The following is a 144179-nucleotide window of genomic DNA, read 5'->3' as shown; positions in this document are numbered from 1 at the left end:
ATTAAGTAGAAAAAATAATTTACGCATTCAAGTGTCAATATAACATTCATTTTATATGATAAAAAGTTTTCTGCAATAACTTTTGAAATCACTGTTTAAAATGTTACAAATAAACCTTCCTTGACAGTCGGGTAATAACGTTTGGGAAATATTTTAGGTTATATTACTCGTATTTTTTAAGAACTTTCAGGCATACGAGTTTCAACGTACTGATTTCCTTTATCCTGAAAGCAAATGATAGGTAATTAATTTTATGCGCACATAACTTTAAAAGTCAGAAGTGCGTGATTGGAACGTCGAATCCCCGGATTGACATGCCGAGTTTTAAGCGACTATGCTACGCGATAGGTATATAAAGTTACTCCGTACTTGTCCAGAGTAGTGGACTATTGTCTAAAACCCTCTCTCTGAAAGGAGAGCTATTCTCAGCAGGGAGGCTGAAATTGGTTGAAGACTTGTAAATTAAATTATTCGCATTAGGATTAATATGCGGATAATCATATTGTGTTAGATGGTATGTTATGGATGGTACTTTTTAAACCTACCGTGTCACAACTAAAACCACACACGATTTATCGTAAAATGGTGCTTTATTTGTGACATTTAATGTTAAAAAGAAAAGAGCCAAAACTTTTTACGTTTAACATAGTTCTTTGCGTTTATTTAACAAGGACTTTTTTAAAATAATAATAATAATAATTGGGAATTTCAAAATGTGTTTACAGCTTGGTTTTTTTGGAGTTTACTCCTTAAGAAACGATTTGAGTTATAAGGCCCGGTACGGAAATTTTATGAGGAGTAAAATCAAGTGTAACACGAAAAGTTGAGGCGTAACGGTAACCAAAATATGAATCAAGAGTGCTTTTATTAATTTAAAATACAGTAAGTTCAAATCCCATATGAAAGTAATTATTACAATAAAAATAATTAGCAATATATAAAACATTAAAACGTCGTTAACTAATTTGTTTACATTTTTGCATAAATTAAGTTATAGGTTTGATCATTTATAAACACTGTAAAAAATATGAACATTGGCGCCATAATATGATTAACAATCTTTTATGAACGTTTTTAAAGAAGAGTAACATATAAAATCAGTAAGCAATTGAATAAGATATAATATTAGCAAAATAAGTTTTTAACATAAAGAGGCTTTTGTAAGTTACTGATATATTAATTTAACTTATAAAAATGGATGCATTATTGATCAGCACCATCTATCAACGATAAACGGGCAAAATCAAAACAGTATTATTTAATATTTATTACAGAATTATTGCTAATGAATTATGTTCAAAATAAGTTATATAAAATTAGCAATACGTTTTAAATGAATTCTAGAATTATAAAACATTCAGAAACAATCCAAATTACATATAATAACATGTTTATTGAGTCTCATATAAATTTCATCCGTAAATTGCAACAAGGATATTTTATAGATGGCAAAGAAATTATAATTATTAAGTTTTAAGTTATAAAACGTTTAACATTGTTTTAAATATAAATAATTATATTATATTAAAATTTACTTTAATATAAACAATTATATTAAGTTACCATTATAATATTTGGAACCAAAATACATAGATTGATAAACTTGCAAACTTACAATTTATAAAACTTGCCACTAGATGGCGCTATTTTATATTATTTTGTAACATACTTTATGTATATAATATTACGCATTATTGAAGTAATATAAATAATCCGAATAATTACAGATATATGTTTGTTTCTCTTATCATTTTAGCAGATGCGTTCATTTACCTACCCTTTTTTCTATTCGATATATATCATAATTATCATTCGTAAGGAGTAAACTCCAATCGTGCGTCGTAGCTGACACACACACACTTTTTTTTCTAGGTTTTCAAGGTTTTTTTTCTGGGTTTCTAAGCAATGGTAAATAATTTGTATTATTTGGTAGCATTAAATTAAAGTGAACATCAGCGTGCAATCCGCCTGCCGGTAAATGATAATTGACGTCCGTGGACACCAAGGAGAGCATCTCTGTACGTATACGTACTACACCTACTCGTATGCATACTGCCTTTGTAGACTAAGTTACCTGGAATGCCTGCCTTAACGGTGCTGTTACTAGGTAGAACTAGACATAGCGATAATGTTGACGTCTAGCTACGAAAAATTCTTGCGCCTTAAAAATTCGTTTTACTGTACGTATTAGTTAAATGAAATTAAATTGTGAAGCTATAATAAAGTGAGTGTCTTAAGCATGATAGCACTAACTCTACACAAAAGAAATTATGCATGGAACAGAGAAACAAGAAATTATGATTGTGAAATATAAAGTGGAAATTGTCTAGATTGTCATACAAAATCTTTTGTTCCGCTCCACACTAACACCGATTGATGATGATGGATGGATGACGATAATTATTACAAATCAACTTACTACCATTTGCTAATAACGCCTGGATAGCAATGGTGTTCTTGTCATGCACGGTCTATGGCTTGCAATTAAATATATTCGCTCTACAGATATTTCTGCTTTACTGTACCTACAGCTACCGTTCTAGTTATACTAATTTGTGGTCCATCAATCATAAAACAATATCAACGCAATCTCCCACGTGTTACAATACAATTCGCACAAAAATTCAAAAAGAAACCTTAAATGTACCCGCGAAGCTACTATTCACTAAATTGTCCTCATTCAAATTGCGAGCAATTAAGCGTACAGTATTAAACGAGGCTTGGCGTGGAATTATTTATGTACAAACAAACACTCTGTGCGGTAATTATGTTATTATGCAAGCGATCCGCGTCGGTAGTGCGAACTGCTAGGTGGTTATTTATCGGGGGTTGAAACTCCACTGTGTTATTAGCGGTCTGTTATTAGGAGTAGTTACGATTCTAAAAGCGGTGGAAGTGATGAATTTATAAGATGTACACGGAAACTTTCTTCGCGCCTCTGTAAGGAATACGATAAAGCTGTAATTACGTCGATTTGCGCTGTGTGTTTTTAGTTTTCCAACGTTTATTTAATATTTTCCATCGTTGAAATTATCACTTTGAAAGTGGATCGCTCGTTAGTAATAATCAATATTGGCCTACTTTTGCCTACCGCTTTGAAAATTCATTTATGTAGGAAAAATATATATGAAATTTCGATCTTGGGTACAAAACGGGCGCAAGTGGCGTTAGATAGTGCTTAAAGAACTGAACTTATATGATAATCAACTTACATAAATATTCCACTCTTACACGAAGTTCTTCTGTAACTGGAGGAAACCTTGGCCTGTACCAAGTCGCTTTAATGCGATTTACAAATGACAAATTTCACCCACCAACCATGGGTTGGTTTAAGAAGTGTTATCCCTCTCAAGTTTATATTTTGTAAGTACAGATCATAGATTAGTAAAGATACTTCGACGCCTTGAAATTGAATGAAGCCACAAACATTTTTAGAGAAAATTTACGAATAAATAACTAATATTGCGTAATTTACATAATTAATAAATAATTATTTCAAATATTTTAGGGACATTTTAGCACGGAGAAGTGGCAAAACTTTTTTACGCAACTATTTCAATTCTCAAAACTGAGTACATTTTCTTGTTAGGAGTGAGTAATCGTTACTAATCTATGGTACAGATACTTAATATAGATACTTACTACTAACAATTTAACTGAATTTCCACTTCCTTATGTAATATCTGGATATCTCTAAGTTGGTAATTTATTTTTACAAATGTTTGTAAGTCCTCTATATAATAATTCGTCTGTCTGATAGTAAGGATTAATCTTCGAAATAAGGGAGTATAGAAATTTTGTTCCTTCTCCCGAATTAAAATCGTTACCGGGAAAAATAGAGCAGGTATAATAAGATAAAAAAAATCATCTAAAATAAATAGGTATATAAGATGACTAAGCGTGCACTATTTTATACCCGTAATTGCTATGTCCGATTGAGTACCCCGTAACTGTAAAGTATTATGGCCCAGTTAGAATTTTAAAGACATAAATAACTGTTATTTCCGATAAATCGAACGAAGTCATCACAACGAGAACTCATTCGTTTATTAACGCGGCAATAAATTAATTTACTTTCATAATATAATATTACGGGCTGCCATAAAAATTCACTGTCACCATAATTTTGAACACAGATTGTTGCCTAAGCTCAAAGGGTTGACGAACCCTTCGTTTGATTTCGTCACACACACGCCGTCAAATGGAAGTTTAATTTTAAAAATTGGATCTTTATTGCGTTTTGAAACTTATTCGAAAGTGGCAACTGTGTCTAATATGCTGTTGGGAGCGTTAATGCATTATTTAGAACTCCTGCAGGACTTACACAATTTCTTTTGTGCTTCCAACAAACTTTAAACAAAACCAAGGTTTTAGAACCTATCTTCAGTAACTTATTGTAAGATAAGTGCTTAATCATTATTACATTAACGTAGAAGTATGCACTAGTACATTATTTTTAAGATAATTTTATTTATGTTCATTATTACATATGAGTGTTAATATCCTTCTTGAATGTTAAATAGTATGGTTTGAAGAGGGTGATAATTAAGACATACTTTTCCGAGGCGATCCAACTTAGCCATCAGGGTGGCAAGGCACCTGTGGTCGACCTCAGGTAAGAATGTAATCTTATCTAGGATTTGATTATAGATGACCATGGGCGGCAGTAGCCACTTTCTATTAGGTGGACTGCATTCTCGTTTGCTACTTCTATATTAAACAATTATTTAAATACAAATGAAAATATTCCTTTTAATATTTCATCACTGTTTTTCCTAAGAGTTTTAAACCTCTTTTCTTGAGGTAAAACACTGTAAAACGACAATCATGACTTTAAAATACCATGCGATATTGTTTAATAAAAAGCGTATCGTACAAAAGACCAATAAAGTAGTTGGTATAGTACAACATAAAACGCAAGTTAACTAGCGTACCACAGCGACCCACGTTCGCAATAAACTCAATAAGCGAGCATCGTATAAACCTCCTAATTCTTAAACCAATTGGATAGCGGTAATTTACGAGTTAAATCTAAAAATATGTCTTTTCGATGGCCTCCTCCGTCACAGATGGCTACACAATAATATCGTGAGACCCTGAGACCCCTTCCGAGGGGAGAGCCACTTATTTTATAAAGTTTGAATAAGATTTTAAAAAGCTGAGTGCGACTTATAGCGAAACTTGTACGCCCCTCGACAATTTCTCTGCGTACCACTGATTCGGTTCGGTTTATTTTGTTAGCGACACGGAAAGTTTGCTTTGCCCATAAGGAAAATCTACTTTGACGTTTACATCGAAAGAATATTACGAGTAATCGATTGTTACTGGTTTAGGTGTAATTTCGGCACGCGTGGTGCAATGGTAGACACGCAGCGGGTTCGATTCCCCGTTAAGCAGACATTGCAGAAGAAGACTTCTGTTCGAAATGTTGGTTGTGAATGTATTCTTGAATCTATCAAGCTAACCAGAAAACATATTGATTGGAAATACCTATATAAATGAATTATATACATCTATAAACATCTCTTAATCCTCATAAGCATGATTATTTTAAGTAATATTACAATCCGAGAATAGACGAGCTATTTATCAGCTGACGAGGCTCTTTAAAAATATGCAACTAGATAATTATTATATAACTAACAAGACAAAAGCACGGTTTAAAATTTAGCCTATATCACTCCTACAATTTACACGAATCCAACAACACCTCTTGTTGAAATTCGTCTAGCTGCTGGCCATGCCAAATAATTATGCCTTGAGAACTCCGGCGTTGCAAAAGTCCATAGGCGACGGTGATTCCATCGTTGCGTCTCTAGTTTAACTGTATTACAGCCACCATCACTACGCCATCAGCGCCGAGTGTAGCAATAAAACTTTATCCTGGCGTACCTTTTTTATTTTCGTATCCCGGGCATATTTCCCTGGGCACAATAAGGATCAGTTTGCGCAAGCGGGTAATTCGGTATCGTAACGCTACGTGACCCCCGACGATGTTCGCGACGTGTAGCCCACTATTGCCTTTAGGCTTCCCCTCTGTACCGTACCACTGAGTAAGTATCACTACGATTTTATATTATCAACGTGCGTTTAGAGCTGGTAGACATGTCACGTTGTTCTCTGACTGTCTTGTACTGTTGCTCACCTCTCTGTTGTTGTTGTCTTGTGCTGTTGTACACCTTTCTTTTACTTAATGACAAAAAATGATTTAAATTGCGATCTGTAATTTATCATTACAAATTTCAACTGTTGTTTTCGTAACAATAATAAGCTTGAAAGAGGTTTGTTAATTGAGATAGTTTACCTAAGAAATTATTTTCCTTATTATTCTAAGCAATTATTTAAATTAAATTATGATGCTACCTTCACAATGTTTATATCTATGAAACATAATTTATTTAATTGGCTAGATAAATATGTTACTACACTGGCAGCTTTATTATAAAAAATAGAAATAACAAAATTTCGTTCTTACGGTTTAAACATACGTACCTAGTGCTTAATTACTCGAATTTAATTACATTTACATTAGCAAGCAAATTTATTACCGTATCTATTTTTTCTGCAAGCGTGTGTTATCTTGCTTAGTAAATGATAATATAATCAATGATAACCGTGTTTATTTATTCTGCATGGGTATGTATTAGCGTGCCTAATTAGAAGTAATTGTGAAAACATCCTCAAACACTTCACACTTCCCCGTATTTGCGCCGAGTACAATCGACTGTGCAAATATGAATAAGGAACTAAGTATTTTATTTCCATTAAGAAATAAACACTCAATATATTAATATATTACACTTTAAGTCGGTAGCACAAATCGTATCAATTTATGAAGATAGTATAACCTGCTGTGTCCAGCTCCGCCACCGCTTCACTTATTTCTGTCTTATAAGCCAGCGATAAGAACTGCTAAGTTCTGTTTTGAAGAGTGTGATTAGGTGGTTTAAAGAGTTTAAAAGTTGTAATATAAGTATAATTTAAATCCATAAGTAACTTTTCTAACATTACATGATGAACAAGCGGAGCGGAGAATATCAAGCGGCGAGCTTGATAGGTGGCGTTATATTCTGAAACCACACGAAGTCACAGACACAGCTCGTAAGTAAATAAAAAATCCGTGCTTGCCAGGTCTATGTCTCATTCAGTCTATGGTCGAGCGCTTCGTTATTCAACACGCGTACAGTGCGGCTTCTTCCCGCGCCCTTTGCGCCATGGTCTCTGTCATTATCATCGCTTGCCACATATCTGGCGGTAGCAATGAGATGTCATCGTATTGTCCTCCATATAGCCGAGTGTACGTTGAAAGGAAACAACGAGAAAGTGTGAATTTTATGTTCTTACAAAATGTACGAGAACAAAGGCGGGTTATAAGAAGAACCTATATTCTATGTAGGTATTGTAATCCAAAACATAAATAAGTTTTAAAATGTATAATTCTGGTCTTATTTTATTTTGTTAAACGCTAGCTGTATTTTCTTATTGATCGAAGTTTTTTAAGAAACATAGAATTTTCTTAGTCATTCTTTATAACGAGTAGGTACGTATATTTTTCATATCACATAAATAAAAAAAATGATTACATGCTCTATTGTTATATTATTATGATAACCCTGCAACGTAATTACGAACAGTTAAACCAACATTAAGCCAAATTGGTAAATTAACTGAAATTCTTGGAATCATAAAAAATAGACTCCTACCTAACGAAACGTAGGAAATTAAATTAACAAACCCAAAAAACATTACAATTAAGACTTAGATAATAAATCGTTTTTTTATTATATCTCTCAAGCGTGGAAGTTAATGAGACTGACACTAACTACCTATACATTATGTAGTTATTACATACTTATTTTAAGTTATTTTATTCAAATAATTTCTAAGGTGTTGTCTGTAGTTTCTTAACTTAACGACTAAACCGTTTATGTTGGAAGTTTCATGGGAACACTCGCGGGTGATATAACATTAATTTTTCAAAATTAGATGTCAATGGCAGGACAATGGTCTTATGACATTTATAATAGATGACGAAACCAAATAAACTCTTAATTCTTCAATCAATTATACACTTTATTCTGCGAATACATTAAAACGAATACGAAGTATACGAATTAGTTTAGTAAAATAAAAGATTTCGAATACGAATCTTTTATTTTATTACTAAACTAAAGTAAGAAAAACTTAGTCAACTTTAAACCGGGTATTTTTTAATTAGAATTTAACTATTTTTCTAAACTGGTATTAGTTAAAGATCGGACAGACACATTTATTTCCTCTTATTGCAAATTACGATAAATTTATAGATCCCGTATAAATAAATATAAAATTATTTATACGGGATTACGTATTCAGATCCTTCCTCAATATTTCGGAATTGCCGAAATACTACTATAAAATAAATAAATAATAACAAAAATAGTAATTCTGTCACAACATACCTAAAACAGACAGTCACAATTAAGAATTTGTCAGGGTACGGCCTATTAATTATTATATTTTAACGGATGAACTTTTCGGACACGAGTGTTGTATGTGTGGACGCATCGCGGATGACTGGTCGTCAAGGGAAGCATACGGCACTCCACGGCATTTATATATAGTTTTACACCTGCATTATTACCACTAGTACACAAGGGTACAAAGTAATATTATTTCGGATAAACCAGACACCTAAAATCGTACATATCTTTTGTTAGTACTTTTATTTAAAAGCTTAACCAAATGCTTCAATTATATTTAGTAAATAACACCAACAGAGACTTTGGATGGAGAGTTCTGCCGCTATTTGTTCAAAATCATACCATTGTATTCCGTACTCCGTATAACAACGAAAGTTTCTATACAAATCCATGACAACTGTGAAGTTTGTGAATGGTATTAGTTACTGTTATAACTGAAAGTTGTTCATATAACTCAGAACAGTCCAGCTTCTGCTGGAATGCCGGACAAAAGAGATACCAAGTCACCAAGTAGACTAGGTATGTAAGGGTCGAACCTAACTATCATTCATTCTCGGTAACTTCGTTCACATCGATATTGTAAGGACATTCTTTTATTTTTAATAATAATACAAGATAAGAAAAAAATGTCTAAAATATCACTTTTGAAGACGCTAAGGTACGAAAATCTACCAATACCGTTATAGAAATAATTTTACAGTAAAGTAGTAAACATTTTTCACCTGGGACTATAAGTAGGTAAGTTTCTTTACGGAATAAATCCTTATTATTATTATAGAATCGAATGAAAAGTTAGTTTACTTATTTGTGGTTGATTCTGTAAATCCTTGGCCACCAGTGACATAACCATAAATTGACAGCATGCATGACAACTGCTTACGCATGCCAACAATATTACCAACATTAAATTATAGTAGCGACGAATAGTTACTAAATCATTTTGTTTTTACACGTTTTATATTAACTTCACTTGTATGTTTGTCATCGAGTAACTCCGTTTTTCAGTAGAAAGAGATTAACATACATCCTTATAATTATGAAGCTTTGTGGATGCTTAATGTGAACAGAAGTATAAATAGAACAATAAATAATAATTAAATAAACTAAAGAACTCGCTTTTATAAGAAATTTAACTAAAAAATACAAAATAAATATAGTTTAAAAAAACTAAAGTAAACGCTTTTACAGAAATCAAACTAAAAAATATAAAACAAACTTAGAAAATTTTTAATGAAAAATTGTATTAACAACAAAAAAAGATATATTTAATTTTTAAAAAATCGTGGGTGCTTTTGAAAATATCAAAATTACACAGTTAATTTTTTATTATTAATACAATTTTTCATTATTTTTTTTCTACGTTTATTTTATATTTTTAGTTTGATTTCTATAAAAGCGTGTACTTTAGTTTTTTTTTTTTTAAACTATATTTATTGACCTTACATTATAATTATTATTCGATTTCATGCTGTAATGTTACGCCATATTCAAGAAGCACAGGGTCTGTTTGCTAAATAAACTTTAATCGGTCGATGAGGGTTCTAAACAAAAATCCCTTTAAAGGTAGGAAAGACGGAAGGGTGGGCGGATGACGTAGGCCTAGATATAAAGTTCCTTACATACCGTACAAACATCTGAATGTGAATATTGCTATGGTGAAATAAAATTAGTAATACCAATAGAGTGGGACTTTTAAAATTAGAATAATTCCTTACTATAATTATGAATTATAAGCATTAAATGACTATAGATAATTAATCAAATCAATTTTTTTTATTCAAAATAGGTTCATTACAGAGCACTTTTTGAATGTCAATACAACTACCACCACTTCACAAGGTGTTTCGTTATAGAGAAGAAGCGGCGAAAGAAACTCCATAACACACATCTTTTAAAAAATGTTCTTTACAATATTAAACTTAACCTAATGGTACTCATATGTGGAGCTGGAACTACTGCAGACCACACCGTTTTGTCAGTCAAATAATCACTTAGTTTATAGTACGCTTTTTTTCATAGCGGTTGTTTAACGACGTGTTTGAACTTTGTTTCTGTAAGATTCAAAATGTGGTCGGGTATTTTATTGTAGTAACGAATACAGTTACCCATGAAAGATCTAGCCACCTTACATAATCTAATTTTAGGAATTGCTAATATATTTCTATTTCTAGTGTTAAAGTTATGGTGGTAACTATTTTTTTCAAACATATCAGTGTGTTTTTTTATTTACATAATATTTTCATAGATGTATTGACTGTGTACCGTCAATATATTAATGGCGGGAAACAGTTCTCTCAGGGTCCACCACGGATTCACCACGACGCAGACTATATATTGACCTTATTGCTCTTTTTTGAACAGTAAATATAGAGTCTATGTCAGCAGCACTACCCCACAACAGAATGCCATAAGACATAATGCTGTGAAAGTAACTGAAATGACAAGCCTGGCAGTGGGGATATCTGTTAACTGTCTAATTGTCTGTGTAAAGCTGCAGTTCTAAGTCTGCTGGACAAAGCAGAGATGTGGGGACCTCACTGGAGTTTAGAATCAATGGTTATCCCCAAGAAAACAGTTTCATTGACAGATTGCAAAGTCTCACCATTTATAGCGACATTCATCCCCGTACTCCTTACATTTGGTAGCATAAATTTAATACATTTAGTTTTATTAGAATTTAGAAGTAGGTTATTTGTAAAAGAAAACGGAGTATGTATCTGTCATTATAGAAACAAAGCGATGTATTTCTAAATAAGTACCTACTAAAAATAATATAACGCTTGTTTTAATACTCATTCTCATCCATTTTTTTCTGACGAAATTCAATATTATCGCCTAGAAAAATTACCCAATTTCAAACATTAGTAGGCAAAAGTTTATATCAATTATTACCAACAGTCTTAATAAAGAGCTTCTGTACATACGACTATTTAAGAACATATGTCTATGTGCATAAAACTAATAAAACACTACACAAACTGTTAATAACTGACACGTGGAATACCCAACTAGTATATATAACTTATAGTGGTGGCTTACAATGAGACATTAACAGATGTAACTAATTTCGACAGAGCATTATTAATGACAGTCGATAGCTTCAATATATAGGCGAGGACATTCACATGGACACCTTACATGCACGATATGACATATTAAGCTCGTATGTAATGGTCACATAGAAATGCCATGAGGTATGGGTTGACTGATTGACTAATTGAGTTGGAATCGATATTCGCAATGGTTTATAAAAATGTATGTGTGTCTAATAATGTTTAATAGGTACTGCTTGTTTTTGTTACTTGGTAGTATAGAAAATAATAAAATCGATTTACTATCCTCTGAACTAAATTGTAGGAATTGTAAGATCGATTTCTTATTATAGAGTAAACGACGTGGGTTTTTTTGTTTGGAAACAGATACTTACGATGTTTTTATAAATTATATAAAAGGTACTTAAATAGGTATAAGTTACATAGGATTTCAAGCGTTGCAGTCATTGCAACCTTATTCGTGTGAACATTGGTTAAAAAGAAAAACAACAAGAAATTAGGCAGATTAGCTACAATAAAGTACTACTTACTGTATAAAATTTAAATATCTTGATTAAATTGACTTGAGAATTCTCAAATATCTAGGTCACCTTAGGTACATTTATTTCATTCTCAGTTGAAGAAATACTGAAATAAAATATATTTATTTTGTATAGGCCAACGGCGGCACTTACAAATTGTCAGTATTATTCATTTATTTATAATATTTTCTTAAACTACTACCGGATCGCGATCTACTGAAAAGATCCGGTAAGAAACTCAGTGGGTTTTTCTTTTTTAATAATAATTATTCTCTTTTTCCCTTTTTTTAAATGCCATCGTTTTTACATATAATTCATAAAGCATTACTACTTGCAATACTTGCTAAACACACATAACTTCCCAAAAAACTTTGGCATCGAACCCGAACGCTGTCGTCGACAGAAATCTTATTTAGGATTTTCCCTACCTATGAAAGAAAATCCGTACGATATCGTGTGCAAACAAATCTGTTGCAATATCGAGCACAATTTTCCAAAGCATTTTCCTAACAATCGATCCTTTATTCCGAAGGGGTGTCAAAGCGGGTCTAGCTTCGACGCCGAAGTTTAATTTGTAGTCTAATACCGGCATGACCGTTACCTAACAAAGGCACCGTATAAAATTGCTAGTCTATTAAGTAAGCTACTCGCCCAACGGTAAGACAGGAGTTTAATTTGTAGTCTAACGTGGCTGCGAGTAATCGATGATGGAGTTTAACGTATAATGTAGGTGTATCACATTGTTGTCCGTTTTAGATTAGGTTTTAGATAGGTTTTCGCGCAGTGTTTTGTAACATTGAAATTAATTGCTTTTTGTGTAATTTTATTGATATTATCGGCAACTTTTGACACATTTGGCCTGCTAGCTTTTGATTTAAAAGTTTACGCGACACAAACTTAGGTGATTCAAAGACCGCATTGACCACCGACTACTAAGTAGAGGTACCTAGCTTGCAGTCCATCTGATTTTAAGTGGCCACTGCCGCTTATGGACATTAGCCAACTCCATATAGAGCAGGCTCTGCTTGACGTCGATCACAGATACGTTATGACTCCTAAGTGTTAACATAATCGCCTTATAATCATTGTGCAAGTCAGCCGGCATCCTCACCCATCCACAGAAATACAGAACTGCTCCACGTTAGAAATAGGTGTGGTGGTGGTACCTAAAATCTATATAGTGGGTATCAACATTTTAACGGTATTTTCAAAAATGTACCATAACGATCACGACATGTCACTAAACTGAATTATAGAAGTCATATTACAAAACAAAGTCTACTACCAACAAAGTAAGTCCCCATTATAACTACATGAATAAAATTGATGCCACACTTCGGAAGTAGGTACAGTCGCGTACTATTTTAATATTCAATAGACACAGTTCAACGCATTTTCTATTAGTCATCGAAATTACAGTATTTACTGGGCACTAAACAAAGACGCGAACACGTGAAAAGATAATATAATTTTTATGCTTCCTTACCGGCTACCGCGACAGTATTTTTATTGTGGGCAGTAATAATAAATTACAAATTTGATTTATATTTTAACGAACTTACCCGTGCGGCACCCTCTTGTGTTAACTTGCACAGTTTTTGGTTTTTAACCTGGAACCCTCCTACATTCAATTCAAAATAGTTTATTCAAAAATGTCTAAATTTCAGTGAAAGTCTAGACACAATCGGGTTAGCAGTTACTATCTTTAGGTCATACAGATAAAAATATGATAGGTATTAAGATCTCTATGTTTTGTTATGGTAAAGATGAGTAAGTAAGTATGTAGGATACATATCAGATTATACAAAATTTCGATGGGTAATAATAAAATATGATAGATTATGTTTCCCTTATTTATGAATATTAGCTGGTATCTTTGCATTAATATCGTCGTTGTTAATACACTACTGTCCCACTGCTGGACACAGGTCACCTGTCAGAGTGAGAAGGACTCAGGCCAAAGAGTGGACATATGCCATAACTTTATTTTTACAATCTTGTGAGAAACTTTGTACCTATGTAATAACACCTTTCATAAGTGAAAGAACTATTATTGCTTAATAACATGTGCCTAAATACTAAAATACTCACTTAATTTAAAGTAAGTAATTAAGTTAACTTACTGAAAAGTTACTTCAAACACGAAACTATGACTCGTAGCTCCGACCGCCATCGTTTGGCATAACAGCTTTAATTGGAGTATAACGCATCGAGGTTATAAAACAAAATTCACCTTGGAAACCGATCGCTTTCATAATTAATATAAACAGTGGGCTATTTGTCACTGTCACGGCGAAACTGCGACCAATAGAGTTTACAGCCACAAGACCACAATTCATGTTGAGCGTAGTCCCGGGGCGACACAGCGACATGTTTATTTTCTAACGCTGAAAGCATTACTAAAGGAGTGAAATGAAAAGTAGACACGGGTCCGATAAATAATTGAAGGTTTTGATAGAGCATCGGGAATTCTTGGTCGAACCTCGCTCCCGAGGATCTTGGGGGAGCCATCCTTCAAACCACCCTCCTCCGCTACTGAATTATTCCGCAATAACACACTTGTTATAGACGGTTCTCGAGGAGTGATACTTTTATGATTTACTCCAACTTTTATTGGCACTTAAAGGAAGTATACGATTTATTTCCCGTTCAATATAAGGTGCGGAGTATATCATTTTTGGAGTCGATACGAAATCTCTTAGGGTTCGTTTGGGTGTCACACGCCATTTATGTTCGGGGCGGTATAGTGTATGAACGATTTTAACTTACTCTTTACTGTATATCAACTTTTATATTGTTTTGACCTACGTTTTGGTACAAAGTTTTATTTTTATTACATTCATGTTTGTTAGTTATGATATGATAATGATACCTGTGGACTTCAGGTAGGTATCTAATCTAATCTGGAGTTAATTACTGATATACCATAGACAGCGGTAGCCACGTACTATCAAGCTCTGCTACTCCTATATTAAAAATAAAAGATGTGCAAGAAAGCCAAGTGGTGGTGGAAGTTAACGTTTCCACCAAAGCTAAGTGGGAAGCTCGTGATATTTAGGTGCTTTAGTTTTATCGGTTGCTGACCACGCAAACTCATGTTACGACAATTTAGTTTAATTCTTTAAAATATATATTCGAACAGGTTTCTCTTTGCTGTTATAGCAAGAGATAAATAATTGCTTATATGCACATAACTTTGTGAACTCAAAAGCAGTCCATTTAAACCACTTACATAAATACATTTAAGCCCCTGATTAAGAAGCCGCGTTTCTATCAATAGAAAAGTTACTATCCCTTGTCGTAATGCCTACTGTACATTTGGAGAAAGATGTTGCTGCCGTTCTTCTTTATTAGGTTTTTTAACGTTTCTTACGACTTCCACAGGAAGGGAATAAATAATGTTACTCTAGACGAACTTCATAAGACACAGGAGAAAAGGGATCATAGAGGTCTCCTCCCAGCTCTCGTAGTTGAGGTAAAAGTACCCACTCAATTAACGTAGTTTATATAAATGTGCAAACATACCTATACACTTAATACACATACAAATAATTCATGAAGACAGGTAAAATGTGTAGGATAAAAAGTTAATAGTTAGCCGCTACGTATTTACCTATTAAGTGTTTCGGTCTGCCAAGTCAAGTCCTCAGAGGCTCAACCCCAGACCTTGCTAACAAGCGTCCATATTCTACGAGCTGAACGTCGAATTGCGTTTGTGTGATCCCCGGCCGAACTATAATCTACAGGGGTTTCCACTCAAAATAGAATCAGCTTATCTGTCTGGCCATTACGAAATATTGAGATAATTGCATTTATTACCCCCTACGTGAACGATACGTATGGAGTTTCGATGGGCTGAACTTATATGGTCCCTAAAATTCATGATATTTAAAATAATTGTTAATTTTATATCAACAACCAATATTATTCGCATATGGGGTTATAATAACTACCTCTGAAGGGATCAAAATGCAAGACGGATAATAAAGATATTAAATTTATTTTTCAATTCTCGCTTAATTACGTTCATGTCTTACATTCCGTGCCGAAGCGATTCGTTTCGTGAAAGGATCCGATCGGAAGTTATACGACTCGAACATTAAACGTACTGTACAGTGCTTTATTGACGTCACTTCCGCGGCAATAAAATCGACTTGTCTCCAAAATGCATAATTTGTACGACAGTCACGCGCATTACGCTACTAAACGGTGTCTCTGAGAACACATTTCACACTAAACTCTCCGGGGGCTGCTCGCCGATCGTAGATAACACATTGTTTTATGCGTTTGAATTATCATCGTCGACTACTTGTTTATGGTTGCGGGAATATTAATATTGCTTTATACAGAACGCGCACGCACCAATTGTGCCGGCGTGGACTTTTACCAAGCGTTTCCGATACTCGACATGTGTGTCGGAACGACTTCGCATGAACTTAAAAGCCGAAGATTATTTTTCGAGCGGTGTCCTTTGTGACTGAAAGGTTTCTAGCGAATCCATTAATTAGTGAGATATACGACGCACCCGCACCGTTTGGCGCTGGATCACATTCAGCCCTTTGACGCTTGATTAATTCCGACACAAAACTGACCTATTAGGCTCAAGTTATCGGCTCCGATCTAATCGATTCAAAGCGCCGCGCACCCCGTACGTCGGTTTGGATAGTCGCTCGAAATTCCCGAAATGCCGACCGAGAAAAACAATGACCGAGGCGTAAGACGGAACGGGGGCAGTGTCACGTAATAGTCCTGGCTTCCGGTGCGTTTATCAAAAAATTTATTTGGACATTCCTAGCGCGCTCCTGCGCCGGTCCCGTCGGGATGTGCTGGCATTTAATTTATCTATAGCTGAAAATGCCGGGAGACGAGCAACCGTTATTGCCGGTCCGACACCGCGCGCCGGCCACGCACTTCCGCTATGTCAATGATTTATAACCGCTTACGGCATTTGTGGCGCTCAACTGTGTTGTCCGATCCATTGTCGGAGTATCGTCGAATATGGACGAGGAGGATCATGGCTGAGTTATGACGGGGGACGAAGCCATCATTTTTGATTTCGCTTCTTAGTAGCGGGGGTCCCTTGCGCTTTGTCAACGTTCTGATTTTTCTAAAGCTAACGTTAATTCGTTTAATCCCACCTATTCTTTGCTTTTGTTGTCTCGCGTCAAAGCATTTGCCATATATCTGATTTATTTTTACTTTTTTAACATCCTTAGATTTTTGTCCGGTTATATATTTTGTTTTAAAAGCTTAGTGAAAAAAGTGTTTGTAGGTGTTAGCCATATTGTTTTTTTACTACTGGTAACGTCGTTTCCGTAATACCAATCTCAACAACAGAGTAGTGAAGCCTGTCTGCCTACAGTGCAGGGGCAAATCCGTTTAACTTTACAGACGAATCCATTTTGGCAGATGTCAAAGTAGCTACTATTTCCATCAACAATGCCGCCGGGTTTCATTATTACCGGGATTAATTCGCCGGGATTAATTACATTAAAACAAAAGACCAAAAATATAAATTACAATTTATATGTGCAAACTATTTTATAAGCCAAGTTATATTATATTGTATCCAATAAATATTATTTTTAACCGACTTCTATTTAGTATCATGTTGATGGTTTTGCATCAATTTAGAGTACAGAAACAATAAATAAAAACATGCCCTAATCACACAATGCTTGCTTTCATAACAAATAAATTCCCAAAACCAATTTGAATGGAACTGGAAATAAAAATTAATATGTGTCAACAAACTATTCAATACAAATCGATAGAAGACGGTGGAATGAATCATCGACAAAGAGGGTCACTACTTTATTGAACCAAATTCTCTATTCAGCATTATTATTAAAAGGTAGTTAGTGGGGTAAAAAACATTTTTGTTTACAGTGTATTTTTTAAAATGTCATGTTATGGTGGAGTAAAATACAATTTTATTCTTTTTTCGAGTAAAATAATGGGTAATTAATAATATCTATATACAGGGTGTCCCGTAAGTACCACGACAAACTTGGGGAGAACATAGGTGAGGGTCTGACCTCTCTGGGAAAAAAAAAATACCTTAATAAAAGTGTCACCGTTTTTGCACTATCAATTGTTTTAGATTTTTTGAGCAATTCAGCCCTCTTCATCTTCTTTCGTTAACTGCGTGTACAAATTTGGTGATGCAGTGTTTATTTTTTCCGTTAAATACTATCAGATAGTTGGTCTATCATATTGAAATGTAAATTGGTTAAAAGATGTAAAGGAACTATGAAAAAAATAGGGATATTTTTAGATTTTAATTTTTTTACTATTTTACTCTCAACTTTGACTCGTCGCGGTGAAAAAAAAATGTACTGGACTATAAGTGTACATTGCGCAAAAAAATATGTCCAGTTAATAGAGATTTCATAAAGGTACCACACTTACTCTTTGAAGTTGAAGAAAAAAAAGTTAAGACCGTTTTTGCATGAAAGGGACTGAAACCAACTAAAACGTAATGATCGGGTTTTTATTTAAATTACGGTTTCTACCGACTCACAACGTGTCAGGCAGTACTAAATCATATTATTACCTAGTAACACACTTAAAAATATCATTCTTCATTTATAAAAAAAAACAATTTAGTAACTAACTAGCAAACAAAGTAATACAAAATATTAAGTCAATTTTTACCTACTTTGAAGTGTCGTTTCGAAGTGAAACTTCGTACATGTACGTAATTTGAATGACAATACCATAATATGACGTCTGCAAGACGACTAATCTGATGATGGAGCCAGGATATGGATGGTAAATCTCTTACCAATTTAGCCCAAACTCGAGGGATTTACTAAGAAATGAACCATGCACCTGCTGGCTCCATCATCAGATCTGCTCCAAGATGTCATATTATAGTATTGTCATTTAAATTACATACATGTACGAAGTTTCACTTCGAAACGACACTTCAAAGTAGGTAAAAATTGACTTAATAAATTGTATTACTTTGTTTGCTAGTTAGTTACTAAATTGTTTTTTTACAAATGAAGAATGATATTTTTAAGTGTGTAACTAGGTAATAATGTGATATAGTACTGCCTGACACGTTGTGAGTCGATAGAAACCGTAATTTAAATAAAAAGTCGGTCATTACGTTTTAGTTGGTTTCAGTCCCTTTCATGCAAAAACGGTCTTAACTTTTTTTTCTTCAACTTTAAAGGGTAAGTGTGGTACCTTTTTTAAATCTCTATTAACTGGACATATTTTTTTGCGCAATGTACACTTATAGTCCAGTACATTTTTTTTCACCGCGACGAGTCAAAGTTGAGAAAAAAATAGTAAAAAAATTAAAAACTAAAAATATCCCTATTTTTTTCATAGTTCCTTTACATCTTTTAACCAATTTACATTTCAATATGATAGACCAACTATCTGATAGTATTTAACAGAAAAAATAAACACTGCATCACCAAATTTGTACTCGCAGTTAACGAAAGAAGATGAAGAGGGCTGAATTTCTCAAAAAATCTAAAACAATTGATAGTGCAAAAACGGTGACACTTTTACCAAGGTAATTTTTTTTTCCCAGAGAGGTCAGACCCTCACCTATGTTCTCCCCAAGTTTGTCGTGGTACTTACGGGACACCCTGTATATGGGGTTTCAATTAAAGTTTAGGCCCGTTAAAACTTATAAAAAATGTTATAAGTTAATATCAATATTTTTTTGATTAACTACGCTAGATTTTAACCTACTTTTTCGAACCTATACTTACTAAATATTAATGTGTGACTTATCTCGCGTTCTTCCATATACGCCAGATGATCTTCCAAAAAATCTTACATATCATAAATTTTGGAGATTAATATTTCGCGATTGTGTTTCGTGAAAGAAGAAGGAAATCATCACCCATAAATTTACTACGTAATCGTTCTCAGAACATAGGAATGGTACCTTAATATGCGATAGTACCTACCATTAATTAGGGTACTCTTGCTTCTTAAAAATTGACTTTCGTTACCCAACTATCTATCTCATCAATTTTTGCTTATCTAACATCGAAATGAAACAGTAGGTATCCGTCTAAATAATATCTTCAACGAAGCTATAGAGTACTAACAAGGACCGAATACCAACCGGTGCCGATGTTCGGTCTTCTCACGGTTCGTCCGTCACCGCCATCGCTCTGTCAACAGCTTCACATAATTACATTTAACATTACGTACTTTGCAAGTAGCTAGGCATAAGTGTTTCGATACAGTTCAGTTAGAATACTTCAGAAGCCTTAGTATGACTTTTTACGTTTTTACAGAAAGGACTGTTTTTGTTTTTGTTTACGTCTTTCCTATACATTTCCAATCAGTTCTGATACAATCCGCTAGGGCCGCTGATTGGAAATGTATGGGCAAATACGAAAACGAATACCAAACTAATACCAATAAATAATATAGGAAAACAATAAAGTATAGGTATCCATACTTTTGTTGTATGATTTCGTTACGTTGTATAATTAAAGTATGTGTATAATTTTATTTTAGGTATATGTCTGAAGAAACCCTTTGTGATTCGACTCCGGCGGTACCACCGCTACACACATTTCTGCCTAGCAACAGCAGTGTTAAGCGCTTGGAGTAGTTGAAGGGTGAAGTGTGTGATAAGGGAGATATACTTTTCCGAGGCGTTTCAGCTTAGTCTCAGGGTTAGCGGCACATCTGTGGCCGCCTTTCTAATCCTATCTGGGGTTGATTGCAGATGTTCATGGGCAGCAGTAGCCAGGAGATCTGCATGCTCGTCTGCTACTCCTATATTATAAAATAAAAAAGTATAGGTATGTTAATTATATAGGAAGGTGTAACTAAGTTGTACTTCATTTTATACTCCGATTATAATATTTTAAGCGTAAGAATTAAAAAGCCATATAGGCCATATCGCAAGCGGAAAGTCGTTAAAACCTAACCAGCCTTGTCCGAGGCAATTATTTGCCCCGCCCCTTAACGGGAACAAGTCTTGTCCAATGTTTTTACGAGTTTTAATTACTATTCATTGCAATCATGAAAGGATAACATTTCGCTTTTATCCAGTGATGCACGCGGCGTTTGCCTCAGTACAATTACCGGTAAGGCATTCCAACTCAATGCTAACCGCTCGGCTGTGGACACGCTGCGAAGCGACTGCTAAGCGAGGCGATAAGCGACGAGAACGAATTAAAAATGTACGAAGCACTAGCTTTTAACCGGGGCTTTGCTTACGATCAGAAGTCGTCGACTGGACCATTGTACATTGGATAGATTGTAACAACTAAAGATTGTCGTCGAATAATCGATTTTACTATAGATCGATGCCATCATCCAGTTGCACTTTAAAAGTAGTTTTTGTCTATTCCTCGGGAACAGTACTTTTTGGAGGTACTTTATCTGACAGTGTGTACCTACAAATTGAAATTGGTGTGAAAGCGAAGCAAAGAAACAAACGAACTCATATTCGTAGATATTCATAATATTATTATTTAGGATTAGGATGCCGACGATGTACAGGCTCCGGTGTGAACGGTCCGGAACAAATGAAGGGTAGCCAAAATCGCGCCGCTTGTCACTAAGCCCAAGTCCGTGTAGAGCGGAAAGAATGACAGCATAATTATTTACTCTAGATACACCCTTTAAGAAAGCAATTCGCATTCACCTTATTCGATGTTATGGTATGACTTTTTCAATAACTAGATAAACCGGCGAACTTCGTTCCGCCTAACAATGAATTTGCAGATATTAGCATTTTAAGATTAATACAAATTATTCAGTCCAATTTTTTATTAAATTACAGAAAACAAAATTAAGAGAATTAGTGGCACTTTTCAGCACCCTTTGATAGACTACATTTTTTTATTATTTAGTCGAATGTCACGTTTCACGGGTCTGCTCATGCTCATCGGTTCATTGCGATCTTCACGTTCCTGGACAGTACGATTAGATTGATCTTTAATTTGTTTCGTAGCATTTCGGATTCTTCTGTCTAAATTCCCCCTTATAGGAGGCAAATTTAGTAAGTCACAAACACGCAACACGATTTGCGTTACGCGTACGCCGACCGATATTTGAACGCGTTACTGGTGGTACTATCTTATTAACTCCAGGATTAACCTCTAAACTTTTATTAAAACACACAAAAATTCTGCACGGTCTGTACTATACTTCACTCAATTCAAATCGTTTTTCTTTTTTTGGGTTTTTTGTGTGAAAATTACTATCATTATTTTCTAACCTATTTAAATGTGGAAAAATAGCAGTCTTATTTTTTATAAATTTTCTTATATAAATACCTTGTCCTGACAATAAGGAATACATAAAAAAAGAATCATCCACTTTGGTGCTGTCGTTCTCAAGTTATACGCGTACATATATTTCGGCGATTCATTTTTATTTCTATAGATTGCAACTTGGGACATCCGATCTAATAGGGTACGGTTGTTTTGCGAAGCTTTTTTGTGTCGTCATTTTGCAAAATTCAACCGAATATTGAATCTCTAAATATAAAAAAAAGTTTAACAATACGTTAATTACGTGGAATAGATTCCATTCCGTGAGTCGCATCTATCTAGTATAGTTCGACTGTCCAGGCACCATCGCCATACTTATTGCTAGTATATTCTTACTTAAGAATCTCCACAGATTCTTGCCTTTCGGTGGAAGAGTGTAATGTAGAGGCCATCTAACTCACGTATAGGGCTTAGAGTGGCAAGCAGCTATGTACGATCGGCTTCAAGTGAAAGCCCCGTTGTCGTATAGAATCTGTTGCAGATGTCCATGAGTAGCAGTGACCATTTCTATCAGGTGAACTGCATGCTCGCTTTCTACTACAAACTTAATAAATAGGCTTCATTATCGTGGGATGGCTTGAAGACTCTTCATATGCATTAAATTTAATAACCTAGGTGTCATGAAGCTCATGTTACGATTTTTCTCTAATATACTTTTCAGCCTTTTTTCAGACATACCTATGAATATTGTCATAAGGTCTTAAATTGATTAAACTCTGAAATACTTTCACAGTGGAGCTTCACTTGTTGTAGCGTATTGACGAATTTTTATTTGCAAAAATATGGTGTAATACTAATTTCATACTTTTAGTGGAAAGATAACAAAGTAATGATGGAGGAAAAACGCTAACCGTTCCGTGCAGTAAACAGTACTGCGTTGCGTTTGGAATTGGCAGAAGTGTCAGATTTGGCTACGCACTCCGTGCTTTTTGATCGCCGCCTATCGCCTATTTCTATCCATTCGAACCGCCGACATACCTACTTTTGCATTATTATGAACAAAAACATTATATTTTAAGGTTTCCCTTAAGTTCTTAAGTATTGGAATACATATCTGATCCATAGAGTTGGTAAGCCGAAACCTAATTAGATTCGAAATGGGTACCCAGAAATCTTGGAGCGGCATAAAGTACCAAAAGATGAACTGCACGGACGAACTAACTTCAGTCACTCAATTTATGCGCTTTTAATTCTGAATCGTTGAACTGGTAGGTAGCTAATGCAAATATTTTTGTTTAACTCGCCTCTATTTTCCAAGTAGTTTAAACGGTTTTAAACACGCGGAAAAGTATATTTTCAATGGATCTTATTTGCTGATTCCTTTATGCATATCTAAACAAACGAGTACGCTATCTACACATTACCGTGTCAAATGACAAACATACGCCAAGTGGCGCGCCACCATAACACTCAATAACCATAGACCGATGGTCTCTCACGGCACAAATCACACCGTGCTTGGAGTGTGTTGCCTTGTATGGTGTTCACACCGTTGAGTACTAAGCTCTGTGATAGAAGCTAGGCTTGAGTTATTTGAATCTATACACGTCATGTGTCTTGGATACGGGAGACGGAGGAAGGCGGAAATCTATAACCGGGTTCTTGTCTAAATTCACCGCATTTAATGCGTTTCATATAAGGCATTAGAATAACTATTATGAAATTTAAATTTCTGCTACGTCTGACCAATTTGAATTTGGAATACCTAATGTTATTTTTTAATATTGTCAGTTCATCAGTCTATCACGGTTTCCAGATGCAGATTCATAGTCATACACTCCTTTAAGACGTTTTTATTTAACTCTGAGGCCAGTTGCTTTTCTTATTGTCTTCTCCCTCAAAATATGTAATAATTAATTTAATTAAATTAATAAGACATTTTTGACCACATTACGACCTCAATAGCTCAAAAAGAGAATTGATGTTCGGATTTCTGGAGAAATAAATTTTGATGAAATGCCACTTGAATTTATATTTCTTTAAAATCGTTATGGCCAAAAAAAGTTATGTTAAAGGGTTTTACTGTTAAGGTACATATCTTCAGACGCTGAACGTACCAATCACGAACAAATTAATGACACAATTCGTTATTTATTGATCATCTGACACGTTATATTTCTGTAAATAAACAGGTATTATTATGTATGAAATGTACATTGTACAAACCAGGTAATATAATAATAAGTCAGCACCACTGACGATCAAACGATATTAATACTTGAAGTGACTGTAATACAAAAAGTTATTCCTGTCAATTAAACCAGCAACATAATATGGCAATTACAGAACCAAATATAGCAATTACATTTAACTTCAGTTACATTTCCAAACATAGTATGTGATTTTGCTAGCGCTAGGCAAAATGAACGGTCACTATTAGTAATTCGAAAATCGGACAACTTTCGTGAGAACCACATGAATTAAGGCTGCAATCTAGCACGAATCAGACAAGATATAAGTAGATGAACTATATATCTATAGTGTGTTTTGTATTACACGTAGTCGTGAAATAATTGTTAATATTTGTGTGAATGAATTTTAATCTTAGATACATTTGTACATACTGAAATGATGACTTTCAATCAAGTGATCAAAAATATTATAATTTTGTATAATTTTGGGTCGACGCTCAACAAAGCGTTGCGGGACCGCGTCGCAAAAATCAATTACTCCGCCCGCAACGCAGAAAATTGCATCGTGCAATGGGCTGCATTTTCCGGCGATTGCTTGCAAAACGGTAGCTAACATACTTTGCTACGAGTTTTTTTTATAATATAAGGGTAGCAGACGAGCATGCAGTCCACCTGATGGTAAGTGGCTACTGCCGCCCATGTCTGTGATCATGGGTTGATCTGTAATCAACCCCAGATAGGATTAGATATTCCTACCTGAGGTCGGCCACAGATGCGCCGCTACCCCTGAGGACTAAGCTGGAACGCCTCGGAAAAGTCTGATTCCCTTACCCTTACTTGTTATTAGGTAGAAATAGGTGTGGCGGTGGTTCCGCCGGAGTTGAACCACAGAGGGTTCTACCACCTTCATTGCAGCTGCCGCAACGCTCAACGTTCAGTGTATTACGTTGCGGTACCGCGCAGCAACGCGGCCTGTAAATATCTAACAATCTTTAATGAACGGTAATCGGCCCCTAAATATTGATATGCAAAATACAGACATGAAAGTTATATCCACCTTAATTGAATTTGTAATTATTTCGCGCAGGTTAGCACATAACTGACGCTAAAACATACTGCAATTTAGAAAAGTAGAAAATTTCATTTCATTTATAAAATTTCTTATCGACTTTTTTATCAATCCATTGTTGTCCCACTGTGGGGCACGAGTCTCCACATCGCGATGGCAAAGTGCGAAATGGGAGACTTACCATGCCTTAAGAACTTTGTCGTGTAAGTTTTTTCCATGTTTTCTAATGTTTTTTTTTTCACTGTTATAGCAAGCGATACTTTATTTTCTAATATTAATAAGCACATAACTTTGAAAAATCAGAGGTCGAACTTCAGCCCCTTTGGTTGAGACGCCCACTTTCAGTCACTGCCTTATCAACTATCAGCATTCCAACTCTACCAGTTCTTACTTTCCAACTTCAAACACACTATGGAGCTATACGTTCAGTAGTTCAGATGACCTCTTACCTTTACCCACCTAACGTGACATGATCTAGCAGCGAACAAGCCAGGGATAGCGTTGACGGCGACAAATGAATACACAGACCTGCTCACGTTTCCATACTTGATAAGCGATACACGTAAGAGTTTGACAACAGCTAAGGCAAAGCCAGCAGTGATAGCTCGGTGGTTTGATACTCGGCCTTTTACTGGTAGTCCAGAGTTCGAGGCATGCGTTTCTACATTGTAATGAATATGAAATAAAAATATTTCATTATTTAAATAATTATAGGCTCGTATTTCAAAATAATTCTTTAACGTCGACTACAAACCTACACACTACACATCTACACACTTGAAAAAACATTTTTTTCAAAGGTAAAGTCCACCAATTCGCACTTAGCCTGCTTGGCCATCCAGGCCTAAACTTTTTATATTCTCGTTTGCCCAAAAGCCCACTTATGGGCAGAATGGATTGATGGTGAATAAATTATCATCAAAGCTGAATGGTGGTAGTAATAGATAGGTAGGTACATATTATAATATACCAATTACAACTTACAATTGCGTTATGGTCTAGGATACCAATATAAGTCGATATATTATAGGTCCCAAAATAGGTTTCATTCATTCAAAAGCTCGGTGAAGGTCGTCCTATTGTGGGATCCTCTACTATAATGCTTTACTTTGCTTGAATCCTTGTTGTAAAGTTAGAATTAGCACACCACGTGTTAGTGATGGTACATTTTTATTTTATTCGGCAAACGCACGTATCTTAGAAGGTGGTAGAACCCTTTGTGGTTCGACTCCGGCGGCACCACCGCCACACCTATTTCTACCTAATAACAGCAGTGTTAAGCGCTGCTGTGTTCCGGTTTGAAGGGTGTGGTAAGGGAGACAGACTTTTCCGAGGCGTTCCAGCTTAGTCCTCAGGGGTAGCGGCGCATCTGTGGCCGACCTCAGGTAGGAATATCTAATCCTATCTGGGGTTGATTACAGATGTCCATGGGCGGCAGTAGCCACTTACCATCAGGTGGACTGCATGCTCGTCTGCTACTCTTATATTATATAAAAAAAAAAAAAAAAAAAAAAAAAAAAAAAATCCTATGTGACAGGTAGGGTGCACACTCTGCACGGTTTAAAATAATACATATTATCATACACGTTGTTAGCTGCTTTGTGAAGCATTTTTTATCATAATTTTATATTTTAAAATTATTTGACACTTAAGGGTTGTGATTAATAAAAATAGCATGTAAATAATGGTATATAATTATAATTATGATATCTCAAAATAAATGATAATTCGGAATTTGATGTATATGTTCAGTATTGTATGAAATATAATATTATATGCAATTGGTTACATACGTTAATTAAAGCAATTAATTGTATAATTGTTGTGCGATTATATATATTTAAGTACCTCATTGTTCACGTGATTTCTGCATCGAGTGTTATTTACTGCATATTATAATTATATCTTCTAATATTATAACTAATTATAACCTCACTTATTATCAAATGCATGTAAGTATGCACATAGTAAAGTAAAAGTATGTCTTTCCTTGGTTTCTGAACAGTTTGTGTGCACTACGACCCGTCGGCGATGTCGGTTAGTCATAAAAATTTATGATTCCTACTAATTATGGCAACTGGTGCCATTTTCAAAGGCTCTGTTTCTACCTAATGATGTTGCCAAGGGTACTGAAAATAGAATTAATGTTTAAAAAGTAGACTATTTTTAAAACTAAATAATATCGTCACTAACCCATTTTAGTCTCATTCTGTGCACAGGTATTTTTAGTGTGAAGAGTTTGTACCCAAGCGTACTGGCCAAGTGCGGATCGGTACATTTTATAGCTTGGAGAATCTTTTTTAAATACGTTTTTCACTATGTGTATATAGACTCGGTCCTGAGATTACCTTACAGCTCCTTCGTCAGAATACAGTGACACCATATTTACACATGCACATTCGATAGCACTTAAAGGTGTATCACCGGTTTTTCCGCCATTAAAAATCGCAAGTTCTTGAGATAATATTGCACTAGTCTACTTATAAGATCTTTTTAGGAAATATTTATTTTTAATTATAATATGTAGCTTCCCAGTTAATTATAAACTCTAATATTATATTATACTCTTAAATTTCAGCTAGATAAACATTTGAATATAGGCGAGACAGCTGAATTAATTAATTTCATGATGAACAAAAACTTTACGATTCTAAGTTTAACAGTAGGTCATATCGTTACCTTAGGCAGCGTTTATCAACCTTACAAACTGTACTTTCATGCAAAATTTCTCAATGACGTTACGATCGCTCGTCCGATAGTCATTCTCGTTCTTGAGTCCAGTAATAAAGGAGGCGCAAAAACCTCAACGCATCCAGCGTGCCAATTAAACCACCACAAACATCCTGTAAGCCGAGATTATCGTATCGTAACAACAATCGGAAACCTGCCCACTTCTCTCACACTGAATAAATTAAATAAAAACCAAATATAAAATAAATTAGACATTGTTACAGCGACGCCTGCAGTGTCTTTCCTCATTAACTTTGAGGTTAACGGGACCAAGAGGCCGCTGTTTTCATAATTCGCAACATCCTTTTGATAATTTTGTGCTACTTAATTAACAATACGAAGCTTGTTAGATTTTGTACCGTCATTAAAGCGTGTAAAGTTAACATTGTGGATACTTTATAGATTCCTTTCATTATTATCGGTTTTTGAAATTATGTTACAAAAGGATTTTCAACTTTCTATATGTGATAATCATATTTTGTAACCTGGCTTGAGTATAGAGTTAATATGTTGTCATATTTATTACAATTAACATAATCATATATTTATGTATTGACCTACACTATTTTTTGAGAATTAAATTATTATCTGAACATAATTATATGAAAATCATAGAAGATTTAGAACGGGATACATCCAAATTCTGGAAAGTATAGTTGAAAAAATATATAACCTCTATATTATAGCTATATTTATATTAATAATATATCCAGATATTTTATAATGAAAATTATAAAATAAATATAAAAACCTTAAGCATCCTTCAAAATGACGTGATAATTCGTAATATAAACGGATTAAGGAACTAATTTACATGTGCTTACGTACAAAATGGTGTACCAACTACGTAATTTAATTATAATTAAGCAGAAATAATAAAACGAAATAAATTAAATCCATTATTAATATTTATCTACAAAAAAATCAAGATTTATTACACAAAATCCTTATTAATAAGATATATGCGAAACTTTAAGTACCAATTTAAAAAATTGAAAAATAAACAAATACAAAAGAGCGTGTAATTTTATACTATCATAGATGTTTATCTACTTCCTCGTACTTCGTTAGTGTTTCCTAATGGTGTGGTTAAAGCATATTATTTTTGATTTATTGCCTAACTACTGAGTTATAAGTTATGCTATGTAACCTGAGAAGACCCTTCTATGTTGAAAAGGTTTTATGTGCCTACTGTGGATATAAGTAATCAGTACATTTAACTAATTATGAGAGTAAAAATGTATAATATATTTTAAGTATTAAGAACAATAAATGAACGTGTGTGTGTTTTTTTTTAATTTTACACTAGCTGACCCGGCAAACTTTGTACCGCCTCAAAATCTATTTATTAAATATATTTTATATAAAAATATAGCCTATGTTTTAAATAATTTTTAAAATCGATCCAGTAGTTTTTGAGCCTATTCATTATAACCAAACAAACAAAGTTTTCCTCTTTATAATATTAGTGCAGATTAAAGCAATAGAACCTGCAATCCACTGGATGGAAAGTTGGTACTGCTACCCATTGATATCTGTAATAAACCGTAGATAAGATATAGTCTTACTTGAGGTCAGACTGGCTTACGTGATGTTCAGTGGTCACTACCGAAGTGAATCTAAATAAATCGAGTGTCCGAAGGTAAGGTAAGGTCGGTCGCAGATATTTTACTACCCCCTAATTCGTAATTCCTGTTATTTCCTAATAAGAAGTGTTACAAATAATTATATAGCAGATAGGGACTCTGTCCTGCTATATAACTATTAGAAGGTAGAAAGAGGTGAACATTTGAAAAGTAAACCATTTTTTCATCCAACATTTCTTAAATGTGCCTATTTCATAAGGATCACTACAATACCTTATAATATAGACACATGAAATATTTAAAGTGTGTATTTAAAAAAAATAGTAGACATATTTATAATAACAAATAATAATAACTCGAATAACATCAATTGCAATAGTTCAATGGTTCATAACATATCGTATGTATAAGCAACTGTCTAAAGCCTATGAAGATATGTGTTTCAAGGTTCTTAACATTATTTTCTTGCACTTCCATTGCAATCTACCTAATAAAATCTTATATGCTGATAGTTAACCGTCTAACATCCATGTTAGGTTTGCCTGTTAGGCTTGGAACATAATTTTTTTGCCTATTAAGTAGGTACCTTTGTCTATAGCAGTACCGTTTATTTGCAATTTAATTTTTTGTTCAACTTCAAGTTTCCAATTAGATACAGCTATTTTACTCTATACAATGTTGCTATACCTATTAAATATATCAAAATTCAAAATGAAAGGGACAAAATAATTATAGTGTTTCTATGCACGTGCCACTTTCTTCCACCGCCACTTTCAAAAGTTATAAATGTCCGTCAAATTTTGACCATAAACTTAAATTATTTATTTAAATAGCTCTAAAGTTTAAATACCTACTAAACAAAAAACAAAGAAAAATCGATAGACAAAAGAAAAAAAAAACAATAAAAAATAGAACTGACTTCAGTATCACTAAAAAACAAAAATAATTTAAAATTTAGGAAAGTACATACTTTATCTTAATAATGACATTATAGAGATGACAGTGGTACCTCCGCGATTGGACCACACTGAATGAAACATCTTTTGGAATGTTAATAGAGTTAATGAAGAGTAATAACTCCTACCACCAGCTCAGGCTTTAATAATTTCATTAAAATTGATCTGTTTTACGTCGTGACGACAACAAATTTCATAAACCCACCAAAATATAGGCGAGCTGATTGTGTGTGTTCCCGGAGTTTTGATGGCGCTGGGATGCAGCGAGACAATGATCGAACAAATAGGGAGTTGTCACGCAACGGCGCTAATCAGCGATCGCGGATGTTCCTGAGCGCTACCCGACAACCTTTATTTATGCGTCGCCGATATCTGGCTACACGACAGTTTTTATTGCCAACGGTGCCCGTTATAATTCATACAACTCCGACTGTTTCTCCTTGTCCGATGTAGATTATGTAGACTACTTGCACGGTCTAATTAAAATCTGCTGCTGGGCTGATGTGCACGGTAAGTCGATTCTATTTATGCCATATACAGCAGTAGCAGCGTTAATTGCTGCAGTGTTGCTGGTTGAAGGGTGGGGTAAGAGATACACTTTCGCGAAGCTTTTCAATGTAGTCTTCAGGGGTAGCAATGCACACATAATTATTATTAATAATACACATAATTATCATTATTAAGGATGTCCACATGCGGCAGTAATTACTTACGGTTCTAGTTTCATACACGACAATTTTAGCATCCGCTTCTGGAGCAGCGATAATCTTGTGCTAGAAACTCGACTTCTCAATCGGGAGAATCTAGGTTACATCGAATCCCGAGCACGTACCTTTGATTTGATCAAAGTTATGCGCCTAATAGAATTTCCCTAATATCGCCTAATAGAGGTTGCCGAACAAATAAATTGGTAAATTTGACTTCCAAACTTTTGAAACCCTGATAATGTAGGAGTAGGTACTTCCGGCCTTAAGCAAACACACGAAAACATGTACGTAGGTAAACCCAGAACCCTAATAGGAACCTAAATTCGACGTTCAGTATTTCGGGGGTTTCGATGTCAATCTCATCCATAATGAATCGAGAATACCGCATGATTAACCCATATCGTGACCACAGAACCACATGGTTCATATAAATCTCAGTAGGAATACAATTATACTCTTAGAAGGTAATATGTAGATAATTCTCACATTGGCTTTACTTATAAATAGTATGTTAGGTATAGTATTTATGATGAGTATAAACTCTAGTACAATGTATAAATAGTTAGAATATCAAATATTCGTAGGTACGCGAACTAAATGAACAGTACATACAAGTATTAGGTATTTACACCAAATGAATATGTAAGGTATACCTAAGCAATAGGATTTTCTATGAAATTAAATTAGCAAATTAGTATGGACCCGTTGCTATGTCTCTGTTACTTTTGGAAATGTGTAACCGAATTCGAAAATGTTTTAATTTCTAGTACGGTATATTACCCTCAACTATGATTAGGTGATAATATAATACTACATAGTTACAATATTATACATTTCATATATAAAAAAACCTAAAAACAAAACTGAACTGGCTGTTATGTGGATATGTGTCAATGTGGCAACGTAAAGTACGTCGTCATCCCACTATCGTCCCAATACTGGGCTTGAGATTCTTCCACAAAGGGTTTAAGGCCATAGTATACCACACATTTTAAGTGAAGAATGGTAGATTTAACACTTTTTTGAAATCGTTTTCACAGACTTCACGCCTCAAAATTTTCCCATAATATTCTCCTCTAAAAGAATTACAGTGAATGATAAACTTCGAAAGCTCAGTACCCTAACCATGAGTTTTTAAACATCCCACAATTTTAAGTTACGTTTACTTAATCCATTATTCTGTTCCGTTTGTTTCAGTAGAGTAAACTGAGTAAACGTAACAATAAGTAAGTGCTCAAGTCTTTTTGTCTGCCTCACATCGCAAAAAGAGAGACATAACATTAAACGCCATATTGTCAATTTAGACATTTAATGTTACGTTACTGACACTATAGTTCTGACATAATCCGCTAGGGGCGCTGATTGAAAATTGTATAGGCAAATACGTAAACAAATACCAAAATAGCCATATTTGTCAAAACGTAAAAACTCATGGTAAGGGTACTTACTGATACTGAGGTACAGTTACGAAAGAAGCTTCGGATTCGAACCTCGTACCACTCCGGTTGAGAGACCTCTCAAACCATTAGCCTGGCACTGATTTTAATAACGCGAGTACACGTTCAACTCTACTTAACATATACATGAGTAGTGTAATTTCGTTGAAATTTTCATTATCACGTTGCATAATGAGTTTGCAAATTGGCTCGCTTTTCATCAATAGTCAAGGCCGCCGCCAATATTTGTATGTTACATTAACAATTAAAATTATTCGTATAATGGAAGCAGTGATTCCAGTTAATGAGTTCTCATTTAAAGGCCAAATTGTTGCTCATTATTTCGTTACAAATTGTGACAATTGTAAACTGAACTCACGCAATTTGAATCGCGTGAATGCGAAATGCGAATGCCTAAATTCGAATTCGCTTGAAGTATGTCCACTGATTAATTAGTAGAGATAAGTATGATATTCTGCGTGTAAATTTGAGTGTGCATTTCGGTCTGATACAGACACTGATACTTTGGCGAAGTAGTTTTCGTAATGATGTGACATTACGATTTAAAGCACACCATCATTGGGATTAGCAGAATTGTATCAAGAAAAGATATTACGTCATTTCAATGAACTGAGGCTACGTAGCGTATTTCATTAGATTTTTTATTATTCGTTAATTCTTAACGTACCTACTCGTTTCTGGTATTCATGTCATTTGTCAAGTATTTCTTCCTCATACGAAAAGCTAGAGGACTGCTATGTTTTGGTTTGCAGGAGTTGTCCGCGAAGTACAAACTTTGTCCTCATCATCAGCTCATCATTGTCACGCTATAGGACAGACACTGGGATTCTCTCGTCTCTCGAGTCTCTTTTCATATTGAGAAACATTAAGCCATAGTCCATGGCGCTGGCCAAATGCATATCGGTAGACTTCACAACTACCTTTGAAAACTTTTTTAAAGATCTCTCAGGCATGCAGGATCCTCGCGATATATTTCCTTCGCTGTTGAAGCAAGTAATAAAAAATTGAAATACGCATTTAATTTTGTAGAATAATGTGCGTGTATCTGAACCTGAACCTCGTTTTGAATTTGAACCTCGTACCCCGGATTAAGAGGCCTCAATTCACTATGCTATCGCTGCTTTTATAAAGTTTGTACTATCGCAATCCTATGGGGAAAAGCACACGGATAGTATTGTCATCATCTAAGTAGTAATCTACTAAGTACACCGCCAATATATAAATAAGTCTGGGTCCTTGTTTACCCAAGGGTATATCTCTCTATCTGCACCGAAATAGTGTGGTTCGTTGTACTCGTTGTTCTGTCTTATTTATTCAGTAGTAATCCAGTAAGGCCTCTCTCGTTTTCTTTAGTCATCTATATAGGAGAAAGGTAAGTAGAAATACCTTAGAAATGCCTCCATGACTTGAGGGGCTACCATAGGAACTCTATAATAACATCATGAAAAGCAGTGGCTAAGATTAAATTTTAGTGACGTCATTCTACACCTTAATAATTTCCGGCTTGCTTTCAACATGCAACAGGAGGTTAATTAATATAATATAAAAGATAACCCCGGATTCCAGGTAAAGCTCAAATGTATGTCTATAAAAGTATGTTAGCATCGTATGTAGGTACCTATATGTATTACGGTTATACAATAATAAAATGGGTCAGCGCGATGACATCAGAGAGCGTACATTTATCTCACTAAACAAAATATTGAGATTGAACCGTCAATACAACTAAAAAAAAATACAAACGTCTCAATTATAATAACCTCGATTGTCATTCAGAAAATTAAGTGTATAGCTTTAATTTGGTCGGAGAGAAATAACCACGGCATTATTTATAATGAATCGTGTGGTAGCGATGGTAGCGAGTGGATTCTCTCGTCTTAATGCATGATTACTCGTTCCTCCCACCGAGCGCCGCGGTTACTATTGGCTCTCTCGGATCGGACGCCGCCTACACTTCTGCACACATTCTACTTCAAAACAACTCCATCGACTCAATAAACAAGTCTTGAAGTCCATTGTCTCACCAACTCACCACCATTATATGGTCGCGTCGATGCGCTCCCGTCATAGATCTGTTGGTAATAAAAAACGATTCGACGTACACTCATTACTAAGTCGCGCTTTGAGCGGACAATCTTATTACACCTGCGTTCCATTGCCGAGCAAAAATCGGCTCTGTTAATGAGTTGTATATACGTAAAGTACTCCGATGTCGACCAACCATAATTAGCTCTGATTGGACTTGACTGGATATTTCTACCTGCTCTTAAAGGCAACTTTTTGTACTTTATTTACCCTTTAATTGAATCGATGTAGCCACATGTAGGTAGTATAATACCTATCGTCCTGAATGTTATACTGTAGTATTTGGTTATATGTGATTATAACCAAATACTACTATTTGTATTATTGGTCTTTGTGTAGCGATATCTTTTAACCGTGTCATATTTAGAATGGCTGCAATTTAATGCATGATTTGTTCAATATGTTTTATTTCGCCAGATTAAGTTTATATTTTAGAACGATAAATTTAAATAATTATTCGATTGTCAACTAAAGTCGTAATAAAAATATCTTCTGTCATACATAGGTGTCCTTAAATTGGTGCTGAATAAACGGTTTATAAATAACGTAACTAAATTTAGAAGGGACGCCTAGTATATTATAAATTATTATGTTAGGTGGGTACTATAATAATATTTTCATAGAACATGCAAATACACGACCTACTTTGAAGGTGTCTAGAACAAATAATATATGTGGATTGTATGTCTTCTTCTGCCCATTTTCTATACATTAGATCTTTAGATACTGATCATGTTAATACATGCATCCGAATGGACTTTAAATAGATATCTTGAAAACGTCCAAAAATATGTTAATGATCCATATTGCATGTCGTATCACAACGCCATCAATATTCTAGCTGTTATAAATCAGATTTATTATATGGAAATCGGCATCAAAACAATCCTTTTCGATTCCAAGATTCATCCGGACAAGCAACAATAAAAAATGTTTCAGATTATAGTTTAATCAGCAACTATATATAATCACATAAAAACATTTTGAAATCGCTTACAGGCTCTTTAATTGCTTTTATATCTAGGAGGAGATGGAAGCCTCAAGTGAGCCATTTATTTGATTATAATCAATTCGTCTTTGCTCTTAGAAACTGTTATATCAATCACTATTTCCTTTTTCCACTAATACCAGTGTCTACTGTAATAGTCTTGATAAATCGAGCCATCAAATAATTACAGTATTTCTACTGAAACGTTAAATATTTTGAGCAGTACATTCACTAATGGCTAAGAATTGTTATCTTTGAAACTGTAGAGCTTCCTTAATCGCATTTTCTTCCGAAAAAGCGTGGCAAGTTTAGAAAACATTAGTGCTTTGTACTTTATCATTTTTTGTAATAATAATTATATTTATTTCTACTTAATTATATCCCCGATTTACTTTAACATTCGCTAATCCAGATATTCCTGACATTAACAATTTAATAAAAATAAATCTGAAAGGCAATCTATCGCGCATAAGGGCCAGTAAAGTGATTGAAATTACCTAAATTATGAACCTTATTAATGTTCATATTTTAAAACTGTCGTATAAAAGTGTGTTACTCGAAGTGATTTTCAAGCAAGGGTTATACATTAGGGATCCTATTAGGAGTGACAGCGGCAGTGGCGCTGGTGTGACCGGTGCGTTAAACGAGGCGCCAGCGTAGCGCGAGGAGCGTGGGGGGCGAGCAGCGCCTCCGCAGGAATAAAACCACCGTTCTTTACTAACGCCCGCACTTCCCCTATAGCAAAAAGTCGAAGACGGAACGAAGCGACATCCACAGAGACTCGCCTCCACGCTGCCGCGGATAAAATCGACATAGAATTAAAGAGAAATACAAAAATCACTCATTGTTCTCATAAAATGAATGTGCCGGGAGTTGAATGTGAGGCTTTTTGTGAAAATATTCTCATACTTTTAAATGGGATCTCGTGTGGCGCCTCCTAATGATTCGTCCTTTTTGCGTCGGCGCGGCCGCCGGCCGATCGGGACAACTCTAGGCTTTTGGTGTGTCGGCGCATGTCACCACTCCGACCTTTTTGTTTCACTGTTTCGGATGTAAATTAAACAGTTTAGGCGGCATTGTTTTCAGAGAAGGCGAACGATCGAAAAGGGAAATTTTCATTATCGTCCTTCTTTTTTGTACAATTTATTGTTCTGTCACATTTTTCATTTTGTCTCACAACTTTTCACTGGCAAATTAAATTAACCTTTTTGCCGCGTGTCTTTAATGATGTATTATAAATAAAATCGGCAGATTTTTTACTCTGTTAACAAAATATTTAATAATACGATAAATGTGTTGGAATTGTCTTTTGCTCATAAAAATTGTTAAACTCTTCAATTGTATTTTCGGTAAAATTACATCAAGAGTGCCTGCCTAAAATTAAATTACAATCACAGTAAGTACAATAAAAGCGTTAGAAGTATGTAAATTGAAACTTAAATATATGATGGGAGATAAAGATAAATGTAGAAAAAAAATACGGTTTAAGATATTTATTTTCTAAAAGAGTACAACTCACTTACATAAGAAAATACATGTTCATTTTCAAATAAATACATCAAGCATCGGAACAAAATAAAATTCTTGAGATGTTACAATTGTAGGTAGGATTGCATTATTAAGAATAAGAATAGTGGAATATTACAAGGTATAGTTAACAGTTCAACAATTCACATGTGGGTAAGAATCAAAAATGCTTCATCTTTATTAATAGTGTACAATTTTCACAGAGCTTTAAAACTTTTGCATATGGGTAACAAATAAAAGAACAAATTGAAAATACTTTGAAAGAAGACGTTGCTCATACGAAAACCTATGTTCGAGAATTCACTTACACAAATTCAGCAACTTTGGAATTAAACGTATCGCTTCCTGTTAAACAGACGACGAAACAAAACTACTAACAAACTCCGCCGTTTAAAATCGTATAGTCCACAAATAAATCGATAAACTTAAACTGAGAGTGCTATGCTAATGAAAATTTAAGTTTGTTTAGATAAAATTGAGACCGAAGTCCAAGTTAGACGTAAAATTAAACGTAATGAGTAAAAAGTTTGGAAATCAAATTATAATTTCGAGGTATCCGTCATTTAGATGCAGTACTGTTAAGTAAATACAGTAGTGCGGGACATTTAACATTAGATACATTGTTATGCCTATTTTAGCGTTAAAGCATGTGAACATGCACATTGCACAGCCATTATTATCTAAAGCACATATGTGGTAAGTTAGAAATAAATCCTAAGGTAACTCTGAAGAGAAAGAAGTTCTGTGCTTCTTGCACCTAAACTAAGAATTCAAGACTATTGGTGGCTCGCAATTCATGACCTGCGATGTTAACAATGACAACAATTATAAGACAAAGTGAAAAATAAAACATAAGGGACACCTTATAAATACAACATGTATTTTTTTATATTGAAATTAAATGTAGGTAGTATAGGTTAATGACCGCCGAGATCTGACAATATTTAACATTGAGATGAATTCGCCGGAGTGGAAGGTCACGTTCGAAGGGCAATCGCTAACACCCCATTGTCTCCGCTAGAATAATTGCAAATACTCCTCAGCAATCATTATCCCCAGTCTTTCAAGAACACGACTGCGGCTGAGCTATGCATTGAATCTATAAGAAAAGCCCGCACTTCATCAATAGTCGCAAACTCTCTCGGTGCCCGACAGGCCTGAACGTTCATTTGTTCGTGTTCAGTTCCAACTCGCTTAGGAATATAAATAATAAAATCCGTGCGAGCGTAAGTCGTGACACCTACCCTTTCGCTAATGGACCTGAGTTTGTATTGTGCCCTCTAATCAAGATCGTTCGTTATTTTGCTCCTGCCTTTTTATTGGTCACACGGACGGACACATCTCATTTATCGAAGTCACCCCCGAGCCATAAGCCATTTCTATTAACTAACTAAACTATTACTCTAGGTGAAAAGGGTATTCAATGGAAAGCTAATTTGTTGATTGGTGCCAACGGAGACGGCTGTTCTTTATCGTTCCTGTCATTCGGAGTGCAACCACACCTTCCAGCATTCATTTTATGGTATATCGATTTCACTTGAAATGCATTTAAACGCTCTTGGGATTATTTCAACGTTTTAATAAAGCAGTAAAATAAAACATTACATAGTCTAGTGATGTTTCCATTATCATAAAAATATTGTTGAAAAGCGGAATCATTGGCATAAATGAAAAAAAATGTCAGAATAAGTAAGAAAAATGTGAAGAAAAAGTAAGAAAAGAAATCACTTTCTAAACTATAAATAAAATAATTAATAGTTGTTAAACAATAAAACTCAGTATCCTAACATTTTCTGGGTTCAGGAGTATCTATTCCTAATAGACCAAAAAACGATTCGCCGAAGTGGTTTACATCACAAATATAGATTAGGTCCATTACGTATAAAGTTGAACAGGAAGTGAGTATCTATATCTTAGTTTTCCATTATTCGAGAAGGCCACACAAGCGAACAGTAGGAACAAAGCTTTATCTTAAATTGATGGAGTTAATCTTAAAGCGATGCTTCGTAGTTTGTCGTTAGATTCATCGTATTGTGTTGGCGTTAGAACTTCTTTTTTAGGGATCCGCGGCGAAATGATGACTATAAATAAATATTTTAAAGTTTTGTTCTATACTTTTGTATTTTGATTTTAGTTGTTTTACGTTAGGACGCATAATAACTTCTGTTACAAAAAAAGAATATTTCATGTTTTATTATCACTTATTACGCATTTTCTCACAAACGTAACATAATATGTAGATATCATTCATGTAGGGCTATTATCATTGTGGTTGTGATAACTCTTTGTCCGTTTCCCATTTACCTAGTCACTTTCCTATGCTTCTCTAAAGCCATTTAAATTTCATGCACACTTTACTCTTCAAGAATGGTTTAAGTTACAACTACTTACGTACACTAGTGGGCCCAAGCAAACGTCGTTCTGTTGTTTTTACCCCAAAAAACTTGACTCAAAACAACATCACGTATCAGATCCGAAACTATCCCATCTTTTAAGTTAAATTTCATGCAAATCGTTTGAGCGGGCGATATCAGAGATTAGCGTGTACAAACTCAGTAACAAGTGATTTATATACATTAAGACTTATAAAATACTATTAAATTATTGTTTATAAATAGGTGATACGCAGATATTTGTTCCTTTCTTACTGTACCCTACCCTCAACGTACAGCCCCTACTCATTATTTTATTAGTTCCAAACTCCATAGCCAGCACTTATTTTACTTCCCTCCTCGAAGAAATTTCGTGAGTAACTCTTGAATTACAGATTACGCCTTTATTTGCTGGGACTCATGATAATACTTTGTGTTCGCCTTTAACTACCCTATTTTCCTGTGACATTATGTACCGTTGTCATTTGAATCGCGTGACCAGAAAAAGTAAGTCAGAGCCAAACTTTGACTTGTTATCCTTATTTCATTTTACTGGCTTATTTTTTCATTCGCTTTTCATGTGGAATGTCTCCTTGATTTATTGCGTAGGAGCCTGTAGTCATTTTGTACGGCAATGTGTCTATTGGACGAGTTAAAAAGTATCTCGTAAAATAAGTTTTTAGTGCCCATCAAGATATATTTAAATCTCTGCGGTGGAATATCGTCGTGATTTCGTGTACTAAAAACTTTTGGCGATTTATAAAGACCACTGTTGTGTGCTAGTCGAACAAAATAAACTTTTTCACGGCAAGCATTATTTTGATATGAATTCCGCCGTATGTAAATTAGGCCCATAAACACATTTTATTACCTCCACCAGTTAACTTTGTTATTGTGATATTGTCACTGGCAGCTGCCTTGCGAGGTTATTTCAAGGACATTTAGTTATGAATAAGTATCTGCAAACCGCGCTAAGGTTCAGATTACATGAGTTTATAACTGCAACGTGGGCTCGAACTGCACTGGCCGCGTTGCAATCTTTCCAGCACAGTATCGTCCCATTCGTGTGTTTCTAAAAGTGTCGAAATTAAACCCAAAAGTACAATAAGTCATGACGAATACACTTAAATACACTATATTATTGTCTTAAAATAAAATTTATTTTGTGTTCATTCTGTACCATTCTAAATTAGCAAAGTTGCTTTATTAATATTTACGTAGTATACTCGTACACATAGGCTACTGCGTTCGAACATTTAAAATTTGTCCAACGTACAGACCTGCGTTTTTTCGTAAAAACGTTTAAATACACATTTATTTTATTTGGTATTTAACTTAAAGTCTTTATTTTTTATCCCAGAAATTCCAGGATCTTATAAAAAGGCCGTATTTAAATAATTTCTAAACTGTAGTTGGTACAAAAATAAATTGCCTATTAAAATATTAGGTATATTAGGTATAATATAACTCAAGTAACAATAATATGGGTGTATACCATGACGTAGCATAATGTATCTATGGCATATACTGTGTGCATTTAATTGTAAAGACGTCAAGTTATTTTACTTAAATTTGCTAAGATTTTTATAAAATTTCTACTTACCTTATCAGAATTTTGAGTACACGCGGCGTTTCAACAACTCACGTGGAAAGTGCCTAACTGAAAACCCGTTCATACTCCACGTCATTCATCTGCTATGAACAAGATATGGGTAATATAGTCATTGAGTTTCTTGTTCGGTCACACACAGGCATCTTAAATGGAATATTTGCTGCAATATATTTTTATACATTCCGTTCCAATCTAATGTCGTATACATTTTCAATCTTTTACGCCTTTATGGAACTTTTCCACAAATACTCTTTTACTCTTTCTCCGACACTTAGAACAACATTAAATGTGGCAATTTAGGTAATACTGCTACCAATTCAAGTTCGAATAGATTTTATTTTGATTAAAATTCCTCTTGTGAAGCGCTTACAAAAATCTAGTTCTCAGCCGAGATCTAAAATATATGGAGATGCAAAAAAGCCTAACCCTATAGCCCGCCGGAATTCTCCCACGTAGGGCCGACCATTATATCGCCGAGGATTCTTGCCCAAAGTGGCTGTTAAATTTCTTACCGTTGCCATTTTATTACACTGCCAATTCTCAGTTTTAATATGCGTTGAAAAAATGCTTACAAAAAATAGGCGCCACCGAGGAGTGCCGGCCGATCGCACAGCAGTCGGATCCTTATATTACCGTGTTGAGTATTTTTTATACGTACCTTTTGTATTCGGGTTTTGTGTTAAAATACACACCTAAGTATCATTAGCTATAAACACAATTCTTTGTGTCCACCTTCGGAAGAAAAAGAGCAATAAACTAGAGATTGAAGAGGGTAACCTCTGAAGACGTATGGAGCTGGCTTTATATATACATCGGAGTAAAAATACGATATAATAGGTAGTATAAAAACAATTAACCGATAATTTGCAGACTATGTAAGTAACTATCCATCTTCCTATTATAAATAACATTAAGCTAACAGTTAACAGATTAATGGTAAAAGAAACTGTATTCGTTTAATACTTCCTTTCCGAAGACGTCAGAGATGGGCAGGATCCGTCTATAAAACTTTAATTTACTTCGTCTTTCTTTTAAGACGAGATTCTTATGCAGTAGTAGTGGATGACATCTGAGAGAAGATATGACCATAGGCTTACCATTAGGCAGAATGTATACCCGTTTACTAAGTTATGAAAAATAGAAAAGTAATGTAAAACCTTACCCACTAATGGGCAGCCTTTGTTAATTGATTGTTTTGTGCTAAAAAATGAGAAGTTTATCTATTTACAAAATACCATCACATCCATACTTTACGTCTACTTCAAAGTTTTATTTAATAATTTTTCATAGGATCTCAGGTCTGCGTTATTAGTGCACAAAACAAGCGATTATTCACAGCGTCGCCTTATAAATCCGTTGGGCCTCAAAGCGCCTACGCAGTGCCAGTGACCGCCCTCCCCGCTCCTGGCGCCTTATTATGTTACCTTTGTTTTCAAATTTAATTGGCCCCTCAGAGATAAGCTATCTTGATAATAAACGACGACCAATAAACCGGAGTTCGGGAACTGACTGTTCCCCGAGATAAGATTATGAGTCCGAATGACGTTTAATAGTAGCGTTTTCGACCCGATACCAACTAGTAGAGATAAAGCCTTACCGTTTACCTGAGGTTATAGTTGAATTAGATCTCCTGTATACGATAGGATTTCGAACTTGTTGACGCAAAAAATACGGCCTTTAGATTAGAGTTTGGCAAAACCGCTTAATGGCTGAAAATTTTATGTGATTTTGTATTTCTTTAGTTAATAACGTATTCCGTAAGTTTGGAGCCAATAGACGTGTATTTTTTAGGTATATGCCATAAAATATTTTGTCTTTTGATACTACAAATTTAATTTCAAGAATACGTATATGATATACTCAAGTGAAAGTTTTTGAAGGTAGTCGAATATAAAGTTAGGTCCATTTTAATATACCTACCCAGGTCATTACACATTAACGATCGAGTAAACTAAATTTCCAGATAGGTAGGTATATACAGGGTGAATTTTTAAAACGGGCCTTCAGGGCCAAATCCGAAACTATAAGGATTAGCGAAAAATGCTGAAAGGAGTTACGAGGCCGATTTTGATAAAAACTAAAACTGCATCATTATTTTTTTTTAATATTATTTTCCTTAGCCGGGAATCGAACGAGTTCATTTTGAAAAAAATGACACCTCTATATTATTCCACTATCTGATAGTGTCGCTTATAAGGATCAAATTCTGGGAAGTAATGTTATGTGAGAAATAAAAGGAAAAGGAAAATTTTGAAGAAAATACGTATTTTTCCATACATTGGCATACTAATCCTTAAGGATTATACATAACAAATGATTTATGTATAATTCTTTAGAAACAGACATAAGTCATACCATTGAAGAATTTGTTGGTTAATCAACTAATTATTCGATGTTATGACTATGACATACGGCTTAGTATGAGAAAGTAATAGTTTGGCAAATAAGTTACCGCCGTTTTTAGGATTGATTTTTTAATGAAAATAGATAACTGATTAAATAGTAAATTCTTATTGTTTGTTGATTACAACTTTGTTTCAACGTTAAATATAATTTTCTATATCTCTTTTTAAGTAATCACTCGGATTTGACTCTAAAAAGTAATTCTCGCAAATTGTCAACTTTACATCTGTATTAAACGATACTCCGCCCATAGCAAGTAAATCTATTTTAATGGTCCTAAAAATAACCTTAGCTAAGTCGGACATAAAAATATTGGGAAACAAAACGTCAATTTCGAATGATTAGAAACATTGAGCCAAAAAAAATGTTAATACACGAAATGTTTAAATTGATGAATGGCGGGAACTTAACTGCCAAATTAATATGAAAAAATATGTATTTTCTTAAAATTGAGGCTCTTCTTTTAGTTTGTCATTTATCATTACTTCCCAGATTTTGATCCTTATAAGCAACACTATCAGTTAGTGGAATAATATAGAGGGTGCATTTTTTTTTTCAAAATGAACTCGTTCGATTCCCGGCTAGGGAAAAAGCTATTTTAAAAAAGTAATGATGCAGTTTTAGTTTTTATCAAAATCGGCCTCGTAACTCCTTTCAGCATTTTTCGCTTATCCTTATAGTTTCTGATTTGGCCCTGAAGGCCCGTTTTAAAAATTCACCCTGTATATTCATACATACATACATTCATACATACATATACATATATTATTTCCTAACATATTTTTCTGTTAATCTAATTTCATACTTGATAGAAAATTGAATATAGAAATAAACAAAATTAAAAATGGCTAGTCAACATATACTTAGTGTTAAATGGTAGGGACCACTTAAGTGTAACACGTAACAGACGAGCATCCGGTAACAGACCGTAGGGTCAAAGGACATTTGATATTAACTGTAAATAACAATGGATTTTTATTTACAATCGTTTAAAGACGTATCGCTTGGCTATCCATGACGACTACGTTGGAACTCCTTGTGTCAGACGACAATATTTTAGTTACTCGTGCTTATACTGTTAATAAAGTGTATAGATAGCAGTGATAGCCTAGTGGTTAAAAAACTCGACCTTTCGATCGAGAGGTCCGAGGTTCAAATCCCAGGCACGCACCTCTTATTTTTCAAAGTTATGTGCTTATTAGAAATTAATTATCACTTGCTTAAATCGGTGAAGGAAAACATCGTGAGGAAACTTGCATATATTGATATATATATATATATATATATATATATCAATATATATATATATATATATATATATATATATATATATATATATATATATATACAATATATATTTATAATATTACCTGACGAACAAATGTATTTTATATTACTGATTTCATAAGTTTTAATAGTTACGTCATAATGAGACGCAGTAATATATGAAGCAATTTGAATATGCATTACCATATTCGAATTAGATTACTATTGCCCCTGTACTCATATATGTATGTACTTCCACGTGATCATTGTTCACTTTCGTTTACAATGCATTTATAAAAAAAATCATTTGAATTTTATTTGCATAGCCGGTTTGAAATTCAGCACTAATCGGCACTAACACATTGATATTCAGTCATTAACATAAGTTGAGTGTAATATATTAATGTGCTCAATCGTTAATAAGTAATTACATAGTCATGTAAAATCAAACTAAAGGAATGGGTCAAGGATAGTTGGAATTTTACGCGAATAATAACAGAGATTAGTTAAGGCTTAAAGCACATTAATATAAGATATGTAATATAAGCATAATTAAGTAACATCGAGCGTGGTTGACAATCTGAGAAATTAGGAGCACAGTGGAAGCAGTGTAACTAAACCTCATGTAAACAGCCCCAACTCATCATGATGGGCAAGATGGAAAGGAAGAGGCGCGCTGGACGCCGGAAACATTCGTGACTACGAAACATCAGGGAGTGGACAGGCATCACCTCTGCTGAACAACTGTTTAGTTTCCATGGAGATAACCTAACGGCCAACCTTCAGTAGTGAATACGCACAAGAAGAAGAAACCAATGGAACAATAATATGTAGAAGTAGAAAATAAGAAGTCCACCGATTAGAAAGCGACCACTGCCGAGTGCCGTCCATGGTATTCTCATTAGAGACCTGAGGTCCGCGACGGGTGCCTCCTTACCCCAGAGGTCCAAGTTACAGTGCCTTGAACAAAATATATATGTACTACATGCATCGGAGGGCGCGTAAAACTTTTTCAGCTGTATTAGTTGAATGACAGAAACTAAACATTTTCGTAGGTCGTTGGTTTTTTGAAAGGTTGGTTACTAATTCATTGGTCTACGCTAAAAATCCGACGGTACCATGTATCCAATGGAGAGCGTATGCTGGAGTAAAGCTCCAACTGCCCCAGTCGTAGAGATCCATGCCCAGCACCAGAGAGGTTGCAGTAAAATTAAGACTTCACTGCCGTCGTGATTTGAATGTTTGACCATATGATTAGAAGTACCTTTGAGAGTATTAATGATTAGTTCTTTTAAAATGCATGCATTTGCATTACCTTCATTAAATACTCGTATATGGAAGTAAGTGCAATTTGAGGGCAAGCAGTTAACATAATGAGGCGTTTTACAAAACGTCTGACTTACAGAGATACTTTTAAATGCCGGTACATATTAATTCGGCTACTTAAGATTATAAAAATATTATGAATGAAGTTCGGAAATTCGGAAAAAAATTGGTAAGGTTAATAGTACAAAATATTTTATATCAGGTTAAATGGTTACGAGGCATTATTGCTTCTGTTTGCTTTCATCCATCCACAAGTCATTAATTGTCGTCTAACAAAAGCGTTCTAAAACGCAGTTTGAATACTTTAATTTATCATTTTTTTCAAAATGCACTCGTAAAAAACAGAGGAGAATTGAAGTGACAAAACACGAACAAAAAATATGCCGAAAAAATTTACAGTTCCGACAATTTATTGCCGCTTTTAGCAAAAGGTTTGATGTTTACAAGACATCTTTTATTTAAATCTTAATTTACGATTTCTGGTCCAACAACTTCGAGATAAGCTGGCCTTAGTTGGCCTTTAGTTAGGTCAGTAAAACTTTAATTTGTGTAAAACATCCATTGGAAAGATAGGTATGTTTGAACAGCAAGAATAAATCTGCTAAACCTACTAATAAAGCTAATGTTATAGCCCACTCTGGTTGTAGAGTCCTCTAGTTGAATTCCATTTCCTAATATGAAAGACTGCAATGTTCTGCCAAGTAGCCACATAGATCTAATTGAATAACTTTACAGGCCATTGGGTTAAACGAGTTATTTTTCTAATAATGTGATAAAGTAAGTATAAAGTTGCCTCTACGAGTATTTATACCTACAATATTACTACAGAAGGAGTAATATTATATATTTAACATGCGTGGTAATGTCGACAACCTTTCCCTAAAATCAGCAATCATTTAAAAATAATGAAATTCCTGTTTAAATACGCTACTAACACCAATGAATTGTTTGCAAACTATATGTTTGTAAATAATAATAATTAAAATACAATACACTTCCTGATATTCAAAATGAGTATTTTACATAGTATTAAAAGTATACTAGCTGACCCGGAAAACGTTGTGTTGCCATATAAATAAAAAAATGTTAAGGGTGAACAACCCTTATCACTTAGAGATATGAAAAATATATAGTAGCCGATTCTCAGACCCACTGCATATGCATATAAAATTTGGTGAAAATCGCTAAAACCGTTTTAGAGGAGTACGGTAACTAAGATTGTGACACGAGAATTTTATATATAAGATATTTATAACGACGAAGAAATATACATTCTGCTGTCAAATAGAATTCAGTGATATTTAAAAAGAAATCTATACCTCATAAAGATTAAATTATACGCCGCTAAAGATTGACCCCAAGTCATTTTTATGCGTTACGTGTGACATATTTCACATACACTGATCACAAAAGGAGAAGTAACGCAGAGATTCATTCATTCATTTGAAATGAATGTCATTTAAGATTTTTTAGGCGTTTGCAATGCCTGGCTTAATACCTAAGTGATTTTATCTGTTGAATTTAAAATGATTGGGCGTTTTGCTCTTAAGATTTGTATCTCCAATTGTTGCAAGCTCCGAAAGTGCCGTTTTAAGACTGTTATGTAACGTCAAAATGATATTTTATATGTCGGGAATAGTATCTTATGGTATAAATAATAGTCGATATTTTATTATTATGGATCCATCAGCACTGATAGATCTATAATTAGTAGGTAATAAATTAACATATATTTCAATATTAGGTAATGTTATTTTGTCGTCAAAATGTCAGCAATGTCATGAAAATTACAACAATGAAATAGTTTCTCTATTGTAGAGTCGTTGAAACTTAATGATTATAGGTAATTATCTCAGTCGGGGTCTCATAATATCTGATATTTCAAACTTACAAATTAATTATCACTTGAAGGAAAACACGATATTTTCTTTCATCATGATAGTGAACCTACTTACACGCCTTAGATGACTTTAAAATACGTTTTCAAAGGCTCCCGATTCTACCAATTCGAGTCTAACATAAACCTTTCTCACTCTATAAGGAGACCTATGGTCGGCAGTAAGATTATAATGGATTGAAGAAGGAAAATAATAGAAATGGACCGTTATTAAAATGTCAAGCTTAAAACAAATTGTATTATTTTTAATAAAATATGCAGGTAACCTTATATCCTCTAATTTAACTCGGAGTATATTCCTTTCTTTCTTATGTAGAAACTTCCGGATTCAGTATCACATTGTTACAATTTCTTCACCAATTATTGCATTTTGTTAATGTTTATTGTAAAAAATGTCTCACTTTCAATAATAATTAAATACTAAGATTTAATATAATCAAAAATACCTCCATACAAATATATATTAGTCGCAAGTCCTCTATTCTTAATTTGATGGTCACTTTAAAAAGTAGGGGGAGTAAAAAAGTGTTGCAATAAGTTAATTGCACCTCTTTGCAATACTAACAAGCCACTCACACTTTATTATTGTCAAAAAATATATTAATATGTATTGTCCAGACGTATTTTAAGTTCAGGAATTACTTAAAACTTTCATAATTCTTAAAAAGATACTTTTAAAAAGTCCAACGAAGGTTAAAAGACGTCCACCAGTGGGCGTTTGCTAATATCCGATGCGTGATATAGGTACATATGTCAGCAATTCTGAATTTCACGCCGAATGTTACAGGTTTAAATCCCAGAGACACTTTGTTTAACTTATGTTTGTGTTTGTACTCGAACACCTATATAACTGTCTCAACCTTGAAAAGTTGGAGAAAACCTAGAAGACTGCACTTGATAAATCACGAGGAAGTGACAAAGAAGTGTTGGAAAAAGTACCACTTACTATAAGTTTCTGTGGAAGAAAACCTGTGTAAAGAATTTCTATAAAGTTCTCTAAGATTTCCTAAGTCTCCGCGGTGTAAGCAGCAGTTAAGTTGATGAAGATGATGAACCTTAATCACTTTAACAAAAACAGTCAGAAACAGAGAGTAGCTAGTACAATATACAGTTGTTACGCCATAAGCCGGGTCAACGGCGCGACCCGAAACTAACAAAATGCTCATTTGAATTGCTGACTATGAAATTATGAATATTTGCATTGTTATTAATCCGACCGCATTCGTTTAAGTCAACAGTATAATTATTCTACTTAATTATAAACAAGTGAGTATTGATGTTGATACTAGTTTTATCGATGTTTCGTAACTTTGGTTTGGGTCAGTTGATAGGGTTACACATAGAGATAGGGCCGATGGTTGACTTGGCAATGTTGTTTAAATATTCACATCATGTCAGTCATTATATAACTTTGTGATTGTTTCTATCATTATTTGCTTTTAAAAGGACGCAGGTATATAGGGTGAAGTTATCAAGTTGGTTTGATGACCATATCGAATATTATAAGGAATATCGATAAATGCGATTTTGGTGAAAATGATAAACTGACTTTTAATTTTAAAAACCAATATCTAAGGATTGTCTAGTTAATGAGAAAGTAATAAAAAATGTAGTATAAAAATGATTACTTCCCAGAACTTTATCTTTCAAAAAGTAACACTATGGATGGTGCAAAAATAAAGTTTGTTTATTTTCAAAATGATCTAGTTCTTCCTAATAAACTTATGTTGCTATACTGATTATCTATTTTCCCAATTAACTTAATACTAGCAAAAAGCGCAGCTTTATAAGGGCTTGCGTGTCGTACATGTTATATTCAGTTTAAGATCCCATATCAGCAAAGACGATCTGTTCACTTTTTAATTATTAAATCTACCTTTCGTCAGAAGGCCTATGAACAGCAAAGTGAGCTTTGATGTAGAACCAGAACCATTTTAAATGCTTGTGGTGGATACCAGTATTCCATACATTACATTCATTTTTTTATATATTTTTTTGTAATTTATCTTTGGTCTCTTACTTAAATTTAAACTGAAATCACTGAAAACCGCATAAAAATCGTATCATCTCACTCCAAACGTAAATATACAGTATCCGTTCCGTAGCCAGTAAAAAAGCGTTAACTATAGGATACTTTCGCCAGTCAATAACATAGCTCTCGTAGCGCAGTGGATAGCGCGCTCGGCCGATAGGCTGAGAGGTCGGTGGTTCGAACCCTCCCGAGAGCGTTACAAGATAGTAGGATTTGGTATTTTTTTTGTATATTTTTATTTGTATATTTGTATTTGCGTTGTTTTTTATATATTATTACGATAAAATGTTTTACCATCAATGCCTTAGTTATTCTACAAATAGAACAAAGTTTGTGAAATATTGGAGGACTGTTTTGTTTTTTAATTAATTTCTCACTCACAATTTTATTTATTTCTCACTGTACAAGATAGTTGTTTTCACAAGTGGGATTTTCTTTATCAATGGGCTACTCAAAGCCTCATAGGACCGGGATTAGACACGACTCTATGACGCTTAGGTACCCGGTATACAAAATAGTATATATAAATATAATATGATATATACGAGTATGTCTTACAAACTATATATGCATGATCCCTTACACAGAATAAAGAGACCATGCCCCGTCCCACCGCGATTTGATACGGTACGATGAAACATGTAGCGATGCGCGATTGTTACTAAAAACAATCGAATTATTCGATTGTTATTGTGTTCGATTGTATTCGAATAACTATCGAAATTCTTCGATTGTATTCGAATAACTATCGAACAATCGAAATTGTTCGATTGTTGGTCGATTGTTCGATTGTTCGTCGATTGTTCGATTGTTCGTCGATTGTTCGATTGTTCGTCGATTGTTCGATTGTTCGATAGTTCGATTGTTCGTCGATTGTTCGATAGTTCGATTGTTCGATAGTTCGATTGTTCGTCGATTGTTCGATAGTTCGATTGTTCGATTGTTCGTCGATTGTTCGATTGTTGCTCGATTGTTTAGTACACGCAAAACTAGTAACAACAGCGCAGTCAAGCGATACGCGATTGTTACGTAAAAAAACAACTATCGAAGCTATTTGGTTGTTGGTCAATTTTATTTAGTATACACAAAGCTACTAGCAGCGAGGAGCCCCTAATTTCTGTGTTTAAGAAATCTGAGTCAATCTTATATATTTGGTGAGGGAAGCGCACGTGCGTCGTGCACCCTTCCGCTGCTTCGTTGCATTCCGTTATTTAATGGTGCGTCCACACCTTGCTTCTCGCACTGCTCACTGCGCCTCGTGGCCACACACTCTCACACCCTACTCGCGTTGTTAACATTATTTTTCTTCAAAGATATAGTATTTCACCGATTAATTTTAATGTAACTATGAGTACATAATTTTTTGTGATAACTTTATCTATAATATACGCTAAAAAGACATATTTTATATTCTGATAATCTTTTTCTATAATATCCGCCATGAAGACGTATATTATATTTTTCAGATGACCTCTTTTTAAAAACGTTGTCATAAAACGAACTTAGGGGATGACTACGACATCTGGATTATCGATGATACTCCATAGTATTTGATACAAAATGATTTATGGTATAATTATTTCTCAACAATATATACAATTGACTAAAATGTAATACAATACTTTACATTTTCTAACCAGTGGCAAGTGACGATAGCTTTGCAACACGACGCACCTGCATATTATCCTAAGCACACGTATGTGGCCGCGCGATATAATTTGTATTCGGTCGTCGATTGTTATTCCAAGGTCGATTTTTATTCGTACGTCGATTGTTATTTCAAGGTCGATTTTTATTCGAACGTCGATTGTTATTCGTACGTCGATTGTTATTCGTACGTCGATTTTTATTCGAACGTCGATTGTTATTCGTACGTCGATTGTTATTCGTACGTCGATTGTTATTCGTACGTCGATTGTTATTCGAACGTCGATTGTTATTCGAACGTCGATTGTTATTCGATTGTTTTTTTGTTACTACGAATAAATCGACAATCGATTGTTGATTCCGTCGATTGTCGATTTATTCGATTGTTTTTTTTAGAACAATCGCCCATCGCTAGAAACATGTCCCGAACAATGCATTTACCCATTTACGAGTATGTCTTACAAATTTTAATAACAGAATATACGGGGTGAATTTATCAAATGGGCATTCGGGGCCAAATCCGAAACTAACGATTAGTAAAAAATGCTGAAAGGACTTACGACGGATAGATTCAAAACAAAAACTTAGATTAATCGGACATGTGGAGTTTTGAAACTACACCGCGTCAATACCTTTATAATATCCAAAGAATATTACAAAGGAGAAAGTTTGTGAGTATGTTGGTGCTTTATATTAATGGGATTTGGATGAAACTTTACAATATTACAGCCTATTAGTACATCAGAATAACCTGGAGAATACAATTTATAAAGATATGTGTTTTGGCTATACTATACTTAGCTGTCAGAGCTATCTTAATGTACGATACGATGACACGTAAATTTTATACGGAATCCACATAGCCAAAATAATCATGCATTAATTAAGATACTTTTTCGCTACGCATATTGTAAATAGATTAACTTTTTCTTTGACCCTAAATAAATCGGACGGATAGTTTAAATTAAGGTTCGACTTCGGCGGCACCGTCCCACCTATTTCTGCTCCCACCTATTTCTGCCTCATAACAGCAGCATTAAGAGCTTCTGTGTTCTGGTTTGAGGGGTGTAGTAAGGGAGACATACTTTTTAGAGGCGTTCCAGCTTAGTCTTTAGGGGTAGCGGCGCATCTGTGGCCGACCTCAGGTAGGAATATGTAATCCTATCTGGGTTTGATTGCAGATATCCATGGGCGGCAGTAGCCACTTACGATCAGGTCGACTGCATGCTCGTCTGCTACTCACATATTATAAAACAAACAAAAACTTGAAACATAACGCTTTTAAAATACACCGGTAAAATCTCGGTGTAACGCTGCTACGTCAGCATTTTCATATTTTTGATTGACATAATCCTTATCCTTACTAATATTATAAATCCGAAAGTAACTCTGTCTGTCTGTCTGTCTGTCTGTCTGGTTGTCTCTTCTTCACGCCTAAACCACTGGACCGATTTTAGTGAAATTTTGTACAAAGATAGTCTGTGACCCAAGAAAGGACATAGGATAGTTTTTATCCCGGAAATCCCACGGGAACTAGGGATAGCGATCTAAGATAGATTAATCGGAGAATCGATCTTTTGGACACAAAACATCGAAACATATTTTAATCGATATTAGTAAGGATTGAATCGTAAACTATACATTTGATCAAGTGATGATCTTTAGCAAATTTGAAGGTACGAATTTACAGTTTTATGTATGTTAGTATGTTATATTATTTTCTTTTAAACGCGGGCGAAGCCGCGGGCAATCACTAGTTATGTCATAAATGTCTGCATTCATCATGATGTTTTTTTATTCTCCCATTATGTAAACGAAAATAATCATACATACAGCCATCAATGTTACACTAATATCAATGTGATTAAAAGTGTTTTTTTTTGTGTACAAAACCTTATTTCAATAATGTTTATCCAATGACCTTAAGTAACTATGTTAAGTTTCAAATTTATAAGCCCTGTAGTTTTTTCAAAAAAGGGGTAGAGAGCTTGCAAGATTTTCGAATTATAGAGGGCTTGCTTCGCTCGCCCTAATTATTATTATTTGGATTTAAAACTATTATTTTTTATTTATGTTAAGATTTAATTCATAAAATGCTTTAATTTTTCATGATAATTAATTAACAAAATTCTGTTACAGTCCGCGCCAAACTGCTAGTCCGCTCTGAAGTTGTTGCGAGCAGGTGTAGTCATACAATTTGCTATGGCGACGCGATTCATTTATACTCGTATATTCAGAACGGAGTAGCAGTTTTACGCGGACTATACCTATTTAATCTGTAACAAAGTTTCAATAAAAATGCCTCTTTCTACTATAAGTTTTCCAATAACACAGAAGTATAAAGGTAAGAAAGATAAAAGATAGATTGTCCATAAGCTGCAATATACTTAACTGTATTTGTTTCATTTCAAGAAGACTCATCTCCGCTAAATGACCAACCCTCCGTAGTGCCCCGCCGTGTCCACAAACACTGCAAGCGGTCACTGCGCCAAATCAACATCCTTACAAATCTACTACAACTGTCTCTTTACTGTTATTAATATATTTCGCTGCTAGGACAGTCTTTTGGAATGATAAAGAACATTGATTTGACTGCAACTATTTTGATGTATTTTTTCTACATACTTCTTATAACAGTAGTATTAAGTGCTTTTGGGTCCTAGTCAGAAGGGAAGATCCTGACATTCTGATTTAGTCCTCAGGGGTAGCGTGGGTACCTTTACCTATTTTTGTGTGTTATTACTGACAACAATTTAAGTTCTGAATAGTCATCTCCGCTAAATGACCAACCCTCCTTTGTGCCCCGCTGTGTCCACAAACACTGCAAGCGGTTACTGCGCCAAATCAACCTCCTTAACTCCTCCTCACTAATCTACTACAACTGCCTCTTTATACTGTTATTAATAAATTTGGCTGCTAAAACTGGCCTTTAGCAAAAACTGTTATTGATTTGGCTGCTGAAACTGGCTTTTGAAATAAAAAACGTCCATTGATTAGACTGCAATTATTTTTTTCTTACTGTTGACCACGTATTTTTCCCATATATGTAGTAATGTATGTCTTAGAAATTAATCACTTGCTTTAATGATGAAGGAAAACATCGTAAGGAAACCTACCGCCTGAGAGATATTAAAAAACGAAAAGTTTATCAAAGGTCTGTGAAGTGTAAAAAAATCATTGGATAGCGCTGTGGCTAGACCTCCCTACTCTGAGAGGGTGACCCGTGGCTAGTAATGGAATAGTTATGGGTATCATAGCAGATGCTGCTAATATGATTCAATGGCCTACCATTGGCAATCCTTGGGCGGCGTTGTTCAACTGCTAAATATCAGTTCTCATCAGTATATTCATTACTAAAACTGTGTTAGTCATTTTTTCTACGGTTACTTTATTAAACTGTAAAAAAACAGTGTAAAATATTTGTTACTCATAATAATAACTCCCTGAGGGTGAACGTTATAAAGAAAATATTATTAGTTTGGTTAAATGAAAATAATATGATTTTAAATACTTAAATTAAAAATCTTTATGACTAAGAGTGTAGAGACGGTTTGATTACAAAATTATCTATATAATTAAATTTTTAATCGTTCTCTGTTAATCACTTCTATTGTTTTCGTGCCGTTAATTAAAAATATTGAGCAAGGGGCAAATTTCTAATTGTAACTGATTTCACAGTAGTTAAATTGTTTTCAGTAATAACTTAGATTGCTTGCACTTTAATTATACGGTTTCGGAGTCTTCCGGGTATTGTGTTCGGACTATTATAATTAAGTATAATATATTGTAGACTACCTACTAACGGTTTTGATATCCGTTTACCAAACAAATTATTTTATTACATTTAACTTCCAAACCAAATTGTTTGCGTTTGATCGTGTATTCTTAGAAACAATTCCTATGGCTTATTGAGCAATATTTCTAAGCTCTATCAGGTGTTATGATGATACACGACCATACCCCTTGTCCTTCTCAAAGCCGCTGGTTGGACACTTCTTGCTCTCACTGCCGCCCGCAACCACTACAGTCCTCTTTTAGTTGCCTCTCTCGGAGATGCCATTGTACTATTCATGTCCCGAACTCTGGGAAACACTCTAACATCTCGTTCTTAGATTAGAACCTAAAAGTAGGAATTGTATACATTACATATAGTTACTTGAAGCGTTTCAATATATTCCGTTCCATAAACCGATAGTTGGATTCCCAAATCATTGTACCACTTTGTTCAGCACTCAGGTTGTTGGGAACGGATCACCCTTATCTATGACGTAAGGGTTGTCAGTGTCCTTAAAAGAAAAGTTAATAAACATATTTGCCTTGATTACTAATTCAGTCTAGAAAATGTATAAGTACAAGAATAAACTTTTTTTTACTTTAATGAATCACATGCCTATAAACCTATTTTAGAAAATAATGCTTAGTTTTTAAAATATTGTTATTTGCATAACGGTAGACGAAAGCAAGTATTATATTGTTTAATTTATTGAATATTCACCGCCGTCTCGCAATCAGCAGGTACACCGTTAGTATGATTAAAAGAAATTAAGATTTCTAAAATAATGAGTTCATTAACCTTTATTTTAACAATAAATAATATGCATATTTTTAACTTTCTCGACGTAGTTTCAGCACCTATTATCATAATAATGAGTTAGCTAACTTACATGAAGGTACATGAAGCTTTAAAAATTGGTCCTTAAAATATTTTTTATATAAAAAAATGCTTGTTAGCTACTTTGAAAGTGACAGAACCCTTTGTAAGCAACAAAGTTTCTGGCCACTATATTTCTAAGGCATTCCAATTTAGTTCTAAGGGGTATACACGCAACTGTGACCGACTCTATTCCCATCTAGGGTTGATTATAGACGTTCATAGGCTTAGAGGTCACTTACTATTAGAGGAATTTCCTGCACTTACTATTTCTATACTATTTATAAAAAAGTATGTACTCACCAACTCACAATTTGAACTACTTTTCTAAATCGAACAAATACTATCATCATGTCATATATATCATTTTCTAATCTTTCTAAACGCTTTCGAGAACAATTTTCTCGTTACCTTCTACATGTTGTTAACTCTACACCACTTGCCGATGTTGTTCGGGGTCCTCACCTCCCGGGCAGGAGGCCGCCCGCCCGCCCTGATTCATTTCTGGTTTTCGCTACTTTTTGTCTTAAACTGTTTTTGCAACTTGTCCTCTTACGCTGAGGAAAATGTTTAGTTACGTTTCTGTGTACGTACGTTTTAAACTCCGAATTCGATAATGAAACTGAGAATTTGTCGATTCGAATGTTTCGGAAATTTTATTTATTTAGTGTCGATAGTATTCGTGATTTCGTAAAGGTACCTAATAAAATGTAAGTATAGTCTACGTAAAACTGCTAGTTCACTGTCAATATAGAGTATGACTATACCTGCTCGCAACAACTTCAGAGCGGACTAGCAGTTTAGCGATAACTATACAAATATGAATAGTTATGATTATGGATACAAAGATATGTATACTTAATGTAGGGTTAGTGTCATAGGACTTTTACTTTCACCTTACAATAGTATTATATATTAAGTGCTGCTGTGTTTTTATCCCACTAGTTCAGGGACTAGATTAGGACTGCGGTATCCCCTGCCTGTCGTAGGAGACGAAAAAAGGAGGCTTCCGGGGTTGCGGGCGGCAAGATTGGGAGCTCGAACCGTCCAGCAAGCGACCCCGGGAAGGACGGCGGTATGTGTGGTCGCATACCGTCGTAAAGACTACATGTTGTGGGAGGAGCGAACACTGCTCCCCCAGGGTAGAACATGTTCGGGGCATCGCGCTTGGAGGGCTTCAGTTGTGTTCCGTCGGAGATCCCGGATTCCTCCAACAAGCGTTGATGACGGCCACCGGGGGGTTTTAGTGCGGTAATCCCACATAACCCGGCGTCGCTCCCACGTCGTCGGGTACGTTTTGAAGGTTTCCTACTCGAAAAAAAGGATTCTAGATAAAAAGGAGATACGTAATACATTCCTACTTAGTGTCAGGAGTAGCAACCTACCTATACCGTTCTTTATGTGGTCGAGGTTACGTAAGACTCTAGTCCTATATTGTGTTGATTACGGATAGACGGCAGTAACTTGAAATGATTTCCGATTTTAGCTACTTGTCCTCTTACGCTGAGGAAAATTTTTATCTACGTTTCTGTGTACATTTTGATAATGAAACTGAGAAGCAGCAAAATGTATTTGTCGATTCGTTTTTTTCGGGAATTTCACTTATTTTGTGTAGATTTATTTAGGTGATCGTAAAGGTGCAAATATGAATAGTTATGATTACGGGTACAAAGATATGTATATCGAATGTAGGGTTGGTATCATATGACTTTTACTTCTACCGTACAAAAGTACTACTTTTAAACTACATGGTGTTGGGTTCTAGTTAATACTGAGAGGCACAAGAGACATTCCAACTTAGTGTTAGGAGTAGCAACCTACCTACAACCTTCTTTATGCGGTCGAGGTTAGGTACGACTCTAGTCCTATATTGTGTTAATTAAGGCAGCAGTAACTGTAAAAAAATCCGTTTTCCGCTACTTTTTATATTAAACTGTTTTTACAACTTGTCCTCTTAAAATGTTGGTAATGTTTATCTACGCTCCTAACTCGAGATTAGTTAATGAGATGCAGTATTTTGTAGTAGTATTATAGGAATTTTATATATTTAGTAACATTGTTCACTATTTACTTATTCTTTACAGTATTATTTTAGTGACTACCAAATCCTTACTAATACCTATTATAAATACGAAAACAACTCCGTCTGTCTGTCTGTATGTATGTCTCTTCTTCACGCCTAAACCACTGAACCGATTTTAATGATGAAATTTTGTACAAAGATAGTCTGAGACCAGAGAAAGGACATATGATAGTTTTTATCCCGGAAATTCCACGGGAACTAGGGATGGCGATCTAAGAACGATTAATCGGAGAAACGATCTGTTGGACCAAAAAGTCGAATATTTTATCGATATTAGTAATAATTGAATCGTAAACTATGCATTTGATCAAGTGATGATCTTTAAAGTTGATATGATCTTTAAAATTGTCTTTTCAAAGTTGTTGTCCATGAGCCCACGAAGGTTTCAGAGTTGGTACGACCAATATTCGCCAGATGGCATCACTGTCATTCCATTGAAGGTACGAATTTTCAGTTTTATGTATGTTAGTATGTCATATTATTTTGTTTTAAACGCGGGCGAAGCTGCGGGCAAAAACTAGTTGGTTCATAAAGGTAGATACTTCTTTTGGATTGTCGTACAGAAAAAATATCTACTATATTTGTACTGCACTGTCTAAATCTTTAAAGTTAGCATGATTACAATTGCAATATATTCAAATATACAAAAAACTAATAAAAAATCGAATACTAAAATTGATATTGCCATGTATATAGTGTAGCTATTTTTTTGATAGAGTTCCAAGTAGAGCTAACAAAAATGACTGATATAGGTACTTCCTATTAATACTTAAAAACGTGTTAGGTAGGTAGTAGATATGTCTTATTAAGTAGAAATTTAGCTTAAATCAGCATAAATGTCTCGTAGCCAATATTCCAAATGAATTTCAAAAAAATGCACTATTCTTCAAATAAGATTCTATTTTTAATTACCTATGTCAGTCATTAATAGCATTTCCTACGTAGGTATTGGCAAAAAATCTGTTTACGTACAACCATAATATATTTACCCATCTTACTTAATTAAGTACATTATCACTATTAGGTATATACATTTTCACTTTTTCAAGTATAACATGAACATAAACAAAGCATCTTGAACGCGCAACATTAATAAGTGCAAAGTACAATAAGCCAGCACTTCCCGCATGGATCAAAGGCGCGAACGAAGCTTGACGTACACACGCCGGCTCATCGACATACTATACTAGCTCAGTATTTACCGGCAATAAGCCATCCCCCCACACAGCCAGCCCCCCTCAAACAATCCTACATTCACGGACGGTCTCGGTCTACTCATTTCGTATGCAATTTTATTCATTATTTGTAATCTACTTCAATCGAATAGGGTCTCGGTATAAATGACTTTTAGGATTTACTCAATAGGACGTATGTAGATTGACGCTTTTAGTGTGATATTTGAATGAGACGTGTCTTTGAGTCGTATGCAGACGTTAATAAAGGCGGCCACGTACTCCGTAGGCAGGGACCGCAGAAACTCATTTGACTGAAGCAAATAATGCTTCCACCTTTTTATTTTCTCACTAAGCCTTTTAAGATGCCGAAGCTTCTTCCCATTTTATTTCAATCTGTCGTTAAGGCAATAGCCGTCTACAAGTCGATAATACTTATCGAGCCTCGCACATGTGGTGTCGGTTTGAATAAAAAAACCATCAAAGAGTTCGCGATTTTGGCGGCGCTCCGCTGATGTACATTAGCCTTGTAATTTATTAATGTTTGCTTTGAGATCACCGGCTAATAAAATTTATCATATTAATGTGTTGTATGGATATTCGAAGGATAAATATTGATGCTTTTGATTCGAGTTCTCTTCACAAAAATAGTCATTAAAAAGAACGTGCAGGAGATTTCTTATTTGTTATTAAAAATATAGTATTGTCTACCTATACATTGAAAAACGAACTACATTTAGTAATAAGCACAATAATTGAAGTGATAACTTCTTTTCTTTTCTTTCTCGATGGGTAAAAAATGTTAAAGTCGCTTCAGGACATGTGGCCTGATCGAAAATTCGTAAGACGGCAAACCAAAAGTCAAATGTCATCCTGTGTCAGTATAGAAAACCTTGTCAATGGGTATCAGTTTCATTATTTATTTATTATATTATATTACTTACTTATTAGGTACTATTTCGACTTATTATGTTATACTTAGTTATCACTTCTGCCGGCACGCCCGAAGTGCGATGCATAGACTTTTTTATAAGTAGGTATTTGTATTTTGTGAAGTTTATATGTACCTATTTATCTAGTCAAAACGGTTATTGTTTATTATTATTAATAATATTATTTACTTCATTGATGTGTGAGGACGTTTCGAAATTTTCATTATATGGGAACTACTAAAGAAAATCATATTTTTTTTAATTGTTAGCACAAAATTAAGGTTTTCCCAAAATTAGTTTTGAATTGCGGTAACTGCGAACATGATTATGTAAGTACTTTTAATACGAAATGTACCTATGATTTGACAAGTTTATAAATATTTTGTTATTCAAATTTATAAGTCATTATAACGCTTACTTATAAGATGAATGACTTATACGTTTTACGCTGAATCCTTAACGTGACCACAAAGTCACGGTCACGTAGCAGAAAATATGTTACGACTGAAAGGTTTCTTAAGTTGGACGCAGTGCAGTGTAAATAGTAAAAAATCTATATAACTTGCTCTTACATTACACTTTTATGGCAGCCTTTTATATGAGTGTGAGACCTTACTAGATCCTAGGGAGGCATATAAAATTGTGCAACGTCTGTCCTATAGCCAGGTGCCTTACCTATATATAAAATTGTATTGTTTATATACTTAATTTCACTTAATTAGTTGGTTTATAATATACATACTATACGTATTTCATTAATACCAGTTACAAGATGTAGATATCTGTCTAAAAACTGTTATTCGTATAAGTTGACTAGCAGAGCGAATCTGGGTTGTCGTATAGTCCGCGCTAAACTGCTAGTCCGCTGTGAAGTTGTTGCGAGCAGGTGTAGTCATACAATTAGCTATGGCGACGCGATTCATTTTTACATTCAGAGCGGACTAGCAATTTTACGCGGACTATACCTACTGAAATATACTTAACCAAAACTGCAAAGTTTCCTACGACTAAATTCATTTTAAATTTGATTGGATTGAAAATTATTTAAATATAGTAAGTAACACTCATGGTTCAAGGGCTGAGATAACATTGTCATAATTAGGACCGACCCACATAAAAGCGTTGCGGAGAGGCATCGCCAAAATAGCTGTCGACGCGCATCGCAACGCTGTTCGTATCGTGCAACGTGCCGCGTATTCCAGTAGTAGGGGAGCCCACGATGCTAAATGTGTAGAAACTCGAGCATCATTGTGACCTATACGATTGTGTAGATTAGACATTAGAATGAAGAAAAGGTTATATGATATTTTACGATTTAGTGGGGGGTTTTCTTATTCTGACGATCTAAAAAAATATGTGAAATGTAGTTGTATGAAGAATAATGTATTTTCCTAAAAATGAGCCTTTTCCTTCAGTTTGTGATGCATCATTACTTCCCAGGGATTCATGCTAATTAGTGATACGATCAGATAGCATAATAATACAGGATGTTATTTTTTTTTTAATTTTCGAAATGACTTTTTTTCACTACTTCGACGTGTGGTAATCGACAGATTATTATGTTTCCCGTTTTCTAGCATTATACAATTATCTTTTTAATATAAAGTTATTAAAAAGAAAATTGTCCAGTGATCGATTTTTTGATTCTGCAAACCCCCCGACATAGAAAACTCATTTATGGTTTAGGATACACTACAAGGTATCTCCCATATCTACGTTTGACGCCGGCGACGCCGCGCCGCAACGCTTCTGTGTGTGTCGGCCCGTCTTATAAGATAATTCCCAATATTTTGGCGGGAACTTTAGCAACGCATCTGTAATCAACGTACGAGATCAACAATAATCAACATAAATAGAGTTGAAAGGATTATAGAAAACTAAAGTATAAATGTATGCAATTACATTTTCATATTTAGCCTCCTTTATTTAATTTTTCTTTTCATTTTTTAGTTCGTTAGTAATAATCAATCTATCCGAATTTTAACAAAGTATTGAAATTTTTAGTACGAAGCAATTGTCAAATGTCGACATATGTGTTGTTGTATTTATGTTGACACCCCATTTCTTGTGGTACAATAATCATGGCAATAGTGAACAATATTATATAGGTACACAGGCGCAAGTTTTTTATTGTTCATAACTGAATCGTGTAGCAGGTAATACCAATAAGAATATTTCTTGTATATATTCCATGACATACAAGATAACAATATTATTAATATTAATGTCAGGATGATTTGAGCCTTAGTATCTACCATATCTAATCACGAGCCTATGATTCTCTGATCAATCCTGTGTTACAAAGCCAGTCAGTCTTTTTGAAAGTTAATACATCTACTGCGACTTTGCAAGGTGTTACATTATGGATATAAACGGCGAAAGAAACTCCATAACACACATCTTTTAAAAAAGAAAAATAATAATGTTATCTAGAATGATAGTGTCTATGTCAACAGCAGTACCCCACAGTAAAATACCATAAGACATAATGCTGTGAAAGTAACTGAATTAGGCGAGTATGGCAAATGAATCATCACGTAGAGACAAAAAAAAATGTTGTAACAAAAGATACTTGTTATTTTTTTTCTAATAAAAGAATAATAACAAAAATGACAGTTTACGCTGACACTTATGCACATAATAATTCTTTCTCTACACGTAGATAGAACACTTAAGACAAACTCACATATCTAACACTTTATACTAGAGCCTCGTATAGGTTGTGCTTTAACCAGAATCTACACCTGAACAGTTAAAAAAGTTAGACGTACAACCCCGTAGAGTAAGGCTTAGCTCAAACTCTCCCAATCTAGATGTTTACATAGTATCCTTTAAGACAATCTTAACAAATTATACACTATTAAAAGTCGTAGTTTATACAAAAAAAAATAGTATAGTAATTTGATATTAATAATGTGTATGGTTTTTATAGTTCATGAGCTCTATAATTATGCTACTATGTGATTATTCAGGTAATCTGCAAAATTGGAATTTGAAAATAAGTAGGACTATTAAGACAGACAGGACTAGGATTAAGACAGTCGAAAATACATAGATTCTTATATAAATTTCCTTTTATTCTCTCTATTATAAGCATGAAACAGTTCTTGCGTTTTGGTGGGGGGCTGTGGATGCTGTGTTACTCGTACATTACCACGTGCACTGCATACTCATGTTAATAATACACTAATGTCACCTTAAGGGCCGACACACATCAAATCGTTGCGGTGCAACAGTGCGTCACCAAGCGTTGAGCGTAGCGTGAGCGCATAGTGTGTCGCTACCACAACCATTTTTCCAACAAACACCGCAATACGCGGCATGTTGCAACGCGAATTTCTGCGTTTCGACGGGAAGTATCGCATGTTCTAGCGGTGCGACACCGCAACTCTTATACGTGACTGGGCTTAGAGTGTCAAATTACCTTATTATAATGGTTAAACTATTTTCAACATCTAAGACAACTCTGTTTAACTATTTTCAACACCCAAATCAACTCATTAAAATATACATACGTCATGTATATTCATTCTTATTGTATGTCAATATACATATCCAAGCACCTGTTAAATTATTTACAAACATTTAGGCTAATCCTGAAATCTCTACTGGTCATAAATTGATTTAAAATGGATCTACATGTCAAAGTTCAAACTTGTCAGGCTAGTTTAGTAGTAGGTAAGTTTGTAAATTGACCTTACTTCTACCTACTTCAAATATATAATAAGGTATTAAATTAAACCTGTTATTTCGTCTATTAATAATATGTCGAGTGAGTGATCGAATATTTCTAAAAAAAGACTAAAAAATCTGAGCCATAAAATAACAGTGACAGAGTCATGCAAACATCCACTGCAAAATTTTAAATAAAATATGGAATAAGTATAATTCAAGTAATGCAAAGATTTATTGCTCAAAATTATGTTCATAGAAATAATTTTCAATAAATATTGTAAAGATTATGAATTATGATAGATGCAATCAAAATTCCTACTTTTATAATGCTGCTGTACAATATTGGCCCATACCATTCTTAGTTCTGACACAATCCGCTAGGGGCGCTGATTGGGAATTGTATGGGCAATACGTAAACAAATACCAAAACAGTGATATTTGTGAAAACGTAAAACTCATGGTAAGGGTACAGATGTCATAGTAGTGCAAGCGCGAGCGTGCGACAGTATCGAAGTCGGCGCGTGGAGTGCGGTTGCGAAGTCGCGCGCCGGTCGTCCCAATTGGTCGCTCGGAGCGGCCCGCCCAGGGGAGGGGGCACTCACACACACACACCTCACCTAAGATAATTTATTTTATGTTATACCGTTTGAATATTTTATATCTGTGTGAGTTTTTTGCGTTCAGTGTGAAATATTCGCGCGATAAGAAAGAAGAGGGGAACAGATCGATCGGGTACGTTGCGCTTTTATTTCGACACCCGCTTGTTTTATTGTAGTAGTTTAATTGTAGTGCAACATCTACGGTGCCGGCTCCTAGTTGAGCTATCACTTTGCTCAATAATCTCGGTGCTCTACAACTGTCGTTGGCGGGGAGCGTCTATGCTTATCATACGATTAAATTTTAATTATACGTTCTTGAACGTGATTTGTCCAATAAAATAAGTATACTATTCATTTTGGTATTCGTAAATAATGAAGGTACTGAATTGCACCATGAATTTAAAGTGTCGATTAAATTTTTAAATTCATTGATAAACTTTTGTTTCTATTTAAAGTATGTACCTAATTAACTAAGTAATTCTACTCTATTGTTACAAATAAATAAACAAAAAAACATGTTACTTTCTTTGGTTATTTTCAGATTTATTGATTAGATAATTGAATAGATAATGTTGCTTTAAAAGTTAGGTATATTAAAGATGAAACTCTATTATGTTAGCGTACATAAAACTTTGTAGATAATATCCCATGTAGTATTGAAATACCTGCCTACTGAAAGTGTTTGTAAGTGGGAAGTAAATTACGTTTGTAGTAAGTTTAGAAGCTTGACGGAGGTGACTCTACATAACGCCGTACGCAATACAGACACAGTCGTATGGAACACATTCAAAGAGCAACTAATACTGTCACCGCTAACATGTTTCCACCGTTAAAGCGACCCCAGTAATATAAGCTATCGAATACACAACAGGCCGCAACGGCCGACACTACGCGCGCCATAGCTACCCGAGTTCGGTGTTGTTGGAAAATAAAAATTACAAATGTCGTGGTTACCTTTAATCACATGCAAAGCTATCATTAAGTCGACTACGGCGAACTCGCTCGTCGTGCGCGTCGTCACTGTTAATTATCACAATATATACGTATAAAACGAAATAAAAGAGACCGCTCCATACCGACACCGGCATAAAAAATACGAGAAAAGAAAGAGAAGCTTTTAAAAAAGAAAGGAGTGCATCTACCCCCACCTCCGGTCCCCCCACCGAGCGGGGCCGCCCCCTGGCGGGCGCCACCCACCGCACCGCAAAAATCGAGAGCGTCGGCTGCGGCGCGGGGTCAAACGGCGACGCGAGCGTGAAAAGAAGGAGCGGTGTGCGAGCCCGAGCACGCACACAGCCGCGACTGTGCGTGTGCGCGCCGACAGGGACGGCGGCGAGAGAGAGGGACGGCGGCGCCAATTACTATCACCTGGCGGGCAGCTACCGCATTACCCACTGCCGCCGCGCGCGCGACCACGCGCCCGCTGCACCACGCGGCCGCTCCGCCACGACACGCTCCGCCGGCTCCGACTTCGCGATCGATCGCTGCACCCAGCCCGCCGCCCGGGATGCACCCGACTCGCCCGGACCAGTGCCGCGCCAAAACATGAAACTGTGAAGTGTGTGGGACAGTGACGCTGACTTACGTGATTATTCAAGTTCGCCGGCAAGTTTCAAAGTGAAAATGACCTCTCAGTTCGCCTTCCGAGGATCGCCTCCTAACCAGGTAAATACTCGCTACGCTTCGTATTTTGTGAATCGTTTTCGATAATGATGCTCTTAAAAAATATTTCCCAAAATTTTTTGCAGTGCGATCGAATTAACTCCAATAACGTTAAAATTTTATTGCTGTAATTTTTGTGTCCTACTAACGCGCGCACATTGATGCTTACGTGGTTATCTATTCAGAAAAAATAAAAGATTACGAACAACTCCGACACTTTGTAAAGATAATTTTAGCATGTCATATTTTTTTCTGCCGGTAGCGTTATTTTAATTTCAACGGGAATCATAGTTAATTCATTACCATTCAATACGGAATTTTTAATTCGTTTTAAGTAAATTTAAAATACAAAAACGTTTTTTGAACTCTTATAATAAATTAGTATTTTAAAATAAATTTACGTACACTTTTAATATTTATATTTGTTTCGTATAAGTTCCACCCGAGCGCTAAATTAACAATAAATATAATGCACGATGTGTAGGTCTCCAAACATCCCTATTCACAATACGTATGCCGGAGTGACTGTGAAGGAAGCATAAACAATCGGAAGCGTATTCGATTAGCCGCATACAAATGTAATCAAGAACATCATGTTATAGCTAACGAGAATGCTACTATAAATAAGACTCATTCATATAGATTATAAGTATTATGGAGTTAAATATAAATATTCTAGGTATAGGTATTATTCTTATGATAAAAATCCGCCCTAATTACAACTTGATGTCACGTAAATATTAGATACTTTTTGATTTGTGGCAGTACATCAACTTATTTTTTTTTAATTTGTGAACAATACATATGGAACTAGAATCATAGCAGATTTAATTTGGCTACCGTTTTCTTAACTCTTATCGATATTTTACGAAGAAATAATTTCGATAAAATAAATATACTATCGATAATAGAAGCAAGAGTTTAATAAAATAAATCTTTGCGATAAGAATTATATTAATTAAACATCGTGGTAATTTTGTATTTCAAAAACAGATTGTGAAAATGTAATCAAAACCAAGTTCTGAATAATGTGGTTTAATTATAATTTAAATGTGGCATTGTATGCAGAATTCAATTATTGGATATGTATCGAAATTGTAATTTAACCTTTCAAATGGATTAAAAGTAGAGACTTGTTCGCATTAATAGAAATAGTGCTACATAAAAATAGAGTCACGTATCGAAATACGGAATGATATAATTATTTTACTAAGAAGGTAGAGATTTATGATTATTGTAAGTAATAATTTTATTAAATATAGAGACTCCGATGGCAAACGCTCTACTATTCCTGTTTCACAACAGCAGTTAAGATTTCTTTACTGTTTTGTTAAGATTTTTATACTGTTTTGAATGGGGGTAAAAGAATTTTGAAGCGTCTCAAACATAGTTCTTAGATTTAGCAACTTGTAACCGACCTCTGGTGTTAAAAATATTCGCAGTGACAACTTATTTAGTACTAGACTCATTTGCACATCACTATCCCGATGCTGGGATCTCTCACACTGTGAGTGGTTTAGGCCAGTCTTATCTAAGCATAGTCTATCAGGCCGAGAGCAATTTTGTAGAGGTCACGTACTTTTCAGAACTTTTTAAAAGAACTTTCAGATGTGTAGATTTCCGTTAAAGCACCTAATATTTTTTCTAACCTATATATCTATATTTCGTCGTTTCCACGAAATACGCTGACATGTTTTTACAGCACATTTTCGCAAACAAATGAGTTGACAATGACAACTAAATGTGTAAAGTGGGTTAACGTCCTGTCTCACAGCTCGCTCTCACTTCATAAAGTCATGTCGAAGTTAAACATTACGTATATTAAATTACGTGTAACTCTCGTAGTTATAGCGCGGTAGTGTATAGAAATTGAATGTTGAGTACGTTGAATTATACAGAATGGATGTAGTCGAAGTTTCTTCAGTATCTATTACGTAATATTCGGTAAAAATCCTGTAAGTAGGTTCCGAGAATTAAAATTATCAATAATAATAATTAACGTTAAAATTATTAACAGAAGAAGAAGTATTAACAGAAGTATTAAGATGAATTTTAGTACCGAAGTATCAATGCTATTTTTTATTTCAGCAGATCTTCACTTCTATTTTGATCTACAGCTGTTAAGGAGATAAGCTACGCTAGGCTATACGTCGTTCCAATTTAGTTCTGAGGAAAATATTGATCAAAACTGAAATCGGTCCGAGATAGGACAATTTTGTTGGGTCGGTTTTAGATACCCTGAAAGGAAATTAACACATATTATCAGGTGGCTGTGTACACCGTAGGTACCTCCGATACAAACCGAAACGAAATATATTACCCATGCGCGGAAGCTTCTAAAATTAAATTAAATTTTAATTACTTCGTTGGAAATATCCAGAAATATCTAGAATTACACAAACCTATCCGTTTTGTTCCCGAGTGTAGCGAATCTGAGGAAACATTTGTTGACGCCACTCCCGCCCACTTCTCCAACTTCACCAATTTTCTATTTTCGTGAAGTGGAAAATTTCTTACGTTTATTTTCCTTTTATGCGCAGGAAATGCTATTTATGTATTCTTTTTATTTTTGTTTTGAGTCAGTCTGTAGTAAAAATAGAATTTCAATAAAAGTTGCTTGGCTTAAATATATCAAGCTTACAGTTAATGTGTTTGTATTTTGCCAAAAATGTTATATTTTATTTTCTTCATAAAGTCACTTAATCGGTAGCGCATTATGATCTAACATACGAATAATAATTAGTTAATTAGTTACCTTGGTAGTGTTAGACGGATAATGTGCAATAGGTATACCGAAATTAAATTGTGACTTCGATGTAAGTTGCAAGAAAAATCCACATTTTCCTACATAACCTATATATAAGTACTTAAACCCATTTAAGTATTATTGCTACAAAATTTGTATATTTATATATAGTATATATCCACTATATTAAATAACATCAATTGAAATATTTAATGCGAAAAAAGTAGTTTAGAATTGCCCTATCGATTGCTTAACATAGTTTAAAATATAATGTAATACAATATTAAAACGAAATTGAACTTCTGAAGCGGATGGAGCATATTAAATATTTTATTACATGCGTTTACAATATTAAATCCGTTCACCTTGTAATCAAATTGTTATAACTCTATATAGAGTCACGTATTATGACAAAGCATATATAAATAATGTAAAATAAATGTGTGAATAACTTAGATCAACATCGTTTTTAACGTTGTATATAATATTTATTTATTTTGTAAGTTTAAACTAGATACTTAATAATTGATTTATATAGATAGCGCACAAAACACAAACACTAACGAAACTACATTTATTGTATATAAAAATAAATATTTTAGAAATTATTACCTAGTTAGCCTAAATTTATAGTCATATGTAGATAAATATCTAAGTTTAAAATATATATAGAATTATTGAGTAAAACAGGCGTTTAGAGTTTGAGAGGTGTCGAGTCTCGCACATGCGACTCTACATATTCTACGAAACTACATACGACCGCTCATGAGCGAACGTAGTCTGATGTTTTTATATTAAACGAGTACATAATTAAAATGTATCATCGTCGTTCCATTACTTCTTCGTTTATGTACCCTTAGTATGAGTTTTTACAAAAAATACTGTTTTTGTATTTGTTTACGTATTTCCCATATATTTCCAATGAGTTCTAATACAGTCCGCTACGCGCGCTGATTGGAAATGTATGGGCTAATACATAAACAAATACAAAAACAGTATTTTTTATAAAAACTTAAAACCTGATACTAAGGGTAGGTACTGGTATGTTCTAAAGATTCCTGATTCTGCCCTCTAGAGTAGAAAATGTAAGTACGAGTAGAGCATTACTGACGCAGCTGCTGCCTCAATAATATAGATGGAAGGAATTAAATAACGTATTTAAACAAGTGCCATAAATAGTAAAATAAATGAGTTCTACTTTATCATGCTAAAATTATTATATTCTTATTTAACTAGTTAAATAATGTTTTAATATTTAAAAAAATGTTTAATAAAGGCTTGATCACCTATGACCTAAAGCACCAAAATATAGCATAAACGCTAAATTCTTATGTGTGATTTTTATAATGTTTTTAATAATTAATTAATTAATAGCAAAAAAATATTTATCTCGTTACTGTTTTGGTATTAGTGTAAAATAACAATATAAATATTAAGCGATGTTTTAGTTGCTGCTAAATTTCGTAAGACCAGAACAAAGACAGATATCATCATAATATTATTGACGTTTAGAGATTAATTGAAATATATTTTTAATTATTAATTTATACCTGTTACATTAAATGACATGTTGAAACCAATAATTTAAAGTAACTGTTTTTTTGGCTGGATGTGCTCTAGGCTTCTGTATTCAAGTTTTTATTTATCATTTTGAAATCGCAGATTTCCCTAGTTTACATAATATAGTATTGCATAAAATATTACTTTAGTGAAATATAAAATAAGACGCTTACCTACTTAATATAATTTATAATAAGAAATAACGATAAATAAAATATATAAAAAAATATGTGTCTGAATTGAGAACGAATTAATACCGTTTTAAGTCGAACAATTAAGTAACACAACTTAAAAGTATTCGAGATAAATGCTACTAAGTAAACTCGAGATAACTTAATTAATATTAATTCTTATAATTGTTGCTAATTGCTCTTTTCGTTTTCCAAAACAAAAAGCAGATTCGTATACAGTAGCATCGTTTATAATAATTTAATTGTTCGTATTGCAACACTGTTAGCAATAATTTTAAATAAAATATAGTATGCAATAAAACATAAACTACGTTTATCATCACTAAATATTGTACCGTAATTATATTAAATTATACATCTTATTCAAATACAACTTTGTATTTATTTTCGTACAACTATCGTCACTGTTACTGTTCAATCAACAATTAACCCGTGCAATTAATCAAGCATAACTTAGAACGCTTTACGTTTTCTGTACTCACATCTAATTCTACATAATTTCACAAACCGCGTTCAAAGATAATTTTCCTGTCCGATCCTTATTAATTACAGGTTTTGTACACTACGACGGGTATGCATATGCGGTATAATTGATAACCTGGACATAATTAGGGCCTAAGTAAACAGATGCTATTTGAGGTATGACACCAGGTTTACGTAAAGACGCCGCGCTGTGCACGGCGAAGATGTTTAATTTACCACCAATTAATTGAAGAATTTTTGCACCGTTTATTCAGATGAAAGATCGTATAGATTGACGACGGTTGGAAATTATGTCAGATGTAATGTAACTAAAACGGTCAGTCTTCATATGTATGACCTCTACTAACAATGTTTTAAACAGTATGTCAGATATAATGCGACCGAAACGGTCATTCTTCGGAGGTATAATCTTTAGTAACAATTTAATGTTGCCCAAATTCAGTCTTGGTCTTGCAGTCTTGGTCTTGTTCTTGCGTTTTTGCAAGACCAAGACCAAGAACAAGACCGCGTATTTTTAGCAAGACCAAGACCAAGACTGACCGTGCAAGACTTGAGCAAGAACAAGACATAGCCTGCAAGACTCTTGCGTCTTGCAGCTAGGACTTAGCGCTATTTCACTGAGTAGTTAGGTGTAACAGTTCGGTGTATAGGTTCGTTAGGATAAATCGTAAAACTCTTTTATTAAATTTCTTATAAGTTGAGGGTTCAATCTCTTTCTAGACAGATAAGTATTGTTCTTTAAAATACAGTCAAGTTATTGTAATTAATTTGTTTTTTTACATGTTTTAGCAAATGTAAGCTTATAAATCATAAATGTTTATTAAGAAACAGTTACTTCCATGGAAAACGACATATAGGTCAGTTGATTTTTCGAATTTCTTATCAAATCTTCAGTTATTTATTAATCTGCTTGATCTTTACTATGGCTATGTTAATTCAAGCTCACAATGTTCCAATTCTAATACGTTTTTCTAAGATTTAAAGTAAACTTTAATAAATAGTAATAGACTAATAGGTAATTGCAAGACTTGCAAGACTCTTGCTGCAAGACCAAGACCAAGACCAAGACTGGGAGCGCAAGACCAAGATCAAGACCAAGATCAGGTGTATTGGCGCAAGACCAAGACCAAGACTGGCTAAGTCTCGTCTTGTTCTTGCATTTGGGCAACACTATAACAATTTAGTTCTTTAGATTTCAGGTGTTATAGCACAAATTGATAACATTCGTTATATATAAGTGAAAGAATTTAATGCATAAAAGATCCGACAAAGGATAGACAACTAACATAGTTAAACATAATACAAGTACAAAATTCATTTCGCACTAAAACTGTATGATAATATAGTACACTTGTATAAAACTCGACAATACTGAATATAATCATTTATTTAAGAGTCGTACTATCTCTGAGTACGTACGTTAATAAACTATAAGATCTAACATTGATGTTATTTGCTATCCGATAACAGTTTATTAAATTTCACGGCTGTCGTATTAATATTGGGCTCGTTAGAATTATCTGTCCATTGAGTTCGGTGTGCCATATTAAAATGGTGAAGTAAGCAAGTATAGGACGTTAATAAAGATAATATTATGGAATGATTCGGGCAGGGGCCGCGTGCGTGCGCTACGCGATCCACTTTTGCTATCTGCCCGATAAGATGACACCATGTGGAGGAGGGGCGCTCTACCCTCGAGGATTATCCTCATTATTTCTTATTTTCGAGCGCTACCTCGCCGACCAACTGCTGCCTAATGTCGTTACATTCCGGCCGGTCAATCGTCTTATTTCGTCGACCTCGCTTCCCGCTTCTAAGCCCAGCTTATTACTCCATTCACACATGTTCGTTTCCTCACTTCCGAGGATTTATACGCTTAATAGCGTTAAGTCAATGCTTCATCGAATGTTTTATCGAAATTATTAATACTAACTCACTGCGTTACGTTTTCAACGGATGCCTATCTAATATCTATCTTAATACGCGCCGATAGAATAAAACAAAAGATAATTAAATATCATCACAATTGGATTATTAAAAATGATTTAAACAACATCCCTGTTCAAAAAAATGCAATTAAAATAAGTTTATAATTGGTCATTTCGAAATTATAATTTATGGCAATATTTTTTAAGTATACTGGATTAACTTAATAATTTGCATGCAAAGATGTACTCGTACCTATCATACCGGTATTATTTATGTGGTGGAACGGAGTCGTTAAACGGTCTTTTATTTTTCGTCTACCCTCAAATTAAGTATAGAAACTTAACAGAAATTTCGTATTTGCGCCAAGTACGGGTCCCATTGCGTTCATGGTGTGTTTTTTATTTAAATAGTAATTAAGTACAAGAATGGGCTGTAAATGTTTATGCACCGTTGTGTCGTACGTTTTAAGAGCCCGGCTCCACTAAACCTCGGGTGGCACAATTTATTCTCCAAATAAACTGTTCATTAATACGCGGTTATTTAGGGCGATTCAGGAACACAAATAACCTTCCAACATTCACTATTATTTCGCAGAATCTATTAGGTAATTAATTAAACATGCTAAATCAGAATTATGCAACTTATTTTGACATTTACAACATGTGCACCTTTGCATATAATAGTAATGTAATCCGTCTAATTATTCGTTAAGGTTGCGATGAATTAAATTCCTAATAATAGGTACAAACCAAGAATCGATTATTACCTACGTTCTAGAAACAATCGCAATGAAATTACGAATGGAATTATTCGACTCTATTTGTCTATTAATTATTTAAATAACAAAGAAACTGCAATTAGATAAAGGCACTGAATGAAGAACCTTTGACGTATCTGTTAAAGGTTAGTCGTTAGTAAAAAAAGGTTTTAAGTTAGAAGCCAAGGCTACCTTCAACCACCTTACGTCTGCTATTTATTTGCCAAGACAATAAGAAGCGAGTTCAATTGTCCAATGAATATTTTGTTATTAATGATCGTCATATTTTACACGGCAGACTTTGAATAGGGAATTCTTCTTGCCCTGCACAGCAGATTTATTCCTATATATATATTGTTATTGATTCAGATAGTATGTTCCATGCAGTTTATAGGTACTAAAGTTTTTATGTCAAAAAGTGCCCATAAAACCCTTTAACCAATCACATATAGAACAAGTGTCATATCAGAAATCGACCGTGGACACTTAGAATACATGAACCAAATTCTACATTGCATTATACATACAAAAAAATCTAGATAGAACGCACGAAGTGTTAAACACCGCTTAATAGTCGCCACATGAATAAAGCCCTCATTATTCATGTTATTTTATAAAGTTATTCAGAGCCAGACACCATCGCAGATCGATACGAACTATGACACCTGGTGGATGGATTACCTATATTATTTTCCGCCACAATCGATTTTCGATTAGTGCCTGAAAAAGGTTTGCCTATTAGCAAACGATGCCTCATCAATTTTTGGCTAATGAGCTCAGGCAGTATCTTACTGACAGCCAGCTCGTTGATTATAACAATAAGCGTATAATGCCAAGTAAATGCCAGTACAGATGTCGGTTCATTAGTCGACAAGGCATTAGCTACCTTCATGATGACCTGTATTGAATTGAGACTTCACGTGCCTGCGATGTATAAAAAGTTTGTTTGTTCAGACACACTTTATAAGTTACACTGCTTTGATTTTAATGCTGGAATGCCGCATATTATTGTACTTAAATAAATAAAAAGAAATCACAGTTTGAAATTTCTCACCATATTGTTTACCTGCTAAGTTTTTACTAGATGGCGCATCTATGGATATGGTGTCGTCAACGTTATTTATTAAAATACATTATTAAGGTTGCAATGCAAGTAACAACAGGTAGTAGTAACATGAAGTCCCTTTAGAATTTAACTTCAATAATATTGCTCCACAATTCTTTATTATCGTCATTCACTAAAAATAGTTATCAGTGCCTGCTCGCGTCAGTACTGTAATTTAAAAAATGAAGCAAAATAAATCATTGCTATTCCACATAAAATGTATTCGACGTTGTCATCGTGTGATGGATATGGATTTCGGATTGACTCAATCAACATCTATATCATCTCTTTACGTTCCATTGAGATTTAGTTAGCATATAGCGTCTTATAGATAAGACGCTTGCCAACTCTGCATCGAAGGTCGAACCCCTTTCCATGCTCCTTACAAAATAGCTAGTGTATTATAAAATTCATGGACGATTTCTAAACGTACAGTATGGAGGGTCGAAATTGAATCGCATTACGACGCCATTTCTATATCAAACACGGCATGCGCAATGGCATTAGATACGTTATGTAGATAGAGGGAATGTTGGCCCCAACACCGGTTCATCCGAATTGTTTCTTGCAAAATTTATTACACGGGTTAAGTTATGATGTTTAGCGAAATATACCCCTGTAAAAACTTATTTACGAGTCAAAACATACATTATTCTTTTCATTATTCTGTCTGGATATATATTATTTAGTGCATCACAATTTACCAGGATACCTTAGTTTATTTTGTAACGATTTATTGGATTAGGTACAATAATTTTAGGCTCATTGTTCTATGTTTGGTTTTCTGCTTCCAATTTACCATTAACAGAATCCACTTTAGTTTTAATCTAGTCCATTCTGAATGTTATACTGTCATCATGATTACCTCGCCTTTTCCCTATCTCAACGTTCTAATCAACTGTTTCGTGACGTTCGTAAAGCCATAATAGATCGCTGCGAAGTTTGCTTGTATCTGTTCTTGGTAAATTTAATATGAAGTAACTTTACCCACCTTCACGAGTGAGCTCGTTGCTAAAAACTGAAATTAAGGTTAAGGTTGTCATCGATGCTTGTTAAGTTTTAAAATTCAATTAAGTATTAACGGCAGCTTTATCTTCGGCTTCGGAATGTACACACATTTCATTTTATAAACGAGCTGGAACAAAAGGCGACAAAGTTGGTTTTATTTAGGTCATACGGGTCTCGTTAGTTGCGAGTGTCGGATTCCAGATTAATATTTCGTGAGCGCGTCGTGTTGAGGCTTTACTGGTGTTGCACTGCGACCAGACAAACATGAAGCGATAAACAACATACCTAGTTAAATAAATAAATGAAAAATAATTATCACTTAATGTAAGTACCTTACTTTTAAAATGTTTTTGATCCCCGACCCTATGTTTTTGTTATTGTTTAAGAGCTGATCTACTACTAAGAAGTTTCGTAAAATATCAAATAATAATCTATCCATATTTAATATATTAGTCCTTACATGGTAGCTGTGAAATAAATACCGTTGGTGTTTCCGAAAAAATGCTAAAAATCTAAAGACCTATGTCAATTTAAATAAATTAAATAAGGACAAATGTCCTTGCCTGATTATTAATACATGACGCATTATGAGACTCATCTCGATACTTAATATGTTATGTAGGTATATAGAAAATACTTACGACAGTTATAGACCTATTGCCATCCATTTTACATACTTTGGCCCGTTCTAAGCTATTCTTAAAGCACGCGAAACTCTCATATTATATCCATAATTCGGATACCGCAAGATCCGCCACACAACAGCCCTGTTCAGATACCTACGTAAGTACAAACAACAATTTTACGTATTTAAGAATTTCTTAAGTGCGTTTTCCTTTACACCGCGAGGCGATGGTCAAGGTACACGCAACTCGGTATTGCAAATAGAGTAAAACCACCACCATTCATTTAAGTTAATAATGAGCCATGAACAATCTTCGTCATTTTTGCTGTTTGCTTTCAACCGTCGAACGTACTTTTTATTCGTATTGGACGTTTAACGATTGCTTCTTAGCCTTTTTCTGATTTTAAATACAGTATAATAAAAAGCCGTAATTAAGTAAACATTCGCCCGTTCCTATTGTTCCAGAATGACGAGTATTCATATGTAAAACGATCTCGTTTTGAAATATTCACTATATAGTTTCGTAGTTTGGTGCCATTGTAGTCTGATGCCTTGAAGTATTTGTGATTTACTTTTATATAATATAGGTACCTACCTACTAATTTATTTCGCGTCTTCGCTTACGTGGATTTTATTTTATGACTTACTTTTATTGAGTCTATTGAATCTACACATTAAGGTCTGGACCTTAATGTGTAGATTCAATAGACTCAATAATTCAGAATTCAACTATGAGCTAGGGACTGGTCCCTAGCTCATAGTTGAATTCTGTAGCTAGTTTATTTAAAACGATTTGCCATAAATTTTAGAGTGCTTATCATTATTTCATAACAAATAATTAATTGATTAATTTATATAATATAATGCAATGCTTCATTTACTTACTTTCAGTAACCTTATGTCAGCGCCTGCCCCTCTCATGATAATAAATAAAACGCGGTCAAAATTTTCGTGAAGAAACAAGTCGTACTTAAAACCTTTGTACTTTTAATACTTTCAGTGTATACTGGTGATCTAGGCAGCTATAATCACTCTTTAGTAAGGTCTAGGTGAAAATGCAAAAGAAAGCCAAAATAATATTTACCAGTAGGCGTGGTATTACCATTTGGATGTTAAAGTTACCTCAGAAGTTAAGATATCTACAAAAATGTTTATCCAGTACAAAAGTTTATTTTTTCAATGCCTAAGTGATATATAAAAAGCTTCGAGTTAAAATTACTTCATTCCATAAGCTCGTATTATAATAAGCAAACTAGATCATATAATGTTTACTCACAAAGATATGATATCAATAGGAATTTCTGCAAAGAACGCAAGTACAAACCTATCGGATGTCCAGGCAATATCATAGCTTCTCAGAATATACCCACCTTGTCAGCTCCTAGATAGCAATTGACACGGTCATCAACACACGCCCAGTTCCCGTGGGTAATTACATTCTACAGTGTAAAACTAAACGTCTTACATTTGCATCCGTTAAATATACACGAGACTTCAAATTCCTACGGAGGTGTCAGTATTGCGAGCAGAACGCATAAAGTCGTCACAATAAAAAACAAGATAACCTTACCGAATGCTAATGTCATTTGCATGCGTGGGACCCGTTCAGACATAATTTACTTATTGTTTTTCAAATCGAGAGTGAAATCTCTCCGATACTGAACCCGACACCGCGTATCGTGTACGGGATCATCGTTCTTATACAACGGCGACCGAGAAGCTCGAACCTCCCTAATCTGATAGGCGAGCTGCCGGATTCTCAGAAAATCAAATAAATTTCTCCGAAATAAAGGTTCACGCGGTTAGTAAGTAATATTTCGTAGTCTCGTTACGGTGGCAACCGTGTGGTAGTTTTCTACAACGCAGGCGCAACCGGATTTGTGCGCGCGCGAGTGTGTGCGTGCGTGAGACCAACTCAATCCGAGTCCGTTCAGGGCCGGGCATTACAAATTCTACCTTTTCCCGCCTCACGTAATGGTCTATTTCAAATGCATACTAGAAAGTCAAATCAGAACTTACATGTTACCTTCTCTCGTAATAAGAAATCCATCGAATACATATTAAAAGATCGCGTAAAACTTATTCTGTTCTCAAAAGTTGAGGGGTATACGTTACTTAGGTACGTAAAGTGATCATTCCGTTGGCCCAGTGGGTGGATCGCCTATCTTGTTTTTGTAAGCGAATAAATTCATCACGTTTATTGTGTGCTTAAGGTTTATTAGCAGCGTTACAACGGCCGAAACGTGTAAAAAACATCGTAAGATCATCAACGCGGTGCCTAATAAATGGGCGTCGTGGAGCGTCACATCCACACAGATCTTTCGTTGACGTTCCTAATCAGGCGTGTCGGGAGTCGTCAGACTTTATTATGTGAACTTAAAATACCCTTGTATGACAATTAGTGGAGTTGTAGCGCCCACGGCGAGCGGAATGGATGAGGTGCTCACATACTATTAGTTGACACCTCATTGCGTCGACACTCTATAAGCCAGGCGGACGACGTTGCACAGTCGCTTATAAATCTTACTGCCTGATATTAGATTACAAAATTGAGTGCGCCACTCAAATATTTTATCCGACAATTCCAGCAATTAAGAAGTGATAAGATGATTGCATAGTGTATAATTTTATTATCAGTCGCGTGATATCTCAGGCGCGAAAAGAAAGTACTTGTGAATGATGATTTGTTTCAATTGAATAATACGATTCATATTATGTTAAATTTCAAACTAATTTTAAACACTACCTACTAAAGGATTTTCGATTCTCAATGCCTATATAGAGAACTACTTTGCGCAGTTACTGAGATAACCTACCCAGCATGTAGGTAATTGAGATGTCAAACCAATAAACTTGGCTGGACTTCCGGACTATTTAAGTACTAGCGTTAGTTCCAAATATAAGCTACAGCAAACTTAAATTATGTTGTTCGCGTACCTATAAGTAACCTACTCTATCGATTAACCTCTCTATCGTTCGAGTTGGAATGGTGTTTATTTAAATAATTGACCAAGTGCGACTCGATTCTTTTTTAATATAATAGGTATATGTATAATTTAGTATAATAACAAATATTATAGCGATCATGGAAGTACCTAAACGCATTGTCAAAATTAGAACTATATTTTTTATTGATAAGTTAAAACTTTCGTGTGCTCACACGGGTACAGTATATAAATTATCTATCAACTTGGTATTATAATTAAAAAAAATAAACAGACATAAGTGCCTACCTAATCACGAAATCGACTCTCAGACTACAATTGTTTTACAAAAATCATACAGTAGCGTTTAGTTCAACATACATACAATATAGACATGAATTAAAAAAAAAATAACCGACTTCAAAAAACTAGAAAGACATTCGTATGTCCAAATAAATCCGTTGTACTCTAGTCTAGGAGAATCGTTTATGTGAGAGGCACTCGAGTTATTTTAGTAATGGACGTCGATTAGTGGGCAGCGACAATCGCAATAAAGGTCCGAGAACCACGGGATGTTTTGAATCGGCAATGCTTTAACGGTTTCAGTGTTTGCCGATAATTCCCATATATCTGCAGCTATTCCGTAGAACTGAACTGAAATGTAGCTAAAGTGCACTTACGGGTAAGTTCCAACGATAAATACTGATTTTGTTTACATGGAAATAAAGAAATAACAAACTTTTAGTGATCCTGTTTGCTTCTATAAAATTCTCACGGTGTATACATTGATGATATTTGAAAAATTAACTGATCGACTGATCAGATACTTTTAGAATTCGTGTCTTTTTGTCTGTTTGTTCGCGCATCCCATAAAAACTAATTAAATGAGACCGAATGGAACGGCATGGAAACGGATGGAACGGATGAAATAGAACACGTTCAAACGGGACGAAATATAGAAAACAATGAAACATGTATGCGTAATTTTCATAAACGAACATATGAGTGCTATAGTCCGCGCCAAACTGCTAGTCCGTTCTGAATTGTTGCGAACAGGTCATACAATTTGCTAAGGCGACGCGATTCATTTCTATATTCGGAGCGGACTAGCAGTTTTACGCGGACTACACCTCATTAAGTATTTATTCTTCACACTAGAGTTATTCAGCTTATACTCCCATATCTTTTAACTCATGCGGACGAAGTCGACTAATAAATCTAGTGCATTAAAAAGTTACGTTTAATTTAAATGCATTCGTAATGAAAGTTAATGTTATGTAAATGCGTTAATTAAGAGTAAGTTTACTAATTAATTTCGGCTCTACCAATCGTACAACCATTTAAAATTGGTTGGTTTGAATCCATATTACAACCAATTTTAAATTAAATGGATTTTCTTAATTCTTCAGGATATAAACGCGCTTCAATGGTTCAGTTTAAATCATAAAATCATGCACAATATCTGCGTTTAAACTATTATTAATAAACGTTTCACATTATATGACGGATTCAAATGAAAAGGGAAAGTAACGAAATATATTCCCGTAACATAATAACAGCGAAGTTAAATGAATAAAAGTATATCCATTCACAGAGCCTCCCACGTCAGCTTCTATATTTAGGACGTTACTTGAAAAGTTGTGAAAAATGTTCGCAACTGCCAGTCTATTTCAGCAAATCAATCCCGATATAAAATTGTGATGTCGTAAATTTAGTCCTTAATATGTCGTTCGTACAAGCAATAATCCAGGAATGTTTTCTACCACAGCGCAAACTGTATTTAAAATCGTTTAACTCTAATCTATTCTGTCGATTTCTACGTACTAATTAAAAAGGAAAAAATATTTACGAATCGAATTAAAAAAAAAAATGTCACTGGATTCATAATTTCATATTCGTCCGTAAATCGTGTCTTATGAGAAAACCCTTCGACTCTTATAAGAATCTTATTGCCAAGTGATGTGTTTCAAATAGGAATTTTCTTATTTGATTACCTTTAATTAATTCAATATACCTTATCATCAACGGATGAAAAAAACTAATATGAAAGAATGCTTTAACAGTACGAATATATTGTTGTATGTATGTTTTAATTGTTGTTAGATACATTAAGGACTAAAGTTCTAATCCTGCAAATTGTAAAACACACGGGTTTAGTATTTCCTTAAAATATTCAAAGCCGTATTTTGTCCGTATACGCATATTCCCGACTACTAAACGATGTGATTGTTTCAAAAATCTACCAATAATCTTCATCATATTGACCCTCATTTTGTATAACAAACTCTTCATAAATACTCTTCACACATACCAATACTCTTAGTTTTAGAAGAGACCTCAGTTAGGAATCGAATTTATAATCAGTTCCTAGTTCCATGTTGCATGAATACGCCAAATGTCAACCTAATTCCGTAATGGATACAGGAATGTTTGCGACCACGTCAGGGGGGTATTAAGCAGAGTAATGGACCAGTTATTATTAGTTCCCAACCCAAAGCAAGAGCACATGTTTATACCGTAACAGAGACCGATAAATCTCTATGAACGGCTCGAAACAACTTCATTAGACGATCGAGTTATGTTCGCGAAATGAATGATTGAACGCATGCGAATATGTCGTTTTTTAAATTGTAAGTAAACGGACTTGTGGACAGACCATCTGTTGTACCCTTAGTATGAGTTTTTAAGTTTTTACATATATTACTGTTTTTGTATTTATTTACAGCGCCCCTAGCGGTCTGTATCAGAACTGATGTTAAGTTATCCGTTCAGTTTTACAAGTCTACTTAGGGCACAGGCCTTCCCCAGACAGAAAGTTTAGTCCATAATCGTAAAGATAGAAATCGCACAGGTGTGTTACAAATATCTTTGAGCTGAGACATTAGATCACACCTTCCAGATCGTAACAGTAGTTAGTACTTTCAGTGGTGAAGTGTTTTGATTGCTACAATAAATACTTCATTTTTTTTATTTGAGTGGTTATGCTAAAATTAGTATTTTTTTTTTTAAAGATATGTAACATAGTCACAGTTATTCATGTTTAATGATGACTATTCCAAATTAGATGGAAGCAGTCTTTTGATATAACTAAGATAAAAATACTTCTTATTTAGATTAACATCAGTATACATTACTAACGCCGTAAACTTGAGGTAAGGCGATAACAAAGCACAAGTGGATTGAACGCCTTGTAAGTGTAAATACATGTTCAACGCGTTAACCTACTGCTAGCCTATAAGCTAATAGCATAAAAACATTTAATATTGTCTTCCTGTCTACACGGTAAATCTTGGAAATTGGTTTTAATGACGCTAAAGTTATTACTCATAACACTAATGTTCAGCGCTGTTGTGTTCTGGTTGGAAGGGTGTGAGGGAGACGTAGTTTTCGAAGCATTCAGGTTTAGTCCTCAAGGCGGTGAACCTGTGGCTGAATTCAGGAGTATTTTAACTATGATTGGATGTCCATGGACGGCTTCAATCACTTATCATCAGGTGGACTGCATGCTCTTCCTATGTTTAAAAAAACCTAAAATAATATCAAACGTGCCTCCTTAAATTTCGAAAAGTCAAGTTACATACGACAAAATTGGTATTTAAAGAATTAATAGCTGTTTTCAGGATTAGTGTCAATTGAAAAAATCTATGAATTCTATCTGCTTCTTCTTGAAATCTCAACCTCAACTTGTTATAAAAGGCCACAAGGTGTTTCTTATACATTTTATAAACTCAGCTGAACGTATGGTTTATTAAAAAGCCATTATTACCACGATTCGAACGTAAAGCAATCATATTTCTGGGCTTGATTAAGGATGTCGAATAACTCGGTTTGCTGAAGAGTTGCAATTTTATGAATGAGTTGTTTGAATGAAATACAATAATAATGCGGTCTCGGTTCGAGTCAAGCGTACGTGTCTCGATTGGCATTTAAAAATGCATAATAGGCATTTGGTTCAGGTAAGGCATGTTTCACAATATTGATGGAGTTTCATAAAGTGACGATAGAGCATGCAAAGAAAATAAAAAGTTAAACGAAAATAAATCATATACTTATGTAAATAGTGTTCGGCAGTTGGATATAAAAAACATTATGAGTTAGTGTTGATTGCGATGTCATTTTATTAAGTTATCATTTGATAGTCAACTTAAACTTTGTTCTTAAGAACTACATTTATTTAGTTCTAAATTATAGCCGAGGGTCGCAAATAATTTTCCAATATTAGTGTGTATTATAAAGTAGAAGCGATGAAGAAAACCTAGGCCAACATATATAGGGTTCGTTAATTTAAATTTACAATTTAAACTATAAAATGAAGAATCTAATTAACTTATACTACTAATTACTACATCATTATTTCATATTTATATGTCAATCAATATGTAGGAGATTTTCATTAACTATGTTTGAAATAATTTCCTTAAAATTGCACACGTGAACCGCGCCTAATGATTTCACCTCTCGTAAAACACGCCTTAATGTCGTATATCGACTTACACCACGACGGCTCACTTGCTCGACACGTTTCATTGTGGTACGGTTTTAATATAATATTTACAAGCGAAATCGATTATACTATTAATTTATTCATACCACTCGCAAACACGTCAGCAGCGACTCGATTTGAGGATCGTACTCGGACACTTTTGTAAATATTATCTGCGTATTAATCATGACATATGTTTGTAATAAAACTGAATATATTTATGTCAAAGCGAAAATACACGTACATACGTGTAATGAGCGGGAACCAAAACTGTTATGTTTAATGAGTAACTATTTTACAGCCTCAATTGCTATTTTGTGGAGATTGCTGGACACAGACATCTGAGAACGTGTAGGATATGTCCATTGCACTGCTCGGTGCCAGACTTGTTAGTGGACACGGACATCGAAACAATTTAGCCCATTGTTTTCCCGGTATTCTTTAGTAAGTTTTTGAATCACTAAACTTAACTGTGATGAAAAACTAAATAATATGTTTCATGTTTTAACGTAAATGCACGAAGAATTTTAACATTTAATATATGTACTACCAAAACAACTGTGACGTACTCAACGTAACTCCGATTAATTTACGAAATGAAGCTTTTAAGCTCATTCAGTACAAATTTACCGCGCGCAGTAAAAATAAGCGATACGAAGCGTATTGTGGCGAATCGAGAGCCGCGGAGCTTCCATTGACAACACATACAGTTATTGGACTTTAAACGACACGCGATTTTGGTTGCTATTAAATCGGTAATTGAATATATAGTAGCGTAGACCGCACCGGGTGAATGAGTAAGCATGAACCGCCACATCTCGACCGGCCGAGCCATTTAGAATCACATGCCTAATTAAAATTATAGCCTGAACAGAAAAAAAACACCAACTCGATTCTTACAATGCAAACTGATTAACAGGCGATAAGGCTCTATTATAAATTGCCAACACTGTTTAGTTCCATGATATTTTTTTGCCATCGTTTCTAAGACGTGTTACCAACAAAAAGACGATGATGTATAATTTGCAAATTCGCGGTCGTAAATTTTAATTAGCCTCAACTGCGTTTACTAAAATCAACTTACTCGCGCAATTACTGGACAATCACTTGAAAATTTATTGGCCGTGGCAGAGCTGTACGATGTTTATGTACCCATGCCTCGTCTATACATCTTCTATTATCTTTTTTACGCATTACGCAAAATATTTAGCAAAAACCACTAATTCAATTATGATGTAGTTTTCATGGAGTAATAAGGATTCACTTGTATAATTTTATGTATCGTTCATATTAACGTAATGTTTCAAAACTTCTTTTCATTGATTTGTAAGAGGCATTACGCTTATTACGAACTTCCAGTTATATGGTAACTTTGAAAATGATTTTCAAAGATTATTTTAAAGAGCGATTTAAATAACTGGAAAAAATCTCTGCTCTCAGGAAGGCTTTTACTAATCTAATACAATCGTTAGTAGAATTGTAAACTACGTCGTACATGCACGTACGAACACAATAGACTCCATAATATTTTTTATACAATGACATAAAATCATTGATTGTTTTCGCAAAAATATAGAAGGTAGTATATTTTAGTGTTATATTCGAATTACCGACTTCACACGAACAAGACGGTTGCGTGACTCATTACAAATCGCGAATTGTTTTTTTGCTCCTTCCCCATGCTCTTAGACTTGAAACAAAAACATAGGAGCGTATAACAAAGCAATAATTCTCTAACAAGTCAAGAACAGTTCAATCAAATCCTCATACAATGTAGAACTAGTTAGCCTTTTTTTGTCAATTACAAATGAAGTTTACACTTTCTCGGCACGGTTGGTGTATAAATATGTAGGTATATGTTTACTCGCACTCATACTACTTGTTACTCGATTGTCTGTAATTTTGTAAAAACTATTTTGAATAGGACGTTTACAAAAGTTTACATACTAGTACAAAATATACAAAGATTGATGCATGTCACTTTTTATAAATTTACAAAAATATTTTACTTTTATAAAACTCAGAGACCATATTTAAATTTAGGCAGAATTGAACTTTCCGTGCGCCATTATACAGGAGTTAAAGTAGTTAATAAAAATTTGCAAAATTAAAATAGGTACTTCTTTTTAACATGACATACTTTTAATTTTACAACTTTAACTACGGATAAAATAGTAAGCTAACATAGACTTAACATTGAAAATTTGTTTCTGTTACATATAACAAAATTTTAATATTATGTTTCTTAATTAATTATAATCACATTGAAGTATTCTTTGTACATTCATTTAGTAAACCAAATAATTTAACTTTACAATTATCTGTTTAAATATTACAATTTTATAAAGAAATACTTGCGAAATAAATACTAAGAACATTTTACTGTAGTGTATTAAATATCTTATCGCTAACTTTGAAGCATTAATTCGTAGATTTGAGATATCTCAAGTACGTACAGATGAATAATATATTTTTATCTATCTATAATCTAGCTTTAAACTAGAAACGAATAAATTTTTGTGACGACTGACCACTACAGATCTGCCGAACAAAGTTATAGAGCTACTTAAGGTTGTTATAGTAAGCCAGAGATAATATGAGGCGTTCCAAGTCCTCAGGCGCAGCAATGTATTTGTCGGCCTAAGATTTTTATTGTCCGACCTATAGTCAGCTACATATGCCCATGATAGAACAGTGACTAATTAATCAGATTGGCTGTTAGTTCCATAGCTTCTTTGATTACGTAAAACAAAGAGAAAAGAATTTTGAATACCATTTTTCTATAACTTTCAAATAGATAAAGAGTGGAAACGGATTTTCATACTTATTCCTCCATGATTATTTCGTAATAAGCACGCTCTTGCTGGTAACTAAGTAGAACCAATTGCAAAGTTTGAAGTTAAAATTTAATTACTGTTTTAGTTTGCACTTTAAGATAATGTAACTCTATAATTAAGACCCACACGCGTGATCAATCAATATTAAAGTTTAAACAAGCATACAATACTGTTAAATAGTTTTTCTTTCGTAAAAGAAAAACAATAAAGTGTCCATTTTAAATGATCGAACGTTTTAATGGTAAAAAAATATCGAGTAAAGTATGGTACGGCCGAGCCGCTTTTTTTTGGCTCGACTTGGCGGAGGCACTGCAGTGCCTCCAGATTTGACATGGATTGCATTATTTAAATGCGTTTACTGTTCTCGAATATATAAGTTATAAACCGAGAAACATGTTATGGTGTAAATAATGTAGTACAAATTATAAACAAAAACAAGCAAACTTTTTTACGCACACATCGGTATTAGACAACCCGGTAATTACTTTAAAACATGCAGATATGCATCTGCGGTCATTATACACTATTATTACGTATTTATCATTACAGGGGTTTCGGTGGAAACCCTCCCAATATTTATTCTTCCCCGCTACAACGTTAATTAGGAAAGGTGTGAATTTCTTTAAGAGCATTTATACGAGGGTGGGCCAATTTCGCGGCTTATCTATTCGGATATCTACAGGATGCGGTCGGGATAGAGTCCCCGGGACTCAGCGTAACGTATTATTGTCCAATTAACGTCAAAATTTTATGTAAATAGCTTTGAGAAAGGATAACGCTTTTCGGAGCAGAAAGGTGTAAGCGTTTACCGGTAGTAACGAAGACTGATTTGAATTATATTCATATAGGCGACATTTGAACATTTTCGAGATTTAATCGTCAATAATTAATAAAGTAGCTGTGATGTATTAGTATTGCGTTTTGATCTATTATGTAGAGGTCAGGTTTTGATTTGATATGATGATATAATTTTGCCATTTAAATATCATGCCATTAAAAAATAAAGGAAGTGTCGAAAAAAATATTGCATTTTTTTAAGATGTATGAAATCTCTTAAACTGTTGAACAGAATAAAATCTTTAAACTGCCGTTTTGAGATGAAATTGATCAAGGAATATAATAGTAAAGGTTTTTGATGATTGGTTAGGATAGGTTAGAATAGGTTTAGTAAAAACCCTAATAATTTCAGATTTTTTCTAAAGCATTCATTTCTAAAGTTACTCGAGTGTACCTACTGCTAGTACTGGAAGAAGCTTTATGTAAAACCATAGATTAGTAAAAATTACTCACTCCTAACAAACAAAATGTTTTTATTTGTCAAGAATTCAAAAAAAGAACTTACGGCGAAGTATCTTTATTAATCTATGTGTAAAACATTGATTTCTCAAATGTAATAAATTAATTACTTCATCCTATAATGTCAACGCAGTCAATTATCTCACGTTACATTATTACTGTAGGTATCATTATATTCGTAGGAATAAGCGTAAAGACCATGACTTGAAATAAAAATATGTCAATTAAAAATGATTTCATATTTAGCACATGACAAGAGATAAGATTCAAACATGTAAATCGTGAACAAGACTGTGGTTTATAAAAAGCAGTCTATGTGTTGGACTTTCCAGCCACCAGAAGACTTTTGACAATATTTTTTTACTCACAAAACTGAACCTAACAAATTAGGGGAAGTCCTATCAAAATATACTAGCAATAGCCTACAATACTAATTACATTGAGATTTTAATAAACATGATTGGGAATTGCAATTTCTGAAGCTCCAAATAATGAACGCTTCTTTTAAATTACGACGCAGGTACGCAGAAACATATTAAATACATATATACGTCTCCCATCTTCCAGAATCCCGAATCTTCGTCTATATCTCCCAGAATTACAATAGTTAAAATAATTTCACAAAGTAATAGGTTAGCTAAGCTTTTAGATTTACGGCGATAATCCCAGTGTGCCAGTTGAGAGTTTATAAAAACAGTGAATGAGTGTGCTAATTAATCGCGTTCTCCTATTCACGCGAACAGCGATCGTAATTAAAAGCGGATCACACAACGTTTAGTTATTCATTCTCGAGTAAATCCGATAAAACAGGTATAAACTCTTATATCTAAGTAATTTAAGTGTAACAGACTGTGACTTCAAAATAGACGCGTTTTCTTAACTATACACGATTTACTGCAGAAATATTAGGAACGTTTCTGTCTGTCTTCTGTTCTTTTATCTGGTTTGTGTGATGTGTTATTATCGTCTTCTGTCAACCAATGGTGAAAATAAATAATGGTGATTTGGTGAAAATACGAAGCTTTATTACAGCGGTAATTTTTTTCTGAAATGTTTTGAGAAAATAATTATAATGGTCACAATATCATGGGAATAAATTTGTTGTAAATATTAATTATGATGTTTTAAACAGTAGGTATCAGGAAAGGTATATAGAGTATTTTAATTTTAATAGAGTGATAAACCTGGTTATGGTTTTAAACTTCCATCGCTGATGGTTCCGTGTCGATATACACGTGGATTTTTTTAAAGAAAATTTCGTGTTTTATAAGCCGCGCTCCAATTGTGAACATAATGTTGATTCAACTTTTTTATTTTATTTTTTATAATATAAGAGTAGCAGAGGAGCATGCAGTCCACCTGATGGTAAGGGGCTACTGCCGCCCATGGACATCTACAGATGTCCATGGGCGGCAGTAGCCCCTTACAATTTGATTACAAGTTACAAGTTGATTACAATCAACTCCAGATAGGATAAGATATTCCTACCTGAGGTCGGCCACAGATGCGCCGCTACCCCTGAGGACTAAGCTGGAACGCCTCGGAAAAGTCTGTCTCCCTTACCACACCTTTCAAACCGGAACACAGCAGCGCCTAACACTGCTGTTATTAGGTAGAAATAGGTGGGTCTTGTTTTCATTTGCGATTCAACTTGAATCGCAAATGAAAACAAGACGCGTGGAATTACAGTAATTACTCAATTTACGTCGAGAGCACTAGATAGCACTCGCGAGCTTATCTTGATTCGTTTTCTGTAACATTTAGATAGAAAAGAACTCGAAGCGGTCTCATCAAAGATGGAAACAGATGTTTAATTCCTTTAGCGTCGTAATTGCGATAGTATTAAAACGGCATAGGAATGGTACTTTTAAAAAGTTTTAATGTAAATCAGTTTTAATTACGACTGGCATTCGATCACTTCAGACTACGTTATACAAATACATATCTCGCTATTTGGCTTCTATATGATAAATGCGTATCCTTTGTAATACACTTTGTATAAACAATATGTACCTATATAGCTACAATATGCGATATTTGCAATGATACAATTATTGTAAGTAAAGATTATTCACATACATAAATTATATGCCTACATGAAAACAATAATATATGTAAATAATTTCGAAAATCTGAATAAATAAATAAATCTAAAATTAGACTCAAAGATATTTCTTATATCTTATAGGGATAAAATTGATGCATAAGCAACATAAAAATAATTTTTAATGATATTTTGTATAAAAGTAATTTTCCCAACAGATATCCATTACAGATCGTCCACTAAAGGATAATAGCAACTAACAAATTACTGTTTTCAAACTAGCATGTATCCTGACGGCTAATGTAAAGTCATTTGCCCACACAAAGGCGTAAGTAGCCCGCGATGAAATTTATCAAATCTCAGTACTCGTGTACATAAGCCCTTAGACCTAAGCTCTAAGTCCTAAGCTATCATAATCGGACATAACTCACAATCAACTGGCCGCCAACGCCGTACTAATCTAGGCCGTCAAGATTTGCTCATTGTATATCATTGGTGACGCTAAATTATGCTAAACAGTTGAATATTGAATTGCGTACCTACTCAAAATATTTATAAAGGGATCACACACGTCGAGGAGAACTATTTGGTACTAATGCTGAACTGCAACTTTATCAATTTTATTAATATTCAATTAATGGGAGTAGACAATTTTTCTATTATATTTAAATAAAACAAACTTGATATAATATAATAACTATTTAGGTATTTATTTCATGCTTCATAACGCGGAGTGTACCTAATACTCTACCCCAACGTATTTTATTTTTTTTCTCAATTCATTCTTTTATCGCAACCAACTTAACGTACTCAGCTGTAATTATAAAAATGGTGACACCATCATATTTTAAAAGCAAAACAATAACCAATTATCGACACCGAAAATCCTTCAGAAAATCGTACGGTTGAGTTCGTTAGCTTTGAAAGATACCTGTTTCGTTTAAATTAATCCCCGCGTACATCGAGTATCTGACTGATTAGCCTTTATCGAAGATTTTATCACTCTCACACCAAAAATCCTTCAGGATTTCGCACGTCTGAGTATCGGATGCAGGACGGTAATCCCGTCGTTATCGCCCGCCGAATGATGGTATGGTTCCCGTTGGAGCTTAGGGCCGACGTGGGACGAATGTCACTCAACATTTGTGTACTAGACCGTGGATGCCGGTAACTGTGGGTTAGGGCGCATTTCGATTCTCTCATTATGGTCATCAACTCATCATTGACGCCCGATTGAAATTTGACGATTTCTGCGTGCTGGATCGTGAAATTTCTATTTTGATAGGAATGGATAGTATTTGTATTAATAATGGACGTAAGGCTAAGGATTTTTATCTATCTCAATCGATTTTATTTTTTTCTTTGGTTTGGTAACTATCGACGAGCTTTAGGGTTATCAAAGAAATCCTTAAATTTTTATTTTACGAATAATGTAGAGTTGTGACTGCATCGAATAAAATGGCGATTCAAGCGTGGCCTTTACATATTATGTTATGGAATTATATACTTAATTATTTTCTAATACAAGTGAAAATTAATAACTACCTGAATTAAAAATGATTTAAGTATCGTTACATTATAAACTGACGACTATCGTTGATATACGATATAGTCATAAATCGATGCGTCTAAATATCGAGGAGCGTAACCGTGGTTGTTAAACAAATTATTTTATTATGGATTCTAATCACTGCAATTAACCCGATGTAAAACCGATGAAAAAATGTACCAGATAGGAATTATTCGCATACGGTTTTCTCAAGGCGCGGAATGTCGAGCGCAGCGCGGCGTGACGCTCACGCGGTCTTATCTGCAGATCTATCAAATTGTGATGCTTTTTCTTCGGCCGACTACGCGCGAAGGATTATGGGGGAATGCCGGCACTCCAGCTATTCGAGCACGAACATTGTCTCGACTGCGCCTAATAGCTTAAGCTAAGCTATGGTACCACAAATTAATGTACGTCTACATGTGCCGTACCACTTTTGTACGTCTGTACTGATGCCGGTTTTCCGCGCCGATTGTCGGTACCGTTTCTTTTGTCCTAATAGCTTTAGTATGATAATTAAACTGATCTTATTAATAAAATGTAACGGTATTGGTTCATAAAGCGAAATTCATCAAGTTAGTAAAATTAGAATATGAAGTCTTTAACATATTAAAGTAGTCAACTTTATGATTAAGACCTGTCACACTTATATACGTGACGAAATGGTATAAATTGCACATTAAGTAGGTACGTATCACGACTAACACTTCTATTTAATTACACATACGATGTATAATTTGTGGCCAATGACAGATTCAGTCTGATCAGTAAACAGCCGGTCCATAACGCTATCTCGATCAATTGTGCGGTTAGGTAACAGATTGATGACTGGAGCAGACTGATTTAGTTAATGCAGCTCCCAGATATCATTAATGATCAATACCATTTAAACAGCGTAATTAGTTTCTAATCGCGGAGATAATGTTTATGCTGAATTAATCCGCTAACTAGCACGATGCGGCACTTCTATGAATGATATTAGCTACAATTACCCGACGACCCATCTTATCAATGCTATAGTAAAATTTGTTGTCAACTTAACAAGGCCGTTTTGTTGCGTCTTCGACACATATCGCTCTATGTTGCTACTAACTCATGTTTCGTGTATTATGCAATATTGTTGTCACGTGTCAATTGTTGAAATATTTCACATCTAAATATACACAATGAATGACCGCTGCCTCATGCATGATTAGGTATGAAATCTCATGTGAAACATAATTTCACGTTACATGGATTTTTTAACACATTATGATGAAATCATTCTGTTGCTACATTTGATTAAAGATGAGAAATACATGCCTATTTTGGTGTATTCGCCCCAAACTATTTATTTTTCTTTCTGAACAATATAAACAATGGTAAAGTTGTCATTGAATTCGAGTCACAAGAATTCAAGTTCAATGTAAATTTAATAGAGTTTAATGTTGTCGTAACATAAACCTTTTACATAGAATGTTCTGATATTATTTCATGGAATATTTTTAAATGAACTTACACAAAATGCCTTAAACAAAATCTAGTTTTGATTAACATTTTTATTTGTTCAGATTAAGTAAGCGCCTCGGTCTAACGCATTAGCAGGAAAGCCGAATTATTCCTGTACGGGAGATGCCTTATCGTAAATTTAATACTTTAATGATGCCTACCAAAGGCCTTGCTTTGATAAAAACCGTCGCGACAGGTACCGCGTCCATCCGCGTCACCGACGGTTAGCAACCAACATGTCATCGGTATTTTTTGCCCTTCTGATGTCTTTAACGAAATTCATGTCATTGGGTCCGATTTCTCTAAGATTAACTTTTTTACATTATTTGACAAATAGACCGGACCCTTATACGCCCGAATATTCAGTTACATGGTTTAACACTTAAAAGGGCTTAACGACTCTAACACATCCTGCGGGTTACGATAAAAAAAGACGACAAAAAGAGAATATACCTCGTGTTTGTTTTTTAAAAGATGTCTGCACGAGATAAGGTGCAGCGGCACTTTAATCCTACAGCCGTTCGATATTTGAAAAGGATATGATGACAAGTTTTTTGTTCTCTTTATCTAATAAACACGTATATGTAAGTGCGTAAGCAATAGTTTGGTACGTCTAAGTCCCGTGTCTTGATAAATGGACGCATGTTGTGCTCTATGCGTTATCGTCCGTTTTGCTGCAACACCAATACACGTCTCCGTTGTGATAAACTTCGCCCATTTGCTCATTCATTTTAGATGCCCAATTTACGTATCAATGACTCTTATGTGCACTGTGTTTATATGGACTGGTTTCGTTAGAGTGTACTTTGTATATCGATTCCGAATGAATGTCTTATCTTTATTTGTTCTCGTATCAGCTTCAGCAATTATTTTGCAAATGTACCTAAAGTTAATAAACACCATTAGCCTTTACACTATCGACTGCCCCAAAATTAACTTCAAATATTATTAGGCCACTAAATGGCCTGTTTTCAAAATAAAAACAGCTACTACCTACGCATTTTAAATGTATAGAATTTTAACTACCCAAATAAGTTATGACGAGAATAGACGTCGGAAGACAAAATTAGATAACGTTTTTTAGATTCCAATATTTCTTAAAGTAGATTTAAACATGCGTTAGTAATATAATTTTAGGTATATCTCGTATTCTCTTATAAACATAGTTTACATTGTGTCCTTTAAAGAAATAAAAAGAAAAAACATCGTTACATTTTCTCAATACATATTTATTTTACAATCGAATTTTCGTAAGTTAAAAGTGGAATATCTTTAATTTAATTTAAACCTGAATGCATAAATATTATTTTACATTGGAATTGTAAATTTAATTATTATCTTTAAAATTATCCAATCTACTAAATTTAAAATAACAGGTGTTACTGATGTTCTCTGCGTACCAGATTTATCCAGGGGGCCTACCACCATCTTGTAAAAGCTATCATAGTTCAGGATAGTTGTATTTCCTCCTTGAAACAGTAAAATATTCCGTCAAACACAGTTGAACAAACTTGAGCCCTTATTATTTTTCGCTTCTCCACTGTGTAAAACCAACTGAAATTGTCACATTTTGCTTAAAAAGTTAAAAAGAAAAGTAAAAAAAGCAAGAAAAGTAAAAGTATGATTAAAATAATAGTATTGTTTTAAGAGATGGTAGTAACCCCCCAGTTCTCTTTTCCTAAGCAAATTTCACGGTTTTGTAGTAGTTTAAATTGAGCATAAAATACTTGTTTGAGTGTGAAGCAAGCAACTGTTGCACATGTTCGGGTAATTTTGAGCCTCATTTCTATTTGTCGTACGAAATAAGTGTAACAATTATTCCCGTATTGATGTTAGATGAAACATTTTAGTTTAAGTTTGCTTATTCTTCATTTCTGTTCATTCAAATGTAGTCTAGGGTGTAATTTAACATATGCTTATAACTTATATATTATACAAATAGACAGAAAAGATGAAGCAACTCTCATCTGAGTTAATATTATATAGGTTACTGTTATGGATCCATAAACGAGTAGGTATTAAAAATAGTAAGACCTAAAACAAAATTTCTAAGTTTATTATTTAGATATCGGTAAAATAAGAATTTATGTTTTATTTATTATGAATTTAAGTAAGAAATTCGTATTATTTTGGTGTCACTACCTATTTTATATGTTTGATAATTAATAATATACCACAATATATACATAGCATTAACAAACAACCAAACGCACCTACAATATCGATTAGGCCTCCCGCACAAGAGGCACGCGATCCAATAGGTATGCGGACGGCCTAAACATCAAATCTGTGAGTGTGAAACAAACATCTGTCGCATCCGATGTCGAGATTATTGCCACTCGAGACGCAAGTTCCCTCTTTGTCTATCATTATGAGCCATGAGTGTTTCCATTGGGCGTCGGATTTTTTGCCACTATTTGTTTATTTTGGTTAAGTGCCATTTTATGTAAGTTGAACTGTTAATGTTTGTTTTGAAAGATTCATACTGAGTTGAGCTTATAATGAGAGAATTAAGGGCACTCGAACTAAGCTAATGAAAATTTTGTATTTTTAATGATGTGAAGAATAATAAAAATCAACTAAATTATTATGATATCGTTGCCTGAGCGAACGAGATTCGTTCGACGTCATAAGTACCTATCCTACATTATTTTTTCAGTGTACCTATATAATATATATCCTCCAAAAAATGCAAAACATTCCGGGAACATCTAGGCTAACAATGCATTATTTTGTTTCCATACAATGCCATATTTAGTTTTTATAGCGTTAGATGGCGTCATAAACGTAAGAAGTAGGTATTTATTTCAACAATTATTTTTGTGTCCTGTAAGTATTAAAACGAACTAGGGAGTATTAATGTATGTACCTATATTAACTACATACAAATGTCGTTTACATACCTACTATGTATGTAGGTATGTAATAGGTATGTAAGAATCCCGCGTTCCAACAATAAAACGCCTACTTAGATAAAAAATGGCATGGCAAAAAAATTTAAACAAAGTATTTAGATATAACTAACTAAATATGATACGACATGTACACCAACACCGGTGGAATATGTATTTAACGCAAACGTTATACGAGTTCTACATATAAAATGCGGACATCCGCGCCCCGCAATGGCCGACAGGGTGGATAAATAAAGCATGCTGTAGTACAGATATTATGTCGTACCATCCAACACTCGTAACGTTTGAGCGGATTCAATCCCTTTAAAGCACCGGCGTCAATTCCAGCCACATACAGTACAGATCGATATCATCTCTATTGCGAGCGTCGTTAGGTCCACGCGCAACCTCATCTACCTATCCCCGGAACCCGCGGCTATACTACAATGTTGTGAGCAAGGATTAAATAACTATGCAGGGTATGTAATGTAGGTAATGCAGGGATTCAGCGTTTAACGGCTTCGGGATTACCTCAATAATTCCGGCACAATAAATGTTTTTAGCCCACGAAGCGACGCCATAGGTCGAAATTTTCAGCGATAAAACATGGCGTTCAGTTCGCGTGCTGGGGGCGATACTGAAGCCATATCCGATGCGAACGGTCACAGTCCCGGCTTAGGCCGGTCGACCGCGGCTGACATTACAGAGCTTATGGCCGCCGTACCACCTTCTTACATAATTATAGGCTAAAATAAAATACAAAGGTCTCGCAAGCGAATTTACATGAGTGCTTACAAACCGTGACACCTTATTAGGTAACCGTGAGTCCACGTCCACTAATATATCACTCACATTATTACTGTATCAAAGATTTATATTCAAAGACGATTTATTCTATCCGGAAACATCCTATAACAACACGGATGGGAAGGACACAAAGGAGGTTTAATTCTTATTTTCTTTCGACTACGTAGCTGACAGGGACTTGAATCGTGAGCCGTCGGGTGGCATTTCTCGGTTTCTAATCCTATTGAGAACATAACGATTGTTAGGCCAGAGACCATTTTTCATTCGAATGACAAATATTTAGAAAGTTATTTATCCACGTATGAATCTGCTGCTCGATTAGTGGGACCGTACGAGCACCCGCTTTGTGTGGACTTGCGGATGTTTATTCTGCGACCGCGACATTGATTCAGGTAGTCCCACAAATAAATCTATTATAACAACAATGTCCCTTCCCGGTCCCATTGTCGGCATCGAATCCGCCAGTCCGATCACATTAGTGCTGCGACGACGCGTAATCTAATTTCTTCTCACAATGCATAAAAAGGGTTTCGCGAGCGTGTCCAATTTGCGTACGAATTGTCGACTGACGAAGCGAGCGACGCCCACAGTTTCTCATACACCCTTGCCGCTTGCATCGTTAAATCCTCATTTGTTATCCATCATCGCTTAACACTTTTTAATACTATTATTAGACGCGCGCGCCTGAATAGATAATGACGTAAACATTACAAATTTGCATTGCGATTAGCTGTGCGCCAGGAGGCCTCCAAACACCGTCAATGCAGCAATAGCGAATGTGAAAACGCGCCATAAAGGCATTTCAAAATTTGCAACTTACAGAGCACCATATCGACAGCCTCCAACAGTCCGCCGCCGGCGCAGGCGGGGATGAGCGGGGGAGCGGGCGGCGCGAGCGGGGCGGCACGGCCGAGCTCCCCGGCTGCGGCCGCACCGCGCTGCTGCGACACCGGTCGACCTATATTCCAGGATCCGATCACAGGGCAGACCGTATGCTCCTGCCAGTACGAGTTCCTCAACTACCAGCGGCTGGCGTCGGGCGTGCCGCTGTCCATGTACAGCGCGCCCTACACGGACGCCGCCGCCACCGCCGCCGGCATGGCTGCCTACTTTCCGGCGCTCGCTGCCGACCAACCACCGTTCTACTCAAACCCTGTTAGTAATAACCTATTCTAACTACTTTATAATTCTTCTAATCTTGCACTGTATTTTGTATGTAACTAATGGTAGGTACCTATTATAGTAAGTATTACATCTGCAAAAGGTATGTATATGAACAATATGTAAGATCTACAAATAAAGAAGTCATTTTAATCAAAGTAATGATGATATAATTCATTAATACAAAGTTGCAAACATATATGTTCATATCATTTTTACACAAAATCTTGTGCACGAGTCGCACCACCGTTTCCGATTAATATAATCATAGCCTATTGATAATTACACTTAATGCGTGATCATTTTGCACCTAATTAGTTTTGAAGTCATAAATATTAATAGACTAAATTACAATGCTAATAAAGTATGTCTAGGCGTTAATGTTACAACAAACACATCTATTAAAATATTTAATTTTGATCAAAATATCACGTGAATATAATCTACTGATCTCCGGATATGAATCTTAAACTATTTTATAAGTATGAGATTTAGAGTGATAGAATTATTATTGACGTTCAGAATGAATTCTGTAAATAATCTACTTTGAATAAGATATTTTTGATTTTAATTGTCTTGTGGTAATTACCAGTTTACCCTTATTACAAAACGCACTCTTAAAACACACAGACATAAAGGTAACAACATAATTTTCATGTAATTTGAAACTTTTTAATATATCAATATGAAGGCCTATCCACCGATACCTACATACATATGTATTTATCTTATAGCTTTACAAATAATCATAGACAAATAATACAACTGGCGATGATATTTCCCTTATAATAATCTTTAATTTAATTGATATTAAATTGACTTCTATAATTATGATAAACAATTATCAGCACTTTTACCAAAATCAACGGCGGTAGCCTGTAACTCGTTAATACCTTCGTGATACGCCTGTTTCGGCAGGTATATCTTTAAGTGTCTGATTGGGATCTTAATATTATGGAATTCATTATCAGTTGGTCCTATTTATAGCTACATTAGCATACATTTTTTCAATCACGACTCCGATTTAAAAGTTGTAATGGCACTTATTAACTCCGCACATACCTGATCACACATCCATGTTATGGTATCTTTTCTTTTAATGGCGATTTCATCATGACCGACTTACTCCATAAAATAGACAATACCTAATTTGCCCGACCTTTCGAATTGCACCTGCCTTACGAGTCGCCGTGGTTCGTTCGCCGTGACAGGTCAAACCACGCTCGAAAACACTACGATTCGAGGCTTATTTTTAAACCACACGGTTAGTACTTAGTAGTAGATATCCATCGTTTCGTAAAGTAACGAATTCCACCAGCTTTAATGCTCACTACAAACTTATTTTACAAATATCCTCGTCATTATCAGTCTTGTTAATAACGTTTACACGACATATTATAATTAATCAGGAAAGATCAAGTGCTTACACACACTGACCTCCTCGTGTTGATGGACGCTTATTATTACCTCTCCAAATATTTTACTGACCCTCATTATCCAATAACGTCTGTTAACTTAATCGTAGGAAGCCTCGACTATAATTAATTGGTTTCACAAAAGCTAATACCAAATCACAGCACGAAAGCGAGATATCATCTAAATGAAAGGGATTAAAAGTCTACAGGAGAGCAGCTTACAATTTATTATTCTGTTCTTTTTCTACTTACCCACTATAAAAGGCATTACCTTAAAATAATTAGGATCTGATGTCAAAATAGTCCCTTAGAAGCGGCTATAAGAATCCTCCACTGTGTTAAGTAGACGCAACAATAAGCTTTATGGTATAAAGAATACGCATAAATTAGAATCGTAATCCGATGATGTATGTTCTTTTGTACATCACACAAAAAGTTGTATTCTACCTCGGTCGGGTTTAATAACTTAATACGTTTAACAATTCCTTTCTCAGAGATTAATATTATAAAGCCGAGATTCCACAGTGCTTGCCCGGTAGGAAAGATTAAAAAAAATAGACCGACGTGATAACATCAATATTAGGGCCAACACCTCGACGTACTCGTTTTTTCGTGTACTAAACTTCCGAGGAAATAGTGTTTTGAATCCATTAACATATTGTTTTAAAATTAAAACAGAACTTCACACGTGAAAACTAATATGAATGTACGTTTGATATCATAAAAGAGAGCGGTGTCGGTTTGAGGCTTACCGCCGACCGCGTGTGGGTGACTTTGAATGATAATGATCATAACAACATAAAAGTAGCCACGGCACGTAATATATGACGCGTAGTAAAACTTTTGGAGGAAGGTGTTAAAAGGTGGGGCCGTGAACGTGTCCCGACAGATGATTCAATCATTCATGGAGATATGATCATTTATCATCGTCGGTGGCGAAAGTGTTAACTTGAACCGCCCGACTCCTCGCCTTCAATGGGATCCTGCCTTCGAGTCGTTTTTTCGTTCACGCCTTTATTTCATCTACAATTTATTATCCGTTTCCATTCGGAGGTAATCCACAAACTTATCCAAACTACGTTCTTCATTCACAAAGGAATCAAAATTTATCAGATTAAGTTGTATAGATCGTGTAAATATAGTAAGGAATTTTATAAATAAAAGTTGAAACGACTGAACGTGTTTCGCTTATATTATAATATCCTTAAATATTATAGGTATACCTACTCAATAACTAACTTAAAATTTTTATTCGTTTCATTCGCACACGTGGTGCCGTCTTCGCAGGAAGTATGGCGTATTGAAAAAAATAATAATTTATAGTTCTAATGAAGCGCTTCGAAAATAAATCCCCGTTTTGCTGTCTAACAACTCTTAATAGATTTGTGGTTAGCGGCGATCATAATTCATAAAGATGTTACGATGTATGACACATTGACTAATTCATGAATTTCACGTGTGCTGGCTCGAGCAATAAAAAGATTTAGTTTATTAATATTGTCGTCGAATATGTACAGTAGTGAAGGCATTATGCTATTTGAATACGTAATAACCAAAACTATTAGTTCATCGCTCTGCTACCGAGTATAAAATAATTTTATTTGTATTTTGTTACTGAAATTTGTTGTCCTACACAATGCCACAGACTTTAAAAAAGCCAAAATTGTAAGTCAATTTACTCACGCAATTTACTTACGCAAGACCAAAAATTAATCATGCGACTTCAACAAAACCATAAAACGGAGGCCGAAATCAAGAGCAGGAGCATGAAAGAAATCGACTCAAACACCATTGAGGTTAACAATAACATCATTGACACTGCGAAAAGAGGTCATAACTGAATGCGTCGTCGACTCTCGTCATGCACGTTTTAACATTTAATTACTTTTATGAAGTCGGTTGAAAGACCTATTGCCTCAAGCGACGACGTTTCGAGAGCCCCGCGATACCTGCGCTTGCGTGTCAACCGAATCGTTCAACGGATTATAAAATTATTCGTTCCATAAAAATATAGCTAGTTGAACATATTATTAATGTTAATGGGATTATAGCCGAGTTCCATTAAGCTTATAATGTTGGTACCAATAAAAATTACGATCATATTTTTTGTACGGAACGTCGGTTTCACGTAACCAATGGGTATGTTTTTCATCTATTAACTGCTAAGCTAGATACTATATCACACAATTTACAAACATTTCATTCTGAACGCATCTCAAGACGTAAAAGAGTAACTACGGGCCATCAATTTCTTATCGCGACGTGAGGCGTGCAAGCAAATTTACAAAGCCTTAACGCGGCAAGTGGGCAAATAACGTTACACCGAACAATAAATCCGGGTAACTGCAGATTCGCGTCACAGCTTAGCCCGATTATTTGAAGTAACAGAAAACTGGAATTATATCAGAGAGGTCGAAGCAACAAAGAGCGACAGCCCGACTGGATTACGCTGTCGTACTTGAGTAAAATTTATTATCGGATTTTCGATTCGGCCACCAATGAAGTTGTTGGACAACAAAATCTTTTGATAGATTTATCCTGGTTGACCGCATTAAGACTCGCTCCTGAGTTATTTTTAATGCGTCGCTATAAATTTTTGGACCCTCTGTCCTTTAGTGACTGAGTGGAAGAGTTCTTACGCGATTTTCAAACACAAATTGGCTATTAATAATTCGGGATTTTAGTTTTGATCGTAACGATATGTTATCACCATCATTTATGAACTGAATAATAAAACAAACTTTTTTTCAACATATAGCTACTTATATTAGATAAGTATTTATTTGCTATAGCTAAACGATAAACAAAATATTAATCGTCATTTGTAAGTTGCATAGTAGTCTTTATATCTATCCAAAGGGTATCTTGTAACAAAATCATATATTAGAATTTGAAGCCATTAGTATGAAGTTTAAACAAACAAAAAAGATACATTTGTCTAACGGGAGATGATTGATGCATACGTCGTCTATCTTCGACCATTAAATAATAATAGTTAAGACGGAACACTAAAACGATCGATCAAGAAATCAATCCGTTGAGGTGCATTCTGGTAATGGATTAAGTTAAAGCTACCGGAAACGAGAAAGGAGATATTATGGTTCTGTGTGATGAATTTATAGGTGTGTTTGTTGTTAATATATCAAGTTTAAGTACTTGCAGTAACATAGAAGGAATTTGATGTTTGAATAAAGAAACAATTGGAAGAGCTGAAATTAGTTACTAGTATAAATAACGATCTTAGATTTTTTTATAAATCTTACATTGGTTATAAAGAGAACTGAATGTTGTGTATTTTAAAATCAAACACATACTACAGACACATGTTTAAATGTCATTTCAAGAAGACATAACACAGTAAACGATGTTTTTGTTAATATTAATAGGAATAGGTACATTTTTTAAGAATCTCAACTATTCCTTTTATTTTCCGAAAATTTAAAAATATACAAATTCATAACGTAGCAATATTGATATTAATATTCGTAATCCATTTTAACAGGCTGCAGGAATTGAACTGAAAGAAAACTTAGCGGCTAGTGCAGCGAGCTGGCCCTATCCGGCGGTATACCACCCTTACGACGCAGCATTTGCTGGCTACCCATTCAACGGGTAAGTTGCATTTATTTATTTATAACACTAATATTATTTTGTTAATGTATTGAGTACTACCTGGCGACCTAATACTAAGTAATCTTTTAAAAACTACAGGTAACGTGATATTAAAGTTGTTTTTTAAGTTGCCATTTAGGAAACAATTTTTTATTCCTTTCTATGAAGATCATTCAAATCTAGGAATGCCACAGGAATTCCTCTGTTATTCTAAATGCTCATAGACAAAAATGAACACTTATCTTTATGTGATTTCGTTAAAATAAATTATAGGTACCTACGTACTTGATTTCAGAAATCTCATAAAATTCATCGCCTTAGGTAGGTAGATTTTTTTATAATATAGGAGTATCAGACGAGCATGCAGTCCACCTGACGGTAGGTGGCCACTGCTGCCCATGGACATCTGTAATTAACCCCAGATAGGATAAGATATTCCTACCTGAGATCGGCCACAGATGCGCCGCTACCCCTGTGGATTAAGCTGGAACGCCTCGGGAAAGTATGTCTCCCTTACCACACCCTTCAAACCAAAACACAGCAGCGCTTAACACTGTTGTTATGAGGTAGGAATAGGTGTGGCGGTGGTGCCGCCAGAGTTAAACCACAAAAGGTTCTACCACCATGAACTACTACTAAACTGATGAGAGATGAGGTACTACTAAACTGAATACAAGTTTAATATTTTTTAAAACCACAAGAATTCACAAAGGGAAACAATGCGAGTTATTTTTAAATACATGTCAGTAGGTAAGTAGATTGATACAATCTACGTTTCAAGATTTAAATCGAATGTGTTTTGTTATGTGTATGTGTGTAGATTTATTTTTGGTCGTCTTTATCAAGTAGAAACTAAAGTGACATTGTTATTATGAAAATTAGTAAGAAAAATAATAACAAAAACGGTTTCACTTTAAAATAGTTAGTCATAAAGAAACCGTATAAGAGATTCTCACAAAGAACCACACTTATGCCACAAATCACTGAGTTAAAAATCCCTATATCTATTTTCTCCTACCTCTATAGCGACAGTGCCAATGAAAGTTACGCTTGGCATAATTAATTTATCAGGTCTTAAAATCGAGCTTCCTCCGTATTGAGCTTCAAAAATTGCAGCTAGCCTGCACCGACTACATGCACGTTATAGACGTGCAAATCTCTAAAAAGAGAAATCACGATTAATGCCGGGCAGCTTGGTCCTCCCTATGCAACGTCAATTGAATTCCCCTGATCACATTTCTCTCTTTGTAGGCTAAGCTTCGGGAACATTATTCAGCAGAAGTGGACACCGCTTTCCGCTCCAATCTCGTATCGTTTTTAAGCGTTCTTGCAAATTAGACCAAGTGCAAAGCGTCGCTGATAGTCGGAGCGAGTGCGTTGATATGAAGAAATCATTATCACAATCGATATGTGTATCGGTGTAGGTAGATCGTTGGAGACAACGCTCTTATGTAAGGCGATAGCGGCAACAGTAAAGGTCACAAAACATGAGTTTATTAGATATGAATGTTGTATCAGATTTATCGGAGCTGTATCGGTGTTTGTCGGCACGGCGAACATGGAAACATGGCGTCGTACGATACCTAAATTCGTAATCGCTATCGATCACATTTTCATGAAATTATTTTGTACTTAGCCACAATTACTCAGAGTTTGATTAAATTATCATGTATAGATCCGCCATACTTATTCATTATCGCCATTATTAAAACAATCTGTCCGGGTGCTGTACTGTGTCTGGTACGTAAGAAGGGTTTTAGGGCTTGGGCTACAATAAGTGGTGCTGTGATAACAATCGGGTTAGTAGACTTCATGTAAATAGGGAAAATCATGGAGAACTCGAACTCAAGTGTAGTACCTATTGTTATAGAGGAGAATTTCTAACTCCGTGTTTTAAAAAATAATGATAAGCCGGTTGAAACACTTATGTTTAGATAATAACTAATCATTTTATTATGAAACGCACATGAATTAGACTTATATCAATCGAGAGTGCTGATCATACCTTTTACAGCTCATAATGGTAATAATGGTATAAGCTGTTGGTCTGATATGAAGCGATCCACTAAGATTAACCTATTTGTAATCACCCTTTAATAGAATTCCAATCGAATGCAAACGTCCGTATGAAGTAGTTACCATTTAACATTTCTTTTGTTATTTCTGTTGACGTTGATAAAGGCTTTATATTTACCTACAACTTTAACAAAAAATGTATAGGTAGGTATTTTAATATTTCGTTCTTTCTGATTGGTTGACTTGCTAACCTTATTATGCAAGCATAGTTTATATTTAATCAGCTTCCTTATATAAAAATAAAATATACCATAATTGCTTATATCTGTGATTAAGACCGGTCATTATAAATAAATGTTTCTAAATACAATAGCAGCATTTATTACGTACTAATCAAGGTTAATATAAAAAGCTAAAACAACGCATTACAATTTGATTCATGAAAGTATAATAGCACTACTTTCTAAGAAATATAGTTTCAAATAAGTTTTTAATTATATAATTGTTGACATTTCAATTTTCTTAATTCGCAATTTACAGGCAGTAATAAAGAACATAAATATTAACGTGCTACATAATTATTTCTCAATATTTCCAAGAATATTAAGAACTCAATATGAATAATATAAGAATGGTGTGAGATGAGACTTAAATTCCCAAGGGCTGCTATTCTTTCTTACATAAAAAGTATAAGCAACAAAATTAAAGCGGGAATAAAAGTTGTTGAGCGTGCAATAAAACTTCTCAAGTAAAACACAAGAAAAAGACAGGTTCCAAAATATTTTTTCCTCTCTACAATTCCGTAATGAATCTCCATAATTACGTATGAAACGATTCTCCAGGTGTCTAGTTAATGTATTTAAATTTTAGTACCTGCGAGTCCTTCAAGCGCTCGGCCCATACTGGTCACATTAAGTGTATAGATATGCGCGCTGAGTAAAGCCTGACACTTTTTTCAGTCCATCTTTATTGATACCCATTAGCTTAACGCCTAGTACTTCACATAGGTACTATTATTTTTTGCTAAATTGCTAATTATGGGTAAATGTCGGCGCATAGCTATTGATCGCATTGCAACTAGGAAAACCGAGTGCGACCACGTTCTCATGATCCGTTTTTGCCGCGTGTTCGTCGTGCCACGGCAGTGTATTATAATTATCTTCGCTAACTCCAGTATAAAAGATGTTACATGATTCTTCTATTACAATATAAATACTCTCACTAACAAGTGCCGCAAAAAGCACTGTTTTACTAACGTTCATGCGTCGGCGGTTTCGACCACGGTTAACTAGAAATGTTGGACAAGTATTAATAACATTCTCGCTTCTCAGGTGCTTTGTCATCCTTGTCTTCGGTGCATTTTCTACCCACAACGATTTGCTTTGCCGAGGCGCCCCTTCCTTATACGTATTCTGTATCTCAAGAATTTCTGTTCGGATTTACGGTATGATTATTATCGCCTGATGGATCAGTTCGAATTAAGTTTCGTTTATAAATAGAAAGTAAACTTCTATCCATGCTATAGACACTTTTTGTAATTGATTAAACATCTAATAAGGATGTGCAGAACGTAAATCACTTCGGAAACCTGATCGCAGTGCAGTCCCGTGTAGTATCGATGATTAAAGAGGTGCAAAAAGATTATAAATGAAATATTTATGCCACTTATAAGTGAACAGAACCGTGGTTTCTTGCGAAGCAGGAAAAAAGCTGGAAACAGCGATAATGAGAGAGTATATCGTTATTTATACCTTAGACAATCTTAGTAGTTCGAAAATGTTTACCATTAATTTGATGTCAATTTTTTATGATCAGTTTATTTCAAAATAATATTCTTGCAACAGTGTGTTTCAAAAATTTCTCTTAAGTGATATAGGTACCTAACCACTGATCTGGAAGATCGTGCAACCCTAAAAAAAGATTCAGTTACGATGCGCATGAGCATTAAAGCCTATTAAACGTCTCATAATATATCAATTGATGATTCAACATTTGTATAGTGCCGTCTATAACACATTTATTTTATTTTTCTAACGATTAGTTGCTGATGGCCACATCTACTTTACCTTACCAACTACGAGTAGATTAACCAACTTAACCAAATCAACATCTGCTGTTATGAGATAGAAGTTAATGTTATAAATAATTAAATCTATGAGACTTAGATCAATCGATTTGAATTTCCCTTCAAAGTCTTAGCTCTATCAAAATGTTCATTATTGTTTTATATGTGCAACCCATCAAAATAAAAAGCTATAGAATTCAGTCGCACGACATCACATGTAATCTTCATCGACGATGATTCAATTTCACATAGAGGTTGCGTGTTCTTTACTGTTCACACAACATTGAAATTTGATTGTATCCATCGCAGTCGTGAGATGCAACTATAACAAGAGTTTGATGCATCGTACATATTAGTCGCAGGCGTGAACGCGTGTGATTTATATGTTTTTAATTGCGCTGCAGCGCAGAACGGCTGAATGAATATAGATTGAACAATTGGTGCATTCGCTTCCAGGAAGATAATACCGAAGGTATGTTCATCCTTTCATTGTATTTAGAATAAAGGAACTTAGAAATACGATTATCATTATTATTCCACGTAATATAACTATTTTAAGTCAGAATAAGAATGTTTTGTTTTCAATCTCTATATTTACTTTGCCCTATTTCCTTTGAAGACAGAAATACTAGATGTGGTTAAACACTACTTAATTTTACTATGACAACACACAATCACAAAAAAGACTGGAGTTATCCATAAAAATATAATTAGTATTTAAATAAAACAACACTAAGTATTTAAAGTAGCTAGTAATCACAGGTAGCTGTGATTGGATTGTTTTAATTGATAAATTGGTTTGCTACTGGCGGAAACGATAACAAGATAACGCCATCGATACCAAACGTGAAGTTATATAAACAATTGTAATGTATATTATTTTTATTTTCGGTTTTCACTCTATTTATTTTCAATTTTCTATTCTAACGAATATTGGACAGTAAAAATAAACGAATATGAATTTTATAAAAGTGAGCCCTGTAGTTTATTTCTATAAAATTGAAATAGGTACCATTATTTAAATACTCGTAGTTATCGAATGTGCAGACCATTTGGTAATAAGTGGTCATTGCGTGGTTTATAGCTATGTTAATTAATTAAATGTCACAGTGTTTTAAGTTACTCGTAGTAACATGCATGCAGCTGATGGTAAGATGCCGTACATGCATGCACCCCCAAATAGGATTAGGAAAAATATTGCATCTTCAAACAATTATCATTGACATTTACAATCATGAATATAACTGTAATGTGTATTCTTTTTTATTGGTCTGAATAAGTTAAATTATTAATACCTTATTTATTAACACAAAAGTAATTAAAAATTGTTAAATGCATTTGCATAATATCGTTAATTGACATTAAATACATAAGAATACGTGGGAATTGCAATGAAATTATCTAAAAATATATTTAGATCACAGTTTTAATTGTATACAATTTTTTAAGATATCTTGAGATATATCTCATGACATCTTAAACAATATTGCAGCTAAAATAAATCACACTCCTACATTAAAAACAAAAATAGCGTTACGATTTTTTTATCCCGAAATATATTTTCGTAAGACAGTTTTTGTTTTAGTGGTCAAATCGATTGACACCAATATAAACTTAATTCGGTTCCTGTATATAATTTAGTGTGTGTGTTCACGCTCAATTAATTTTTATCTTTAATAAAATGGATTTGAATGACTTGCTCAAATTTACCAGGGCTGACCTATTAAGAAATATTTTACTAAGCAAATTGCATTGGCAAGTTACCTTTATGTCTATCTATGTACCAAAACTACTAGATGGTTCACATACAAGTTATATGATATAACCTGCACAGATACTTAGCTTTATTAAATACCGGATTTTATTGTAAGCAAATGCAATCCATGATTTATCGCCGGCGGCGTTTTGCAAGACGTGTAATCAATATTTATTTTGCGTTGTTTAGTGGATATTACAATTAAACAAATTAGTCAGATGAATGTATCGGTGTCTTTGAAATAGTCACGATGAATTAAATGTCCGTTCAAACGTCGAATAAATCAGTCTGCCGGTAGACGTAACCAGCGTTAAATAACACAATTAATACGTTGTAAAACGTGGGGTTCCTTCATACTAATGACGGTGTAATAGGCAGTTTTCAAGCGGCAGGTGCGACGCAAGACAACTGGCAGCCTTATCCAGACCATCTCACACTTAATCACTCAACCAATTCATAATGTTATTAAATAAACACGAAACTATACTACAATTAACTTCGATTATGTTTGTAAATGCATAATATGCGGATGTGAGACCATTTGAATTTTACGGCCTAACGCAATCAATTCTAGCGCTAAACCTGTCAATAATTTTTTTTTGATATCGTCCACGCATGTATAATCACGGACTAGTAGGCGTATTATCTTTATATCAACCACATAACATATTCACCATTTAAGGGTCTACCATGCGGGGACCAGAGTTCGATCCACGGTCAAGCACATATCTGTAAGAGCAAGTTGTATCATTCCGGGTGTTTATGTTACTGTCACTCTGTGTGTTAATAAATCCCAGTACGAGGCTAGTATAGAAAACGTTTATTTATTATTTAGAAAAATTGCACCATCCATTTCATCTTTCATATTAAAAAGTGCCTATATTTTACGATGACAAACAACCGGTACTAAGCGTAGCATGCCGCCAAGCAATGTCTATCTATGCACTGATCGCGAGTTGCCTCTGCAGGTGAGATTTAGATAAGAACGACGTCAAAGGCGTATTCATTATGGAATCAACAATTGATTTATGGAATAAGCAATACATCTAAAGGCGACTATAGCCATTGTCGCAAAACGCCAGCCTCCACGAATTTGATTGACTGAATAAAGCTAGAACTCTAAGGATCGAAAAGTTTCAAACGCAAATGCCCGATGAAAAACCAGTTTCTGTTCAACATTAAGTAAGCATTTCAAATGAAGTGTTCGCTAGATCTTCGCGAAACAATAACAAAGCGCTTGTCGGAAATTTCTCACCGACAATTAGCCTGAGGACAGGCTGTCCGGGAACGTAGAGTGACATCGGGGTCGCTGTCGAAATGACTTGAACAAACAAACCCTCTTTAGGCCTCCCCAAACCTCTCGCTTTGACCGGTCACTCACGGTTATTTAAAAACGTAGGTCCTAAGTATGGGCGGGACGTGCTAAATATGAACTATACGTAGAAGACTTCGACAGCCAATGTCAATTATGATTTCAATTCAGCACTAATTGACACTTTCATCATTTGAATCCAAGATTAAGTTGATGAAATTTCAAAAATGATGTGTCCGCAAAGTTATCAGATTTTGACGGGCTGTCCTAAGAACGAAAGTTCATCGTCCGCTCAAATTGGATATTCATTCATTCGGATCCCTGGATGATTCGAAGTATAATTTAACAAGTTCATTCCCTTTTATTAATCATATGCAAATACATCAAGTAAAACAAATGGATTCGTTGTAGGTACCAATATTTCCGGCCGGCCTGTCCTATTGAGGTTTTCAAGGTTAATTAACTGAATTATTCAGCGCTTCGTACAATTTCACTATAACTGTACCCTTACCATGAGTTTTCAAAACATCCCACAATATTACGTTACGTTTACTTAATCCAATATTCTGTTCCGTTTGCTTCAGTAGACTGAGTAAACGTAACAATAAGTAAGTGCTCAAGTCTTTCTGTCTGCCTCACGTGTTCGCAAAAAAGAGAGACAAAACATAAAGCGCCATTTTGTCAATTTAGACATTTAATATTACGTTACTGACACTATAGTTCTGATACAATCCGCTAGGGGCGCTTATTGGAATTTGTATAGGCAAATACGTAAACAAATACCAAAACAGTCATATTTGTCAAAACATAAAAACCCATGGTAAGGGTACTGGACAAATACACTAAAACTAACTACAACTAACTTTAACAATACAACAGGGTGTTAATTTAACCTGCTACTCGTATAATGTTTAGTACAGATTCATACTCGAAGTTGAATTGTAATAAGCGAGTCATACCTACTTATCTGAGGCGTTCCATTGTAGTCTTCAGCGGTATGCTTCTGCGGCTGACCTCAGATAGAACTCGAATCTTATCTAGGGTCCAGTTGTGGTAATAGACACCATCAGATAAACTGTATTCTCGTTTGCTACTCCTAAATATATTTAAAACAAATATATTATCATCGAAAAACGATTTCAAACAACGGTTGTGGATTAGTAATCTCGACCTCAACTAAATTATTTTGTATTAGCATTTTAAAATAAATCATTAATCCATACTAATATTATAAATCCGAAAGTAACTCTGTCTGTCTGTCTGTCTGTCTGGTTGTCTCTTCTTCACGCCCAAACCACTGAACCGATTTTAATGAAATTTTGTATAAAGATAGTCTGAGACCCGAGACATAGGATAGTTTTTATCCCGGAAATCCCACGGGAACTAGGGATGGCGATCTAAGATCGATTAATCGGAGAATCGATCTTTTGGACCCAAAACATCGATTATTTCAATCGATATTAGTAAGTATTGAATCGTAAACTATGCATTTGATCAAGTGATGATCTTTAGCAAAGTTGAAGGTACGAATTTTCAGTTTTATGTATCTTAGTATGTTATGTTATTTTCTTTTAAACGCGGGCGAAGCCGCGGGCTAAAACTAGTAAGTTATATTATAGTAATCATAACATAAATGTAAGTGTCATGACAACAAAAAAAAATATATTTGTTTATTTATCAGTTCGTAGTGAATTACTGAAAACCCTTAATAATTTGTCATCGAAGTTTTAATGTGGTCATTTTACATAGCATTAGTAAGTCAATGACTTCAGCTAATTTAAACACAAAGCAATACGTTTAATGTGTTTGTGTGTAAAAATATTTGTATTCTTGAACTTGAGAACTCAGAGTCAATGTTTTGAATACGGAAATTAGCTTTCTACAATTTCTATATTAGAATGTCTATAAATAAAGTTTATTTACATTCATTATTGAATGCTAGATAAAATAAGTCGGATACATGTATATGAAGTAGATGTTAATGTTTTATAGGAATATTTAAAAACGTAATAATATGAAAGTGTTGTCTTTTTTGTATGATTTCGTTTTATTTTTAGCTTTTTCGATGCAAATTGTTAAGTCCGCTCCACATTCTCGCGAGAACGCGAGAAAAACCCGATTCGTATCGACTCCACAATCTCGTTTCTCGTGCTTTTCTCGCGATCTCGCGAGATTCTCACGAAAATGTGTAACGGGCTTTAGACTCGTACTTAATAAATCGATCTGTGTTGGTTGTTCCGACAAGGCATACCTATATTTAGCGACAACAATCGAGAGGAGTTCACCCAAATTTTTGAGGCTTCGGGTCTCCTCCGAAGCTGACAAGCGCGCGTTAAACCACTAGCGGTCACCCATCCTCCCTCTCGACGTACTTTACTAGATGGTGCCTAACTTTCTCGATAGCTTGCGATATACAACAGCCTAATGTACCTACGTTTACTGAGGAATATCAAAATATGTAACTACTCTAACATAACATTTACATAACATTTGTGGAATTGCTTATATCGCGATAGTGTTTGCACTTAGCTCCTTAATGTATGTCCATTATTTAGCTCCGTCCACATACCAAGTGAAAACATCGATTTTACACTATACTAGCAACGCCCGTGACTACGTTCATGTAATCTTATATTTGTATACTTTAAAAAATATGTGAGTGTATTCACATCATTATGTGAGATTTGGAATTAGTTGGGACACTGTAATAAAAAAACTATAAAGATTTAATTAAAACTTCAGTACTTTTAGAGGCGACATAAAATAATAATATCCAGACACAATATATAAGTATTAAAATGATATTTATCTCACAGACAGCCACTTTAATTTTATTTGTGTGTATCAATAGTTCAAACATAAACTGTAGAGACCTATAACGATAATTTCGTTGTTACCACAAATTTATAAAATCACCTTCCGTGTAACCGGCATGATATTTTGTTTAGCGATCACGATCAGAGACAGCTCGAGAGGAATGCTAGATTGCGAAGAAGCCAAGGGTTGAATGTAGGCAGCTTCCGCGAGTGAAAGGAGCAACCTATGAGTCTGACACCAAGTTGCGTTAGGGCGCGGTTTGGAACATGACGGCACAACTTATCTTACTTCTTACGAGGGGTGAGGCTTCCGCAAGTGAAAGTAGCTGCGATCTATAGAACGCGCAACTTTTAGACGAAAAGTATTCGTTTAGTTCAAGGTACCAAGTATGTTCAAGTATTTTGGCGTTTTTCCTGTCGCGCGTCTTTAGCAGCCGCACGCGCGTCGTATACTTTTAGAAACACACGCACACATGAATAAAAGAGATTGCTGTTAGTTAATTTATGTGTGTGTGTGGTACGTGCGTGTGAGCGTAAACGCGCGACATGAAGAGCGCCTGTTGTGCTGAAATGAAAACGCGTTATAAATTCTCTAAAAAAATATGTTATTTTATCTAAAATTGATTTTGTATAGGTTCGATTCTTGCTCGCATGAGAGGTAATTATAAATTCTACATAATTATACTCCCCGTATTATTTTCGGACTAGTAAAGTTTTCTCAATTAAATTTAAAAACTATTTGCTTTTTCATACTGTGCAGGGCACCTTACGTGGCATTTGCAGCCAGCCAACCAGCGATAAATCTGCAAGAGCCCTTTCTACCACAGAATGCTTGACGCCGCAAAGCCTTACGCTACCAACAATATAGTCGTGATTTATTCGCGATACAACATTTAAATACTTGATTTCTTTTTGTTTAAGCATACGATAAAAAAGCAATGATTAGTCCAAATTAAATTTAATAGTTTATTGAATATATTGTATCTGATAAAATCTCCCCAAAAGAATCGTTAACATTTTTTTAATGTATGAACTCTTTTGTATGAACTGAAGGGTGTTGGGACTTTGAAACGTATCTGAAACTTGCAGCTGAACTTTAAACGCTCAAAGTTCAAATCAATTAAAGTGTTGTCCTAAATTAAGCTACATTGCGCGCGCTGTTGTAACAATCCATTGGCAGCAGCATGTAGTGGGTATCACTCCCTAATTGTTAACAAGGCACTTGATTGGATTAATTACGACGAACAAATCAACATTTTACATTAGCTATATACGATCAACGCTACAGGTAAATTAGGCAATTGAGAACAGTTTGGGCTTTTAGCGTTTAGGCAAATTGGTGAATAATAAAACGATACCTAAATATTGTACGAAAAGCATATTCTGTAAACTTATTCATTTTCGTTCACTTTATTAAGATAAAGTAAGATTTGTAAAACGAAGAAAAACTTTAACACATTCTTTTCAATTATGTTAATAAATCTATCAGTCTTTGAGAGTACTGCTTAATATAGGCCTCCTCTAACCGCTAAGACGTCCGCTAGTCTCATCAGTCAAATAAGTGGTACATATCAAGGTTTATCTAAAATTAAACATGACGAAGATATCTTGCTCATTGCTGAAGCCTTGCTAAGGCCACCATCTTCGTCTATCATCAGATCAACTCTATAAAATATTATGCTTCATCGCTATAATCGAAGTTGCTTAAAAATGAACTCATAAACATAAGTTTGCAAGGTATGATCTAAATATACCTACATACTATATACGCCTTAATAAAAAGTATAATACCTATTAATATATTGGATTATGATCACCTAATAACAAACCTATTCCAAATCCATTTGGTAGCCCTTCAATTTCAAGTCATTATGGACATGTCCATTTTGCGCGACGCACCACTGTATTCACAATTAGGCATACCGAGATCATAATAAGTAGGTGTTTATGAGCCGTTCTTTTTATATGCGGGTCCGAAAATTTTACTGTCCCTTGCGAGATGGTCGCGTCGCAGCCCATACGCGGCGAGTGCCCGTTATCTGGTCGTCAACCGATCGCCACGTGACCTGCGTTTCAACCAGTGCCGACACTTCCGCTCCTCGCCGGCATAATTACAAACGGAAAATTCAACTACACCATACATGACATCGAAGACGAATTTCATCGAAACGCCCATTGGGCTGCACAGGGTTGTGGCTCGATACTAGTTACCTACAGTGCCAATGATGTTACGAAATCGAAAAATTTGGGAAAGTTTGGAATAGAGTGTTTCCGAAATGTTGGTATAAAAATAATTATCATGTGCTTTGACGAGGAAAGAAAACATCGTTAGGAAGAAAGCTTGGGAGATAACGTATCCACCTGCATTTGTATGACCTAATGTAATAAAACATTCTTAAATTTGTATGAAGTCCACTATTCTGCCAAAATCCTTCTCATTCTAAAGACCCATCCCCAGAGACGATAAGGAACAGTCAAATAATACAACATAATTCAATTAAATAAAACACATCAAATTAATAATGATACTCATCATAAGTCGGAGATGGCAGAAAAATAAAGACGAATCCCGGTGTCTATCTGTACATACATTTGTGTATCGTATTTGTGTTACTGAATAACACTGAAGCTGAATTCATATTGGAAGGTTGTATCAGCCCTGGCTCGAGCAACTGTCACGCTACTTTCAACCGAAAACCAGAGGATTATGATCGGTTTTGTTCCCGCAGCCCGGAGCAAAGTAAAGGTGCGGTCAAGATGCGACTCACGTATCAATCTATTTGGCCCCCACCCGATTCGATATTGTGCACACAAAGTAACGATTACTCATGCCCGCCGAAGTTTATTTACGACAGGAAGAAATTGCGATTGTATTCCGTTAATGGTTATAACTTCCCAATAAGACGGCGCCTGACGATTATGTTTGCGAATACAATAATTAACCAAACGGATTTATTTTAAGTATTATTTAATATACTTTTGTGCCTTATATTACGGCCAAATGTGTTATCAATTAAGATAAGAACGTTGATTTAAAAACGATAAATAGGTTTTGACAAAATAATTTTAATATGTAATGTTACATTAATTGTAAATTATGTTCATGTAAACCCGTTGAGCTTTAATTTTGCATATCTATAAACAAATACGTATTAGGTCACGTATTATTACATATTAAGAATTTATTATGGCAGGTAAAGGATAACGGGTCTTGCGACTCGACGATTACAAAGTTTCTTGACTAGTAAACCTCATAAATTAATATTTTCATATGAATTTAATCATAATTAACGAATGAGTGTTTATGTTCCCGGGACTTGAGTTTTGAATGAAAATTATCTTGATTTCGAAACAATTCCGCTTAAGGCGACAGATAACGCAGCCTTAGAATACTAAGTTGTGAAGTTAATTTCGTATGTATGACAAGTGTACATAACTTGTAGTCGCCTTGTGTTAATGTCCTTCGTAAGTATGATAAATTCAAGCGGGCAATAATCCAAGAAATATCCGATTTTTCTACAGTAGCTAGATTTAAGCTCATAATGCAGATAAATTATACCGATGACTTTTTATTTACCGTTTTCGAGAACTCGTCTTTTTTCTTTTTATATTCCAGGTTATTCCGCTGATGTATGAATGTTTAAGATTCTCGATATACTTAAGGACCTTAGCGTTATATCCATATCCCAAAAAACGCATATTGAGTGCCAAAAAAGAATATTAATATCGCAAAATGCAAACACCATCCCTTGTTTTATATTTTATGGTTCGAGATAAGGTCATTCACATTCGAATTTCCTTTCCTGGCTACCGCTTGCACAAAGTTCGATTCGCCGATACCGCCAGTAAGACTGGATGCGTCATCTAGAACTTTGTGGAACGCGTATCGATAATGAGAGGCAGCACGTACCCTCACGTTTTCTGTGTGGCCAGTCCATTCCGGACATGATGTCATCGGTCCACACTCGCGCAGGCGGCATGTACTGACACGGTTCCCGCTCCACCTATGGCTACAGCACACAGTTAATCGAGGAGACGTGTACAGACAACGATTTACAGCACAAAGTGCCAGTCCTCCCGTGTATTACCAATCTATGGAACAATAAAGAGTACGCGGTGTGGCATATAAATGAGCGGTGTCGTATGCATGGAACGCCGCGCGTGCCATTAGTACGCCGCACTCGGTTCGGAGTAATTGACCGACGGGCTAATTTCATTCTAGGCGCATTGGACGCTTCCTCTTTCCTTTTTCCTATCGGTCAGCGGCGGCCACGAGGCGGGTTGTGGCCGACACGAGTATATGTCACAATTCAACATCGAGTCGTGATTGAATAATATTCGACGCGCCATTCAACTATTGAAGGGCATCCGTGATATAGATCATCTATAACTGCTATCGCATTGTAAATGCGCATGCCAGCTGGAAATTGCGGTTTCATGGTCACCTTAGGTGGATCCATGTATATGACATGTTGTGTAATATTGTTGGCTCGGTCGTGTACTGGTCGAGTGCCTAACATTGTAGCTCTAACCTTACATCTGTTGCAGATTTGTGGGTATCAAGACGTGTTGTAGAACCAAAGCTAACTTAAGTTGTTAAATGACATTGTTCCTCCTTCACAATATTCTTATTATTGAAGTATTCTTATAGTAGATCAAATCGACAATACATGTTAAAGTTTTTATAAGCAATATCATTACTAACCTGAACCATAATAATGAGATAAGCTATTGTTTAAAAAAATATAACGATAAAGGAACAAACTTCTGAAACAATTGACGTAAACATTAATTTTAAAGCATTGTTTAATTTTAAAAACTTATGATTCATTACTAGAATTATGATGGCCGGTACGAGATTTAATCAATGCATGTTTTTAGTGTTTTGTAAGCAGAAGACAAGATGATCTAGAGTTGTAAGGCAAAGTGATATAACTGAAGATAAAGAAATACCTAGTTGAAGACAATTAAATTATTGCACACGGTGAAGTTTGCAACTTTCACACTCACTGCTCGCGTGCAAGAGTTCTATTATTTATCGGGTTGTCTTTAATCTATTATGTTAGTGTTATGAAAGTAATTGCAGTTTATGTGTGTCGGGATTTGTAGTTTTATTGTTTCCTATTCGTAGTTTGTTTTAGTCGTGTGATAAAATTCATATTCACACTAATGTTATCTTATATCTGGAACTTCATTTGAGTATTCGTTATGCTTTTGTAATTTTTTTTAATTTGGTTAGAAGATTGACATGTATTTAACGTGTGATTAAATTATTTCTATCCGCTCAGAATGGTAGGCTTGTACTACTATGTATTATTATTTAAAAATATTTTTAAATACATTTACATACAAACCAAAAGTTCTCCATAATGTTTTACATTATCTTGTCTAAAAGAAGTAATCGGACAGCGTGATGGACGATGGTTCTAATACTGCTCATTCTGATCAAATCCCAAAGCCCGTTCTAATACTTGGGATATAAATGGTTTATGATAGAAAGAACGTTCAAAATAGAAACGATAAAAATAATTGCACAATTTAGTTTCGATTAGATACAGACAGTAGTTGCGACACAATGCCTCCCAGCTTCATAAAATTCAATGTTCTCATCGATATTAATAATATGTCAGCAATAAAATGAGACGTGCCCCAAGATAACAAATGACCCGTGGTCGCGACACTTAATTTTCACTAGTTTATACGTTCTACATAAGACGTCTTGTGAGGTCCGCGATTTGAAGTATATCGGATAGTGCGTGGCGCCAACGCAGCCGACCTAACGACTGCCGAGTAACATATTACGCCTCAATATACGCAGCGACAGACTGACGTTTGATAAATAGCAGCTGTTGACATCTTCCTAGTGAGAGTTGAACAAAGATAAGTCATTGGGAGGTCGTTTCGCGATACCACTACAGATGTGGTCCTAACTTCTCTATCTAATAAAAGGGACCTTTTCCAAGTTCAATGCAGTCGAAGCGACGCTATTACACCGGTTAAAGTTAGTACTTAACTTCGGATTAAAAGCGCTAATATTTCATTATGTTATTAATTTCCTTAATTACTAGTTTTTGCTTCTTTGGCATCCGTTTTTGGAATCCATTAACATAATCTCTCTTAACCTCCAAATCTAAAAGTTACCATTCAAACAAGTTTCTATTATTTCACATTTTGTATAAGTACCTATACGAAAACCCGTCCGTTAATTATTACGATAAACATACTTAACTTTTTCATATAATCGCAGTTTTTGCCCGTCGGCTTCAGAACAATTAACTTAATACAATTTAATTATAATTTTTGTTTAGATACTTACCATGCAGATAACCTTATTTGTAAGACAATGCAGCAGTTAGCTGCTAACGATAATATTAGAACGTGTAACAAAAAATGGTAGTTTTGTGCGAAACACTTATCGCGTTTTAGTGTGATCAAATTAATGAGGCATGATTGATTGTATTTATCATTAATCTTGATCACAATAGCTAACCGACCGCAGTGAGAATAAGGTAAAATTCTTTCTTTAATATCAACCAAAGATATGATTCAAATGAGAGTTTTTGCGCCCCCTGTGAATGTGAACAGAAGATAACAGCCCGGTTAATTCATTGTAACGGCTTTACAGATTAATTCGAGATTATTTACAACATCAATCAATTAATGTTCCACGAAGGTACGTTAAGAGATATTGGGGTATTCGATAAAGCAGTAATAAAAGACGCAATAAAATTTATCTAATTTACAGTTGCACATGAACTTATAACTTGTTATTAGTTACATATTCTTCTGAACTAGTTCAGTTTTAGATACTGCATGTAATAAATTCAACTAAGTTGATTATCAACGAGAAGTATTTATATAGAGTGGCTGCGAACAATATGATACATGTTTTCTTAGGAAAATGAATACATATCTTTATGTTAGATAGATGTATGTTTTATTAAGATTAATCATATTTCCAGGCCTAGATTAGGAACTATAATTATTTCAATATAGCTACCTATACCTAGCAACATACATAATGCATAGGTAGCAAGTTGGCCAATAAATATTCATATACTTACTACAGTAAACACCAGGTTTGGTAGATAAAACTGGTATATAAGGGAACTCTTATAATCCGCTTTAGCGAAAGCCCTAGTTATCAAGACTAACTACATAACTTATTACATAAAGCGCTTAATGTCATACATTTTCTACGTTACTAAGATACAATTATGACCATTAAGACAATAAAAGCCAAAATGAACATTTCAAGTATGCAAACATTAGTTTTATCATCAGGAAGACAATGTAGCTTTGTGGCGGATTCGGACTTTCTAGTATGTTTCGTAATCTATTATTTAGTAGGGGTAAATAACTCTCTATGCTGGTACACGGCCGTCATAATTTCAGTTGAGAACAACGTTAATGATCTTTTAATTTGGACGACACGACACGGCACCAACACTGAAAACATAAGTAATATCTAAATAGACGTCGCAACTGTATATATTTCACGTATCAAAAGGAAAACCAAGGCCCTCAAAATATTCTCTTAAAATAAAATATTTCTTTCATTTTTTTCAATAAGTGTTTAATTATTCGAATAAGTGTATAACTATCCGAATCCATCTACCAAATATAAGAGATTTATTTAATAGATCGATTAATTGCTTAGTATCGATAAACATCATCGATTTTTTACTCCTAAAGTCGATCCTTCGATTATGAAATACGGTTTTTTATTATCGAATGAATCGGACATAGATATCAATAAAAGTTCCTTGTTATTCCAGTGTCCTTGTTGTTCCAGTTATAAAAAATGAAAAACGTTATATTCCGAATTGCGTCCACCGACACTTACAGGACTGAGAAATTCTGTCAGTAACGGTTCCATGTCGTGTCGTGTCGTCCCAATGAAGATGACCTTTTGGCATTATTATTGTTCAAATTAAGACTCCACACAACGCTACGTACGTGTTGTATGCCGTTATCATCGACGCAAACGAGGAGGTCAAGACACAAGTAAAACAGAAAAATAATTTGCCAGAGATAAAGACGACAATAATAATTTATGCCTTGTTTTTGTAAGTCATTGGAGCACACAAGAAGAGATTGATATTGGTATCGCGAATTTTAAACAAATAGCTATTGAGCAGTTTGAAGCTCCGTCTGAAATAAACACTGTAGGTACAATAGACATTGTATCTAATCATTTATAATAATCCAAGCGCGCGCCTCTTATGCTCATACATAATTATACCCAAACACGTCATGTTATAAGCTTTGTCGGACGGAACCATTGAAAAAGTTAATCTATCTGTGCAATTAAATAAAACTGAAGACTATATCTATGATATTGAAATAATTACTTTTTACTATGACGTTGCATCTAATTGCAATTGAAAACTTTCAATAATTTTCCAATTATTTTAGGCGTTTTAAGTCTATCATTTAAAATACGATAAATTCTCTCACTGGCATGTCGCATCGGTTCTTTATTTTGGATTGCCTAATTAATTATAATTATGTATTATACCGAAAGTTGCATCCCATTTTTTTAGTTAAAATTTATAAACTACACCCAATCATAGACATAAGCACGGTTGTCCGGTGCTTTGCCCTTTTTGTTCACAACAGAGTAGGTACCCATACTCAACAATGGGAGAATTATGTTATTATTGGGAACTACTATGATGATATCAATGATATCAAGTAGAGTATCATATATCATACGAGGAATATGCGCGAGCGGAAGCTCGCTTAGAATATGTATATGGCCTCTCGGTAATAAGATTAGATTACGGCACAAAAATATGTTTCTGAGATTAACTCACTTGTACATAGTCGTTTCTTTTTTAAATTAGTTAAAATGATCACCCTCCGGAACACACAGTTAGAATATACGAGTACTTAACTAAGACAGACTTTTTCCGGTATTATTTATCATTATTATTTATAGTGCAATAAACATAATTAAGCTTTTATCGTCAAATGTTCGTTGACGTATAAACAAGATGTAAGTCATAAAAATTACAAACTAGTTTTAGTACACTAAATATTTTGAAATTTATACTTAAGTCTAAATAATTGCTTTCAATTTCAATCTACGGTTTTAACTCAATATTATTTGATTCAATTCTGTTATTCGAAGAGATCGTAAACCGATTTCAAAGCCACAACACAGTTGTTCAGATTCCCCGTCAATCCATAAAGGGGCGTGGATTAAACACGAAATATTCAAAATTACTGAAGTGGAAATTGTTTTCAAAAGGCGTCGCAATAAAGTTACCCCTCGAAACAAAAACAAAGATGGCTCTTGACGGGGCACCGGTGGTGACTTTACGCTTCGACTGTCACACAACACGCGCCGCCCAGCCGGTAGATAACACGCCCTTTAGGTACAAAAAGGTAACTTTACTGATTGACCCTCTTTACATGCGTCCAAAATATTATCAACTCTCGATTATTACCAGGTTCATTTAACGTACGTGGAGCCGTTATGCTGTTTCCCTTTACTGGTGTAGGGGTTTTTATGCATGAAGCTGGCCAATTAGTCGTCGGATATCATGTACGGGTGGCGGCTATCGGCTAACATGGACGCATGCGGTTCCCCGTAATAGCGAGTTGGCCGCTCGTAATGTGTTTTTGGCGTGCCGCGCCCCTAGCCACGGTATCTACCCAACATTATTTAGTACCTGTATACTACCTTTTAAAACTTCGTCCATAACCCGAGATTGGCCCTTGCGTGAGCCCATTTCTATATTACGACGACGAATAATTAGCTTTATCTGATACCATTTTTACGAACGCGGTAATTTACTCGCAGCATGAAAGGCGATGTTTGGATGGTATTTGCTTTTTGTGGATAACTTGTTTTATGGTTATTCGCTTTGTAGGTACTTAGTATTCGCTACTTTTATGACCAATGTCAAACTTGAAAATAATGTGTTTATAATTCCTATCGATGCTAATGAGTGTTATAAAACACCTTTTTAACGTGGCGTGAGACGTTGAAATATGTTATCCCCTTAACTATTAGATAGACGTCTAAGAATCTTCAAGTTGAACATTTTTCTAAGATGTAATTCGATGTGCAGTTGACATGTGTAACTCGATCTCCGCTCTGTAAGATTCAGTCCCCGACAAATTTTTACACAAAACTGTCACCGAGAGTTAAGAGCCGTTTTTAATTTCATAGGCCGTGTATCATCTGACTGATAAACTTGTTCGAGCGTGAGGAAAAAGTGTACATCTATTACCTCACAAAACATCGTATACGTATTTTTATATGAGTGCCGACGATGTCATTGGTAAATTCAAATTGTAAGTGTAACATAATATCCCGAAGGCAGTTTAGTCGCTTTTATCTACGTTGAGTGGTCGCTCGGTACTTCTACAAAAGGGGATATTGTTACACTACAATGTTCAGTTCTCTTTATGTTAAATGAACTACATTGTACTAATCTTAACTATTTATTCTTACTATAATTCGTTATTGTCATATTTATGATTTAATTAACGCCATTTTCGCGAAAACAAACATCTTTAAAATTTCTAAGCTTGCAATTGATGTATTTTTTGAATATTTCTCCTCTCGTACAGATATTATATTTTTTAAATATACTTCCTTTAATAAAACGAATATTTATTGTAAAAACCTTTGAATCAACAGTCTAACTTTTTTATAACCTAATACTTCATGTTAATCTATTTCAACTTCATCAAGTCCATATTCCTTTTCCTCAATCATTACAGTTTTTGTCAAAGGTAAAATTAGTGAAGACTACTTTTTATATTACAAACATGTCTCAACATACACATCAACTACTTATTCGTCAAAGTAAACTTCATAAGCGAGCCCAATCACGCCCTGTTTATAGAATTCTCCACCTCATCTTTCGTATTGCGTTTTAAACCGGCCCAGGTGTGGATTACCCGACCCATTCGGGGATGTAGCCGACAATCGCCATGAACGTTGCGGCTTATCCTTTTGCCTTTATTTCATTATTATGACTCCAATTCACGCTCGGCCGGCACCGCCCGCTTTATAACGAAACGTAGTGTTTACGCAGAGCCACGGTGTCACCACCCCTTCGGTAATTATTCAGCTATGGGCGCTTGTTATGAATTCATTGATTTCAACTACTCTTTGTTTAGTTGTTTAAATGTATTCTGTTTTCCATTTATGATTTTCGTGTTTATTGTCACTGTGTTCGTTTTCTAGTCATCTATTCGGAGAATTTTGACAGCTGTGAATTATATTAAAATTATTAATTACCAAATCTATCTAAGTTTAGCTAATAGTATGTGAGATTTTCCCCTTGACATTAACCTTAACTTCGTCAAAACGTTTCATTACAAATTAAAAAAAAAAAACACTAAAGTCAAACCTTAATTGGTTTCCACTTTTCCTTTTATCTTCCCTTTGCCGTGTGTATATTAGCTCAAGTGTAATCAAAAGCTCTTTAAAGTACGACCTACAAAATTAACCAAAGTGATGATGGTTCACTTTAATAACAACGGCGATAGGTACGAGCAATATTTTTGTGTTTATCTCATTTTTATGAGTTTAAGTAGGAAGCATGAGGTGGCGCGAGAGATAGGGATTTAATTGAAGGCGTAGGGGCGAAAGCCGCAGCCGCCTCCCGGAGAGCGGGTAGGGGGTAGCAAAATAATAAAAAAATGAAGCCGCGCACCATCCCCGCGAGCTCGGATGCTGTGAAAGTGGCACGCCGTGGATAAATGAAGGTTTTTTGTTTGCGGAATACGCCTAAGCTTGGCGTCGCTCCACTTTCGTATTGTCACTTGAATTCTATGGATGTTAGTTCATTCATAAAGCTCGCTTCGTCGGCAGCGTCATTAAATTTATGTAGCGTTTAAACGATGTTTTATACACAAATTATCATATACCATGCTCCCATTTAACTTCTTTTCTTACTCTTAATTGTGGACGGTTAAGAAACGGCGCGAGTTAAAAACATCCGTCGACGTTCAACGGATGACGTGATTAAGAGTGGCTAGCGAGGGTATTAATAGAAACGGCGAAATAATTCCATTTCATATTTATTTACGAGACTCTCATTCGATGGAGGGCGAAAAGAATTAAGTCAACAACGAACTTAACAATAGAGAGCGAGTTCATTTGATAGCGCGTTCGAGCGAATTATGGCATTGTGTTCGTGAAGCTAAGATACAGAATCGACCGTGACGCACCCTGACAGGGGGCGCTGCCCGTCACTTCTGCGATTTAAGTGACAGTTTTATTAATTTCCCATACTCATCCCTATTTTCCACCCTTCTCAGTTACGAACAACGCTGCATTGGCAGCATATGGACTCGGCAGTATTTGCGGCACGCTTTATAACCGAAAAGTTATAAAGTTCCAAACAGCCACGTTGCATTGAGTTTGATAGATACTACTACGAACCATACAGTCTGTAAGTGTTCGCTACCGCGGGACAATATGTGAAATAAAATATGTTTTTATTATTTTAATATCACACACAGACAAGGTATGACTAAAAAAATAATTCAATAATAAATAATATTGCGGAAAGTAATAAAAGACAAAGACTAGCCTTAAGTTTTATAAAAAAATATCATTGTTGTTAATCGAAAAATATTTTTTATGTGAATTATTTTGTATATAAAATAAAGAAGGTCTGCAGCCCCCAAAATAAATTACTATTTGTGTAAACATGTCGTCAATAATTCAGGCGGGGGGCGATACGTTTCCGTCCAATGTAATTTTTCTAATGACACAACCGTGTAAGCCACGCGCGTTAATCTTAATAGAATTGTGATACGAGGACTGAATCGTAATAAAGATACGACGCCGAATAACGGTGCGTCGTCCGCGAACGAATGCGTACGTTGTGAGATAAGCTGCAGCTTAGCGCTGGCACAGCAGCCGTTGGCTTATCTCGATTTCAATTATTAAGCTGCCGTTTTCATTGGCCCAGAGTGCCGGCCTCGGGAGGAGGGCGTGCTAGGGAATGGGGCGGTCACGATCCACCTTATCTAAAATCTCGTCCAAATCAGACTCCACCATTCACGCTTTATTGTGCCTACCTTTAAAAACTTTGCTTCATACTTAAACTTTCAGTCCTGAAAACAGTTCAATACCTCGTCGTTATCAAAGGGTTGTTACTAACTATGAATATAACGACGTCATCAGTCCCAGCAGTATAGTTATGGCAAGCAATTAATACATGATACGTTTGTCCACAGGTATGGAATGGACCTGAATGGCGCCAGAAGAAAGAATGCTACCCGCGAAACTACAAGCACCCTTAAGGCGTGGCTCAATGAACATAAGAAAAACCCTTACCCAACTAAGGGCGAAAAGATAATGCTCGCCATTATTACAAAGATGACCCTGACGCAAGTGTCGACGTGGTTTGCGAACGCTCGCCGCCGACTCAAAAAGGAAAATAAGATGACGTGGGAGCCGAGGAACAGAGTCGATGACGACGACAATAACAATGATGACGACGATCACAAAAGCAACGATGGGAAGGATGCTCTAGGTAAGCGATTTGCTAAGCGAATTCCAATAAATGGTGTTAAACAGTAGACTTACTAGCTCTCTGTTCTTCTGTTTTTTCATCATATCTATGCCACCTTCTTATTTGTAAAACTGTGCAATTTTTGAATGCACGATAGGTTAATAACATAGATATACTTGATGGGGCATAATTCATAATTAATTTTCCTTTTTCGTAGACGGAAAGGACTCCGGCACCGGATCAAGTGAAGACGGCGATAGACCCCAGCAAAGGCTAGACTTGTTGGGTCAGAGAACAGAGTCCGAATGGTCCGAGTCTCGTGCTGATAGTGGTCCAGAATCACCGGAGCCTTACGAGAGGCCCATCCACCCAGCCTACCAGCATCTACCATCACGTGCTCCGCCAGGAAGTACCCCGGCTACCGCAAAGCCTAGAATATGGTCCCTTGCAGACATGGCGAGCAAGGAGGGCGAGCCGCCGGCCCCGCCACCGTCCGCGTCGGCCTTCTATCAAACTGCGGCAGCCGCTGCGGCTGCACGTCTCGCGCACCCTTACAGCAGACCGGACCTGTACCGTGGACTGTACCCGCCGGCACACGTGGCCGACGTGGCCCTGCTGGAGTACTCGCGTTCGCTGGCCCTCGCGGCGCCCGCGCCGGCACCCCCCGCCCCCTCCCCGTCCTCCTCGTCCACATCCTCCCTTGCCGAGCCGCCACCTCCTTCCCGCGCCTGACCAGGCTTTCTGCGCCCGCCACTGGCTCACCGACAATAAAGCGATCTCGGCCGACGAATGCCGCGACGGCACTTCGCCTGTAAATAGCGACTTATAAATATAAATATGTATACATACGTATATATACGTGATAATAATTAATTTATGCACCGGTAGAGAAGCTTAGACTTGTGATAGAGGACACTGGCGAGCGAGCCACCGCGCCGTGAGGTTGACAACTCGCGAACGACGTCGCCGCCGCGCCCCGCGCGCCGCGCCGACCGACCGACAATACTAGGTGCTATACAAGTTGGACCTGGCGACCCATTGCTCTAGTTATTATTGGAGGTGGTTAAACGAAGTGATTTAATTCAAAATAGGTATTAATATGTGTTACGTTTCTTCTAGATAAACGACACTATTCTAGACTATCATTTGATATGTAGAGTGTAAATTATTATTTTCAAAATGTTCTCCTTATATTTAGTGCCTAATTACGTCCAGTTTTTATCTATTGTTTAATAGTTTCGTAAAATATGTAACGTTTGAGTTTTAATATTTATTGATACGAGGTCAGTAGTTGTAACATTTTTTGTTTAAATGTACGTTTTTTAATCTATGGGATACCGATACCAGATTTTTACATTTAGAGAAATCTGAATGATTCCTTTCTAGTCAAGCGACTATGATTGTCTATGTTAAACATTTAATGAAAATGACATCGTAGAAAATTAACTGTTTATTTTTAAGTACTTTATAAGTCTCGGAATAAATAGGGCTGGAAGGTAAGATTCGTCTAAATATTTGTGCTCGTTCAGCCAGGAATCTTATTGATCATTCATAATCGTTTAGTTGTAAATCAATGATTCAGTTCCTTTAACACTGTTCCTCTTCTACTATTAACTACTACTTGAATTATTTCTTATGTCTAGTTTTAAGCCCCTTAATATAACTTCTGTGCTTCGGTCGGATATTAAGTTAGCGTTTCGAAATAGAAATGACACTGATGGCTATATTATTATGAGCACCAGGTGAAATTAAAATGGTAAAAATAATATAATAAATATTTATATTTAATACGACATAATACGTAATTATCAGTTAGAAATGTAACGCTAATCACAAAATCACGAATGTACTGTTTCGTATTTTAATAGTTTAATAAGCATACTAAATTGAATATATAACTACACAGTTTACTATAGACGAAGCAAGATGCATTTAAAATTAGGACTACTCTAAATATTGTGCAATAGAATCACATTGTATTATGATTCAGTAGCAGTAGTTGATAGGAGTAAGTAAAATTATGATCTGATTTTAGATATATTTAATATTTAATTCTAGGGGAGTTTATAAGAACTTCGGAGTTCTATCACCTATATGAAAGACTAGAAAACCAGGCAGATGTACTGCCCATGTATGTTTATATATCTATATATAAATTGGATGGTCAGTATCGGCAAAATAGTCTCCGTACTCAAATACCTAGCATCAATTTTCATAGCGATCAATTCATTCAGAAATTGATGTACAGCGCCGTCTAACCCAAGTGAGAACAAATCACAAATATCTCTTCGGTTAATCGGTGTCGGAGACTCTAGATCCCAAACACTTACAATATACATGTATCTTTACATCAACATCCATTTTACATAAATAAATACCGCTCACAATACAAACGGTACCGAAAACCGACGTCTTTATAAACGCACCCAATGTATTGAGTTGTTTTATGTTCGATGTTTTGTATAACCACCAGCCCTATACTGTCCCTGAAATGTTTTGACCCATTCGTCTCCGTATAAATTGAAATTACATAAGTCTAACATGGCCTTGTATATTGTAATAAATTAATGTATAGTTATATCCTCGATTTGTTTCTATACAATGTAAAATATTTTTTTTCAATATTGTAGAGACTGAAAGTCCAAAATTGAGTCTATAGTTTTGTACATACATACGTCACTGTTGTAAGTATAATATACCTACTGTAATGATAAAGTGAATATTTAAGAAGTAAATGCAATAATTTTTCTGTATTAGCGATCCTTTCTATGTAAATAAATCTGGTTAAATATGTTGCTATTCATATCGCACATTACATACACATCGAAACATCATCCTTATAAGTCGGTTTAGTCTGTGACTAATATAATTTTATTAGATTTAAACAACAAGAAATAAGTAATAGTTCAGTGTGCCTAGCTATAATATGAATATGATATAGACATTTAGTTCGTTTGAACGTCTGTCTGCTGTTGTGAACCCCAACGCAATCCTAAGTTCACTATAAATTAATACTTAGGAAGCGATTGTTTATTGTTTGTATTACTTTTGTTAGCTTCAAACGTTCCGTTCTCTGGATGGTGTGTGAATAGATGCAATAAAATTTAATACAGAAATAACGTGCCTCTTTTTTATTTCCTTGACAAACCTAATCACTTTGTTACCAGGAAGCTAATGTCACAACTACATACGAATCTCTTAGAATAAGAGTAGTGAGATAGTGCCCGCGTCAGTCCAACGCAAATTAAAATATTTTACACATCTTTCAAAACATACCTAACAGTAGTAGTCTTAGTAATAATGAAAATTAATGTTTGCTTGTGTTCATACACATTATACGAATTATAACTCAATAGTTGGAGGTCAAATTTATCATATAAATACTTTGTGTTATTGCTGAATTCATTATACACAATAAATGTTAATATAGGTTATAATAACATATTATTTTGTTGTTTATATCGTTCTATGTATTATAATATTGCTGAATATAATAATGCAACTGCGTCGACAAGTCGTAATAAGTACCTACCTAACATAAACATTAAAAATCCTTATCGTCAGAATCCGTAACATAACAAAATACATAAATCCGTTACACAAATTTACATACCTACAATACACTAGATTTTTTTCTATCCAATTAGCAAATAGATCGTTTTCCTCGATGACAAATAACATACAAAACACATTCTTAAACTAAGATTACACTGTATAAAGTAATATTACTCTACATTTACATACATTTACACTTAATACACACATAACACAATGGTCAAAGTAGGATAATTCAAATTGAAGACATTAATATGAAATATGGTTCAAAAATCTCATTACCGAGTAGCACATGCAAACACTGTTGTAAATTCTAAGTACATTGCTCAAAACTTGGTTCACCTTTCTCTCCGTGATAAATCTGTCCACAATTACACAGGCGGTGCATATATCTAGATGTGCCCAATTAGACTTCAAAGACGCATAGCGGTAAACTCTTTATTATATGAAAATGCTTAAATTTTCCACGTCATAATTGGGACGAAGCACAACAAATACACATAAATCATTGACATGGAGTGCTTTGATGTGACCGTGTCCGGTGTGACGTCAGAGTGCCCCGTGATATGTCGTACATTCATTATTTGCTCACGTATAGCAGATGAAAGGCGACCACAATATAAATAAACAAATCGTGTGAAGCGCAGCCTGCGACAGTGTTGAAAGGATGATGGAATTATATAGGAATTCGTGAGAACTACTCAATTACTTTCATCCATCCTGTTTAAGCGGCGCGACGGTAATGAGTGATTTAGGGCGCACCGCGGTTCATGGTAGATGTAACTAACAATTATTATTTGCTAATACAAAGGAATACACAGAAACCCTCATTTCAGCGGAGAGATTGATTGCCTTAGACAATTTTATTCGTCGTCTCAACTTTGTACGAGTACCATATTTATGAAATTCAGAATAATATCTTATTGAATACTTTGTAAGTATCTTTGTAAGGCTGAAAATTCTATGGATAGAATGGCATTCCCCTTTGCTAAAGTAGAACATACATAAATACAGAACGCCTATTGTAATTATCGATGACCACTTATTAGTAGGTTTCTCATACATACCGCTTGAAGTTAACGTGGAGTATATACAAGACTCTGTCGAATACCCACTTTGTCATTCATTAGACGAAGCTAAACGAACACCTGTGTCGATTATCTTCACATTATCCATATCCACTAAGCAACCTCAGGTATAACGCAGAATCAAAGATTAGTAACCAAATGGAGTCCCAAGTTGTACAATAACTAATGTTAGTGAATTCCGTAATCAAATATGTCAACATATACAACAACTATTGAAATACTGATAAATTAATCTCATTGAACAACTGAAACACTCAATTTATAGAAATAAAAAAAATGTTCTCAAAATGCTCGCAAATCCGGCGTGTAATTAGAAATTTATTAAATGTGTCTACCCTAATTAAATCTATCTATAAGATTTCATACATCAAGAAAGTAAACAATTTCCTTACAATATTTCTGAATATAATACAAAGATATATTTACGAGTAATGGATGTGAATCAGACCGGAATAAAGAGATGTAGAGTTCACATAATACACTCTACACAACATCTATACGGTTGGTGTTACAAGACAATTTTGAATTTGACTCCTTACTTCATTTTGGGAGCTATCGCCTATGTGTAACTAAATGTTGGCAAACTGTCTGTACTCTGACCCTAAAGTGATAGGATACTAATGTATCGTGCATTGCATGCATGTATGCATTACAGAGCATAAGGGCAGCAACTCATCAATGATTGAACTAAGGGTGGACTTTTTCCTGTTTGGAATTGGTAATTGATATCCACGGTGACACTTATAACTTAATAAAATGGTTGGCTGCGTACTCATTTGTAACTACCATTACGTAAAAATAATAAATGCATTAGGACTCCTTAATTGTTACTTGATCAACGAGTGGGAGAGTATTTTAATTCGGTTGAATTCCATATGAGACGACCATCGTACTTCTCAGAAATGGCGACGCATCTGTGATCGGCTTCCGATGGGATCATTTTCTATGTGGAGTTGGTTCCGCATGACCATGGGTGGGAGTGACCACTTACCTGCATGCTCGAATGTTTAAAAAATATTTCTAATATAAAACCTATATATAAAAAAAAAATATAAGCTACTGTACTACAATGAACCTGTTTCAAATAACATACTTAAACCTGAAAAATAACATCACAACAAGATTATTGGAAAATTCGAACACAAATCAAGAAAATAAAAGAAAGAAACAAAACTTAACATACATAATCTACTCACGTACACTTATGAAATAGATACAAACGTCATAATTATAGACATTCTGTTGACGCGAACGATATTATTTAGTACCCACAACTATATGTACACACATGTATGCCTACACGACAGCGATGAAGTGAACGCCGATGACAAATGATACAGAAAGGCTACCTAAGGTCAAACACCCATTATTCAATCAGACACAAATGGAGCCACCATACGAGTGCAATATAAATAGCAAAATCGGGAAGTGTTCCATTAGGCATCGTAGAGACAACATTCGCTGATTTCGTCTTACATTTAAACTTATAACGTTAGCAATAATTTCTGTGGAAATTCTAAGTGAACCTTAAAGTTACGGATAAAAGTCAGGTACGCTTTTTCCTTACAATTTTTCTCTGTCGTTGAAAATATTAATTTCTAATATGTGCAACATGGTAACGGAAATACTCGTATATTCGAGTGGGAGTTGAGATGACCAACACGTTAGGATCACCGCTTACCCATCGATATCTTTATCAAACCAAAATACAAGAAACAAAGTACAAAGAAATAGTAAGTGAACCTACAGTCGACTTGACGAAATTCGATAATTATTACACACACATAGTTTTATGTATTTCTAACGATCAAGAATTGTTTAACCCGATCCAGTCTTGCACGCCTATCTGTATGTTATAGTGGGTACACAGACCTTTGATTGGTTAGGTTAAGTTACCTATGTCATATCTACATAAAACGATCATTTTTATCTACAATAACTGTAGTTTCTACATCAGAATAATTATGGTGAAGCCATAGATAAGTATAGATATCTCACCGACTTGTAATTGAAGGAAGCCATTAAAAAGCATAAACGGCTGATAATTCTGTCAGCCGTTTAAGCTGTCATGGTGTAATTTACACGGAAAAATGCCGACATGCGCAGTTAAGTAGTGCAAAAACACGAAATCGAAGAAAAAGTTCCGGAGAATATCGTTTCATTCGTGAATGATCTAAATACTACATTTTTTTATATTTTTCAAACACGAAAATAGATGACAGTGACAATTTCAATTGTCAAAACTGGTTACATTTTCTTTTCAGGAGTGACTAATCTTTACTAATCTATGGGTGATGCTAAAACAAAAATTATATCTATTTATATATACCTGCAAATATGTGTATGGAACCACAATAGAAATGACTACGATAACCGCTTGTAGGTACCTATTATGATTAACTTAACCGCTGACGTTCACAAAACAAGAGTACGGTAACTATACTCAGCACTCCCAGCATAGTTGTTCTGAAATTGTAATTCTCATAAAGAAAACATACGATTTTGTTCCTCAAGGCAGGAATAGTTCGAATTTGCCTTCGAGCACAGACCGGGCCCGGCCGGACATTCTTGCATATCTCCCCGCTAAGCATGATGTAACCTTAACGAATTTTTGTGTTTCAAAAGTTCCACTCGGATTCCAACCAACTGCGAATCGTACATATTTTAACACATAAGTAAATGTAGATACCGATCACATGATTTGATTTTTATGAACGGATGCACAAACGCTAATTATTATCCGTATGTGGTACATTAAACATGTTAATAACGCACACGACTTTAGTAAACTCAAGTATCGGTCCTGCAGAGCGTGATCACCTTCTGGTTGTTTCTGTCAAGGGGTTTTCGTTACCCCAGAGCTCTAAATTGGATCGTCTTATCTAGAATACTTAACGCTGCTGTTATTAGGCAGAAATAGGTGGGGCGGTAGTACTTCCGGAATCGAACCATAACATTCAAAAATATTAAAAGTATAAACAGATAGATGTAGGAGCCCAAAAAAGACGCTTTGCAAAATACTGCAAGAAATCGCCTATTACCGTAGACCATAAATACCTAATATAAAGACTAGTACGTGAACACCCAGATATCTAAACTCATTATTGACACGTGCTACTCAGAGATCGAACTCGGAACCCTCTGCGCGACGGTCAGACATGGTGACTGCTGCCACGCGGGTTGTCAAAGACTTACACATAGACAGACACGTTTATATTTCGTTAGATACAGATAAATATTAAAACAATACGAGGTTATTGTTTACGAAAATTTGGAACAAAAGGGTTCCAAAATTTCGACAGGCTGCAGACAGATGATGGTATGTAGTGTGCCATGGGCTACAGAATACGGCATGTAGTACAGGGACAATATTTTTCCTGTCGCTAAAAATATCATGACAGCACAAATAATGTCACATAGTATATAAAATTGCGTTGTAAGGTTGAGAGCCGCTGATACAGATGTTTAGATGTATACCGTGAGAAATCTTCAAGCTGATATAAGCTCTAGCTGATAGTTTAGTAGAAGAAAATGAACGGTAGTATTGTAGTCGTTACTCTTAGTGTATGGGACTAATCGGTACACCACAATCGGTTTATTGAAAGTAGATTGAGAGGAAATCTTCAAGCTGATAGAAGAAGCTCTTATAAATAGAAGATAATAAATCTCAGTTTTCTAGACGTCGTTCTTAGTGTTATTGCCTATGAGACTAATGGGATGTAACCTTCAGTTCATTGAAAGTTGATTGAGAACATCTCTCAGCTATAGTGACTACTTAACACCAATTGGACTGAATAACTGATTGCTATATCTCTGTAGGTAGAAAAATGCTCGAGGCTACAGGATTCTTATTTGTTACAATAAATAAAATATCTGTGAATTACAAAACGACTTCTCGAAAATTTCTTCTTCCAGTAGTTGCAGACTTTCGATTACTATTTGATTTTGGTCAGAATCGTCTACTGCAAATAACTTTGAAATAATAAAACATGTTAATAGGATTTTACACAGCAATCGCGAATTATTTTGGCTACCCACACGAGCTATGTTGGTCGAGGATACTTACTCTGATAATCAAACCGATTATTGGACAATATTTGAGTGTGGATCATGTTTCATCTGTTGACGCTTTGTAGTGCGATGTCTAATGAGAGCTCCAAGGCCAATCAACATTTTTAGATGATGACTCATATCGAAGTATTTAAGGTCTCATTTCAATTACAACCTCTCACAGCAATCACGCGTCATTGTCACCTCGAGACGCTTGTATTGTTGCATCTTTAACCAGTCCATAACGCCGTCATTCAGTTATAATAAAGATATCTAAACGATATTGAAAGCAAATTCTAACGTCGCACTAAATGACTTGAGGATTTCATTCAATATCCGTGAGAGCGATATAGGCTGACCGACAAGAACGCATCGAAAAAAGCTTACGTTATTTTTACAAAGGCGTTGTGAGAGCAACGTGTTGTGTAAATAGTCCGACATGTTTCTATAACAAAGAAATCTTAATAGCCGATGACGGGCAAAAGTCAATATAACAATCTACGGTCTGATTGCTCATAATTTCATATGCACACGGCGCGGGCGTGAACGCAGAGGCATGTTAGGAGCATTTATTTGTGATCTAACTTAGTGTCGGTGAGGCTCTCGAAAATTTGTAAGTTATGTTTCTGTTTATAGAATTAGCATAAAACATGGTTATCTATTGCATACCTGGTTACTAAAGCGTTGTTCAGACGACCCGATAGCGTCTCGGTCCGATATCGCGCAGGGGAATAGGACCCCAAAACCCCGAGTCCCCAAGGCTGCCTTTAGATGTTGATCTTCAAGAGAATCCTTGAAGCAGGAATTCCGATTTCGTCGCGGCGACTGCTATGCCATCTAAAATATTGGACATCTCCATCTTGGTTGGTGTTTTGCTCTTTCTTTGGATACGAACAATGAGTCGGGATCGTCAAGGGAATGTATGCATACTTTAAAATAAGTTAAACGGTTGCCCCACGTGGCCGCAATCCCCAAATCAAACAGTTCAAATCTAAACATATTTGTAATATCGCTTGAATAATAGTTACATCAAGGACTTCTGGTACTATTTGTTAACCTTTAAAATTATAAAAGTAAAATCCGTTATTATTGAACTTATATCAACAATAAATTTAAGATTAAATCTGCCGACCCCGTAATCTTCCGTAGAATGACGTTGTTGATACAATAGATAAATAAATTAGGGAATAAATTTATATTAACATTCAGTATAAATCGTGATCCGTTAAGGTTGGCAAAAAACAAGTCAACTCTATTGAACATGCATAATTTAAATTTTATTCTTGGTACCTACATGGTTATCATGTTAGTGAGGGATTGTTTTATGATAAATATTGATAAAAATAGGGTTGCAACCTATTCATTTTTGTATGTGGTTAAAATTATATTGATTTATTCTACTTGGTACCTTCGCATACATATTGAGGAAGTCGGTTAAATATGCAATGAAGAGTTAAATTATTTAAATTATTTTTATATTCGACTACATTGATTACCTATTCAAAATTGTATAATACATCGTCGTCATCAACCTATTACTATCTCACTGCTGGACAATCTATCCACTCTGAGGGATATATGCAATAATAATTCAAACCCTCCATTGAGAAACTGAGATTTAAATTTGTACGCAAAATCGTGGATAAACCAATAATATGCCAATTTATGCCAAAAAAAAATGAGTACATCCTTCCTTCCATATTGTTGGAACAAAACAACACGAGAGAACATTATCTATTAAAAAAAAAAAAAAAACCTTACATTTCTCTACAATATGCTCACCAACCCTGACGTGCCAGTGTGATGATTCCCATCCACATATAAACCCGTGTCCATTGCTTAATCAGTAAATGAATATTAAAGGTTAATATTGCAACATAAATTAAGTTTTTAATAACCTGAACATAATATGAAGAAATATATTAATACTGGCGTTACGTTAGTAGTCGAGGCATGCGCAGCCCTACGGGAGACCTAAGCTCCCACCCAATTCTACGGGTATCTGAATGATGGCTTGTATTATTTTTTGTGGACATACCATGTCATCGGAACGATTGTGGTCGGTTCCCTATGATTTATCGATGTCCATATTACAAATACGACACAACATTATGCGATTCTTTATTTCTTCTTTAAGCCATATTAGTATTCCGCAAACAATCCTGTCCAGCGTTGGTTTTGTCATACCGACTAAATGTTATTTTGTTGGAATTTCAAATAAACAATTGTTGGCGTTTTTTTACATGGTTCATTTATAATATAATTAATGCGGGGCTTCAATCAGTCCTGATGTTTGTCCCCCGTTGGCATATTTAGAACGCTCATGAATTAAAACGGCGGAATTATGCTTTCTTTGTCATTCGGACTTGGATACGTCTTAATTTGTACATAATAATTAAAGCAATTAGGAGATAGGACGCTTATTCCACAGCGCCTCGGACCCTTATTAACATTTCTTGACATGTCAATTGGTTTAACAATTTGACGAGCGTTGCTTACAAATTCGATCTCTTGCATCATTGTTTAACGTTGATGGAACTCAACTTGTTTTAAACTAATTATCGTTCTTCTTGCTTATAGCATAATGACACACTGATGCCTATACAGATGGAAATATAATTGACGTGTTTTAACTTTATAATTTGGACTAAAGTTCGGTGATTTAAGTCGGCTACTTAAGCTATAGTTCCATAATCAAATCCAAAAAAATACTAGTACCTACATCTGATTTTTTAAAATAAATACATTTTTTTTTTATAAATTAAGGAGTAGCAGACGAGCATGCAGTCCACCTGATGGTAAGTGGCTACTGCCGCCCATGGACATCTGTAACCAACCCCAGATAGGGTTAGATATTCCTACCTGAGGTCGGCCATAGATGCGCCGCTACCCCTGAGGACTAAGCCGGAACGGCTCGGAAAAGTCTGTCTCCCTTACCACACCCTTCAAACCGGAACACAGCAGCGCCTAACACTGCTGTTATTAGGTAGAAACAGGTGTGGCGGTGGTGCCGCTGGAGTCAAACCACAGAAGGTTCTACCACCTTCAAAACACATATTTTGATTGTTTATCAGTTCCGTTACGTATGTTATAACTATTGTAAAGAAATATGGGAAAATTGTTAATACTTAATTTGCTTTCATTTTTTTAAAGATCAACATTTTCATATGGCCTTCGAATTTTTGTAACGTATTTGTCTCCTTAATTCATAACTTAGATGTTCAGAGTGACGTACGCCTATTACGTAAGCCTATAATTATCTTATAACAAACATCTTAATATATATAACTCAAAGGTGACTGACTGACATAGTGATCTATCAACGCACAACCCAAACCACTGGACGGATCGGGCTGAAATTTGGCATGCAGGTACATGTTATGACGTAGGGATTTAGAAAGGATTTTGATCAATTCTACCCCCAAGGGGATAAAAAAGGGGATGAAAATATTACTTCGTAACGCGAGCGAAGCCGCGGGCAAAAGCTCGTTCTTCAATTAAATTCCATTCACCTAAAACAATATCGCATAGTTATTGGCCGAAGCGTCACAAGTGGCCTGAGACAAATCTTTTCGAGCACGCACTGTAATTAATCGTTTTGCTCCAACGGTAAGTGTTTACTGCAAGTACTGACTGGTCAACGAGCAATTTGTCGCAGGACCGTATTTGGCTCTGTAGCACACTACCGTAGAATAATTAACCATATAAACTCCTAATATTGTTTCCACGCTACACTTGCCTGGGAAGAGAGGACAGACAGCGGACAGAACTGAGCGATAGCTTGCGTGCCGTTTTTAGGGTTATTTACCCACAGGGTAAAAACGATACCCTATTACTAAGACTTCGCTATCTGTCCGTCTGTCACGAAGCTCTATCTCTGGAACCGTAATAATAGACACTTGATTTTTTTACAGAGAATGCATAACGATGGCCGCTATAACAACAAATAAAATTTAGTTGAATATTAAACTGGGTCTCCTGTATTTTTCGATCTGACTGTTAAACCGTACTAGGAAAACAGATGGAATTTTTTCAATCCGTTTACCACTATAACTGCTATTATAATAAATACAAATGAGATCAATAAAACATATTTTAATATGGTTATTTTCTAAAAATAAGTAAAATATAACGAACATTTGGTGGTACGGAAGCGTCCATGTGCGAGCTCGACTCGTACTTGGCGAATTATTTAACATACGATTGATTAGTGCATCGTAGTACCGCGAATAAATTGAGCAATTTCGCTTGTGTAAATGCAAAGTTCTGCTATTATTGTTCGATCAAGTTGTGAAGATGAACAACACAAGACTCCGTAAGATGCTGATAAGATAAGATTTAATGCTGATTGTTTTGGAGTGCACGTTGATTGGTACAAGAACCATTACCACCAATCAGTAACCATTCTATAACATTTATATGACTATGGAACACAAGATAGATAAGGAAAATTTAAAATACCCCACCCTTTTTAATGTTCAATAACTTGTAAGATAAATATAATATAGTGGACAACAACTATATGTAGCTTATTTCAATTGAAAATTTCTAAAAGGGCGGCTTCTATATTTATCGCTCTACATTGTATATAAGGAGCAAGAAGTAAATAGAAAGTTGTTACTTTACAGAAAATGCTTTTGTCGCCATTAATGTCCATACAAATCACGCATACATATGTACATGTAAAAATGTCTTTCACACATCGAATAAAAATCAAGTCACGTTTCGCGTGTCGCTTGTTTCGTCATATGGTTTCTGGACATAATATCTTTGACGGGTATGCAGTTAGCAATACCAGCCACGGAGCTTAAACACTAGTGTTAAATGATCATATTATCTTCCTTATATTATATTTCGTCTTATCTTCTCTCAATATAATGTAATAATATGATAGCTAATATTATAGTTGAATTTTGTCAGTAGGTTCTTCCAACCTTTCTTTTTTTTGTTAGCGAGGAAAAACCTTCAAAAGGTACCCGGTGCCGTGGTAGCGACACAGGGTTATGCGGGATTCTTACCGCACTAAAACCCCCAGGTGGTCCGTCCTGGGCGTTGCTAAGAGGACTCCGGGATATCCAACGGAACACAACCGTAGTCCTCTGAACACGTTGCGTCTTCGGGCTCCGCGGAGGTAAACTTCAAGGCTCGCCACATAGTCTGGTGTTTATGACGCTATGCGAACACACATACCTCCGTGCTTCCCGGGGTCGCTTGCTGGACGGTTCGATCGCCCACTCTCGTCACCGGCAACCTCGGCGACAGTCGCTTACGACAGGCAGGGGATACCGTAGCTGTTTTCTGGTCCCGGAGCTACAGGGACCCAGTAGGTACCAATCTAGTATTAAGGTAATATGCGTGCTTGGTAATAAACAAACAACAATTATGTAATCTCAAAATTATTCTAAATCGCTAATCGGCTCGCTTACAATCAGGACGTGAAACTCAAATTTTCATTTGGCTCACTTGGTTTATAGGAAAGTGACCCTAAGGGCTTGTGCACATATCCACATAAAGAAATATCTTATAAAATAATTAACGTGATGACTAGAATACGCGAAATAGAGATGACTATCCATTGAGATTATTTAGTTTTATTATATAGTTTTAGAAGTTCAGACGCAATTTAATGTCAAAAAGATAGCTGTCTATAAGATCGATCTAGATCTCTCTATGTTGTCTCTTTTTTGTCTTCATATTTTACGTAGGTCTCTCCTCAGAGTAGGGGAATTTAGGGAGTTCATCGCACTGGTTAAGTGCGAATTGGTGGACTTTATATACCCTTGAAAACATTTTTAGAACTCAAGTGTGCAGATTTTATCACAATACTTTCCTTAGCCCTGTTGTAATTAATTTGTATTCGTTATTACAAGTGCGTATTATTATGCGCACATAATTTTGAAATGCCAAAGACATGTGGGACTTGAATCTCGGACCCTCCAAATGAGAGACCGATTTTTGACTGGACTAGACTGCTTACTTAAGCTACACAAGTATGAAAGTTGTTTTCAAACCTCCCATGTGCACTCGCCCCAAGTGACGTAGTCCTGCGCGCAGATAACTCTTAATTTGCATATTAACGAGAAACTTTGCATCGGAAATACCGAAAAATTGGTGAGGTCGGTGCGAACCGCCAGGTGGCGTACCGGCTAAGCTAGACTATGGATTTCAATTGTCGTCCACTTGACGCAGTGCATGGCCAACTATATGACAAAGAAGTGCTATCTACGACCTAAATGCTATAACACTATTGACGCGGCGTCTACGCGGCACTTGATTGACCTATATTGTAATAGATCATTCTGAGACTTTGAACGATAAACTTCTGTCAAGCTTGCAATGATTGCTCAATTGATCTGTCACAAAGGCACGTACCTACTTCTGTGTGGTTACTTTGTAACGATGTATTGATGCTTTACCTAAAATGTATTATATATAATAGCTCTTTGATCACTTTGACTGTAACATATACATATGTATATACGGTAAAATTGAGAAACCTCCTTTTTTGAAGTCGGTTAAAAAAGAAAAGAATTGAAAAGTAGCTTTCTGGATTTCTGTCCATGTGGGTGTCTATCCACGTTTATTTTGAAGTTCTTTTTTATTTTTAGGATTTGTTTAGGTGGTCGTCAAACATACTCATTAAAAATTTCAAGTGTCAGACGGGCAGACAGCGGAGGCTTAGTAATAGGTTTCCGCTTTTACACTTTTAGTACGGAACCCTAAAACCAATTGTTCATCCAAAGGCGTGTTTAAATTTTATTTTTATTCTAAGTTAAATCGAATTTTAACGGCCTCTCTTGTTCAATTTGTTCGCGGCAGCGTTCGGACATTGCAAACGCGAATTGACAAGTATGCATAAATGATCCGATGTATTATTTTGTATACTCGGTGTGTAAAAACAGAACAATGCCAGTTCAGATTTATTTACAAACGTTAAACTACGAAATGTAGAACATTTTTGCTTTGACGTTTAAATTCAAGTGCGGATATTTATTTGCCAATTTAAAATACTCGTACTCGTTTTAAATATGACTATAGCATTAGCTACTTGTTTTAAAATAATTTGATGGTTGATATCATTGGATAGATTATCCAATCTATCCAATGATAAACAATAACGGGCCTATTACCTACTTACTACACATGGTACAAGCCTAATTTAGTAGAGGATCCCAGTATAGGACAACCTTCACCGAGCTGGTTAATGGATTAAATGTTTTTTTTTTTTATATATCAAATTATGTGTACTGCCGACAAACTGGCCTACAGTTTGGCAGATTTCAAATTATGTTTATTTTGTAAGTCTTCTTTATTAAATAAATGAAAAAAATATATATATATATCAAAAGGTGTATGCAAATGGGTGGACTAAAATAATTCAGTCAAGAATATGATTATTTTTTTTCATTTAATATCGATAACGCGCCGATTATCGACGCCGAAACACAGCTTCTCTATGAACATAGGAATGTAAAATGAAATTACTCACACGTTCATTTGGACTAGATGAGAAAAAATAAGTCATAATTATTTCTTCACTTTTGCCAACGAGCTGTCAACACAGGTTGACAAATTAGTTGCGTGTATTTTTCAACAAAATCATGCATTTCCACTTTAACGAAACGAGAACTAGTAGACATGGGTAAAAGTGGGAAAAATTGGTAAATTTTATTTAGTAGGTTACCTGCTTTACCTACTTTTAATATAGCAAGTTTGATATTCATATAATATCTATGATCACCATCATCGTTATCATTGTAGTACCACGTAGTAGTAGTAGTCACGGATATTTTTCTCATACTATATCATTCCAAATTATGAGCACAATTTTAAATGTTGAAGGTTTTTTAGAACATTATAATGAGCGTTTAGATGTATAGGTAACAAATATTTACTGTTCAAGTAACATATAATAAAAAACTCTTTAATGCAAATTCTGAAACATGGACTCAGAGTCCACACGAAGATTCGCTGTGTATTGAGTGCCATGCATACACACAAAGACACAAACGCCCTGACACAGAAACAGAAATATAAAATCATCTTTTGGATGTGTGTCTGGCCGGGGATCAAACCCGGGACCCTCAGCGCGTCCGACCGGTATGGTGGCCGATCCGTCACGCGGATCGTTATTTAATGTCAATTCTTACGAACCACAACGCAACTGCGTGGGCGGGTGCAAAATTATATAAAACATTTGGTTTTATTTGACCACATTTTTGTCGTCCAAATCAAGAGTGT

General features: G+C 35.0%; 1 protein-coding gene and 1 non-coding gene across 3 annotated transcripts; both read left to right on the top strand.

Moving 5' to 3' along the window:
- The first annotated feature begins 50574 nt into the window (after window positions 1–50574).
- Window positions 50575–50648, top strand: TRNAI-GAU (transfer RNA isoleucine (anticodon GAU)). The gene has a single exon. It is a non-coding gene; the product is annotated as a tRNA-Ile (tRNA).
- Window positions 50649–66621: 15973 nt separating this feature from the next.
- On the top strand, window positions 66622–130364 carry mirr (iroquois-class homeodomain protein mirror). 2 transcript variants are annotated; one of them, XM_073074536.1, is made up of 5 exons: window positions 66622–66876; window positions 98422–98754; window positions 103678–103787; window positions 126968–127266; window positions 127463–130364. In XM_073074536.1, the coding sequence occupies exons 1-5, from the start codon at window positions 66835–66837 to the stop codon at window positions 127975–127977; spliced, it is 1299 nt and encodes a 432-aa protein (XP_072930637.1). In that variant the 5' UTR covers window positions 66622–66834; the 3' UTR covers window positions 127978–130364. The 2 variants fall into 2 exon arrangements, with proteins under 2 accessions (XP_072930637.1, XP_072930638.1); XM_073074537.1 differs by having other exon boundaries at window positions 66624–66876; window positions 98438–98754.
- Window positions 130365–144179: the final 13815 nt, after the last annotated feature.

Source organism: Epargyreus clarus, unplaced genomic scaffold (genome assembly GCF_041222505.1).
Source record: "Epargyreus clarus isolate Ecla_fem2 unplaced genomic scaffold, WU_Ecla_fem_2.2 ptg000007l, whole genome shotgun sequence".
In the NCBI taxonomy this organism is placed as follows: Eukaryota; Metazoa; Arthropoda; class Insecta; order Lepidoptera; family Hesperiidae; genus Epargyreus; species Epargyreus clarus.
This window is presented reverse-complemented; position numbering and strand designations above follow the sequence as displayed.

What these genes read in the sequence shown, in the direction of transcription:
- mirr (XM_073074536.1), top strand. Translation starts at nt 66,835, where the DNA reads ATGACCTCTCAGTTCGCCTTCCGAGGATCGCCTCCTAACCAG. An exon ending in CACCGTTCTACTCAAACCCT is followed by an intron (nt 98,755 to 103,677) that starts GTTAGTAATAAC and finishes CCATTTTAACAG; the next exon opens with GCTGCAGGAATTGAACTGAA. An exon ending in GCTGGCTACCCATTCAACGG is followed by an intron (nt 103,788 to 126,967) that starts GTAAGTTGCATT and finishes GTTTGTCCACAG; the next exon opens with GTATGGAATGGACCTGAATG.